Genomic DNA, 144,179 nt, shown 5'->3' with positions numbered 1-144,179 from the left:
TAATTATCCAGTGTGCATCAGCAATAATCCTATGTGTTCCTCAGTTAAAGCTTCAACATCTGGCATTTTCCTTTCATGTATGACTGTAATATGAATTGGATGGTGTTAGCTATTATTTTGCTACTATGTGAAATTAGGGATATTATATGGATAATATCCGAATTATAAAATTATATGGAGATTCTGTCATTCAGGTTATGATTATCCCCAAGGTGCTTTTTCAATAGTCAACTGGAATTTCTTGTTTTTCTTTGAAGACATTTTGCTTCTCATCCAAGAAGCTTCTTCAGCTCTGACTGGATGGTGAGGAATGGAAAGACATACATGTACACCAGCAGTGGGTTTCAAAAATTTTTTACTACGGATTCTGTTGGTGTGCCTTGGTGGGCATGGCTTGGTGGGCGTGGCAGAGGAAGGATAGTGTAAAGTCTCCATTCCAATCCCACTCCAGGGGAAGGATACTGTAAAATCCCCATTTCCTCCTGATCAGCTGGCACTCGGGAGGCAGAGAATAGATGGAGGTGGGGCCAGTCAGAGGTGGTATTTACCTGTTCTCTGAACTACTCAAAAATTCCGCTACCGGTTCCCCAGAACTGGTCAGAACCTGCTGAAACCCATCTATGATGTACACTTTAAACCCAAGAATACACTAAGGCAGAAGCTTCTCCACTCCAACGATAAAACACCCAGACAGAAATGGAGTAATATGGTATATATAGTACAATGCAGTGAGACATGTGCAGATCTGTACATTGCAAAACAAAACAACCACTTCACAAACAACACAGGAAAACAAACACATCAGGACAAGATTCAGCAATTCATCTGTATTTAAAAGACAAAGGCCACTCTTCTGAAGACAGCAAAGTCCACATTTTTTACAGAGAGGACTGCTGGTTTGAAAGGGGGGGAGAAAGAGGCTATCTATGTCAAAATTGAATAGGCTTCTCTCAACAGAGAAGGAGGGATACAACATCATCTATCTCCTTTCAATAACAGTCATTTGCACTACTCAGAGGGCACAGATAAATCTCCAAGTGGTCTCAATGACTCTAAAAGAATGCAAATGACCAGCTGTCTGCAAAGAATATAAATCCTTCCCATTTCCCACCATTAAATCAGAGCTGAAGAAGCTTTTTGGATGGGAAGGGAAATGTCTTCAAAGAAAAACAAGAAAGTCCAGTTGCCTCTTGAAAAACTTATCTTTGAGGATATTGATACAGTATGTACATTTCTTGACTACTGAGTCGTAGCCCAGATTTACTAACATAGTTTACTGATTCTTCTTCTGTTACTGTTCTTCTGTTATTGTCAGCCCTCCCAGGTACTTTTCTATAAGGCTACATTAATAGAATCTTGCCGGTCTGAAAGTACAAACACCACTTTTAACCACATGAACAATTAGAGCTAAATCTAAGTTTCTTCCTTTGACTGTTAATCCATTGGCGGCTACCAATTCTCTTGTTTTATTGTTCTCTAAGCAGTATCTCTTTCCCTCATCTCCCAAGGTCACCCAAAGATTCCATTTCATATGCTTACCATATTTCTATAAGATTCCATCAATTCCTATAGCCTTCTGAGTGGTAATAACTGGAATGCTGTGTAGTTCATGTTCTACTACTGGAGGTTCTTGTGATTAAAGAATATCTTCAAGGTATCTTGGATGTTGACATCTGTACTATACAAAATTTCAGTACACTCCTTTGTTTTATCTTCTTGGAATCATTTACTATCAGCCCATTGATTTCCTCTGGCATACCAATTTGGAATTGGTGAATTTTTGGAAGACTTTCCTTGTTTTCCCAAGTATGTTTTCATCTTTGATATCTTTAGAGATCTTGTAATTCTCATTATAATCATTATAACAACTCTTTGAAATTGTTAATATTGTTTCTGAAACTTTGTCTTTCTTGGCTTTTATTTATTTTCTCTTGGCAATTTCCACTGTTTATTCTAACAACTAATTTGTTGCTTTTTTTCACAGTCACTTTTCACATTCACGCTTAATAATTTATCTGATTTCATTCCATAGTTCCTGGAGTTTCGATCATTGAGGTTCAGGACTTCAAACTGATTCTGGATGTTTTTCTTGAAAATGATGAGTATATATTCATTTTGTGGAAATTTGCTTTCTTTTTCTGCTTTAGTTTAACTTGGAATGTGCATATTAGCACCAACTTTAACTTCTTCTGGTTGGAAAATAAACTTGAATAATTTGCATATTAAAGGATTAGCCACAAAATCTAATTGATATCATTTGGTTATTGATTATACTGTAGCCAGTACAGTTCTTGTTATAACCTTCCCATGTGAAAGCAATGTTGCTCCTTCTTTGATCTTCATGTCTTGAATAGTGTCCAATTCTAGTCCATTTCAATTCATTGACACCTAATATGATAATGTATTTGATTCATTTCATTTTTCACTATGTGAAGTTTTGTGTGTGTACGTTCATGCTTTCTTTGTTCCATGTTCCTGCTTTAATTCTATCTTTGCAGATTTGGATTTCCTTTTCCTACCTTGAAAGTCAGCAACTAGACATCCTAAAGAGTTTAGTCTAGTCATGTCGTAAATCCCATTAGTATTCCAAAAGATTCTCCACTCTTCCTCAGTTCTCTGTTAAATGCCTTGAAACCCAAGAGGCCCATTATATGGTACTATATCGTCAATCATTTTATATTTTTTATCTGTGTGGTTTTCTTGGTAAAAGTCACATTTGTTGCTGTTGCAAAAAACTGGACTTCAAAGGAAGATGACATGCTCCAAGGGCACTAAAATGAGCTGAAATCACAGCTACCCAACATGTGATTGATGAAATGGATTCTCAGAAAATATCAAATATAAATCTTCACCCTTAAGTTAAGTTACTCTGCTTACTTTCTCTGGACTGTTTTCACAGCATAAGCTTATTCAACATGGTATTCTTTTTACATACCCCAAAGTGCAGTTTTCCTAGGCAATGAAAGAGACTTTCTTCAAAAATGCTTATATATTTATTTTTATTTATTTATTATTTATTTATTTATTTGATTTTTATACCGCCCTTCTCCCGAAGGACTCAGGGCGGTGTACAGGCAAGATAAAACCAGCAATACAATATACAGGTTAAAATACAATTTAAAAAACTTATTTAAATTAGCCTGGAGATTAAAATTTGCCATACTAAAAAACCCCGTTTAAAAATTAATAAATTTAACATTAAGATTCCAATTTAAGCCAGCCCCGCGCGGATAAAAAGATGTGTCTTCAGTTCGCGACGGAATGTCCGAAGGTCAGGTATTTGGCGTAAACCCGGGGGAAGCTCGTTCCAGAGTGTGGGAGCCCCCACAGAGAAGGCCCTTCCCCTGGGGGCCGCCAGCCGGCATTGTTTGGCGGATGGCACCCTGAGAAGTCCCTCTCTATGGGAGCGTACGGGTCAGTGGGAGGCGTGTGGTAACAGCAGGCGGTCCCGTAAGTACCCAGGTCCTAAGCCATGGAGCACTTTAAAGGTCGTAACCAACACCTTAAAGTGCACTCGGAAGGCCACAGGCAGCCAGTGCAGTCTGCGCAGGAGCGGTGTTACATGGGAGCTACGCGTAGCTCCCTCTATCACCCGCGCAGCTGCATTCTGGACTAACTGAAGCCTCCGAGCGCACTTCAAGGGGAGCCCCATGTAGAGAGCATTACAGTAATATATGAAGTCTAAAGTATATCAAGATAAGAAAGACATCACCTAGTAATGTGCTTAGCCTTACCAATTGCACATTAATTTGAACACAATGCTGTTTGCAATTATTCTGTTTAAAATTGTGATGGTAATGCCATTTAACATCTTTGTCAAATCATCAGGAGCAGTTATTCATAGAAAATGGCAAGAAGGTCAGAATTAGCAAGCATACATTTGACACCCAATTTTATATATCCCTTTTCTCAAATCCAGGTAAGGCAGTAGTCCACCCCAGGCATTTACATCAACATGTGGAAGCTAGAAAACATGTACAGGTGGAATACACATGCACACCTCTGCTCTCTAAGGTCCAACATTCAGCTGGAGCATAGAAAAATAGTCCTATTTGTATTTTCTCGGAATGTAAGTGTAATGTATTACTGTAAGTTTTGGCGGGAGTTTTAGGCGGGAAATATCTCGTCTCTGATTGGATGCAGCCTCAGGCTGAAGTGTATATAAGGAGAGGTTTTTCTCCAGAGTTTTGCTGGGTCACACTATATTAAAGAGCTGTTGTCACTAACCTGGTCTCCTGCCTCGTCAATACCCAAACTTAACATTGGCGACGAAGGTGGGATTTTGAGGCAGAGCACCAGAACAGAGCTGAACTCACTACGAGACTCAAACCCAGCAAGGTGACGGCGAATGCAGCGATGACCGGCTACACGCCACCCACTCCGTTTGACCCTGCCCAGGAGACATGGGGAATATACATGACCCGTTTCGAGAGTTTCCTGGAGGCCAACGAGCTACAGGGAGTCTCCGACAACCGTAAACGGGCTTACTTCATAAGCCACTGTGGGTCCGCAGTCATCGCCGTCGCAGAAGCCCTAGCGGAGCCAACACCGCTACACTCCGTATCGTGGCAGACCCTTCAGACCCTCCTGAAGAATCACTACGCACCAGCCCCGTCCAAATACGTTCGACGGTACGAGTTTGGGGAGCGCAGGCAACAAGAAGGCGAGTCTATCAGCGACTACGTGGCCGCCCTGAGACAAGCCTCCAAGCATTGCAGTACCGCGATCTGGACGAAGAGCTGCTGGAACAACTTATACGGGGGTCAGAGACATCCGTTTGAGGAGACGGTTGCTAGCCAAGAGCAACCTGACATTGGCAAACGCCTGGACGAAGCCAGAGCCCATGAGATGTCCAACCATGCAGCAGACACCTTACAAAGCGACTCACGCCGATGGCGGGCGCAAAGCGAGCACAGTCCACCACGAAGAAACCTATCGTGAGTCAACAAGGGAAGAGGAGGAAGAAGTCCACTAAACGGGAAAATCGACAAGGGAAGACCCGGAGGAATGCGGAAGTTGCGGGGGGCGACATCAGCGCCAAAGATGTAAGTTCAGGGACGCAATTTGCCGGCGGTGTGAAAGGAAGGGGCACCTGGCTCAAGTCTGCCGAGCACCCCTTCCCTCCCGCCGAAAATTCAAATCGTCAAATCAGAGCGGCTCTGAGCCAGAGATGCAAACCCCACATTCCCGCCGAAATTTCAAACCAGCCAATCAGAGCGCGAGATCGGCGAGGCGACCCGCGATTGGCCAGGAAAGAAAGAGCGCGAAGTCAAACCGAATGACTGTTACCATAGACCACGCAGCTACCCGCATCGAAGAAAAGATCTTCACAAACCCGACGATTGAAGGCGTACCGTGCCGACTGGAAGTAGACACAGGATCAGCTATCTCAATCATGTCCTGGGACACTTTTGTGAAAGCCTTGCCACACATCGCAGCGCAAGCTACAGAAACAACGGCCCGGGTGCAGGATTACCAGGGCACCCGCATCCCTGTTCGAGGGACAACGACCGTCGAGGTCAAGTACGGGACATACGAAAAGACCCTGCCCATCACGTTAGTCGAAGGAACTTTGCCAAGCTTGTTGGGGCTAGACTGGTTCCGGGCGTTGGGAATGGGGGTGACTGGCGTCCACCGGACGGATGCAACCTGCAAAACACCCTAATGGAGGAATTCGCAGACGTATTCGAGGACCGTTTAGGCAAGTACAAGGGGACCCCTATCTCCTTCAATTTAGACCCCCAAATAGCTCCCATTAGGTTAAAGGCAAGGAGGGTTCCTTTTGCACTCAAACCTAAGATTGACAAAGAGTTAGATAAATTAGTCAGCCAGGGGATACTAGTGCCAGTTGACCATGCCAAATGGGAGACGCCAATCGTCACCCCTGTAAAACCAGACGGGTCCATAAGAATTTGCGCTGATTACAAGGCTACCTTGAACAAAGCATTGCAAAAGAGCGTTCCAGTAGTGCAACACTTATTGCACTCACTAGGGCACGGACAAGTTTTCGCCAAATTAGACTTGGCACAAGCGTACCAGCAGCTACCCGTAGATGCTAGCACAGCTGAAGCCCAGACCATTGTAACGCACCGAGGTGCCTTTAAATGCACTCGGTTACAGTTTGGGGTGAGTGTGGCCCTGGGCTATTCAAAATCTGATGGAACGACTCCTACAGGGGCTACCAGGAGTCGTGCCCTATTTCGATGACGTGTTGGTATCGGGAAAGAATTTGGAAGAACTGGGGGAGCGGCTGAGGAAAGTTTTGGCCATTTTCCGGTCAGCCGGCCTGACAGTTAAAGCAAAAAAATGCCAGGTGGGGGTCGAGTCAGTGGAATTTTTGGGATATAGGATAGATAAGAATGGAATTCACCCCACCGAGAGTAAGGTCAAAGCGATAAAGAGAGCCCCAGCACCCAAAAACAAGACAGAGCTTCAGGCTTTCCTGGGTCTGGTAAACTTTTATGCTGTATTTTTAAGAAACAAAGCAACCGTTGCGGAACCGTTGCACAAGTTGTTAGGAAAAAACGCTGTTTGGTCTTGGGGAAAGACAGAAAACAGAGCATTTGAGGCAGTCAAAAACTTGCTATCAAGCGAAAGCCTGTTAGTCCAGTACAGTAGCAGGCTGCCGTTAGTACTGGTCTGCGATGCATCCCCCTATGGAGTAGGAGCTGTACTTAGCCACAGACTCCCAAAGCGGCAGTGAAGCCCCTATAGCGTTCTATTCACGAACGATGTCCCCGGCTGAACGAAATTACAGCCAACTAGAAAGGGAGGCTCTGGCAATAGTGTCAGGCGTGAAGAAATTTCACGAATACGTTTTTGGGCGAGACTTTGAAATTGTGACGGATCACAGACCGCTATTGGGGTTACTGGCTGGCGACCGCCCAACGCCAGTAGCACTCTCACCTAGACTGACCAGATGGACTATTTTTCTGGCCGCCTACTCCTACAAACTACAACATCGGCCTGGAAAGGAGTTGGGGCATGCAGGCGCACTGAGCAGATGCCCATTGCCAGGGAAAATCGAGGACCCCACCCCGGGCGCACCCGTTCTACTAATTGACTCTTTGGACTCTGGCCCAGCCACATCTCAGGAAGTGGCTCGGGCCTCATACCGGGACGTTGTATTAAGAACTGTGATTGGATGGGTTCAAAGGGGATGGCCCGCTGCGCCGAGCGTTTTAAAGAGTTTGTAAAGAAAAAAGGGGAATTGTCTGTACAAGGGGGGTGCCTGCTCTGGGGGGATAGGGTAGTGGTCCCCGAAAAACTAAGGAAAAAAGTCCTGGAACTCCTGCATGAGGGTCACCCAGGAATTGTGAGGATGAAGGGTTTGGCTAGGAGCTATGTCTGGTGGCCCCTAATGGACAGGGAAATCAGTGACAAGGTAGGCGATGCCAAGTCTGTCAGGAATCCAGACCACTACCTCCCACGGCCCCAGTGTTGGAGTGGGAGAAACCCCAAGGCCCTTGGTCCCGCATACATATTGACTTTGCCGGCCCATTCCACGGCCAAACATTTCTAATTGTGGTGGATGCATTCTCCAAATGGCTGGAGATCATTCTAATGAAATCCACAACCGCGGAGCTGTCACTGCAGCCCTAAAACACCTTTTCGCCACATGGGCTACGGACACCATCGTGTCCGATAACGTCCACAGTTCACCGCAGCATTATTTGAAGGGTACCTGGCTGAAGAGGGCATCCGACATGCCCTCTCAGCGCCGTTCCACCCTGCGTCGAACGGCCTTGCTGAACGATTTGTTCGAGTGCGAAAGAGGCGCTGTCACGAAGTAGCCCGGGATTGGCAGTCACAAATCGACGCATTCCTAACTGTCCAACATAGGACCCCTGTGTAGCCACTGGCCGCAGCCCAGCCGAGCTGCTAATGGGCGAAAGCTAAGATGCCCACTAGACCGGCTGCACCCAAGCTACATACAAGACGGGTTCAGAACTAAACCGAGAAACTCAGAGAAATAGCCATAGGAGACACAGTATGGGCTCGGAATTACAGCGCGGCCCTAGCTGGAGGAGGAGAATCATAGACCAAACGGGCCCTAAATCCTATCTAGTGGAGCTAGACGATGGCGAATCTGGCGGCGCCACATAGATCAATTAAGAAATAGAGTGAGCGATAAGACGGAATTAGGCGAGACCAGCCCTGACTATGATTTAATTAACCCCACAGCTGACTGGAGCCGAGAACAAACAGAAATCGTAAGCAAAGAACCAAACAGAGACTTATCTGAGTCAGGCGAGGTCCAGCGACACCCTCCGGTCCCTCTAGAGGACAGCAGGCCCGAGCCGGCGAATAATCCAGGGCCGGATGGCCGGGAGGAGGAGCTCAGAGGAACGAAAAGTCCCTCCGGCACGCTCGACTCAACTCCAGAAAGTGAACTGCGCAGGTCCGGGAGAGTCAGGAGACGCCCCACGTACCTGCAGGACTACGTAGAGAAGTAGTATGCAAATAGGGGCAAAGTGCCTTCTGGGAGGGAAGGAGTGTAATGTATTACTGTAAGTTTTGGCGGGAGTTTTAGGCGGGAAATATCTCGTCTCTGATTGGATGCAGCCTCAGGCTGAAGTGTATATAAGGAGAGGTTTTTCTCCAGAGTTTTGCTGGGTCACACTATATTAAAGAGCTGTTGTCACTAACCTGGTCTCCTGCCTCGTCAATACCCAAACTTAACAGTAAGTATAAAGGTTCCCCTTGCACATATGTGCTAGTCATTCCCGACTCTAGGGGTTGGTGCTCATCTCTGTTTCAAAGCCGAAGGGCCAGCCCTGTCCAAAGACGTCTGTTACCTTCCCACCAAAGGTGGTCCCTATTTTTCTACTTGCATTTTTTATGTGCTTTCGAACTGCTAGGTTGACAGAAGCTGGGACAAGTAACAGGAGCTCACTCTGTTACACAGCACTAGGGATTCGAACCACTGAACTGCCAACCTTTCGATCAACAATCTCAACGTCTTAGCCTCTGAACCACCACATCCCTGAAATGTAAGTATATCGTGTCTCAATTTTGTAAGTCATCTGGGAATCTAACAAAGAACAGCTGTGGATCATGTCCAGAGATGTATTTGTGTTCAGTGAATTTTCTGGACCAGTTTCTATATTATATTCTCCCAAATACCTGAAAAGTTCAAAAGGAATTTTAAATCAATACCTGGTAATAATAATAGATTAAATGAGTCATTATACTGAGAATAGTGCAGTCTTGGAAGGTACTAGAATGTCTAGCATGTATACACTATTGAAACAGCGACATCTACGCTGGCTTGGGCATGTCGTGAGAACAGCTGACGGTCGGATTCCAAAAGATCTCCTGTATGGAGAATTAGTGCAGTTAAAGTGCCTCAGAGGGAGACCACAGCTGCGATATAAGTATATCTGCAAGAGCCACCTAAAGGCCCTGGGAATGGACATTAACAACTGGGAAACCTTGACCTTTGATTGTTCAGCTTGGAGGCTAAAGACGCAGCATGGCCTTCTCCAATTTGAAGAGACATTTGTTCAGCAGGCTGAGGCAAAGAGGCAGTCCTGGAACCAGCAAAATCTGGGGGCTGGGCAGGAGACAGAATGTAACTGCCCCCAGTGTGGAAGGGATTGCCACTCCTGAATTGGCCTTTTTAGTCACACTAGATGCTGTTTTAGGACCTCTTTCCACAGCATGATATCATAGTCTTTTGAGACTGAAAGATGCCAATGCCAATACTGAGAATCAATCAAGTGGAAATATAAGTACTATGTGAAGGTATATAATTTGCATATTTAAAATCATTTTTTTAAAAAAAATACTTTTTAAAAAATTACAACAGTGGCAGCTGTAAAGAACAGCAGATTTCTCTCCTAAACTCATTTAATACTAATCACCTGGCAGACAAACTACCATGAGCTTTGGATCAGGTGATTGGAATCATTTTTACAGCATCTCGTCCTTCTCATACACAAGATCATTTTGAAAGTCTTTCCCTATATTTCATTTCCACTGAGAAATGAAAACTAGTTAGTTATAACTGAGCTGAGTTCAGCTCTTGGAGACTAATGCTCAAACCTAATCTGCATCTCTCTCATGCTGCCCCTGGCTGTTTCTGAAGCCAATTTCAAAAATTTCAGTCAAAATTGCTATGAATCAGAATGGTGCTCCATTGAATAATTTCAGCCATTACAAGATTGGTCAATACCCCATTACTTTCCCTTCCCATCCATGCAGGGATGGCAAGTCTTAGTGATCAGCTTTTATGTAGGACTGATGCCTGACTTTTCATTTTAGAGGGTTTTTTTCTTTCTACTTTTCTTTTGCTTTCCCAGATGTTTGCACACCCTTCCTACATTATATTTTTTGATACTAACAAGATCCTTTCTTCTTCCGTTTTTCCAACACAGACTTGCATGCACAGATATCATAACAATCACTGCTTTTTTCTTAGACAGAAATGGAAATGGTGCCCACTGAGAAATGTAATGATTGTGTGGAGCGTAAGATTCTTGGGTGCAGAAGGTTGTTTGTTTGCTTGCTTGCTTGCTTACTTGCTTGTTCAATGGGCACCCATCTCAATCCAACTGACCCTGGGTAGCAAACAATATCACAATAATTAAAACACAAAAGCAGTTATAAATTACACATATAAGTAGCTAAATTATCATAATTGCATAAAGATCAATAGAATAGAATAGAATAGAATAGAATAGAATAGAATAGAATAGAATAGAATAGAATAGAATAGAATAGAATAGAATTTTTTTATTGGCCAAGTGTGATTGGACACACAAGGAATTAGTCTTGGTGCATATGCTCTCAGTGTACATAAAAGAAAAGATACCTTCATCAAGAATTCTAAGGTGCAACACTTAATGATAGTCATAAGGTACGAATAAGCAATCAGGAAACAATCAATATCAATATAAATCGTAAGGATACAAGCAACAAAGTTGCAGTCATACAGTCATAAGTGGAAGCAGATGGGTGATGGGAATGATGAGAAGATTAATAGTAGTGCAGATTTAGTAAATAGTTTGACAGTGTTGAGGGAATTATTTGTTTAGTAGAGTGATGGCATTTGGGAAGAAACTGTTCTTGTGTCTAGTTGTTCTGGTGTGCAGTACTCTATAATGTCATTTTGAGGGTAGGAGTTGAAACAGGATATGAGGGTTCTGTAAATATTTTCACAGCCCTCTTTTTGACCCCTGCAGTATACAGTTCCTCAATGGAAGGCAGGTTGGTAGCAATTGTTTTTTCTGCAGTTCTAATTATCCTCTGAAGTCTGTGTCTGACTTGTTGCATTTGAGAAGTTTTGCTGCCAATCAAGCAGCTTTTTTTTTTAATTTAATTTTGTCACAACAGTATACATAAACATTGTCATAGTAAAAAAAGAAAAACATATCATGAAATATATATATATACATATATACATACATATATACATACATATATATATATATGTGTGTATAGGTATATATGTATATATATATATATATATATATATATATATATATATATATATATATATATATATTGGAAGTGTCTTGGCGACGTTTCAATGAAGTCTCATTCGTCATCTTCAGGCTAGGTGTTTACAGCTTCGTGTAAACTCCCAGAAGCACGAAGCTGTAAACACCAGCCTGAAGATGACGAATGAGACTTCGTCGAAAAGTCGCCAAGGCACTTCCAATTTTACGTGGGAGAAAACCCGAATAACCAAAGACCTACACACAAACACCCGTGAAAACCTCAGAAAACAAATATATATATATATATATATATATACATATACATACATATATACATATATACATATATATTTGTATGTATGTATGTATGTATGTATGTATGTATATATATATTTGTATGTATGTATGTATGTATGTATGTATATAGCTTCTTCAGTATGAACAAAATTGTTAGAGGACTCTGAGTAGGGAGAGAATCATTGGAATTGGAATTAACCTATGTGAACTAAGAAAATTATTCTGCACAGTATCAAAAGGAAACTCTGTTACACATGATCGGGTTGTTTGGAAACGGAGATGAATCTTCTGTGAAGTTAGAACTAATGGAAACTTACCTTTTCAGATGTATAGCACCAGTGGGGCAGGTTTCCATAGGAACTGCAGCAAGAAAAGAAATGTTAATGGATATCCACAAGCCATTCTGCACTTAATAAAATTTTTTTAAAAACTTGCTAACCCGATACACAATTCAGTCATTAGATTCAAGAGACCAAATTCAGGTGAGTTTTCTATTTTTACAGTCAGTAGAACTCTTCTTGGAACAAACAACCTGTTCTTTGCTTGTCCACAGTTCTGTCCTATATTTTACCAATCACATTACATTTTACTTGATTTATGAATACAAGATGTTTCTAACCTGCTATGGAAAAAAAAGATATTTCTATGGCCATGCTAAACAATCTTGTAGAAACCACATGAAAAAATCTTAAACACTTGTTTTTAAAAAAGGGAATATGACTACAATTCAGTAATCTGTAATTATTTAATTTAATATATTTAATTTAAAATAATTATTTAAAAATTATTTCATAAACTTGACTTGTTTTTTTTCTTTTACTGACAAGTGTCGGCACAAGCAACATAATGGTAAAGAATGAAAGAAAAAAATCCAAATTAATATCATTAATTAATAATTACATCCTGTGACAATATCTGTAACACCATCAACATCTGCCTATTCCAGGGTCTTAGGAAGGACTCAACAGTCAGACAAAAATGCCAAATCCAGTTGGAATATCTGGCTGACTGTGCGATGAACCAATATAATAGATTAATATTATATAACCAATCCACTGATCCTGCATTAACAAATAGGCTTTTGAAATTAATGAAACAAATAAGCTATTCATAAGATGTATCAGTGAATAAACATTAAGGGAAATTGAATTCTTTTTTACTATATTATGATGGATTCCAGCCATCTGTTCCCAAATAAGCTTCTTTAGATCCTAGAATTAATATGAACCTTGGAGATATTGCAGGTTTTGTTCCAGATCACCATCTATAAAGCAACTATCACAACAAAGCAAGTCTCATATTTTTGTTTCCCAGTGCATATAAAAGTTACATTTGCACTATATTGTATCTATTAAGTATAAAATACCATTTTGTCCAGGGGTGGGTTCTAAATTTTTTTGCTACCGGTTCTGTGGATGTGGCTTATTTTGTGGGGGTGGCTTGATGGTCATGTGACAGTGGGTGTGGCTTGATGGTCACATGACTGGATAGGCGTGGCCAAGTCAATGTCTCTCATGTCAAGGGATACCTTGCCCGGCCCCTCCCCTCCCAGCCGTTCCTTGTCACACCCAGCCTCAATGTATCTATAGTTCTGCAAAAATGTTGTTCACCTTTTTGCAACTTTATTATCAACATACTATAGATCAGGGGTCTCCAAACTTGGCCACTTCAACTCCCAGAATTCCTCAGCCAGCTTTGCTGTCTTAAAGTCTTAAAGTGGCCAAGGTTAGAGACCTCTGCTATAGATGCACTTTCATGGACCACTGAAAGGAGGAAATGGCTCACATGCTTTGCCCAAGAGTGTGATAGGCAACAGGCTTTTAAGGGGCTGCTAGAAAGAAGGGGGGAGGAAGTATTTTCCAAAGCACCAGAAAGCAAAACAAGAAGCAATGGATGAAACTCAACAAAGAGAGAAGCAACCTAAAACTAAGGACAAACTTCCTGACAGTGTGAACCTATATAGGTTTCAGTCATAATTTCACATATAAAATAGCCATTCATGTAATACAACCTGCATATTGTTCAAAACAATCATTAGTATTATGGCTGATGTTTGACAGCAAGTCTAAAATCCCCATTCCCTCCCCACTCCAGGGGAAGGTTACTTCAAAATCCCATTTCCTCCCCACCCCACTAATCTGTTCTGGGAAGGAATCAAATTCCCCCCTCTTCATTTCAATAAAATATGCCAGATATTTAAGGAATAATCAAGCTGTAAGTAAGGAACCTACCTGGAATTCCACATTCCTGCCAGCTGCATAAAGAAAACTTTGTAAGCAGAAAACAGCTACCGGAAGTTCGGCTACATTTACAAGCAGGCAGAAAACTCATTCAAGACAAGATACTTCACAATAGAAATCGCCCAAACCTTTTTAGAAACACAAAGCCCATGCTGCACAAACCCCAAAACTTCAAAAACATTGAACCATATAAGAATTCCTCCTCTTATCCAATTTGTTGTTCAGCTAACTCAGAATGGAGCGTCTACCCACTCTGTCAATTTGAAACGACAGCGTTTTCCCCCCCTCCCTTTCTTCTTTGCCAAGTGATCTCCTGGCTGAGAAGCAGCCAATCAATTTAAAGGGACAGTGTCTTGTTTTTTTTCTCTCTTCCTGGACAAGTGAGTCTTTATTTTTTCCTTCTAGCCGATCAGCTGGGAGTCTGGAGGCAGCAATAGATTGGGGGCGGGGCCAGGCAGAATTTTTACTACTGGTTCTCCGAACTACTCAAAATGTTTACTTACGAACTGGGGAGAACCGGTAGCAACCCACTACTGATTTTGTCTTTAAAAACGTACATACTTTAAATTAAAATACTGTATTGCTAAAATGCTGATCATCTTCTTATTAATAATAATAAAGAACTTTGAAACATTGCACGAATTACCAAATGTGACAAAGAGACTCAAAGTGAACAAATGTTAGAAAAATGGTGCCAATAGACCTGCACAATGCAGGGTTGCCACAACTTTCAATTTGTAAAAGAAAGAGAAAAAAACCCTTAAAGGCAGTAAAATGTATAGCTTTATGCACTTTTGCAGGACCTTTAAAATCTGCAAATTTTCTTTTGATTTATGTACTTTCTAGTCAAGTAACAGACAGAATTTAGTCAGTACTGCTTAGACTAGGTAGAAATTAAATTCATGTGACATTTCTTTCTAAGTTCTGGTTTATATTTAATGTGAGGTAAGGCTAAAATGCTAATTAATCTAAATATTTCTTAGACTATCAGGTTTTAAAGCTGTTGTCACATCTACCAACATTTTTGGATACAAAATTATCTGCCACTGATCAGCTAATAAGAAGCATTGCTAACAAACTTAGACAAAATGTTTAAATGTAAACTAATTAGATTTGAACTTATAGGATATATTTAAATGCTTTCCCTGTAATTACATAATGTATATATGTTATGAATAGTAAGGTGTGCAATATTAAACGTTTCATACCAAAATGGTATTACACAGTGCATAACATTAGGAATACATATTCCCTTATCTGCTACTCAAGACCAGCAACTGATTGTACAGAATGCTGGAATGCATAGTTATGGACTGTTGGCCTAATTTCCAGGCTTAGATTACAATACTGTGGCATAAAGTGTCATTGAAACTCTAACCCATTTTATTCCTGGGCTCTGACCTTTCAAAGGCTTTAGGCTGATTTCCTTTTAATAACACAGTTAACAGCAAATATGTGTTCAATGCCCATAAGATTTCTTTCAAAGTTCATTCTACTGTGTGATTGTACTGGGAAAAGGGCAGAATAACATAACTTCCAATGTTTTCTTCATCCTTTCTTCATCTGGAGTCTTGTTTTTTTCTGAGAATTTGCTTTGCCTCCCTTTTAATGTCTAAACCTGAGCATCAGTTAGCAACCTCCAGAATTCTACCTGACAAAAGTCACTGAAAATCAAAGGCCATGTTTCCCATATGATCAATTGTGGAAATGAAAACTCAGGACTTTTATGTGAAGCTAAGCAGAATCATATCAGATACCTGTACAATTAGCACAGCCCTCCCCCCCAAGGCTGTGTGCTCTCCTCACTTCTCTATATATACCAATGACTGCATCTCTAATGATCCATCTGTTAAACTATTGAAATTCGCAGATGACACAACAGTGATCGGTCTCATTAGAGACAAAGATAAATCCGCATACAGATGGGAGGTTGAACAACTACAGATGGGAGGTTGGACAAAGGAAAAAAAACAGTTCCAGGAAACTACAGACCTATCAGCCTGACCTCAATACCAGGGAAGATTCTGGAAAAGATAATCAAACAACGAATCACCGAACACCTAGAAGCAAACAAAGTAATAACCAAAAGCCAACATGGGTTTGTCAAAAACAGATCATGCCAGACTAATCTAATTGCATTCTTTGACAAAGTGACAAAATTAGTGGACCAGAGGAAAGCTGTCGATATAATTTATTTGGACTTCAGTAAAGCATTTGATAAAGTAGACCATAAGCTACTAGATAAAGTAGAAAAATGTGGGTTAGACAGCACCACTACCAGATGGATTCGTAACTGGCTAACAAACCGCACTCAACGTGTAGTCCTCAACGGAACTACATCCACATGGAGGGAAGTATGCAGTGGAGTACCCCAAGGCTCTGTTTTAGGCCCAGTACTCTTCAACATCATCATCAATGACTTGGACGAGGGGATAGATGGGGAACTCATCAAATTTGCAGATGACACGAAGCTGGCAGGAATAGCCAACACTCCAGAAGATATGCTCAAGATACAAAAGATCTTGACAGACTAGAACATTTAAATATGAAATATAGTAAGGCAATTAGTGCATTCTATAACGGATAGCAAAGTCTGACTTTTTTTTTCAAAGAGAACACTAATGTTTACCTTGCAGTATTTTTGCCTAATGCCTAAGCCAATAGCATCAGAAAGAACATGATGTCAATTTATGTGTTTTCAGGCTTTGCTCCAGAGCTATATGGCAAACTTCTCTGTGTGCTCAGTTTTTTTTCTCTTTTGTTCCTTTTTTCCCCCAGTCTGATATTAGGGGTGTTCAAAGAAAGCACTTAGCTATTACATTCATTTTTTATTACGCCTTTAGCTCTAATTCTAAGAATAAATGATTAATCATTTTATGTCTATTAACAAAGTTACTTCATCTTTCTAAATCCTTTTGTGGGAAAACAATATACTTCCCAGAAACTTCTCATTGTTTCCAGTAGAAAGAAATAGAATAGAATAGAATAGAATTCTTTATTGGCCAAGTGTGATTGGACACACAAGGAATTTGTCTTTGGTGCATATACTCTCAGTGTACATAAAAAGAAAAGATACATTTGTCAAAAATCATAAGGTAGCATAAGCAATAGCATTTAGACTTATATACTGTCCCATAGTGCTTTACAGCACTCTCTGGGTGGTTTACAAGTCATCATATTGCCCCAACAATCTGGGTCCTCATTTTACTGACATCAGAAGGATGGGATGCTGAGTCAACCTTGAGTCCTATCAGGATTGAATTCCAAACTGTAAGCAGAGTTTGCCTGCAATACGGCATTCTAACCACTGTGCCACCAGGGCTCCACCAGATGCTCCATTTGCTCTTCTTGAACATTGTATTTGCAAGGAAACACAACAGGTTAAAATAAATTAGGTAATTATTTGTCTGTCACAGGTTGACTGATACAATACAAGTTTCTTCTCTTTTTGGTCCCCAATCATCTTATAACCTTTCTGTGTTCAATGTAAACAATTCCAGCATAGTTTCAATTGAAATTAATATTCTTTACTCTATAATTAATATGTAATATCACTTTTATATGTTTGCTTTTACAAAATGAAGCATCTTCCCAACCCTTATAGGGAGAGATAAAGAAACCATGTATCCAAGATTCAATGAGTTTGTGTCTGTCCTCAGTTGAGTCAATCCAACTGAGCATGGTTTTAAAAATTCCGTGTGACACAGGTCCAATACTATGGCCAGCTAGATGCTTGCTCCTTCTTCCTCCTATAGTTGCAGTAAAGAAGACTTTGGTTTATTGAGCCTTTCTTAGACCATAATCTGGCCATATCTGATTATTGTAATTCAGACAAGAAGTAATAAAAAATTGAAGTAAAATGTTGCATGCTTTCAGGGCCAGGCTGGTAGGGTAGTTGATGAGTATCACTGTGTCATGGTGAGACAGACACTTATTTCCTTAGAAGTCTTTGATGAACAAAATGCCATCATCATAATTAAAAAGAATTCATAGTTGATGCTGATATAGATTGTCAATGTAGACGTTTTCAGAAGCCCTTACATTAAACTTTTCTCAACTTAGCACAGCTTTGTTTTGTTTTGTTGTTTTATTTTGTTTTGATCAACCACACAGCTGTGATTTTATCTCCAGGAGGCTGAAGTTGAATTAGACTGGTTTGCATTTGAACATCATGGCTTTTGAAACTTCAATGCACTTAATGTCAGGGTACAGAATAAGCTGTGAAAACTAGATTAATTGAAAAAAAGAATAGATCTGCATTTTACCTCACTATTGGCAATATAATTAATAGCAGTAATCTTCTAATCAAATCTTCCATCCAGAAAATACACAAAACATACAGAACACATATTGACCTGCAGACTATTGTATAATGATCAATAAGTATAAGGCCACTAGCACAGCAGTAGCATCTGACAACATTTCTTTACAAAAATAGGGTAGCAGTGTGTACAGAATTTTAAAAAGACTTTAGTACTGAAAACTGACAAAGGAAAATGGTTTACAATAATAGCCTCCCACCCAAAAGAAAGCAATTGAATACTATACTTATTTTTGCACTACTGTGCCATGCCCCAAAGAAACAGTGCAGTAGACAAAGCTTTTCTACTCCTGAAAAAAACTGTGGAAGCAATGTATTTTTTTGAAAAAGAAATAATAATGTGAAACTGTATCTGCCTACATTACTGCTGATTTAATCAGATTTAATTATTGAGTTAAGTCATGTTTTAACAATGTACATCTTGCATAGTAATGTGTAATTTAAGTGCAGTTTGTCCTGATGAAAAACATATTGATCAATCAATCATTTAAATAACATGATTTTTTCTTTGCACATCTCCCCCCATTTCATCATGCTTAAATAACTACTAAAAACATCCCTGGCCTTCAAACTCAGCTTATTCTGCATAAAAACAAATGAGATTTAATACCCAACCCTAGGTTCACTTATTCAGGTTTCTGTGTAATTTATACCCCTAAGAGTTAACTATCCAGACTGCTTACTTGAAGATATGAAAGTCATTAGATGTGAACCTACTCTTCTGTTTTAGGAAGCAAATTGCACTAAAATTGGGAAAGTTAATTTCAAGTGAGTGTTCCTTAAGAGACTCAGAGCCAGCTTGGACCTTGTTTCAATAACTGAAAGGGTCAAAACATGTGAAATATGAATTAAGCTCTCGCCTTATTTAAACTCTCACCTTATTTGCATTTAGGATATGTGCAAAAGAGAAAAAAAAAACCTTGCTTGTTGTAGTTGCATAGTAAAAGTCATAGCTTGCATTAGTAGAGGGGTCTCCAACCTTGGCAACTTTAAGACTTGTGGACTTCAACTCCCAGCTGGCTGAGGAACTCTGGGAGTTGAAGTCCACAAGTCTTAAAGTTGCCAAGGTTGGAAACCCCTGCATTAGTATAATAGTAATCTGCCCCCTAGTGGCATAGAGTACAGAGCACCAGAGTATGTGGCCTGATGGCAACCATGAACCTTTCCTGAGTATCAATGGCCTAGCATATATCAAGGATCACATTACATCACTCTATGATTGTCTTCTGGCTCATTGGTGCCACTCTTACCTGCAGCAAAACCTCAGTCAAATTGTGGGAGATTTGGCTGAGGCCTTGGTCACCATGGGCTGGTGGGTAAAGCTTTGGACTGCATTGTTCCTATGTGGCTTTTCTCCATATGCCAATCCTGGACTTAGTTGGTTTACTGACGGACTTTGGGAAATTTGAGTGTCAGAGGAGATGCCTGGAAGATTCACTTAATGTTTCACTTAATAATTGTGGCAAGAAAAGTCATAAAATGGGTCAAAATTTACTTAACAACTGTCTTACATAAATTTTGGGCTTAATTGTGGTCATAAGTCAAGGACTACCTATATAAGATTTTCAAATTCAGATAGTATCGTGGGTATTTCCCGTACATTACTTATCTGAATATACTGAAACCAGTCAGGTGGACTGCATCATTGTACACTAAGACTCAGAATAATATGACTTCATTCTATTATTAAATTTTAAAATTTAAATGAATTGTTATTTCGGCACTGAGCAAATTTTTAGTGCATTCTTCTTTATAAAAATAAAAATTCAATAGTGAAATGAGAGGGTGGGAAAGTATTATCTTCAGTATGGTGTATTATTGTGATAAAGACCCATTTCCTATTAGCTTCATTTTTGGTTCTTTATAAATAATCTGCATTCATATGAAAAAAAAATAAGGTTATAATTCACGTTTTTCACAGACAATATATTCCAAAGCCATTCCGTGTTGCTGAAGGCTTTTCCTGCATTTTATAGTTTCTGAATGTTGATTACCTACTGCATTTGATTGGAACATTGCTCTTGCTGACCTAGTTAAAGCAGTTAATGGGGCATAAAAGGAAATTGGTCATCCAGAACTGTGAAAGCAAAGGAGGGAAAAATGAGTAAAGAGGCGTTTCAGCAGGTGTCAGCCCTTCAGGGTAGACCAGATCATTGGAAGGCAAGAATTATATTGATATAGACTGCAATAACAGAATCTTGCAAGTCAGATTGTGCTGTCTCCCTTGTTCTTCTTATAACGTAATGAATCAGAGAGGAACCTGCTTCCAAATAGCAACTTGTTCTGTAGAACTTATTTTCCTGAGCCATGGTGGTGCAGGGGTTAGAATTTAATACTGCAGGCTAATTCTGCTGACTGCCAGCAGCCAGCAATTCAGCAGTTCAATTCTCACCGGCTCAAGGTTGACTCAGCCTTCCATCCTTCTGAGATCGGTAAAATGAAGACCCATATTGTTTGGGACAATATGCTAGGTCTGTTGGCACATCACTTCTGGTCTTCTGCATACATTTGATAAACACCAGTTTGCATACAGAACAAATAGATCTACAGAGGATGCTATAGCCATCACCCTTCACACTGCTCTGACTTATCTGGAACAATGGGGGGTGGGCTATGTCAGGATGCTTTTTGCAGATTTTAGTTCTGCATTTAACAGAATTCTTTCACATAGACTAGTGTCTAAATTTATGGACTTTGGGCTTTCCTATTCAATCTGCCTTTGGATTATGGATTTCCTGTCTGGCCGTTCTCAGAGGGTCAGATTAGGTAATCATACCTCCTTCACCCTTATTCTTAACACTGGTACACCACAGGGTTGTGTGTTGAATCCCTTACTCTATACTCTTTATTTACATAACTGCATTCCCACTCACGCCAGTAATACTATTATTAAATTTGCAGACGATACAACAGTGGTGGGACTCATCTCCGGGGGGGATGAGTCTGCCTATCCAGATGGAGTGGACCGGTTGCTTTCATGGTGTGGAGACAATAACTTGGTCCTTAACCCCAATAAGACCAAGGAGCTTATAGTGGGCTATAGAAGGAACAGATCAGAAATCCAGCCCTTGCTTATCAATGGAGATTGAGTGGAGCAAGTGGCCAGTTTTAAGTTTCTGGGTGTTAGCATAAAAGAGGACCTGACCCGGGGCGCTCACATCGCAGCACTGGTCAAAAGGGCCCAGCAGAGATTATACTACCTGAGACTTCTCAGGAAACAACAACCGAATGAAAAACTGCTGGTGACCTTCTACCACTGCACTATAGAGAGTATTTTAACCTACTGCACCTCCATATGGTTTGCCAATTGCACAGTGGCAGATAGGACAGTACTCCAGAGGTTAATGTCATTTCCCAGAGGATCATTGGTTGCCCTCTCCCCTCTTTGGAAGAACTTTATAACTCCCGCTGCCTTAAGAAAGTTCAAAACATCCTTAAATGTCCATCTCATCCTGGGCACCACTTTTTTTTGAACTATTACCATCTGGCAGACGGTACAGGATAATAAAAACAAGGACAAATAGGGTGAAAAACAGCTTCTATCCCAGAGCAGTAACTATATTGAATTCTACTGTATAGTGCAATATTAATGCAGCATCAAATGTTTTCAATTCAGTTGTATAGAATGTGAAGGATGTGTTTTTGTTTTATTTTTATAGGTTTCTTATGTATGACGTACACTGAAGATGGCATTCAATTTTGTTGTAGGAAGTGCAATGACAATAAGTAAACTAACTACAGCACTGTGAAACGGTATATAAGTCTTAAACGCTAAGTGCTATTTTATTTTTATTTATTTATTTATTTATTTTTGTCACAACAATATATGTAAGTATCATACAAAAAGATTATATAGTATATAAACATATATAAGAGTAAATATTAGGAGGTATAAGCACATATATATATATATATATATATGAAGAAGAAAAGAAAAACAATAGGACAGGAACGGTAGGCACGTTTGTGCGCTTATGCACGCCCCTTATGGTCCTCTTAGGAATGGGGTGAGGTCAATAGTAGAAAGTTTTTGGTTAAAGCTTTTAGGATTATGGGAAGAGACCACAGAGTCAGGTAAAGTATTCCAAGCACTGATGATTCTGTTACAGAAGTCATATTTTCTGCAATCTAGATTAAAGCGGTTGACATTAAGTTTAAATCTATTGGTTGCTCCTGTATTATTGCAGTTAAAGGTGAAGTAGTCTTTAACAGGAAGGACATTACAATAGATGATTCTATGAGTTAAACTTAGGTCTTGTCGAAGGCGACGGAGTTCCAAGTTTTCTAAGCCTAGGATTTCAAGTCTGGTGGGATAAGGTATATTGTTGTTTTCAGAGGAATGGAGAACTCTTCTTGTAAAATATTTCTGGACACATTCAATTGTATTGATGTCAGAGATGTGGTGAGGGTTCCAAACAGGTGAGCTGTATTCTAGAATTGGTCTAGCAAATGCTTTATATGCTCTGGTTAGTAGTGTAGTGTTTTTGGAAAAGAAGCTACACAAGATTAGGTTTACAACTCTTACAGCCTTTTTTGCTATGTAGTTGCAGTGGGCTTTGGCACTTAGATCATTTGATATGAAAACTCCAAGGCTTTAACAGGATGGGGGTCATCTGTAAGGTAATGTCCATCAAGTATGTACTTAGTTTTGGCTTCTTTTTTCCTATGTGTAAGACAGAGCATTTGCTGGTTGAGATTTGGAGTTGCCAAGTTTTAGACCAAGCGGTTAGATGATCAAGGTCTTTTTGAATGATAGATGTATTGTCTGTGGTGTTAAATAGTTTGACATTGTCAGCAAAGAGAACATAATTACTTGAGATATAGTCACAAAGATCATTGATGTATAGTATGAAGAGTGTTGGTCCAAGGACGCTGCCTTGAGGAACTTGCTATTTGAGGAAATTGCTAGAACTTAAGGAATATCTCAGCTCTCTGGCAGCAAAGGAGGACAATGGGGAAAACTTCTTCCTCCTCATAGTTGAAGTTCATGGAAATGGATGGAGCAGCTCTTGTCATCTGCAATGAGGGGGGGGGGATTGCAGTTTGTCTTCTTCCTTTAAATTTGCAAGAACACCTATATTGACAGTGCAGGAGAACTGCCTTCCTGAAAGAAGAAACAAACATACATGCCATTATAGTCCAAGACCAAATGGACATTTACACTAGGACAATGACCCTATAAAAATCAAAGATGAGCATCTCATGAGATGATATTCAACTGAGGAAGAGCAGAGGTCAAATATGAATCACACGGATGCTTATGATATGGCAGGATTCAAATTGATCAGTTAGATCAGTTGCTCAGATGGTCAAAATAAAAGGGAAGTTTAGCTGCAAATAATGTCTAAACCATTATTAAATGGAATGGAATCATGAAACAAGGCAACTTAATTATTATTCATCAGAATAATGATGTCAACATTAAAATTGATGTTCTGGGAATCAGTGAACAGAAATAATTTTTATTGGTTACTTTACATTGGAGAAGCCTTGTATCTTTTATTTCAAGTACTTAGAAAGAAGCAAATAAAATAGCTCAAAAAGGAACACACACACACAGAAATACTGGACTTCACATGACTAACATTTGAGGAAAATAGAGAAGTCAGTGTTTTAAAAAAAACATCTGTTTTGCTTTTGGAATATGCAAAAGGTTTACTTATATAGGCTATTACAAAATATGCATATCTTTTAAAAATATCACTGTTCTTGATACCTTTCCTAGGAATAAAACCTTCTCCAGAGAGCTGGGTCCAAAGTAGGATAATTTAAGCCTGGTCATTTGTGCCTCAAATGAGAACTCTGGGTTAGTTTGTTTGATGATCCATTAGTTCATTTTCTTCACTGTCTGAGGTATTCTCAAGAGTCTTCTCCAACAACAAAATTCAAAAGCTTCAATACTCTTCTTATCCTATCTTCTTCAAGGTCCAATTTTTGTTTCCAAAGGGTGTCATAAAGAGTAACATGACTTGCACAGTTCTGATCTTTATAGCCCTAAGCATGTTGGGACATTTAAATATATTTTCCAGGGCCTTCATGAGTGCTCTTATGAAGTGCTAATCTGAGGAATATTTCTTGACTGCTTGTTCCTTTACTGTTGTTGGCTGATCCTAAAAGCCAGAAGCTATCTACCACTTTGATATCTTCATTGTCATGTCTAATGCTCATTGCTCTACCTGTGGTCATTAATCTTATTTTAGTCCATTTTTACTGCGCTCCTTGACTTTTATTACTAAAGGGTACAGAACATTTGCATTCTACCATAATAGTATCCTCAGCATAGTGAAGGTTACTGATATTTCTTCCACTCATTTAAACCCATGTTCATCCAATCCATTCTCCAAAAAGGGGAGAGTATATATCTTTGTTGCACTTATTTGCCAACCTAGATTCTCTTTCATCATATTCTGTCCACACTGTGATTTCCTGGCCTCTATATATTTCTCACGAGGACAAAGAAATATTCTGGGATTCATCCTGATTTCTGTTTGGTATTCTTTAGTTTTCTCAATTATCCAGCATTCATCATCAATAAGTAGTAGTTACTTGACAATCAGGTGAAATGATGCCCAATTGACAAAAAGTCAGAAGCAACCAGATGACCAAACAATAGCAATAGCATTAAGTTCCATCAAGTTTTAGGGACAACATAAATAGACCTGCATATCTGTCCCTAATCTAGCCCTTCAGGTCTCGCTACAAGGTACCTTTTGCCACTAAAATCAAATCCACCTGCCTTGCTGTGATCTTCAGATTACCGTGGAAAATGTCTATCTACCCAGTAGAGTATAGATGTATTGAAATTCTTACTGTACAGATAAACTAACAGAAAATCTAATAATCACCCCAAAATGATATACCTCATTTTTATAACATTTTAGTGTGGTTGAAAGAATCAGTTAGAGGATATTTCTGCAATTTTCTGATACAGTCCTGACATTAAAATTTTATCTTGTAACAATTTTATGTTCTACATTATAGAAATATCTTCTACACTTCAAAATGTTTACTTCAACATAACTTTTTAAAATTACTTATCCATATTTAATGTGAATTTTTAAAGGATGGATACAGATACTATCCTAGTATGTACCATCATCTGCAAAGAAATACCGTTTTACCTCTTCTAAAATTTGTCAATCACTGTTCTTTAAGCTGAAAGTACCAGTATGTTATGAGAATCACATGAACCACTGAGTCACTGGAAAAATAAGCTGAATAGTGCCAATTGCAGAAATTTAAACATTTTTGTTTAATATTACTTATTTTCTAACATATCACATGCCAGAGATGTCACCCTAATGTACTTTTATCACCTACATGCCCTTTTCTTTATATTCTTTCCAGTTCCAAAGTGTCAAAACTGTGGCTATGTATGCTGATTTTTTTAGCCTAATAAAAGGTAAAATAAAGGTTCCCCTCACACATACGTGCTAGTCGTTCCCGACTCTAGGGGGCGGTGCTCATCTCCGTTTCTAAGCCAAAGAGCCAGCACTGTCCGAAGACGTCTCCGTGGTCATGTGGCCGGCATGACTCAACGCCAAAGGCGCATGGAACGCTGTTACCTTCCCACCAAAGGTGGTCCCTATTTTTTCTACTTGCATTTTTTACTTGCTTTCAAACTGCTAGGTTGGCAGAAGCTGGGACAAATAACGGGAGCTCACCCCGTTACACGGCAGCACTAGGAATTCAAACCGCTGAACTGCCGACCTTTCGATCGACAAACTCAGCATCTTAGCCCCTGAGCCACTGCGTCCCCCTTCTAGCCTAATATATGCTACTAAAAAGAAATATTTGATTAATTTACTTTGTTTCTCCAATTGAAATGGGTTAATAGGTCATATTCAGGAAACTATTGATCACAATATGTAGCTAATGTAAAAGAGACTCATTTTTTAATCTGGATTGATTATATATTTAAATTATTACTAAATAACATCCAGTAACAACATGATCAAAGCAGGTCACAACAGTTAAGTTATTCCCAAAATACTAATTAAAATTGGAGCTGATTAGTACTTTGATGGAGGTATCCTCCGGAAATGCTAACTACATAATAACTAGACTAGGAAGTAAAAAAAAAAATGGGCAGTAACAGTAAACTCATAGTTTTTTACATAGGTGTTATATATCTATAAATGTCTAAACAGAGGTTGCTTTTAAAAAGATGTGGAGAGACTTGACTCTTTGTGAGTCGGCAGTCAATGTAGTCAATACCAATGTAGTTTTCATGGCAGCAGTAGAATATCTGCCATGAAAATTACATGGGGCTATCCACTGAATCACAAGGAGTCAAGTCTCTCCACATATTTTTTAAAAGCAACCTCTGTCTAGACATTTATAGATATGTAATACCTATATAAAAAACTATGAATATAAACATGCAAGTCTCATTGAATTATTTTTGTTGAATGTATCCATGATCATGACCACTCTACTACTCAACAGTAAACATGGAAAGAGCTTTCCCTATAGGCATGGAAGGATGTTGGCAGCAGGGCCTTTGTGCATACAATGTACCTCCTAACCAATCATCGACTTATTCATGAAAAGGAGCCAGCCAGAAAGGGTGTGGGAATGGCAATTCCATTCATTGTGCTAAATGACAACTCTGCCAGGTTTTTCATCTCGTCTCCCTAAAAATTGTATCTAAATCCATAATTTAAAAAATTGGTGCCGAAGATAAAAAAGCTTTCAATAAATAAATCAATAAGAAAAAACCCTAATCACTTTTCAAAGTGAACCTGATTTGCAGCCAATAAAGAACGATAAAAAACCAATATGGAATAATTATTCTTTATTTTTTTAAGACAATAAATACATAAAATAAAGACATTACACATTAGCTATCTTGGATTTGTATTCCTGCTAGCAAATGAAATGATTTACAAGACAAGGCCCTTCAGGCAACAAGATTGGAAGATTTATTGGAAGGAAAGCTCACAGTAGCAGACAGCTAAAGAGACTTCAACTACATTATTTTCTTCTGTGTACTTGAAGGTACTTGTAGCAATTATGATTATCTCAGCAAAGAGAGTTGAGGCTCAGCTTCGTGCTGCAGCTGTTTGAGGCTGTTCTGATTGTAGCTGTTTTCCAAGATATTCCCTACAAAAAAGCAATGTGGAAAAGGGAAGAAAAAAAATTATGAGAAGACAATACTTAAATGAAGTTTTTCCAGAAAGGAATAAACAAGAAGAGGTAATGAAAATCAAGTATGCAATTTACTGTCAATCCTTTCACAGTTCAGAGATTCTAGTTTTTAGAACATATTCAAATTTGAATTTTAAATAAGGAGACCAAATATCAGACCGAATTCATGCTAGTTTATGTTAGATGAGCATTGACCATATGATAGCTTTAAATTTTATTGTACATCATACAATAATTGTTGGAAAAGGTGGTGAAAAATAAGGCATCGTGTAGTCTTTCTTCAGAGATTATAATTCCTAGCTTTGCTAGGAAAACTAGCATTTCTCTATAATAAAATTAAGTTAATCTGATCCTCTCCTCATATGTGCTACACTATTCCATAACATCTGTGTACCTAAAAAGTCCTATGCAGACAGGGGGATCTCACATGAGGATTTCAATCCCCACAATCCCTTGATATAGGTTGGATTGAAAAAGAGACAGTGGATCAAAATTATCCAGTGAGTTCGCCATGCCTAAAGATGGACTTCAGACTAGGTTTCACCAGTTCTTCTTCAACATTTTAACTATTGCAGCAAATTGGTTAGTATTAATCTCTTCAAATCTAGTAATCCCTAAAGGTTGGGTACTTAATGTTTCGCAGTTAAGAAAGAAGTAGAATATTAACAAGTTGTAGAGGCTTAAGAGTCAGAATTCTATGAAATTGTGCTACATTCGAGAATCAATCAAACCAAACACAGAACTTCTTTGTGCTGTCTTTGTGCTTCTGAATTTAAAAGGGGGGTCTGAAACATGTCATCCATTTACAGTACTTGAATAAAGACATTTGCAACAAGACAAGCAGGGGAAGAACTGAATTTTTACATAGAGCAACTTAATTGTGACTGACCCTTATTAAGATTCTGTAAGAAAATATGTTTTTTCATCTGTACACGTATGCCAGCTCAGTTATATTACATGATGCACAGAAAGGTTAAACTAAAAATAACAAGGACATTGAACATAATCGCTGTAGCAAAAGACTAGAAGAAGACAACATTTATTACTGGAAAGAAAAAACAGCTAAGCATTGTTAAATTAACTTGGAGATCAAGTTAAAAGAACATTTTAGGTCTAATATTTTATGCAGCTTCACATTATTATAACATTAATTTCAAACACCAAAATAAAAATTAGCTTTCTAATTAATACAATATATAGTTCATAAACATCAGTTTTATTTTACTTTTAAATAAAGGAATTATGTGTATGAAATGCTGCCAATTCTGCTAAAGTACTGTAAGCCTCAGGAAGCATGCACAGTAATTGATTCTAAAAAGCACTTGTTTGCACTTCTTCAAGACCAAAAGCCTGGTGCAGTACATGATTACCCCACTATCTCTAATGCAGTAATTTAATTCACTAGCTTTATATTGGAAGTAGCTTGCAGTCCTGAAAATTACTAGACTTTGTTAACGTCTGCTATGGTATACATGGTATTTATATATGCTTCCTCCCCCCAATATTCATATATCATTCAAAAAGAAAATCATACAAAATTGACTATATGCGCGTCTCACAATGTGGGACCGTGCTATTTATGCCAACATCAAGCAAAAATTTAGTTACTGAATTATAGATAATTTGATGCGTTAGCACAGAATAGATGCAAGGCATAGTGGGACACTTATTGGTGAGATGAAATAATGCATGTAGCCATCAGTGAGACTCAGACTGATGCCAAAACAGTGAGAACAATAATATTCAAGAAGGCTGCTCAGTAATTGCAAATTTATGTTGTACAATACCACTATTTTAAATATATATATAAAAGAGTGATGGTGACCTTATGGATTACTGCAATACACTCTACATGAGGCTGCCCTTTAAGATAACCCAAGAATGTTAACTAGTCCAGAATGCAACAGCATGCACAGTAATGGAGACCACTAGGTTTACCCATGTAGCATCTTTGCTGTGTGAGCTACACTGGCTTCCAGTTTCTTTCTTGGTGTATTCAACATGTTGGTGATCACCTTTAAAGCCCAGGAACAGGGCCAAGTTGTCTGCAGGACCGTCTTTCCTAAGAACATCTACCTGCCCTACCAGGTCACATAGGGTAGGCACATAGCTAGTCCCTTCCCCTAAATATTACCATCCAATATTGGGAGCTAGGAAGCATGTCTATTCCATGACAGACCCTGCCCTATGGAATACTCTGCACACTGAAATTTGGCTTTGAAGACCTGGCTTTTCTCCCAAGTGTTGGTATCAGATTGGATAACTGCACACTATGAGTCTGATTTAGCACCAGGTTTGTTTTTAATATTTTAAAATGTTTAGTTGTATAGTTTTAATATGGTTTTATATGTTGCCTTAACTTTTGAATGGGAGCCCCCCCAGAAATGATTAGAAGATGAGTGGCTAGATAAATGTTTTAAATAAATAAATAACCAATCTATATGATGCTACAAGAACTATTGTGAGAAAAGTCTCATAGCCAAAGTTTCACAGAGGAAGAACTACTATTTGTAATAGTTAGCGATGATAAAATTAATCTTAATTTATAAAGAACCTTGTCTCAGTAATGAGATTCAGCGAATAATGCCTCAATCTCAATTCCATTGTATTCCTGACTTTCTGGACTTTTAAATGAATGCTTTAACTTTTTTTCTTGATGTGGAGCTAAACGTTCTATCACTGATAGTGCTGCATGCATTCTAAGTAGCCACTGAAAAACTGCAGAAAAAGTAGAGCCCGAGTAAAGTACTATTGATTATGTTATGTCTGCTGCATAAGCAATAATGCTATTAAATTCTAGGAGCTGCTTGACAGGATGTAGATTTTTTGTAATACAAATCCTAAAAACTCCAGTTAATATGAATAAAATATAGATATAGACTTTATGAAAAACAAGTAGGCAAGTTAATTATTCGTAATTTCTGTAATTAATACATTTACCAAATGCATAAAGAGAATGTGCATTAAATTATATTTATATTTTATCAATCACATACAGATAGATTTCAGGAACAACGTATTACGGAAGAATAAAATCTTGCAAGACATTTCAGTAAAATATACCCCAAAAAATAAGCAAAAAGCACAAATTGTCATCAAAGATCAAGTTATATGTCATTAAACATTCATTGACAACTCACAAATACTAAAGTGTACAAATAAGCCCTTGTCAAGTACTGAAATATCATAGATGTATAGAAAAAAAGAAACAATAAAAAGCCATACCAATCCATTTCAGCAATTTTACTTTCATTTATTGGTGTGAATAACAAAAATAATCAGAATATCATTATTAACCACTGATACTTCATAATTAAGATTTACCATACTTCATAATTAAGATTTAATGAATGAGAAAATAAATTCCTTTTGTCAATACAGAAATAAAAATTAGCCATCACATACCAATTATGAACCATCAACTTTTGCACAGCAAGTAAGGCATTGTAGCGAACCTGCTGGTCTTCATGATGCATATGATTCATCACAAGCTGTTTTCCACCAAGCTGTTCAATCACACTAAACAAACAAAGAAAGAGAAAGGGTAGTGGGATATGTAAAATGACATGGGCAGATATATGATTGATATTACTTCCTCTTCTGATTTCTCACAATTAGAAATTTCAAATTATGAACTTGTAGTGGAGTCACTTTGTTCCAGATCCTAAACAGAATGTAAAATAGTTCAGCTCTAAATAATCAAAATACACATCACTTTAGCATAATTAGTTTTTCTTACACAAAAATGGAAATGTAATAACAGGCATGAAATAATCCTACTTCAGAGGCCATATAAATATATGTTCTTCAAATGGTTTATAGTAAAAATGGCATTCTCACTCTTCACCTTTCTGGCATTTACTAAATGCAACATGGAAGCTAGGCACCCATTTTCTTTTGGAATGGCTGCTTGAGGGGACTGAATGCCAGCTAACTGCAATACTGGAATTTGTTTTGAATTCACTGTCAATTTTTTCCAGGGGAAGCAGTAGGAAATATGAACAGAATAACAAGATTTTTTAAAGATAAAAAAAGAGATTAAATGCATATGTTAATGGATTCTGATTTCCTTTGCGTTTTAAAAAACCAGTCTTAACTTTGTTTTTCAATGGGACATTTAGATTTTTTTTACATCTTCAAATAAGCAAAGTACATACATCTATTTAAAACAGGGGTGTCAAACTTGATTTCATTGAGGGCCGTATCAAGGTTGTGTTTCGATCTTGGGGGGGGAGGGGTGTATGGCCAGGGGGGGCATGGTCAGCTTGACATCACTCATGTCAGGGGGCAGCTGTGGTGGCTCAGGCAGGACTGGGGAATCCTTCTGCAGCCTTCTGCCAATGAAAATAGAGCCTTGCGCGGCCCTCCTGAGCTCCGTTTTCACCGGCAGAGGCATCGCAGGCCAGTCCTTTCCTATTTCCAGTTGGCCCCATAGGCCAGATCTAAACACCCTGAAGGCTGGATCCGACCTGAGGGCCTTGAGTTTGACAACCCTGATTTAAAGCTTAATTAATAGGACAGTTGTTGCAGGCATTTTACAGTTGCACACAATCATAAAAAAACTTCTACGTAAAATTGAAATAACTACTACAATAACTTGAAGCAGATTTAAGGAGTAAATTTTGCCTACCGTTTTCCTCGAGGATAGTGTCGTACGTATTCTCCCACATCATGAGCAGCTACAGCCAAAACCTGAGGATCGTCTGATACTTCCAAAAGTTTTGTCAAAATTCTACAATACAATTTTATGTACATAGTAAGATTTAAATTTTTTTTACAAAATATTAGAATGTTTAAAATATTAGAATATGCATCCAAATATTTAGAAATATTTATTTCTAAAAAGTCCGTATCAACTTACTTCACTAACCATATGAAAATAATAAACTATCTTATTAAAATATACCACAAAAATATGTTTTAATTATTTTATTCCTTTGATTACAAATAATGAAGCATATTCAGTTAATTTCTGAACAAAGGCATTCTTGAAAGTTGTCAATGTGACTCACGCACAACTAAACCTATTGATTTAATATGCATCCAAATTAGATTTCAAAGCCAGAAGTCCAAATTATAAGTTTAAAAAAATCACTGACAGCTGTAGGAACATACCAGTTTAACTGGATAATATAAATATCTAAAAAAAATTGGCTTCACTGTAGAGATGTGCTATATTCAGATGGCACATACATATACTTGATGCTGATTTTTATGTTAATGTTATTTATTTGCATTTCCATGGAGACTCCATGAACCTTACACAAGCTCATTCTACAATTTTCAATAGTCTCCATGTTTCCAGGAAATAAAAGTTGGATATGTTTACATCTATATATGTTTGCTTCTCTGGAATTTAAAGTGGTGGTTCCACTTTGTAGAAATGAAGTACAAACATTTGTTCCATCTCATAACACAAAATTTTTAAGAATTTATAAACTAATACTCTTGTTGTAGCCTACATTTTAAAACAATAAAAATGTAATTTGCTCTTTCACAAAAACATGGTTTTAAAACAGAAGGGTTCCAGTAGGAATGCCAAAGACACTCTTCAAAACAATAGGGCAATCTAAAGAATCACACTATATTTTGTTTAAAGAGGAAGTGTTTCCCTGAAGTGAAATTTAAATTTCATCTTGCCTAGAGGTTACAAATGCAATTTTCATTATTCTGAACAACAGATACATTTCAATTTTTAAAGGAAAAATGGGGGAAAAGGAAGGAATCTGGGAACGTACTTCAACAATTCATAATTCTTTTCATTTAATCTTACAGCATTCTCCCTCCAGAATTTCTCAGATTTGTGAACAGGACTCCATTCCAGTCTTCCGGACTTAAGCTCTGAACTATATTCATCAAAAGAACTGCACAAAAATTGAAGATGAATTTAGGAACAAAAGATTCTTGAGAAAAAGCATAAAAGGAAAAGCATTTTAATCACATGGAATAATATTGGCAATCTTCCTATTATACTGATATCAAACTAGTTCATAACAGAAAAGGAATACATATCCCTGATCCGACTGTCACTCTGGGATCATGCTGTCTTTACAATATTAAAGAGTAATTTGTTTTTGCTGGCCCCCGTGCTTGGTGATTCCATTATTCCTTATATAATAATATGTTCAATATTTATGCTATATAATTTAAAAGTATTCTTATAACTTTAAATTGTAATCAGCTTTGTAATGTCATATCATATGAAACCAAAATAGGGCAATAGTGGCTGATGAGTAAATCATTTGAGTAAGTATTCCTATGTTCATTTTACACTTTTAGCATAATGGAGTTGACAGCCAATACTTTTAAAACATTCTTTAGAGTGCCCAGTAAACATGTCAAAATGTTTTGTTGAATTAGTTTGGTAGTTAAGATTAGGAATGTGCAGCTATTTAAGTCCGGTGGAAAAAGCAATAGGGCATCATATATTGTCCTCTGTTTTTCAGTTGACCTACTTTTTATTTTTTTAAACTTCTATTTTAAAGTAATTAAAAAATTACATTTTATTGTTCCTAATATCAAAGAAAATTTCTCCTAGAGCTGTGATGGCGAATCTATGGCACATGTGCCACAGGTGGCACGTGGAGCCATATCTGTGGCCACGCAAGAGTTGCCCTAGCTTAGCTCCAGTGTACATGCGCACGCCAGCCAGCTAATTTTCAGGCCTTCCGGGCCCACTGGAAGTCAAGATTTTCCGGCTTCTGGAGTGCCTCGGGGGGGATGGGGAAGGCCATTTTCGCTCTCCCCAGGCTCCATGAAAGCCTCTGGAGGCTGGGAAGAGTGAAAAACAGGCCTCCTGGGCCCACTGGTAACCTTTTTGCCATCGAGTGCCAAAAGCAGGAGAAGTGCGGGAGGGTCACACACGCATGTGATTTATGGGCACACATGCGCATGACCTCCCCCCCCCATACACCCCATGCTTTTGGCATGCGACAACAAAAAGGTTAGCCATCACTGTCCTAGAGTATATTGGTTTTACAATTTCATTTTTAAAGTGGTGGTAATATTGTTGAGAAAAGTCAGATTAAACATTCTTTGTTCTAAGACAAAGAACAACTTTCTGGCCAGCCACTCACACGGCCTAATTCCAAATAGCCATGGCTTGGTTGTTGGCCAAAGCTCGGAGGTTAGGGACCCCTGTTCTAAGAGACCGTTCTCTCTTAGAACATTTGCCTTACCCTTCAAAATATTGATTTATAAGCTCTATGAAATTCACTCATTATCCAGGTATCTAAACCACAAAATCGTCATTTAAATTTAAGAAGAGTTAACTATATTAATAATGTTAATAGTCTTTATTCTACATTATTTGGAGTTTTTGTTATAATGGGGGATGTAATTGAAAGATTAATTGTGGTAGCTGTGACCACCAGACTTTTTTAATTTTAAGTGCAAACCATCTAAAGACACAATTTATTAGAAGAGGTTTTTTTAAGTGCTCTCAAAATGATTTCCTGCTAAGTTTTTAGAAACAGCACTTTGAGATTAACTATTCTTAATGTCTCAACTTGTATCTGATCAGAACTAATAGTTTTGTGAGGAAAAGAGTTTTAACTGAAGTCTGACCAACATTCTTATTATGCCATTTTTAAGATTCTAAATGCAAATATTACCTGAGATCCTGGACACTCTCTCCAAGTTTATCCAACAGAAATTTTATATCCTCACTTATATCTTCATCATCATATTTCTGTTGCTCCAAATTTTCTAATTGCTTCAGTACTTTGCACTGGATCATGGCAAGAGCATATTCTTGGCGGGTTTCTCTCTCAGTGGACTTTTCTAGAAAATTCTAGGAGGGAAAATATAAGAAATTTTTAAAATGTCATCTATCATAAATGAAAAATATATTGTTTTGTGACTTATGGCTATATATTTTAATATTTATAATACTACTAAGCTGTTCTCTCAGTAAGCTTACAAGAAAAAAATTATACTTTTTTATTTAAAATGATACTATAACAGCCATGGAAACAAATGAAAGGATCAACATACAAATCAACTCACTGGAGACACAAATGTGTCCCTACCTTCACAACTTTAAAATCTGAAAATATTAAGGAAAAATGGTTTGGCAGACATGACATTTACCATGTACTTTAATGCTGCATCTCTCTCTCTCTCTTTTAATAGGCAATGTACAGTAAATCCAATTCAAGACTGTGGCACAATCCCCCTCCATTAGTCCCCCTATTGGGACACTCTGTTCCAAAATACTGTAAATATTGCCAACAAACAGACCCTTCTCAGGCATAGGGTCTTGATATGAACTGGAACTATAGTGAAGAACAAACAACTGAAGCCAACAACTGAAGCCAGTTCAGAAGCCAATTCTTGCTTGAAAAGAAAACAGTCAAACAACCCCAAGTTACAATATATATATAAAAACACACCACAGCCAGTTTGATCTACTCAGTGTGCTTCATCCACTCACCCGAAATGCTGCCAAAATGATCCTGGTTACTTTCTCTTTTACAGACTCTTGAAGGATATCAGATAAAACAGGAACAATATTATAACGCCGCAAGTGTTCACACATTTGGGGACTGAAGGCCAAGAGCCAGACAGAGAAAATCATCTGATATTGAAGCTGGAAACCGCACTTGTTACTCAATACTCCCATTATACTGGAGGGGGGGAAAAGACATTTAGAAAATACAGTTTCTATCTGATCAGTCTCTATTCTGCCCTTATTCCCAAGATCTTGAAAAGCTGGTCTCTCTTTTTCAAAAAAAAAAGATAGGGGGAAATCATGTAAAGGCTGATTTTTAGAGTTCTTGTAAACCTCTTAAATCAGCAATGACCATGGGAGGCCATTGGTCATTGGCCATGGTATTTTTTCTGGGTAATGAAATTACATATTCTCCTGAAAGCCACAACTATTATTAGTTTCACTGTTGAATTGCACTTATGGAGTGCCTTGATTGAACATTCAACATGAGTGTGTTTTCATTTAACTTAAATGTCCTGGAGCAATTCCTCAGCATTCAATGCAATTTAATCCAAGTTTACTGCGAACAGAATAGCAGTTTTAAATGAATTCAGATTTATGTTTATAATTCATTATTGCCACTGTTTCTGTCCATAATATAACAAGTAGTCCCCATTATTCTTTAAGTACAATTTTCTGCTCACCCACAGAGAATGTCTCTTTTAAAAGGCATTACAATGATATTCTTCTAAATCAGACATCTAAATATGCCCCAAGAAGACAGTCCACTAAAAGCACTGATTTTTTTTCTTACAAATACTCACCAGTTTACTCCATCTGATTCTACCCATGCAAAACGGTATTCATTGACTCTGAGCATCAACTGCAAACACCCAGCAACACACTGGACATACTGTGAACTCTACATGAAAGAAGAATACACTTCCCTAAAGATATGTATATAATATGATTTCTTAAGTAAGAAGTCTCCGATTATTCATCGATCATGAAATCAGAAGCTGGCCCAACAGTAGAAATGCCTGCTGCTACTTTCAGGCTGGAGAAAGTTCAATTAAAAAAACAAAACAAAATGTTCATTCTAATTCACCAAATATATTAAGCTTTTTATTGGTTTATTAAGACTTTAGGGTTGAATGCAGAGTTAACTTTTTCAATACTACATTCTTAAGTAAGTTGCAGTACCTTTTTGGACTAAGGGCTTCTACAGTACCTATTGGCAATGCATGTTAACAACATTATCTCGTTTTTCTACAGACTCCTACAATCTATCCAAATACATTTATAAGAATTATTTTAAAAAATACCCTATTTATCTCATATGGAGCGTAAGGCTGATCTTTTCAAAATGATTAATAGAGTAACAACACTGAAAACACATTCTGTGCTGAATGAACTTAAAAAAGCAAGAAGTACTCCAAGCCAGAAATGAATGTGTATTATTTCAATCTGTCATACATTTATATATAGAGAATAATAAACAAAAATCTGGTGCCACAAAGCAGTTAAACCAAAACAGATTATGATTTCAGAAGAACCTCGTCTGGTTCTTTCCAAAAGTCCCAGATCTGTTCTGAAGTTGAACTTGCATGTTCTGCACAGAGGTGACTGGTTTACAAATGTTCAGCATGCAACAAAGCGATTTTACTAAACTTTCCAAAGAATGGCTAATAAGTAGTCATGTGGTATCTTTCATGTAGAACCAACCCACACAGCTGATTGATGTATCTTACTTTGCAACAGGAAACTAAACAAAAGTATTTCATATACCTATATACATAAAACAGATTTTTTCTTAATTATTATTAATTCTTTTCCTACAGTTAAGATTCCAAAATAGGAAAAGGAATTTATGTAGTAGTCAAAGTATATGTTTTTTCTGAATAGACACTTAAAATGAAGCTATCGTGTCTAAAAACAGCCAATCAGTCTCACAATCTTACACAAACAAGAACTATATTTAAAAAAATCTGGTAAATTGATAAACTCTTATGCTTCTTCATCTATGCATGCACAAAAATAAAGTCAGCAAGTTACTGAAGAATCCATCAAAATTCCTTCTTCATCAAAAGCTTCTATTCCTTTTAACTAATCATATTTAGGTACAAAAATCTCTACAAGATAGTTAATTGTGTCAATCCCTTTATGAGGACTAACAAAAAGAACATGTGTACTCAAAATGTTGAGTTTCTCCAGTTTTATCAAATGTGACTTATAGAAGGATAAACTTGAAGTTCTTCAGGGGACAGCAGATGAAGTCTCCCTATTAATCCGTTTTCCATTTGATTGCAAAATGTCCCAACTATTGCCTCTCCAGAGATGCCATGTTCAATGCTTGAAAGCCAATCAGGGGCTCTTTTGTTAGATTGCTATCCTCACTATAGCTAGTTGTTCACTAATGGTTACCAATACTGTTCCTGCATTCCCTTATGACTATCTATACACAACTCAGTACCAAAGCAGTTTATCATTTGCTGCAGCCTGTCTTCTAGCCTAAGGATTTCAACTGGGTCCTTGTTCTCATTACAACATACCATCCTTCAATCATCCACACATCTTCCTCTACCACAAAATTAACTCAGGAGCTAGAATAATCTAGACACAATTTGTTAAATACCTCAGTGCTGCATGCAGTGCTATTATATTGGATCCTTAGATTCTCTAGGCTAACAGCCTTGTTTTGCAAATTCTGACTGATAGGTTTCCATTGGGTACATTTCAATAGACACTTCAGTAAGAAGAAGTCTCAGACTCTTGAACGTAAGATTTTAGAGTAAAAAGAGAATTGAAAGAGAATTCAAATAAGTATTATTTCAAGAGCTGCCTACTAAAAAATATTTTAGTATATACTACTGAAACAAAATTAACTTCTAGTGCAACCAAAAAGAACAAAGGTTAGCCCAAATCCAGACTATTTTCTTGAAGAAATATATACTTACATCAGTTCCAGGTTCATTAGCACTTCCAGTACCACGTAGTTTCTGGCATAAAACAAAAAAAGATATACTCTCAGAATTATTATTTTTATTTAAAGGAAATTTACATAGATTTAAAAAACCACAGAAACATAAAAGAAAAAGTAGGAAAAGAAAAAAGAAGGTAAAAGAAAAAATAATACAAAGGAAAGAAAAAGAAAAGTATCTAAAGAAGCAATTCCAATGTTTGCATCAATTACAAACACAATTTATATTTTGAAGACTCATAAAGAATAATTGGGTACGGCATGTCCTTTTTATTTCATTTTCATGAAAGACCTTCAGACCTTTTTAATCTGAAAATATCCACAAAAATAATCATTCAGTCAAGTTCATGAACTTCAGGAACATATTTAGACATTTCATACTGGAATCTTCTTCTTTATTTCATTAATCAATAGAACAGAAATCTACAGGTTTCTATAGTTTGCTGTCATAGTAAAATATAATAGCAATAGCACTTAGAATTATATACCACTTCATAGTACTTTACAGCCCTCTCTATACGGTTTACAGAGTCAGCCTATTGCCCCCAACAATCAGGGTCCTCATTTTACTGACCTCGGAAGGATGGAAGGCTGAGTCAACCTTGAGCTGATGGGAATGGAACTGCCGGCAGTCGGCAGACAGCAGAAATAGCTTGCAGTACAGCATTCTAACCACTGTGCCACTACGGCTCTTGATCATGAGTTCTGTGTTGTAACATACCTGTAACTTTTCTTGGCATAAAAGCTGATAGGAAATTTCCTAGTTGTGTGATGCTACCTGGTAGTACTCAAATATATTAGTTTCATGTACTTTTCAGGAGAAGATCCACAACAAGGATATGTCCATATATCCCACGTTGATCAACTTTATTGAAATCCAGTGAATGTTTGTATGCATTTAACTTTAAAAAGATATTATGTCACTGAAAGTAACATAATTCCACAATATATTAGATGCAGCCCAGAATAGTAATTTCTGTTAAGACTATTTTAATTGAACTAATTTAATTTATAGATATTTTAAGTATGACTACATATACATATACCTGTGAACTAAGCTGAGTTTTAATCCAGTTGAAGTAATAATTTAAGTCACTGCCTTCCATCAGCTCCCGTCCCCAAGCTGCTAGTTTAGCAATAATTCTGGCAGCCTGAAAAACAATACAGAAAACAGAACTTCAGTTCTTTCTAGAAAAATATACTATTTTGCAAATTTCAGATTTTTATTGATTGAAAGTTTACCATATGCACAGTGAAAAGATCCTGACGATTCAACATTGGCAGGAAATAAGACCATGCAGTGTTCTTGTCCCTCTTTGCATAGTCAAAGAAAATACTAACCCGCTGGTGATTCTCCTGTTGAAAGGAAAAGAATAAATATATTATTGATACCAGAAGGGAAGGATCATGACTGATACTTATATAAGATTTATTTCAAAATCGTTCCAGCAAGATAAGCAATACATATAACACATAAATAGAATTACATTTTGATGTTCATCCTGCATTAGTGCTATGATTAGGTGATAAGAGTAAACTAGATCAAAGCCGATGATAATGCACCATTATCAACACTTCTTGCAGTCCATTTGCCATTCGATTCCCTTGCTGTTGCAATGTATCCATTATCATAGCACTTAAAATGATCTACACTGAAGCATACAAAAGTGCTAGATTGAAAAATAGCCCCTCCCCCAAACAATTTAATGTTTTGATAAAATTACACAACATTAAAAATGCAAATGACTGCAATATTTAGCAAAGCCACACTACAAAAATATTCTAAGGTAAACTGCAAGACACAAACTTCATTGGAATAATGCCTAAGAATAAAAGTATCATGTATTAATCCAGATGCTATAAAGACATTAAGAAAACGTTATTCATTTTATAGGACTCAAGCAAAGAGAAGGAATTGATAAAGCAAAAGTAATTTAGTATCTCTATTTCCAGATTACATTGACCTTGTATTATGCCTGGAAAGCAACTGGCAATAATTTCTTTTAACATAAGTATGGCATACCAGTTAGCAGTCTAATTCTACATTTTTCACCAATCAAAACTTCCAGACCCAAATAATTCTGAAGCAGCTCTCACAGATACTAGCCAAAACTGTCAGTTGGATGGGATAGCAGGCCATAGTTCATAATATCTGGAGGATACTAGCTTGACTACCCTTTATTGAATAGGATGGTGAAAGTCTTGCTTATTGAGAAGCAGCTTAACAATCAGATTCAACTTTCTTTGGTGCATTTTGAAAGTAGATCAATTGACTCATTATTTGCTTTCAGAAATTTCAAGATATAAATGTAATCATGCCACACTGTAAAAAATGGCTGAAGTATTTTCTAAGAGATCCTACTCACAGGAAGTGTAATCTGCCCAGCATTACTGGGAAAGTGGATATAAAGTGAAAAGCCACCTATATTGCAATAAGAAACCTGCATATAAATTAGTTAATCATGAAAATAGTTAATGAACGTACCTGCAGCATATCATCAACCATAGTTAAAATGTACTGAACTGTCTGTTCCTTGGAGATATGAGTCATCAGACTTATGAATGTTTTAGCACACTAGGAAAAAAATAAATTTTTAGACATTGTTTTCATTCTCATTTTGCTCTGCATTTCTGCAAGCAGAGGCTGTACAGTGAACATGAAAACAATTTTAAATTGTTGGATCAGAATATTCACATGTATTGATTTTCTAGAATGCTTTCATCAAGCATATTATTGCAAAATTCCATTCATTCAGTTATCACTAAGACAATTAGATTTCATATGAAGAAGCAACATTCTTCTCTTCAATATAGAAAAATAAATGCTGTATATATTCTGCTACTTCTAATTCAGATTCATAGAGACTAATATTTGCTGTGATTTATATGAGGAATTGCAAAGACCTGCCTCTAAAGTAAATTATGTATGTTAACCAAAAGGAAATATACTGAAATGCCAACTTGATTTTCAAAAGTAACTTGGGATAAAATAAACAAAATTATTTGTAACCAAGTGCTCTGGCAGCCTGTCTCTTTCTCCTTCACTGTTTCAAAAGATCAGAACTATGACAGCTGAACATTAAGAGAAACAAGACTACATTTACACACACAATTATATTAACACGGAACTGTCTTCAAACAGTATCCTTAATGGATTTTTCAGGCTGGTGGAGAATATAATAAAATAACTTAGTAGGACTATGAATATATGGACACGCATGAAAAGAAATCTTTCTGACACTCTCTCACTTATGTTGCCTTCCACAAGCTTTCTTAGAATAAATGTTTCACTTAGGGGAGAACAGAAAAGGAAATATCCCTCTAGATTCCTTTTCAAGAAACAATTGTGTACTTAAGGGATGCACAAAATGTTGCATTTCAGATTCAGAAAAGTTATTCTGATCTTATAAAAAAAGGGTAGGCATAGTAAAAAGTTTCACACTCAAAACAGTACTACATTGAGTTGAGGTCATTTTGAGTTGTTAGTATTTTCTGTAAGGTCAGAACAGCTGTTTCTAGCTTATAACAATATTTAATAAAATTATTTAATTAAGAGCCATAGTGGCACAGTGGTTAGAATGCAGCACTGCAGCTAATTCTGCTGACTACAGGCTGCCAGCAGGTTGGCAGCTTGATTCTCACTGGTTCAAGGTTGACTCAGCCTTCCATCTTTCCTTGATCAGTAAAATGAGGACTCAGATTGTTGGGAGCAATATGCTGACACTGTAACCTGCTTAGGAGAGGGTTATAAAAGTACTGTGAAGCTGTATATAAATCTAAGTGCTATTTCTATTTCTATTGCTATTTTGAACTTAAAACATTTCAAACTGAAGTATTGTGCAGACAATGGCATCATTTTGCTTTTAATAACACACCAATACATATTGTTGGACTATGGTGTTGTTGGACTGGGGTGGACTACAAGACCTCCAAGGATTCTTCCAGTCCTTTGATGATTCTATGATATAACAAATAAAGTAACAATCTATTTACTGTAGCATGGCTATTAAAGAGTACTAAAGCAGCATGTAGCTTCAGATTTACTATGCAGTCTATAATAATGTGGCACAACCATCAGACTTTTGTTATCTGTCTTATTATGAAGCTTGCTAGCATAATGGTAGTGGAAAGTATTACAAGGGTAAATTCACATATGTATGACTGCATGTCACAAATTAAGCATCAGATACCCCAATAACAAGATTATTCTATATAATTTGATGTGTAATGCCTACTAGCATGGCCAATGATAAGGGACTGTAGAATATAATATTGTCTGAACAACAAAGAACACAAAATTGTAACAGAGAACACCAGACTGTTTTTCCATGATAATCAATTTTTTTCCTGAAAATTCAGTAATTCTGATTTAAACAGTTTGTGCATCCGCTATCAATTACTGAGTGTCAAAATATGAATCAGTGACATACAGAGATATGTAATTTATCTTCTAGAAACCCATATCAAATAACAAAATGTGAATACTGTTTCAGGATTTGATCATTAATAATAGGAAATAATTTGTAAAAGAGTACTCAGGTAAACATATTGTACTGCTGAATAACTTTATTATGGTGAAACACCACAGAAGTTAATAGGATATATTCCTAATTTGAGAAGATGTAATGTAATGTAATCTAATCTAATCTAAAATATAGTAGAATATAATATCACATCACATCACATCACAACACAATACAAGACAACACAACACAACACAACACAACACAACATGGATTAACTGGTATTCCCTGGAGAATATATGTCAGTGGCACACACTATTTTTAAACAGTCAAAATAACTTTGCTTTGTCACTATTAATAATGTAAGTAGTTTGGAAAAAATTGTGACTATAGCATATAAGAATAGACCTACAAACCTTTTCAAACAAAAAAAAAAATAAACAAAAAAATAAAACCAAAATAATTCATAACACTGAATAATTATTTGCCCCACAGAAACTATATTACTTGATTGCCTTCTGTTTGTATTAATTCTTGCTTTTCTTCTGGAGTCCGTTTTTGTTCAAATCTTTGAATGAATTCACAGTCTTCTCCTGAAATCATTAGCCCTCTGCAAAAGAAGTAAAGTAACTTTCAAGTATCTTCAAGAAGAATAATGAAGGCAACATCAGAACCTTGTTTTGCTATGAAGCAATAATATATTAACATAAGAAAAGAAGTGGGATGAGAAGCTTTGAAAAAGTATATATCTAGCTGTCAAAAAAATATTTGTAGTCAGAAAGACTATATGTCTTTCTGAATCTATAATTGATTAAAATAAAGTAATGAATCATCTGCTATTCTGAAAACCTGGTTTTAGCTACAACTGCCAATTTACTTAACATGTTACTAGAAGTATGGTTCACAATTATACTACTACATTGAAATATCTTATTACTAATAACTGACAAATCATTTTTCCCAATTTCCACTGACTCAAGATATTTCCAAGTCTTAAACAGTGCTCTAGTTTCCAATACATCTACATATACTCTATGTAACTATTTTAGAAAAATTATGCCACTTATAACCATTTATACACAGTTCAAAACTTACTGTAGATACAACTGCCAATTTACTTTATTAGCCCGAACTTCAGCTGCTTTAGCAGCAATGATATTGGTGGGGACAGCAGCATCAACAGCACCCCGAATATCCATAATTACTGTAATTTAAAACCTATTAAGGAAACAAATATGAATATGAGTTTGCAGTAAACCTGAACAATGCTTCAGTCAATACATGAACACTGAAATCAGTTTACTTTCATTGATCTGAAAAGCTAAATTTCATTGGCGCTTTGATAGTTTCTTGACTGAGGTATTGTTTACTTGATTGTTGGTCTGAAGCTTATTAACTTCAAATCAACAATAAAATACAAGTAAACAATACCCCAAAAAATACCAACAGTAAACAACCCCAATCAAACAATCTCTAAGACACCCCCACACACACAATGCTGACAGACAAACTGACAGCAAACAGCACTCCTTACTAGCGTGATTATGTTACCTAGCTTGGGTAATGAAAGAAAACAAGCAAGAAAACAAGCAAGAAAACAAGCAAGCTCAAAGAGCACCATGGATCCCTCAATCTATTGTAATAACTTAATTTGAGGAACGTAGTAAATAATACATAAACAAAAACAATGCTATTTTGTTTATCTATTAAACTATCTCTGAAACAATTATATAAATTATAATCAGACTCATTCTCTTTCTCTCTCTCTCTAACACCCCCCCCCGTGTGTGTGTGTGTGTGTGTGTATGTGTGTGTGTGTGTTAGGTTGTTGCTTTAGCTTTATTTAATATACTGTAATATGTAATAAAATTACATAATAAATAAAATCCACCACCGCAGGGAGACGGAACCGATACGTTGGTTCCGTCCCAGGCGCCTGATGGACCCGGATGGGTTCCGGACGGAGCTTGGGCCATTTCCTGAGGGTCTGGCTCACGGCTCGACTGAGGAACTTGTTGCGGCCTGGGAACAGGCCGCGACGGGGGCCTTGGACCGTGTCGTGCCTTTGCGGCCTCTGACCCGGCGCAGGTCCCAACCGGCTCCTTGGTTCTCCGAGGAGCTGAGAGGGATGAAGCGCCGGAGAAGACGCCTGGAGAGTCTTTGGAGGTCTAGCTGCTCGAAGCTGATCGGACACAAGTGATGCCCAATACTAGGACTCACCTAGTGGCACTGAGGGAAGCGAGGCGTAGCTACGCCTCGCCCCTCATTGCATCGGCAGATAACCGCCCAGCCGCCCTGTTTCGGGTGACCCGCTCCCTCTTACACCAGGGGGAGCGGGATGACCCGCTGCAGGGACGTGCTGAGGAGTTTAACGTTATCTATACGATAAAATCGCTCAGCTTCGGGATGGTCTGGACCAAGATTGCAGTGATACGGGCGAGATGCGTGAGGGCGGTCTTGGTGACATTGTGTGGGATGAGTTTGACCCTGTGGCTCCCGAGGACATGGACAGGTTGTTGGGTAGGTTGAATGCCACCACGTGTTTACTGGACCCGTGCCCCTCTTGGCTGGTGCTGGCCACTCGAGAGGTGACACGAGGCTGGCTCCAGGCGATTACGACCGCTTCTTTGGTGGAGGGTGTCTTCCCGGCCGCCTTGAAAGAGGCGGTGGTGAGGCCCCTCCTTAAGAAGCCGTCCTTGGACCCGGCTGTTTTAGGTAATTATCGTCCGGTCTCCAACCTTCGCTTCACGGCGAAGGTTGTAGAGAGTATGGTGGCATATCAATTTCCCTTGCACCTGGATGAAACTGTCTATCTAGACCCGTTCCAGTCCGGCTTCGGCCCGGTTACAGCACGGAGACGGCTTTGGTCGCGTTGGTGGATGATCTCTGGAGGGCCAGGGACAGGGTTGCTCCTCTGCCCTGGTCCTATTAGACCTCTCAGCGGCTTTCGATACCATCGACCATGGTATCCTGCTGCGCGGTTGGAGGATTGGGAGTGGGAGGCCCCGTTTATCGGTGGTCCCCCCCCTCTCTCCCCGACGGGGCGCAGACGGTGTTGACGGGGGGGCAGAGGTCGGCCCCGAGGCGCCTCACTTGTGGGGTGCCGCAGGGGTCGATTCTCTCGCCCCTTCTGTTCAACATCTACATGAAGCCGCTGGGTGAGATCATCAGTGGTTTCGTGTGAAGTACCAGCTGTATGCGGATGACACCCAGCTGTACTTTTCTACACCGGACCACCCCAACGGTTATCAAGTGCTGTCCCGGTGCCTGGAGGCCGTCACGGGTCTGGATGGGGAGAAATAGGCTCAAGCTCAATCCTCCAAGACAGAGTGGCTGTGGATGCGGCATCCCGATACAGTCAGCTAAATCGCGGCTGACCATCGGTGGCGAGTCATTGGCCCCGATGGAAAGGGTCCGCAACAGGCGTCCTCCTGGATGAACGGCTGTCTCTAGAAGACCATTTGACGGCCGTCTCCAGGAGAGCGTTCTACCAGGTTCGCCTGGTACGCCAGTTGCGCCCCTTTCTGGACCGGGATGCCCTATGCACGGTCACTCACGCACTCGTGACGTCTCGCCTGGATTACTGCAATGCTCTCTACATGGGGCTCCCTTGAAGGGCATCCGGAGGCTACAGTTAGTCCAGAATGCGGCTGCGCGGGTGATAGATGGAGCCCCTCGTGGCTCCCGTATAACACCCATCCTGCGCAGGCTGCACTGGCTACCTGTGGCTTTCCGGGTGCGCTTCAAGGTTTTGGTAACCACCTTTAAAGCGCTCCATGGCATTGGGCCGGGCTACTTACGGGACCGCCTACTGCTACCGAATATCTCTCACCGACCCGTGCGCTCTCACAGAGGGTCTCCTCAGGGTGCCGTCGGCGCGGCAATGTCGTCTGGCGACGCCCAGGGGAAGGGCCTTCTCTGTGGGGGCCCCCACCCTCTGGAATGAACTACCCCCCGGACTTCGTCAGCTTTCCGACCTCCGGACCTTCCGCCGCGGGCTTAAAACGTATTTATTTAATTGTGCAGGGCTGAGCTAGATTTTAAATTATTGGTTTTAAATTGGGTTTTATTTGATATTTTAATTCTAAATTTACGGGCTTGTTAGAATCAGTTTTTTAATTGTTTTATATTGTATTTATATGTCTTTTAAATGCCTGTACACCGCCCTGAGTCCTTCGGGAGATAGGGCGGTATATAAATTTGAATAAATAAATAAATAATAATAATAATAAAATTAATGAAAAAGATTTGTTACTTATACTAAAATATATATGGCATAGAATTAAAATATATTAAAAGGGAAACCACCATGTTATGTGCTTCAAACATATAGTTTTATATTTGCTACTATTTAAATTATGAAAATTAAACAAACAATTCCTTGGCTGAGGTAAAGCAAACCAAGAAATCTATTTAATTCAATTATTCAACTTTTGAACTATTTTCAAAGTTCTTATAAACATAAAAATGTTACACACCTCATAAAATGAACCATCCTGTGTTTATGCTGTATTATTAACCTAGATTGACAAAGCTCCATATTATAATGTTTGTTATAGAAAATATATTATTTTTGAGCATACAGTCCCACTTCATTCAGTAAGAAGTGAACCAGACTTAATGCAGTGGCACCAATTTTCTGAACATTTTAATAAGAGCCATTCTTGTTTTCTTACAGAATTCCAGTTGGACAAAAATGCACTCCCTCTGAAATAATTATTTGACACATAATTAGTATGACTTGTTTAAACTATGTTTTTAATAGCTGTAAATTGGGATAGTATAGTTTTTATTATTTACAATGTACTTTATTGTGGTTACTTTTCCTTGGTTAGATTTCTGTAAATTGCATGTAACAATTTACTTTAGGAAACAAAATAATGTGCAGAATACTACCCCATTATTACAGAGTATTACATATCTGTTACCAAAATAAAATTCCTGTTATTTATTAAACAGAGATTTCTTATGAAAGAAAAGAATCCCAACTCAAGTTTCCACATCCAATTCCATCTGGAAACCAGCTACTGGATTTTGTTCTTCCTATTGTTTCATATTTTAAATTTTGCATTTCAAACTAAATCTTTTTACACATGCTTTTCCAAAATTTAACTGCAACTGATCACAGAACACAGCTTATTTTTGAAAAAACACGGACAAATTGTATTTAATGTCCCAATGTAATATCAACCGTTTATGCTAACGTAGAAAAGCAGAAGCACAGCTAAATATCATTGCACCAATGACCTTCACCATTTCGTTTTCTCCTCAAATAGTTTCTGGCCTACTCTGAATTTCTGATGCCAAAACAACTATTTAGTTTTTATTGCATGACTGGGACAGGATATTGATCAGTACTAGCCAACTCTACCTGACCAAACCAGCTGAAACTGTATTACAGTCATTTAACCATTGCTGCAAAAACCAGATTAATCCTTCCTTCCTTTCCCCTGCAAATACACATCTATTATTGGATGAAACAGCTATTACTGCCTTTTTTTTTTTTTTTTGGTTAAAGCAATGCTAGCAAAAGCGAGGTTTAATTCAGAGAAAGGCAGCTGATCTGGCCTACGATTTGTTCAGAAGAACCTCACCAAGTTCAGCTGTATTGCCCTGCAAACAATCTGTCTCTCTCTCTCTCTAAAAGCAGTGTGGTAAAAAATACAAGAAATGCATTCCTATCTTTAACAAACCGATGGGATGAACAGGAGCAATTCAGCAAACTCGGGGACACAAAGAGTCAGAAAACGAAAATATTTGGAAGAAGCAGTTCCCGTCTCCCAATCAGTCTATGCAAAGTTTCTTTTATGACATCTACCCGGTATATTGGCTTAAAGCATCTGACCTATCTGACTTATTCTTTCTATAGGGAAAGCCACTGTCTGGATATTAAGAGAGCCGAAAAAATCACGAAAGTCATATTAATAAGTTATTGTTCCTAAAACCAGGGCAAGGAAGGGGGGGAAAAAAACACGCCTGAGAGCAAAAGAGAGCCAGGGTGGCAAAGAACCGCCGACTTGTGTGACCTTTCCCTGTGAAGCCTAAAGCAGGGGTCTCCAACCTTGGCAACTTTAAGCCTGGCGGACTTCAACTCCCAGAAATCCCCGGCCAGCAAAGCTGGCCGGGGAATTCTGGGAGTTGAAGTCCTCCAGGCTTAAAGTTGCCAAGGTTGGAGACCCCTGGTCTAAAGGGTCGGCGCTGGAGGCAAGGCATTGAATTGGGGAGTCTCTGCAGGGCCGTTTTTCGGACGGCTGCAATCTACTGCTGGCCACGGGCTCCTTGCGAGCGTTTTGCTTTTCCTCCCTCTACCCATCGGCACCGCGACAGCAACGCCTATGCGAGCGAGGGTCGGGCAGAAAGGCAGCAGAGGCGCCTTCTCACCTTCCCGCTGCCCGCTAACTCTACAGCTTCCCTCTTGTATACAAGATGCGAGCAAAGCAGCCCCGCGCGACCTCCGCTCTGCCACGCTGCGGGCGGGGGGGAGAAAGAGCTACGACGTCTCACCTCTCTTAGCAAGCCGGCAACCAAAGCCCCGGGATCGGCAGGCGATTCGCAGTCAGCCACCGAGCGGAGAAAGGAGAACCGACGCTCCCGGTCATATGACAAGAGTTCAGCTGACAGCGCCACTGAACGAGCTACGGATGCCGACAAGGTGCGGAAGAGAAGCCCGGGCTCCGCTAAAGCACCACAGAGACCGGCGCGCGTTGTGCGCTAGGCAGACTGGCGTAACCCTCCCCTTTCGGGGTATTGTGAGCCACAACTCCCAGCATCCATAAGAAACGTGGTGTTTTTCTTTCTTTCTTTCTCTCCTTCCTTATTTATTTATTTACATTTATACCCCGCCCTTCTCCGAAGACTCAGGGCGGCTTACACTGTGTTAAGCAATAGTCTTCATCCTATTTGTATATTATATACAAAGTCAACTTATTGCCCCCAACAATCTGGGTCCTCATTTTACCTACCTTATAAAGGATGGAAGGCTGAGTCAACCTTGGGCCTGGTGGGACTTGAACCTGCAGTAATTGCAGGCAGCTGTTGTTAATAACAGACTGTTTAGCAGTCTGCGTCACTCCTTCCTTCTTTCCTTCTTTCTTTCTTTCGCTTTCTTGCTCTCCCTTATATTAAAGATTTTTTTAAGGAAGAAAGGGGGAAATTAAAGAAAAAGAAAAATTCAGAGAAGTAGCTTCCGATCTTCTTTATACCAGTTAAAAGTACAATTACAAATTTACCTCTTCGATGATTACATGATTACAACATAACTCTCTTCCTTCTATAGTCTAAAGGTAAAGGTTCCCCTCGCACATATGTGCTAGTCGTTCCCGACACTAGGGGGCGGTGCTCACCTCCGTTTGAAAGCCGAAGAGCCAGCGCTGTTGGAAGACGTCTCCGTGGTCATGTGGCTGGCATGACTCAATGCTAAAGGCGCAGGCAACGCTGTTATCTTCCCACCAAAGGTGGTCCCTATTTTTTACTTGCATTTTTTACATGCTTTCGAACTGCTAGGTTGGCAGAAGCTGGGACAAGTAACAGGAGCTCAGCCTGTTACGGGGCACTAGGGATTAGAACCACTGAACTACTGACCTTTTGATTGAAAGCTCAGTACCTTAGCCACTGAGCCACCGCATCTCTTATTTCTATAGTCTAAACACTGTCTAATCATCAAAACACTTTGTTCTGTCTCGCACAAAAAGTCTACAGTGGGTTTCCAATAAGCAGTAAGCGTAGGTTCAGTGTTTTTTTCTCATCAATGAAAATCAAATTAGCCTTCTCAGCAAGTCCTATTATCTTCACCAACCATTCTTCCATTGTGCGTAATGCTGAATCTTTCTATCGTTGTACATACAATAATCTTGCTTCAATTGTCATGTACAAAGTTCCACAACTTTTCTTCCAACTGTTTGTCCATCTATTCCAAAAGAAAAACTTGTTCTCAGTTGTAGGTGAATCTTTAAAACCCTCTAAATTAGTGTATAGCATTTGAATTAAAATTTTCTAGCTTTTTTGATAAATGTTTGTTGAATTGTGCAAAAACATGATAAAAATAAGATATTCACATTTCCAATATAAATTTGAAGTGCCTTTATACATTCTTAGACAATTTCTCTGGTGTTTGGGAAGGAGAAAGTATAAAGCAGGAATAAAGAAAGGTGCATTCCAGTATTCTTAGTTACCAACCTCATTACTTTGTACCAAATAACATTCTGGACGATATTCACATATCATGACCTCACGTATGGGTAACCTATGTTACAAAAACTCGGATGACTATTAGATAGAAGCAAAACAATACAGAAATTATTTGATGCTACTTAGAGATTGCCAATATTTTTCCAGGCTGAGTCCGATACCTCTAGCTGCAGTACAACTACTGCATGGATGAACTTTGTCAATTTATGTTGACTTTCTGTAGCAATATGCTAGCAATATGGTTGGAAAATGATCCTTGCAGAGTCTTTCAGGTCACAGGAAGAAGCAGAGAATAAAAGCTTCCCTTGGTGTGTTAGAAATGCAATTTAGGATCCAGATTAGAAAAACTCTGCTACAGACTAGGAACAAACTAAGAACTTCTGACTCCTGAGAATTCAGTTTCCAGGAGAGGTTTCCCCTACCACACATACACACACTCACACATATTTAAATATCTATTAATTGAACTGAAATAAATACTTCAATCTGTTTAAAAGAGATCTGTCCTTTCAGTCAAATGACAGGCACCAGGGCAGCAGCAGAGGTGAGCTTTCTTTATCTTATTTATTAGAAGAATAGAATAGAATAGAATAGAATAGAATAGAATAGAATAGAATAGAATAGAATAGAATAGAATAGAATAGAATAGAATAGAATTCTTTATTGCCCAAGTGTGACTGGACACACAAGGAATTTGTCGTTGGTGTATATGCTTTCAGTGTACATAAGGAGAATAAAATACATTCATCGAGAAGAAAAAGATACAACATTTAGTGATAGTCAAGGTTACTAATCTATCAAATCATACTAGGAAACAAATAAAAACAATATAAATTGAAAAATACAAGCAATGTGGTTATAGTAATAAGTGAGAAGAGATAGATACTAGTAAGGAAGAGAAGAATAATAGTAATACAGTCTTAGTAAATTATTTGACAGTGTTGTGGGAATTAGTTGTTAAGCAGAGTGATGGCTTCGGGGAAAACTGACCTTGTGTCTAGTTGTTCTGCTGTGCAGTGCCCTATAGCGTCGTTGATAACCAAAATTCTGAATTGGACCTGGAAGCAAACTGCACCCAGTACAACTTGGGAAGCTGCATTGTAAGGCAGCAAAGGACTGAAACCCCCACAATATTTGGCCATGACCTGTCAATTAAGTTTGTGAATGGTGTTATCATTAATTTAGATTTATGAAGAGGTTCGGTTTTCTTATTCAAAGGTGTCCAGCCTGGTCTTTTCCAGAAGTGCTGGGAAAAGAAATTCCAACATGGCCGACTGACATCATTGGCTATTCTGGGAATTAAAGTTCCAACCAATCTAGAGAAGGAAAGTTGGGGGAAAACTATCCAAACAAGTTCTCTTACAATAAGTATGCTTAAATACACTCATTCAGTTTCAAAAGCCGAGCTAACAAGAATTATGCATGTGCAACATCAAATCTGAAAGTCTCTCAGCAGTAATTGGATTATACAGCTGAATGAAACTAAAGGTCATTGATTTGTCATAAATACAATTATGAAAGAATTGCCAACAGACTGAAGTGGCTATATCATAAGTGGAATGTAATTAACTATCATTTAAGCTCATATTTACCCTATTTCTGTTCCCATCTTTATGTTGGAAAAATTATGTATCTTTACAGTCTAAATAGGGTGGTTGTATGAAGCCAATTAATCTACTCTTGTTAAAAAGAAAAGCCTCACAAAGTATGCTTCCCTGCTATTAATTTAATTGTAGTAAGCTGCCTTTGAGTGCTTATAGTTCACAATATGTAGGATAGAAATGTAACATAAAGAACTATTCAAGTAGTTTAGTAGGCTTAACAGCCTACTAAATCTACCTATTACATGTAAATCAGGAGGGGTCCTAGCAACACACAAGCCCAGGTCTCCATTCTTCAACTCTTGAGATTCCTTCTAAGCAAGATTGCTAAAAACTCATAATAAAGCTTCCCTACACTGTGAAATGGAAAACAGGTGTCAGTAAATCCTAAAAAAGCTAAACCTAATAAAAAAAAATACCCTCAGCCATGGATTTTTCATTATATGGGATCCCTTTCCCACTAACATAAGGCTATCTGCTTAATTGACAAGCTATTTATAATTAATCAATATTATTGATCTTAGCAGAACTGTGGGGTTTTCTGCTCACAGCCTCACATTACTTGAATGCTATGCATAAACTGGGTGGTTGTTTTGTTTTGTTTTTTTAAAAATCACTTTCGTAATTTCAATTCCTTCCACCGCTTTGCTACCAGTAATAAGAAATGATGTTTTATACAGACTACACTTACCACAGCCCTTGATTTATACATTTTCTTGCTTCCCTATTCGTCCCATCTCTGCTGAGAAAGCTTTCCTTTCTATGGCCAGGTCTCTGAGAACAATGCAGTTTTCATTAATAAAACTTTTGTAGGAGTTTGCTATTAATTTCCCCTTATTTTTGACACAATTTGGTGTATCCACAGTGAATTTACAAAAAGGAAGGAATGGAGGGAGAGAGGGAGGGAGGGATGGAGGGAGGGAGGGAGGGAAAGGAAGGAAGGAAGGGGAAAGAAGGAAGGGAAAGAAAGGAAGGAAGGAAGGAAGGAGGGAAGGAAGGAAGGAAGGAAGGAAGGAAGGAAGGAAGGAAGGAAGGAAGGAAGGAAGGAAGGAAGGAAGGACTATAAATAAAGTGACTGTTGCCTTATTGTTGGACTGAGGAGAAGATAGAAAACAATGTTGTGTATTTCTGCCCTCAGGAAACAGTAGCCTACTCTGATGTCTACTACAACCTGATCATGCAGATCAATGCTGTATTATCCTATATTTAATTTTCTTAAGGGAGCAACATTTAAAATTCGTTACAACCACAACTGGGACAGAATTTCTATTGCTAAGCAAGGCAGTTTTTAAGTGAATCATGCCTGATTTATAACCTTTTTGCCATGGTGTTTAAGTGAATCATGCTGTCATTAAGTGAATCAAGCTTCCCCCATTGACCTGCTTGTCAGAAACTTGTCAGAAACCAGCTGGGATGATTGTCGCACATGGCAAATTCATAAATATGCATTTCTATGGCCTATCAACATGGATAGGTCATAGAACACTGAACACATTTCCTTTAGAACACAGAATACAAATACAGAAGATAACCATAGTGAGAATACTAAAGTTTGCCTATTTCTCAAGGTAAGAAAAAGTTCCAAAGAAAGAAACAGAATTAATTAAAATAATGCTATTGTGACCCTGAAAAATTTCTAATAGTTTACTCATAAAAGGGAGGTAATGGAAATAATCAATTTCTGTAATAAAACAAAAGATAACTGCAAAACTATATTATAAATTTCACTATCAATTGAACAGAAAGATTGCTCAAAATCATAACTGGCTGTTGCAGAGACGTAAAAATGTTCTATTTTATCTCTAGTCCATTATAGCAGTGCATCTTTTTAGGATTTCAGTTAACTAGGAAACTGATTTTATTGGTTTTTGTGGTCCTGATTTATACCAATATAAATGAACCAATATAAATGAACTGAGTTTATTGTTAGAAGTAGTAATCTGTATGTATGAAAGGTATGTATGAAAGGCCTATGTGTGTATTCCATTTTCCAACTTTTCTCAGAGCATTCGTTCTTCAGTTTCTTTCCCAGAACAGCTGCCCTGTGAAATGGATTGAGTTTTTAGAATAGAATAGAATAGAATAGAATAGAATTTTATTGGCCAAGTGTGATTGGACACACAAGGAATTTGTCTTGGTGCATATGCTCTCAGCAAGGTACAACATTTACAACACAATTGATGATCAATATATCAATATAAATCATAAGGATTGCCAGCAACAAATTATAGTCATACAGTCATAAGTGGAAAGAGATTGGTGATGGGAACTATGAAACGATTAATAGTAGTGCAGATTCAGTAAATAGTCTGACAATATTGAGGGAATTATTTGTTGATGCAGAGTGATGGCCTTCGGGAAAAAACTGTTCTTGTGTCTAGTTGTTCTGGTATGCAGTGCTCTATAGCGTCGTTTTGAGGGTAGGAGTTGAAACAGTTTATGTCCAGGATGCGAGGGATCTGCAAATATTTTCACGGCCCTCTTCTTGTTTCGTGCAGTATACTGGTCCTCAATGGAAGGCAAGTTGGTAGCAATTATTTTAAAATATTTTCTAGAGAAAAATCTGAATACTTTTACAATTTTTTCCCCCAATGAATTGGGGGTCTAAGTATAAGGCCGTTTGTTAGCTCAAATGCTAATTTGCATTACATATCAGTTCTTCTTTATTGTTTCAGTCTAGGTTATAATTAGATGATGATGATGATGATGATGATGATGATGATGATGATGATGATGATGATGATGATGATGATACTGTATATAAATGATAAGAAAGTTAAAGCATCTGATGCAAAAAACAGAGCTGGACAACACCTCCTTTTAAAATAAATATAGCTTTCCCCAACAGTAACAATCTTTTTTAACATTGAGCTTATAGTGACACCTGCTGGAAGTTTTTAATTTAGTAATAAAATGATAAAATCACTATACATGATGAATCGTTGCATTTGGGTAACCAATATTTGTTAATATATTTCTTTCACAATATATCTGCATTTATATACCATACTAAAGCAAAAGAAGACAATCCAGATTATAGCTCAATAGCTCATTTTCCTATGTGACACACTGAATCTCAAGCCAGCCAAACACACATTTCACTATAGCATATAAACTATTTGCTAGTTTATTGTTCAGTGTGTTATACAAGCCCAGAAAATTGATTGAATTAGAAAAACCATGGATAAATATGTCTGGAAATCAGGAACTATATTTTTAGTTTTAGTTTTTATTTATATTAAGATGTGAGTAGCAAACTTCAACAGCTTTTCAACACTTATTGCTGATGTTCTATGGCAATATTTTTCCCAATTTCATCCCATCCCATGTAATGCAGTGAACAACTTTGAAAAAGCCCCGATTAAAGTGTTTAAATCAATATGGTATTTCTCCTCTTACATTTTCCAGGCTGGTCCTTCCAAGTCATAATAAATTATGCTTACTAGCTCCCCGGCCTTTAGCATGTTACTTGTTGGTTGATGTAAGTTTGTAGCCTGGAAGCCAAAAAACAGGAGAAGAGAAAGTTCAAAGCTCTCAACATTTGTTGCTGCTTTGAGCAAATATGTTTTTCATGTTCAAGATAGTGGCAGTGATGTTCTAGTACACAGTATGATCACTACTAGTTCTAGGTTTTTGGAGGCTTCTGAGCAGATGTCCCTAGTGGTTCTTATGTTCCTTCATACTATAACATCTTTACTTTCTTCTGGCTTCAATTTCCCAAAACATGGGCAGGTAAATGAGCAGATGGTAGTAAATCTGCTCTTGTTCACATAATTTATCACTTGTACTTTTGCTAGATTGCCAGAATAAGAATCTTGCATCAAGTGACTCCATAGAACCAAAGAAATTAGAAGTTTTCAAGCAAAATATTCTCAATACTACAGCAAAAGAGATAGATTAAAAGAGGGCTGTCAAACTCGATTTCATTGGGGGCCGCATCAGGGTTGTGTTTGACCTTGGGCGGGGTGGGGGGGCAGGGGCATGGCCAAGGTAGGTGTGGCCAGCTTGACGTCACTCGTGTCAGGGGCGACTGTGGTGGCCCAAGTGCTCTACCAGTGAAAATGGGCTCCCAAGCTCCATTTTTAGCTGCCATGGCATCCTACAACCCTCTGACAGTGAAAACGGAGCTCGGGCACCCATTTTCACTGGCAGAAGCACTGCAAGCCAGTCTGCTGTTTCCAGGGCAGCCCCGCGGGGGCCAAATCCGGTCCCTGAGCCTTGAGTTTGACACCCCTGGATTAAAAGAAACACAAAATGTAATATACTATATTTTAAACCCACTCCAGATTTAAAAGCATATTTCTTTGGGTCTACTACTTGTTAGGCAGAAAAGCTCATTAGGAATGTTTTCTGCAGATGACCTTTTGCTGTTTTATTACTATAAGCACAGTTTATAAAAGTTTTTAACCTTTCAAAAATATTTTAATGATAATTTTCTAATTTCTGGAAGAATTAGTTTCCCTTTACTTATTCCCTCTTAAAGTTGATTCTTCCTCACTCGATTGACAAATAAGGAAATATTTTTGGATAGAGAAAAAGGAGGAAGAAAGGTCTGGATTTTAAATGTTTCTAAATGCTGATTTATATGTATGTTGGACTATAAATTCAGAGCAATAAACTGAACTGTAGTCACATATAGTCACGTTGTTTAATCTGATCTATAAATCTTATAAACACTCCTGGTTTCCAGTAATTTCCTCCACATTGACAGTAGGGCTGGTATTAGAAGTGTCACTATTAATATTCCATTATAGCTCAAGTTTTGTTAATATAATTTTATCATTCGCACCTGTCACTCCAAGTAGGTTGCCCATTTCTTCAGCAAGAATAAGCCAGAAGGACAATATCTACCATATCTTAAAAAGTAGCAGCCATTTCCTATTGCTACAAGGGCTATGAAAAGTCAGAATGGCGAGGAAGAATTCTGTCAACAAAATATATTCTTAAATGGCTACATCTAAACAGTCTAAGTGTACTAATTGAGTTTGTTATTTTGTTTTTACTGTAGTTTTCAAGAGATATTTTGCCCATGCTTGCACGGTACTCTTGATCCAGCAATGTAAAAATGATATTGAGACTCTAGAAAGAGTGCAGAGAAGAGCAACAAAGATGATTAGGGGACTGTAGGCTAAAACATATGAAGAATGGTTGCAGGAACTGGGTATATCTCGTTTAATGAAAAGAAGGACTAGGGGAGGCATGATAGCAGTGTTCCAATATCTCAGGGGTTGCCACAAAGAAGAGGGAGTCAAACTATTCTCCAAAGCACCTGAGGGTAGAACAAGAAGCAATGGGTGGAAACTAATCAAGGAGATAAGCAACTTAGAACTAAGGACAAATTTCCTGATAGTTAGAACAATCAATAAGTGGAACAACTTCCCTGCAGAAGTTGTGAATGCACCAACACTGGAAATTTTTAAGAAAATGTTGGATAGCCATTTGCCTGAAATGGTGTAGGGTTTCCTGCCTGGGCAGGGGGTTGGACTAGAAGACCGCCAAGGTCCCTTCCAACTCTGTTATGTTATGTTATGTTATCCTCTCCCTGATATAATTTACACATTTCAATGCACTGCCAGGGCATGAAACAATACAATGATCTAGAAAACTCTTCCTTCCTTCCTTCCTCCCTCCCTCCCTTTCTTCCTTCATGTTTTCTTTCTTTCTTTTCTTCCTTGCCAGAGCAAAAATAATCTAACTAAACTTTGCAGTGGACAGCTGCCAATGTTGGAGATATTGTTTTTGCTTATTTTTACATATATTCTCAGTGTACTTGCAGGGGTTTTAAAATTTATTAAATTAGTTAAACCCTCTTTGGGACTGACTGAATACCCTGAAGTTTAATTACTGTAGTTGGGTTCATTGACAGAGTCTCTTATTCAAAGGACACATTATCTTGCTCTTTCATAACCTGGTTAAACACTGTTTATGTTTATTTTGTATTTCAACCCTGGGATCATTTCTGGAACATCCCAGAAATCATACTTATACAATACATATTGCTCCATAACAGAGGCCCTAATTCTGCTAATAGCAATCAATTATATTTTGTCATTAATGCTCTAGTATTATTTAGCTCATCAAAATTAAGTTTTTCTTAAGAATCAACATGTTTAGATTTCAGTTACTCTCTTTGAATTATTTTTCATTTGCTCTTTTCAGCAGGTCATTGGAAATAGAAATAGTTATCAATGGCCTAAGATAAATATTTTATAGAAAAGTATAGAGTTAAATAATATAGATGTTACCTAATAGTAAAAATAGTGAGCAACTGTTGCTTCATTTTCTCAATGAGCCTTAACTCAAAAATGAACCTGTTAAGAGATGATCGATTGTTTACACTTTGTAATCGTACTTTCCACAAAATCATCAGAAAACTCCAAGATGTTGCTAAGGGCTGAAAGTAGTACCTCTGACACAGGGGTGATATTCAGCAGGTTCCCACAGGTTCTGGAGAATCGGTAGTGGAAATTTTGAGTAGTTCAAAGAACTGGCAAGCACCACCTCTGCTGGCCCCAGAGTGGGTGGGAAAAGAGATTTTGCAGTATCCTTCCCCAGCCATGCCCACCAAGCCACGCCCATCAAGCCACACTATGCCCATTAAGCCACGTCCACAGAACCGGTAGTAAAAAAAATTGAATTCCACCACTGCTCTGACAATAATTCATTAGCAATCAGCATTTAGTGGTATACCAGATCTAACCCTGGAGGAACAGTAGCTAAATTCTATTTTCTCTGCACTGCTCTGATCCCCTTTTAAAATGAAGCTAAGTCGGAAGTTAAAATGAAGTTACTAGCAACCAGTGTTACCTCCTGTTGTAACACATGACATGGATTATGTTTTGAATGAAAAGACTTTCCTTGTCTTTCTTGATTTTAAATGCAAAAGGATTGAAGCATGGCAAAAGAACGTGCCAAGCTGTTTGAAAGGAGCCATATCTTCCGTACTTTTTCTCATGTTTCATGATGCCTACCATAATTGCTGCTTACTGTTTTGTTTTGGGTTGTTTTCAAAATCATAGGGAAGAGGTGAGATGTTTGATTATAGGCTCATGGTCATATTTTTCTTTTCTGATTTATATCTCTTTTTTGTTAAATGAAAGAATGCGTAGCCCTAATGTCACTTACTTTTCCAATTTAAAAAAAACTTGTGATTTATATGCATTTTGTTGTAATTTTCTTAACATAATTATCATGTTATTACTCTGACTTTTATAGAGGGGTGTCATTACCAACATTATTTCTCAATGTATTGCATTTATTTTATTTATGTTACCCCAAATATTTTTATCCTACTTTACAAGGCAGTAGAGAAAAATATCTTTAATAAACAGTTGTCCAACACTGGATAGCTAGCCCTTAATTGATAAAATGGATTAGTCAATTTACTCTGATGTATCTCTCCCAGATTCAAGTGGGCTATAAAAATAGAATATGAAATAAACAAACCTAGGTACAACAAAAACAGGAAAATGGATATGTTTCTCTTCTTTCATATTTTTTCCTTCACCTTACTTATTATTTTAAAATTTACCCTTCCTGAATTTATGATTAAATACTAAAGCAGCTTTCCCATCCATCAGCCAAGCATTAGACAATGACTCCCAGAATTCTCAGGCAATATTTGATCAATGTCTAAAGATTTTATGAATTATGGCCCAGTGAATCTAGAGCAGGGGTAGTCAACCTTTTATACCTACCACCCACTTTTGTATCTCTGTTAGTAATAAAATTTTCTAACCGCCCACCGGTTCCACAGTAATGGTGATTTATAAAGTAGGGAAGTAACTTTACTACCAGCTCTGCTTGTCTGTTACAGCTGGGTGGTGTGGGGGGAGATGCGCGAGCTATTCTGGGACAAGGCTCTTTTGTTTGCGGTCACACTATAGCGCCATTTAGTTTCACTTACGTAACGTGAACTAAACTTATGCACGGGCAATACAAATAGTATATTTTCAGAAATTTAAATTGTCACGGGGAATTTTATGAAAACCTAATGAAAATGTTTTTAAATAATGCTATGAAAATTTTTTTAAAAGTCAATTAAATTTTAAAAAAGGAAAGTGCTTCAGTATCGGACAAAACTCCTACCACCTACCATGAACGCTGGAACGCCCACTAATGGGCAGTAGGGACCAGGTTGACTACCACTGATCTAGAGTATAACTAGTCAGGGAAGGGCAAAGCATGAAGCCGGAAATAGCAAAAATGTCTTTTCCTGCTCCAACAAAAAAAAATTGGCTACATAATCCAGCTATCTTCTAAGTAAAAGAGGATTCTCAAAGAAAAACAAGACATACAGTGTCTTCTATATGTTAATCCAGTACTTAGATCAACTGCTTCTGACTTGAATCCTGGATGCTTAGAGCAAGCTTGCTTTTTCTTTCCCTGCTTTCCTTCCTTCATGTTTTCATCCAAACCTCCAAATTCTCCAGTCCATTTCTTTTTCCCAATGCCTCTCTTTTCCTTCTCCTATCAGCCATTCTTTCCAGCTGTGCCTGCTGCCCTTTCCTTGAATAATTCAGCCTTTCAAATGAGTGCTCAGCTTAGGGTAGAAGTGGCATCTCTGACTCTTCTTGACAGCTTCCGAGGAGATCTCTTAGAAGAATTGGCATTACATAATCTCATCTCCTCAGAGCTCCTGAGATGCTCTAAATGTAAAGCAGTACTAGGCTAAACAACGATTTCTGCAAACAAGTGAGTACTAATTCTACAGAGAAATTTCCCTAGAAGACGTAGAGGCACCACTTTCCCATCTTATTTTCTTTTTGACAGATATGGATGTAGTGGCAGGCAACCACCTTATCATTACTAGCTTTTTTTTTTAAAGGTAATAAAATATGTGTTGTTTTATTTGACAAAAATCCTTCTTACGTAAGCATAAGGTTGCAGTAATTGACACCTGATGACCATTTTGAGGTTGTGAAATGGAGAAGAAATCTTAGCCTTAGATATCTCTGCTTACAGAGAACCTTGAATGTGACCCAGCTTTAGGCAAGGATATCATAAGTTACTTATAATGCAATTCATTCAGACATAATTATAATAAACTGCATGTGAAGGATACTGGTGGTCATGTATTTACATTTGAGCCCATCCTTATTTATTTATAGAATATGTGTCTAATTTTCATTCAGAGCATCTAAGAACTAAAACACATTTTTAAAAAGATTGTCAAAAACAGAAACAAAATTGAAAAATACTCCAGTAAAGTAGATTATATATTATAGCCAATACAATTCCCTATAGAATAAATGCTTCTTCAGTAAGAAGTTTTAATCAGTTGGTGAAAGACCATTATATAGGGCAGTGGACTGGCCTCCTAAATAGGTTCTACAATTTAGCTGAGATCATTTTGTCCACCAGTTTTGTTTCTGCAACATTGGGACATAGAGAAGGATTTCAATATTACTTAAAATCAGTGTGGGAAGAGGCAGTCCCTATGATACCTAAGACCTAAATTCTATACAACTTTAAGCCACCTGATCAACCCTTTGAATTGTGCTGCAAAAGAAATTAGTAACCAGGATATCTTTTCCACAGTCTTTACAATTATTCTCAGAGTAAATGGAATAATTAATTATCCGTGTAGTATAATAAAGAATGTGCCATGTGATCAGAATTGACAATATCATTTACAGGTGCAATTGGCTGGGTTTAAACTGGGCAAAATCATTCCTGACTTTGGATGTTGATGGAGATTATCAGCCTAAAACTTGCATTCTATTACTGTATTCTGATTGCAGGATGGAATATAATATGAAAATAGGTGCAGTCCATTTTACATAGGAGATGCATGGAAGCAACATTGTGAGACGAGGGTTGTCTGAACCCTGAATCTCTGAAATGTAGACTTGCTAAATGCAACCAATGAGCTAGCAAGTGAAATGAAATGCTGGCTGGCTGGACCTAGCCCTGATCCAGCAAGGCTTTTCTCATTTGAGTTTTAGGAGGGGCATTCTTCACATTCTTAAAGTTTCTATCATTCTTTTTGATGCCAAGTTATAGTTATAAGGGAACAGCATTTAAAAATTAGTCCTGCTTGAACTAGAAAATTCTATTTCTACACTTAGCAGAAAGCTCTCACTTTCAGCAATTTCGTTGGATTTGTGGTAGGGGAGAGAACTGGGAATGGCTGGGGGCTCTTCCGAATGCTGCAATCAAGACAGCAGTCTGACTCACATCTGGCGAATGTGAAGGCTTTCTATTTTCCAGGTAATCCTGAATTGAGCTCCTGGGAAGCAGAAGGAAGTGAAGCCAAGATTATTTCTGTATCTGATCAATTTCAGTGTCTGGGAGAGGAAGTTGCGCCCCTGCCTTCTCCAAAAGGGGCATGGAGTGGCCGTGTGAAACAGAAAAGGAGGAGGCAGAAGTCATCAAGAAGCTCCATAGCCCACCGCTTTCCCAGTGGGAAATCTAAGGGAAGCATTTCCTTTAGGCACTTCTGCCCTCGATCCGGTGGAAAAGCTAATTTTCTCCTTCCCACATAAACTCTTTAAAGTCTGAGGCGGTGCCATTCTTTCTTTTAGCGCTGAGGTTCAGGAATGAAAAACGTCCTCGGAACGACACAAATCGCTTCTTTAACTAGCTTCCCCGTTGAAGGAGATTGGTTGTTAGAGGACAGCGGACCTCTATCAGACCTCTCCAGCGCCTCCCGGATGTTTTGGACTACCAATACCATGGGCCAGGCCTTGCCTGAAAGCAAAGGGGTGGTAGCTCAGCACACTGGGAGGGCATCGGGTTAGTGAAGGCCACTCTCTCTCTTTTTTTGTCTTCCGACAAACACTCTTGTTTATTCCTCTACTAATTTTCCCAGAGGGAGACCTAAGCAGGAAACTGCGTCGCTCGCTCCCCCGCCCTTCTCTTCAGGCTTGTTTTCCCCCTCTGTGTTGTAGCAGATGTTTATTGCTTCATTATGTCAACTAACCCAGCTAGCATTTATACACTCACATGCCTGCAGGGTGTTTCCACCAGCCGAAGTGATTCACGCCACCGGGCATTGGAGGGTGGGGGGGGGGGTGGGGGGGAAGCGAGCCAACCGCCGGTTCAATTGAGCGACTTTTCGGGAACTGTCCGAGGTTCTGAACCTCGGAAAGGTAGCAAGTGACGCTTCTTCCGTAAAGAGCGGTCTCTCGGGTTCCCAAAACCTTTAGTTCGCCACGTTTCTAGCCAACCTTTTCGCTTTCGGGCAGCAAAAAATACGGAATACGGGAAAGAATTCGAGAAGTTTGGTTATAGGGGAAAAAAACCGGGGGAGGTGTTTTGAGCGGGAAGAACCTGGGAATAAATCTATCGCGAGTGTGCAAGTGATAGTGCCAGCCGAGGTGAGCAAGGAAAGGATTTCCACCTGGCTTCGGAGATCGAAGGGAAAGCTGTAAGTAAGCACCACCGTAGAACGGGTCGCGGAAACATGTCGGAATGGCCTTCACCCCTTTGCTCTTGGCGTGCAAATACGCTGAGATACAACGTATGAGTCTGAGTTTTCTAGTTAGGAATGCAAAGGCTTCCACTCCTAGATTCAGATGGCACAGGTCTTGATGAGACGCAGAAAGAGACCCACTGGACGCGAGAAGCCACGCGGGAAGAAAGAACAGCAGGTTCAGTCAGAAGGTCTCTCACCTTAGAAAGCTGAGGAAAGTAGGGGCGGTAGTTTTGTCAGGTTGACGTTTGCGATTCTGGTTTCCTTAGGAAACTTGAAAGGGGCAAGATGGGAGAGGGGAGTTTTGCAGTCGGCATTGCCGACTCCAAGAGGACGTTAATCTGAAAAAAAAAAACCGTCAGGCAAGGTCCACATCAAAAAGCTTCATATGATTCCCTCGGAACTGAGGAAGAGCTAACATGGCTTGGAAAAGAATTGCACAATACGAACCGGGGGGAAAAACACCTGTATTTGTACCTAAGAAATATCTGAAATATGGATGAGAACGTGTTGCGCTTGTTCTTGTCGTCCAAGCCAAAAAACAAAACAAAACACCACCTACTGCAATAGATTCGGTCTAGCACAGCGGTCTCCAACCTTGGCAACTTTAAGACTTGTGGACTTCAACTCCCAGAGCTTTGCTGGCTGAGGAACTCTGGGAGTTGAAGTCCACAAGTCTTAAAGTTGCCAAGGTTGGAGACTCCTGGACTAGCAAACACCCCGTCAGAGAAGAATCCGCGTGCTTAGCTCTGTAAGAAATGTTGCTTTCAAAACTAAGAGAAGTCTCGATTTTTGCTCGTCAGTGAGCTCTGTTTCCGCTGAATCTCGCTATACGGTACATTAATTCGTTTCTCATTGATGGAAATTACAGCAATCTTTTGTAAAAATAAAATAGGGAACTTATACTATTTTTAAACAGGCAAAAAAGTAAACGAACGGAAAGTATAACACACGCCTTCAATCAGCCAAATCTTTCGCAGTTCAACGCCAGAGGGCGCAATTTCGAACTAGTGAGAAGAGCAGGAAGGACACTACTAGTAAATTCAAACAGTTAGCAAGCTTTCTATTGCCGGCCTAAAAGCCTAAAATAATTTTGAAACTACCTTCAACGAATGATAATAAAATAGAACAATAAATTTTTATTCAGGTAGATAGGATGAGTCCATCAACACATGCATAACTTCGCCAAAATAAAACGAGGGACCTGGCTGGTTGATCTCATAAATCCCCAAATTTAGGACCTATTACCCTCTTCTTGAAGAGATGGAGCCTTTCATCTTTAACAAAATCAGCATACTTCCTCTCCATTTCTCAGCTTTGCAAGCTGGCTGAGATGATGGCTGTTGTGGGCAAAGACATTAGGAAAGAGGGGTTCTGTGGGATGGATAAGTGATAGTAATATCTGGATGAATTTACAGTTCAGAAAGATTCTTTTTAAATATCTCCTAAATGCTTAGAAGTTTTATATAGTTTATATAATATAAATTATTATATATTATATTATATGATATATATAATATATAATATAAAATATTTATTATATATATAATATATATTATATTATATATATTAAAAAGCTATGCTTTTTAATAAAATGTGTTAGTTGGAAAAAGTTCCACCTCCTGATACTCTGTCACCAGAAATTTTAACCAGAAAGGTTAAAGTTGCAATATCAAGATCTCCTTCTTTGTTATATATTAAGCTCAAAGCAAAGAATCTTGAGACTCAATAATTTGACCAGTCAATATTGGGGAACTTAAGCAACAAAAAAGATAATAATTAAACATGATATGCTATGAGTTAGCTTGATTTTGTTTTGGATATTGTCTTGTAATTTATTATGCACATCATAAATTGTCAGATGGACATTGCAGACAGCCGTATTTTGCTCCATAGTGAAAATTTTGCAACTTAGTAGGAATGAATGTACAAATAAACATGACAGCGAGATGGTGAGAATTCTAAAGCTAATATACATTATTGCAGCCAAAGTGGATAACCCATTTTGGGTTTCTGATGTCTATTACATTTCTTATTGCTGTTTGGCCACATAAAAGATACTGCCTTTGCTGTTAGGTGCTATCAGATGTATGGCTCCTGGTTCTGTAGAATAGAAAGATACTGTGTAGCTATTTTTGTTTTTCCCTCCTTAACACTCTTTTTCCTAGTCAGAAAACAAGTTACAAGTGACAGAAAGTGTTATCTGTTTACTTCTACAAAAAAAGCCAGGACATTTACATGATACTTCCTTTTTCAATATATTTCAAGAATGTGTAAAGGCTGGGGGGGGGGGAAGGGGGCAGGCAAAAAAAGAATTCAAAAACAGAAAAACTAGTAACCTGGCTCCTTAAAGCATTCAATAGGTTTTGTATTTCTGGAATGAAATATAGTATTTTGAACCCATTTTTCCTAAATAGGAATGCAAGATCACTTTTGGTATAATTTAGGAACAAAAGTAAGCTGGAATAAAGCAGTCGGTAACAATATACCATCTGCTTTATTATAGCTTTCATTTGTTATGCAAGCCAAAGAACTTTTGGAAATAATGATTAGATTAATCTTCTTGTCAATCCTGAAAATATGCTTTTCAGATTCAATAAGCCCTGTTTCTGTTTCATTCACAGGATTTTTGCTGAACAACAAAGCAGCTGTCAGGGACACGAGGAAGTCTATAGTGTTCCATTTGTTAAGACATAGTTCTGTTTGCATTTTGAACAGCAATTAGAAAAACCATTGGTTGCCATTGCAGTATGGCAGCTATCAGCAACCCAGCATACAGCTTTTTCTTGCATGTTTAATCTGTTTCCTAATATTCTATTTTGCAGCTCATGGGATCAGAGCAGGTAGAAATGCGCAAAAGGCAGACCTCTGCATCTCAGGAGATACCAAGCTCTCTATTTGCCCAGTCTGGGGTAGAGACTCAAGGCTCCAATCCCTGCTGTTTCTGCTGGTGCTGCTGTTGCAGTTGCTCCTGGTATGTCTTTAAAATATATTCAATTCAGCCAGAGGGAAGATGACAGCTAGTTTCCATAGGAACATAGACATATGTCCCTTGGGTAATCAGATAAGCAGGAAAGGAAGATACCTAGAGTAAGCTAGGCAACAGCTGTGTGGAGATGAAAACAAAATCAAGCTGTTTGCGGAGTTGCACAAAGATGCAAGATTGATGCTATTCATACATTACATGTTTCCCATTTAATTTTCCAAACAGGATAATTTCATTGACAAATATACTTTAGATCTATAAAGTTGGAAGTGGTTTAAATTGCCAAATGGACCAATAATCTGATTCAGGGTTAAATCAGATTATTCAAAAAATGTGAATTGCATTGCTTAGTGCTCCACTTCGTTTTTACTTTATTTTCTTTAAGCATGATAGGCTACTGAACTCAGGAAGTGGTAGATTAAGAAGCCTAGCCTCTCATCCTCCAATTATTGGGATAAATATAAATGTATATACAATGTGTATACAATTAGGGTTAGTTGGCAGTCATCAGAATTAGTCTGCAATATTGCATTCTAACCACTGCACCACCACACATTTCATAAATGGCCTTATGTAACTGTTATATCATGAATGATAGTTCTTCAGTGCCGAAGCAATTCAGATGATTTTGAAACATTTGATCCATAGTAGATAAAAGACAAGCTAAGAAAAATGTAATTTTAATCAGCACTCTTGAGCTTCAACTTGAAATTAGTATTTTGAAAATATTTACTAAATGCAACCATGAGGCAGAAAAAAAGTTAGTGCTGTAAAACTATTTATGCAAAAATAATTTCATAAATGCACTCATAATTCTTCAACAAACCAGAGCCAAAGCAGTCTCTCTTCAGCAGAACAAATTTAAGATTCTGATAGATTTGTGGCTTGCTCTGGTGGCAACTGGCTTAATTATGGCTTGAAAGCTAAGCAGTTTTCACTTGGGTGAAAAATGTCAAGGAAATACAGTGCTGCAGCTAGACAGGGAACTTGAGAAAATGCCCCCAAAAATGACAGTGGCAAGCCACTTCCTTATTGTTGTGAAAGAAATCAAACAGGTCATGTTCCTGAAGTCATCAAGCCTGGCAGACCTATCCAACATAGAACACATTCCTTGTGTTTAAATTATGTGAAGTACAAAACTTTAGTATTAGCCCAAAACACAGTGCAGCCAATTGGGATAGCAATAGCAATAGCACTTAGACTTCTATATCACTTTACAGTGCCTTACAGCCCTCTCTAAGCTTTTTTACAGAGTCAGCATATTGCCTCCAACAATTTGGGTTCTCATTTTACCCACCTTGGAAGGATTGAAGGCTGAGTCAACCTTGAGCCTAGTAAGATTTGAACTGTCATATTGCAGGCAGCCAGCAGGCAGTAGAAGGACCCTGCAGTACTGCACTCTAACCACTGCATCACCGTTGCTCATAATGATATATCAGCAATGTGCTGATATGTCTGAGTTAAGGTATTTTGAGAATAATTGTCTTAGTTCTGAACTACCATTGTATTTTATTTATGGTGTTTTAGCCAATAAATTATAAGTTAGAACTTTTATTGATGTCAAAGAATAGCCCAGTCCATGAAATGCCCTCTGGCTGTTCTGGTTTTCATTTTCAGAACCGACAGCCAACATTATATTTATAATAATATCTAGATTGATCAATGGTCTTGAAAGTTGTTTTTATCACTGGTTCCATATTTGCAGAAAAACTTTAAATGCTCAGAGTTTATTCTACCATAAATTTGAGACTAACAGTCTAATGAGGGTGTCAGCAACCCTCAGCTCTGGAGCCGCATGCAGCTCTTTCAGCCCTCTGCTGCGGCTCTTGTCACCGCTGCTGCTGCTGCCTCCATGGCCTACCTGCCATGCACAGCAGTGAAAGGTAGTGCACTTCACAATGGGGAAGATAGGTTCCCCTCCTTCTCCTGGAGTCCATTATGACACGGAACCACAATGTGATCCTCCCAATTTGCCCCTGGCAAGGGCAGCAGCATTGGCCATGCAGCAGCATGGGGTGGGCTAGTGTCTCGGGGTGGAGAGCAAATCATGCATCCAGCACCAACCAAGGCTGGAAGTAGCTGCCTACCATTTGCTGCTGCAGTTGGGCAGAGAGAGAGGTGGGGAGGGGGAGAGAAAGAGAGAGAGAGAGAAAGAGAGAGAGAGGAAGGGAGAGGGAGGGAGGGAGAGGGAGAGAGATTCGGCTTGATTTGGCTCCATCTGCTGCCCTCTCTCCACCTTTGCCCAGTTTTTCAAGGATTCAGCGGATGCTGCTTTGGTAATGGGGGGGGGGGTGTTGCCCCATACTTTGCCTGCCAAGCATCTTTGGGGGCACCCAGGGACAATTTTTTCTGACCACTTTGGACCGAGTTGCAGGATATACATGAGTGTGCTGTTGCTTGGGCTGATGCTTCTCTGATGTGCCTGCGGTGTTCTAAGGCAGCCACCTCATGGCACTGTGATGTAACAGCCTGACAGTCACTCCTTTTGCAATGCAGGGTTTATTTTTATATCTTTCCCGAGACAGAGAGAATATGGTCAAATTTCCTAACAGTTATTCCCTGGGTGTGTGGTTTGGGGAGTGGGAATGGGGAGTGGGGAAGAGGGAGGGAGTGGGAGAGAGAGAAAAGGAGAGAAAGAGACAGAGACACAGAGAGAAAGAGACAGAGAGAGAGGGGGGGAAAGAGAGAGGGGGAAGAGTGAGAAGGAGAGAGAGAAAGAGACAGAGACAGAGAAAGAAAGGAAAAGAGAGAAAGAGACACAGAGAAAGAGAGAAAGAGAGAGGAGGAAAAATAGAGGGAGGGACAGAGAGAGAGAGAGTTAGGTAGATACACAGAGAGAGTGCGGGAAGAGAGAGAGAAAGAGAGAGGGAGGGAAACAGAGATACACAGAGAGAAAGAGAGGGAGAGAAAGAGAGGGAGAAGAGAGGGAGGGAGGGAGAGAGACAGAGAAAGAGAGAGAGAGAAGAGAGAGAAAGAGAGGGAAAGAGAGACAGAGAGAGAGAAAAGGAGAGAAAGACATGGGAGGGAAAGAGAGGAGGAAAAGAGAAAGAGACACAGAGAAGAGAGAGTGAAAGAGAGAGGAGGAAAAATAGAGGAGGGACAGAGAGAGAGAGTTAGGTAGATACACAGAGAGAGAGAAGAGAGAGAGAAAGAGAGAGGGAGGGAAACAGAGATACACAGAGAGAAAGAGAGGGAGAGAAAGAGAGGGAGAAGAGAGGGAGGGAGGGAGAGAGACAGAGAAAGAGAGAGAGGGAAGAAAAGAGAGAGAAAGAGAGGGGAAAAGAGAGACAGAGGGAGGGAAAGGGAGAGAAAGACATGGGGAGGGAAAGAGAGGGAGGGAAAGAGAAAGAGAGAGAGAGAAAGATATGAGACACAGAAACAGAGAGAGACACAGAGAGACAGTCATGTGACTGGGTGTGAGTGAAGTCAAGTTGGCTATGCCCACCCAGGTTTTGTGGCTCCCGGTGTTTTCTTTTCTGTGGAAAATGGGTCCAAATGGCTTTTTGAGTGCTTAAGGTTGCAGACTCTAGTGAGTAGATATATATGGTAACTTCAAGAAATCCAGAACCGATCAATTTGGACAGTTAATTATTTCTTCGACTTGAAAGGCATATATTTCAAATAATATATATAAATACTTCAAAGTTCTTAAAATATTTTCAAACATTCATTTCTATTACAAGTATACAGAAAAATACAAATCAATTTCTGTATAACAAAACTTCTCATTTTTATTTAATATACATAGTTATTCTATTTTTTACTACTTTTAAAATAGACGTAGAGTTACAATGATGGAAACAATTTCTGAGTTAAGTATTAAAAATTCTTCTTAAATCATCAGTTAACCATGATGCCAAAAAAAAGTCCTACTACTTTTAGTGTAGAATTGGATCAGAAGTAGAATAATTGCACATAGTTTATTTATTTATTTTTTTTGGAATAACTATTTTGGGAACAAAGACAGATGTGAAACAAGCCACAAAACAATATTCTGCTTATATACCAAGTTTACAAAAAAAAACATTTATTCCAATAATTTGAATTGGAAAGAAAAAATGAATAGTAATAAGAACAGTATCCTTAAGTATAGAATCATCAATATTTGAAGCATAGAGAAACTGAGAAGAGACAACCAGTTAGACTTTTGTGAAGCCTTATTTCAACAACAATTTAGAATCAATAATATTTTTAATATGATATTATTAAAAAATCTACAGCTATAATAAACCTTCCGGGTAAGAAATATCAATGCTTAAAGATCACACCCATTGGTCTTGAGGCATAACAATTTTATTTATCTGGAGAAGGAATAATGTCTTTTCATATAATTTTGTCAGGGAGTTTAGGCTGAGTTATTCTCAATCATTGTTAATCCAGATAATCTTGCTGTAGAAATTTATTAAATTCATTTGCATTCCACCTTTAAATAAATGTGTTTGTGAGCGTACATACCCATACACCATGTTTTTAAAAAGCTGAATGTATACTTAATGATATAGTTAAAGCACAATTAAATATAGCTAGGAAAAACTTACCTTGGAGATAAAGGTGGCAGGCAGTAAGGAATTTTTCAACGTCATATTGACCTTCTAGGAAAAATGGAACATGCATGGTATGTTTCAACCAAGGCATGAAAATTTACTTCACTTTCAGTTATGGAAGTTTACAGAGTGATTTGGGCCAGTCACTAACTTTTACCCTCACCTATTCATCTTATGCTGTTCTTGAAGAAAAAAATGTAAGAAGAAATGCTGTCTATGCTGCTTTGCCCTCTTGAATGGAAAGAGAAATATAGATCTGGCAAATAATAGTGTTTGAAAAACCTAATACAGATAACTGCACTCAAAACAAAAGCAAAAAAGGAAGAGGTAACATGATGTTTATGTTCTCATTGACCATTCCAAAACACATTCACCAGGTAGGTAGAGAACATATGTAGATCCCCGCAAAGGAGCTTAACTCCCACCTCAAATCTTGGGGGGAAGTCTTCCATTAAATTATTTACTATTTATTAAACTTATATGCTGCCCATCTCACTGTTGAAGTGACCCAAAATGTATTCTACAATTAATCTAGCCTGCTTTCTAGACACACCTACTGAGACAATATGTCTCATTACTGCTTCTCCAGATTCATCTGTGCCATCTCTTAAAACTGTTTTGCTTTTGCTTTTTTTTTTTAACTTGGCCAACCACTCCAATAATTGCTCCAAAGTCTATTATCTGCCCTGCTCTTGGTGCTTTCTTATTTTATATTTTTTTTCCTCCATAACAGCCCTTCCTTGACTGGTGGAATAACTTTTCAATTTACGTATTTATTGATTTATTGATTTTTGTGGTCCTTTAAATTCTTAAGGAAATGTTTATACATTTTTTATTCCATTAACCTGTATTTGTAGATGGATTCAAGAGTATCTGAGGGTGGTCTTGGTGACATTGTTTGGGATGAGTTTGACCCTGTGGCTCCCGAGGACATGGACAGGCTGTTGGGTAGGTTGAATGCCACCACGTGTTTACTGGACCCGTGCCCCTCCTGGCTGGTGCTGGCCACTCAGGAGGTGACACGAGGCTGGCTCCAGGCGATTACGAGTGCTTCTTTGGTGGAGGGTGTCTTTCCGGCCGCCTTGAAAGAGGCGGTGGTGAGGCCCCTCCTCAAGAAGCCTTCCCTGGACCCGGCTGTTTTAGGTAATTATCGTCCGGTCTCCAACCTTCGCTTCGCGGCGAAGGTTGTAGAGAGTATGGTGGCATATCAGTTTCCCTTACACCTGGATGAAACTGTCTATCTAGACCCGTTCCAGTCCGGTTTCCGGCCCAGTTACAGCACGGAGACGGCTTTGGTCGCGTTGGTGGATGATCTCTGGAGAGCCAGGGATAGGGGTTGTTCCTCTGCCCTGGTCTTATTAGACCTCTCAGCGGCTTTCGATACCATCGACCATGGTATCCTGCTGCGCCGGTTGGAGGGATTGGGAGTGGGAGGCACTGTTTATCGGTGGTTCTCCTCCTATCTCTCCGATCGGTCGCAGACGGTGTTGACAGGGGGGCAGAGGTCGGCCCCGAGGCGCCTCACTTGTGGGGTGCCGCAAGGGTCGATTCTCTCGCCCCTTCTGTTCAACATCTATATGAAGCAGCTGGTTGAGATCATCAGTGGCTTCGGTGTGAGGTACCAGCTGTACGCAGATGACACCCAGCTGTACTTTTCCACACCGGGCCACCCCAACGAAGCTATCGAAGTGCTGTCCCGGTGTCTGGAAGCCGTACGGGTCTGGATGGGGAGAAACAGGCTCAAGCTCAATCCCTCCAAGACAGAGTGGCTGTGGATGCCGGCATCCCGGTACAGTCAGCTGAGTCCACGGCTGACTGTTGGAGGCGAGTCATTGGCCCCGATGGAGAGGGTGCGCAACTTGGGCGTCCTCCTGGATGAACGGCTGTCTCTGGAAGATCATTTGACGGCCGTCTCCAGGAGAGCTTTCTACCAGGTTCGCCTGGTGCGCCAGTTGCGCCCCTTTCTAGACCGGGATGCCCTATGCACGGTCACTCACGCCCTCGTGACATCTCGCCTGGATTACTGCAATGCTCTCTTCATGGGGCTCCCCTTGAAGGGCATCCGGAGGCTGCAGTTAGTCCAGAATGCGGCTGCGCGGGTGATAGAGGGAGCCCCTCGTGGCTCCCGTATGACACCTATCCTGCGCAGACTGCACTGGCTACCTGTGGCCTTCCGGGTGCGCTTCAAGGTCTTGGTAACCACCTTTAAAGTGCTCCATGGCATAGGGCCGGGTTATTTACGGGACCGCCTACTGCTACCGAATACCTCTCACCGACCCGTGCGCTCTCACAGAGAGGGACTCCTCAGGGTGCCGTCAGCGAGGCAGTGTCGTCTGGCGACACCCAGGGGAAGGGCCTTCTCTGTGGGGGCTCCCACCCTCTGGAACGATCTACCCCCAGGACTTCGTCAACTTCTGGACCTCCGAACCTTCCGTCGCGAGCTTAAAACACACTTATTTATCTGCGCAGGACTGGATTAGATTTTAAATTTATTGGTTTTAAATGGGTTTTATTATTTATACTGTTTTTAATAATTCGGCCTTTTAGTTTTTTAATTGTTATTTTAATTGTATTTATATGTTTTTTATTTGCCTGTGAACCGCCCTGAGTCCTTCGGGAGATAGGGCGGTATATAAATGTGATTAATAAATAAATAAATAAATATCTCAGATGATATCCATCAGGTTACAACACTTGAAGTAAGCATCATAACTAAGGTTATATTATAGAAAAACAACCTTTATCCAACCATTAAGTGTATAAATACTGATTAGATTCTCAGTTGCAACAGGACTGAAGTTTCAATTTCCTAATTAAATTATATTTTTAAAGAAAAAAAACAGAAATGAATCTCTGACTGAGTGGATCAACAGTGAAAGACATGTCCAGCATTATATGCTGTTTTCTTGATTTAAATCCATTACAACTTTGAAAAACTAAAATATATTAAGATCATTAAAGGTAAAGGTCTCCCTGTCCAATTATGGGCATGGTGCTCATCTCCGAGCCAGCTTTCTCTGAAGATTTTCCATGGCCATCATGGTTATATACCATAGATGTATGGAATACTGTTACCTTCCCACTGAAGTGGTACTTATTAATCTACTCACATGTGCATGCTTTCGAGCTGTTGGGTGGGCAGGAGCTGAGGCAGGAACAGCAGCTCACTATGTTGCGCGGTGCTTAGATCTTTCCAGCTGACAAGCTCAGCGTCTTTAACTGCTGAGCCATCGCACCCCTTATTAAGATTTACTGCCATCAAAATCATATTTTTCCCCATTTTTTAAAAGTAAAATAGTCCAATTAGAGATTTTTGACATTACAATTCCTTTTATCCTGAATTTTGAGAACAAGGAGTCAGACTGCAAAAAAAGTATTGTAGAGAAAAATGAAGACTATAAAGATACTGTGTATTTACATGACCTGGTATTGTAAAATATGAAGAAATAGACAGCCAAGACTGTAATTGGATAACACTTACCACAGATTATATGAAAATTTATCCAATTCTAAATCAAATATAAAATTTCTTTCAAGGCAAGGTAGAGCAGTTCTCTCCGATGCAAACGTTTCTCTGTAGATTTACCTGAGTTCAAACTCGGAAGCATATGAAGCAGTCTGATAAAATTATTAAAAAGGGATCTTCTTGACATAAGAACAAATAACAATAGGGGAATGCACTAAAATGACCTTAAGTGGTTGGACATCTGAACATTAAAGTGCTAATTTGTTTTCAGATAAATCTCTCAGTGTAATATTTTACCATTCTTGCAGTCTTTCATAGTAAGATTTTCTAGAAGAAATCACATTTGGTAAAAATGTTTTCTCTTCTATCCCATATTTTTAAATTAAAGCATAGACAGCCAATATATTATATGAACCAATATCTTTCTAAGAGATTAAAAGTGAGATGCTTTATCATTCAACACATCAAGTTTAGAAGAAATTGCATGGTATCTTAGTGGAATTCTTTATACTGGGGGAATTAGATTGTAATTTATATTTAGGTATTTATCCTAGTGGTAAACTTAAAATCTCAGCAAATTGTTTATTTCAGTTTCACCAAACTCTGTTTTATTACAGTCTTACTGTTAGGAATCAAGATGCACCAGCACATGAAATTGCATCAGAAATGACTCCATACTGTGAACAAGGGTAAGGATTAACTGGTAAAGTCATTGTACTGCATTTAAAGCACTGGTATTTCTTAGATAACATGATCATGTATACTGGGAGTGATGGAAGTTGTAATTCTACATATTTAGACAATAGCACATTGGATAAAGTTATTATCATTCTTATACCAGTTTAACATATTTTGGTTATCATGAGATCACTGCCATGCAACACATTCACCTATAAACTGAATCTAGTTAAAATGTTCTATGAAAATATATGAAAAATTAATGTAAGAATTTGTTTTTCCATTTTAACACTTTACTTTATGATAACATGAAAAACAAATCAGACTGTGTTGCTTTTGTTCCTTAATACTGCAGCTATAGGATAGCATATAAGAAAGAACATAGAAGTACTGGTTATACTGAGTAAATATATTGTAGATAATTGTACTGGTCAGTTCAATAATAAACTTACTACAATAAGATAACAGATAAACAAAATACTGTCTGAGTATTTTATTTTATGTTATTAATAACATAATAAGCAGGGGTGGGATTCAGCCAGTTCAGACCAGTTTGGGTATACTGGATGTTAATTTTAATCTGGTTTGCCAAACCGGTTGTTCCAAGGACTGGCTGACCTCGCCCACCCCTCCCCTCCCCTCCCCGGAGTCTCACGCGGCCCGTTTTGGATATAAGGTAAGTGCAGGGACTGCATGGAGGCTCTGGGAGAGTGAAAAACAGGCCAACCAGAAGTCCTGAAACGGGTCCTTTTCCGACCTCCAAAGGGACTACGGAGCCCGGGGGAGGCCGTTTTTGCCCTTCTGGAGGCTCCAGTAAAGCCTCTGGAGCCTCAGGACGAAAAATGGGTCTACCAGAAGTATTGAAAGTCCAGAAACAGGCCTGTTTGCGACCCCAGAGGGCCTGGTATCCGGGGTAGGCACTTTTCGTCCTCCTGGAAGCTCAAGGAAAGCCTCTGGAGCCTTGGGAGGGCAAAAACGCCTCCCCCACACCATGATGCAGGAGCCCAAGTATGCCATGCCCCCATGGCCACACCTACCCAGCAACCGGGCAGCGAACCGGTTAAATTTTTCAATCCCACCACTGATAATAAGGTACCATTCACCACCTTTGTTCATTTTTTAACTAAATTGCTTCAAATTGTTTTATCAGTGCATAAGACCTTCTAAAATCCACATTTTCCTCCCATACCGTGGTAACAGTATTTATTATTTTTCATTCATTTATAGCTCAACACCATCTGTGGAAGAAGCAAGTGCTTGGAGGCATTCTTTTGACAAACTGATGGCAACACCTTCAGGTCGAAATGCTTTCAGAGAATTCCTTCGGTCAGAATACAGTGAAGAAAACATGCTTTTCTGGCTGGCCTGTGAGGACTTAAAACAGGAATCTAGCAAGAATGTAATTGATGAAAAAGTCAGGCGAATATATGAAGATTATGTTTCTATTCTTTCTCCAAGAGAGGTTTGTTACATTTTGTAATACCCTTGATTTTAAATGAGTCAGCCAAAGAAATACAATGAACTGTTCCAAACTGTTCTTGTTCAGATGGCATATTTTAAAGATTAAGACTGTTACAAAGTTTAAAGTTTGATAGTTTTAAAGTGATTTATTTTATAAAATGTAAACATTTATTCTTGTGAGGTGATTTGAAGGGGTGGTCTTCTTGGGCTAAAAACTGCAATACTAAAATGTTAAAACTTAGAATATATTTGTTCTAATAGAAAAGAATACATTATCTTTAAGCATACCACTGAGGATGATAAGTGCGTGGTAGGGGACAGTTATAAAATTTTAACTAATCTTTCTAGAAGACTAACATGGATCAATCTCATAGGATGTTTCAAAAGATTTAATTTTTCATTCTTTCCCAATTGCTAAAGATTGTTTTCTTTCGTTATATCCAATTAATATAGTTATTACATACTCATACTTATATATATGCTCATATATTTTGTAGTTATTTAATGCTTACGCTTATATATACTATGTATTTCATGCTTACACTTATATATACTGTGTAACTAAATAAATAAATAAATAAAAAAATAAAATAAAAAAAATAAAAAGTCCAGCTATAGAGTACACTGATATATATACAGATTTATTAAAATCTAACCTTGTTGCAATTATACAATGCCTTAGAATACCTTTCAGGTATTTATTGTGTAATATTCCATTAATCAATTACCACTTTGTAAATTCATACAATAGATTTTTAACATACAATTCTTGTCCTTGAATACAAATTTTTTAAAAACAAGCGTGTGTACTTCATGAAGACAAGGGACTGCACTTTTGAAAGCTCTTTGAATGTAAAATTTGATTTGTGATGGAAAATTGTTTTAAACTCTGATGGAGATTTAGATGCCTTAGTATGATGGATTCCAAAATATCCACGTCTGTATTAAATCCATCCTGGATATCCTTCAAATACTAACCATTTGAAGAAAACTTTTTGTTTGTCTTTCTTCAAGGAAAAACAAAAGCTGTGAATTTTAAAATAAAGACTAGATGAAAGTAGAACATTGTTAAATATTTTAATAGTAATAGACTGTCTTCCAGTTATAAAAAAATGTCTACACAATTTTCAGATTCATTGTGAAACTATAAAATTGTTTCCATTGTTAGCAACAGAACAGAGGAAAGATATTATTGAACACTTTAATAAATTAATTTATTAACAGGTCAGTCTGGACTCCAGAGCAAGAGGAATTATTAACCGTAACATGATGGAACCATCGATACATACTTTTGATGAAGCACAACTCCAAGTTTATATGTTGATGCTCAGAGATTCCTACCCTCGGTTTGTAAACTCTGCTATTTACAAAGAATTAGTTATGTCACATTTTCAATCAAATGCTGAATCGTAGAATTAAAATTTATTTTGCATCTAACTACCTACTTACACAAATAAAACTTTGGTCTACCATCCATTAATATGGGATTTAGAATCAACAAGCTGATTACATAACAGTAATTCAGTAAGAAGTGAATCTTAATACAATGGTAACAGTGTTCCAAAGTTTACAAATTCTAAAATTTCACATTATTTCCTGAGTAGTTCTGCCTAAATTATATGTGCTGATGGAAGATATATAGAAAAAAATGTTAACAGCAGGAACATGCACTGTAGTAAAATTCTGAAATGCATACTCAGCTTTTAAATAACAATTCTATGATCTATCTGGAGTGCTTCACTATTCAGGTGTCCTATCAGTGAGAGACTGGAAGTGTGGAGTCAGCACTCTTTCCAGTATTTTTCTTATTTTACAAATGAATTATTATGCTTGATCCGATTTTTCCCCTGCATCAGGGTTATGGCAAAAGATAAGGGAACTACTTGATCAAATAGATGTCAGTTCTTTCCATTCTGCTCATTGTATAATCCATAGTTTGCCTCTGATAAGATCGTTTGAATATTAAAGCAATTCATATCAGAGCTGTTGCAAAGCTGTAAGGAAAAATCTGATATTGAACTTTATCCTTCAGAGCCTTACCACTGATCTTGGGCAACATAATCCAAGAAATCTTGTAGCTGTTGAGGTTCTGTTTATAGGGACCTCTGATTTTAGTCAAACCTACTTAAAACTTACATATAATAAAACATTTTAATTTGTATAACAATGTTTGTTTACTGAAAGTGTACCAAAATTGCAATGTTTGACCAAGCCTGAGGATTTCTATGAATTCTGAAACTTTTTCTCAGTAAGTACTTTAAGTGATTACTTTGCACTGTACAAAGAAAATACTTGTTTTGATATTGAAATGTTCACATGATAATCCAAAAGGTGCTTTTTTCAAAAGGCAACTGGACTGTTTTTTCCTTGAAGACAGTTCACTTTTCACCCAAGAAGCTTCAGAACTGAAGAAGCTTCTTGGATGAGAAGCGAAACATCTTCAGTGAAAAATGAAGTTCAGTTGCCTTTTGAAAACCATGAGCTGCATGACTGAGAATCTCCATACACATGATAATTTCTTCATGCTTATAAGAACTGGCATTGAGTTCTTGACATAATTCTAAAACTGATTTCCCACATTTATCTCTCTACCAACAAAAAGTTCAGTTTAGGCATTATTTTTAGAATTCAGAATAATTCACTCCTCTTTAAGGAAAAACTAATTTTACTTACAAACTTAATGACAGGAGTAGCATTTCTTCATGAGTAGCATGAGAGCGTTTCAAAGTTAAGAACAAAACAAAGAAAATTGCACAAACAAAAAAGGCACTGAAAAGAGATGTCACCCATAAAATATTATCCTATTACTGAATCTATAGAATGATTTTGTTAATATTTCTAGAAAAAAAAAACCAAAAATATGAAAACTTGTTAATCACTGCTCTAAATTAAACATCCAATATGTATCTCAGCTACTTTCATTATGTAAATGGCAATCATAGTTTTAAATATTCATAAACTGGGAAGCCAGTTTAATCTAAGAATATCAATTTGTTAATTATAGAACTTGTTAAAATCTTGCTTTCAAAATGATTTTGGGGGAACTCTGAATAATTATTCCACAGCTTAAACTGGGAAACAGCCTGGGCTTTTAAAGAATGTATACATTATGAAAACTAATAGCTCTGAACATCTTTAATAAAGGAAAGCTTTACATTTCTTTCTTTCATAATTACTTCCTGCTGTTCATAGAATTGATATTAATCTTGCTTTAAATCTTGCTTTAAATTTTTACCCAAATACCAGAATAGAACCATGTGATTTGTGCAGAAATGTATATTACTTTCACCAGAATACATCTTCAGCTTTAAGTATTGACTCATTAAATTACCTCATGAGCTGTTGACCATGGAACCAGTAGAACTCCCTATCCAGTACAGGCTTACAACCATTCATTTAGTGCCCGCCAAAAGTTACAGTGGTACTGAAAAAAGTGACATGACAGTTTTTCATTCAGTAATTGCAGCATCCCCATGGTCATGTTATCAAAATTCAGACACTTGGCAACTGACTCATACTGATGACGGTTGCCGATTCCCGGGGTCATGAGATTATGTTTGCAACCTTCTGACAAGCAAAGTCAATGCAGAAGCCAGATTCACTTAATCACTTTAGCTTAACTGCAGTGATTCACTTAATAACTGTGGCAAGCAAGATTGTAAATTGGGGCAAAACTCACTTAACAACTATCTCGCTAAGCAGCAGAAATTTTGGGCTCAACTGTGATTGTTAATCAAGGATTACCTGTACTTTATGCAGCAGCCTGTTACCGATTGACATTTCAGTCAGGACTTTTCTCATGATATCTAGCTGAACCTCATGCCTTGTGCATACTCCATCCTTAATCACCGTATGCACTATACATGTATCTTCGCATCCGCAAAGTAGGAACTACTTCTTTTAGCTATAAAAGAAAGTGAAACTAAATTCTGTGGCAACAAAAGCATTGTGTAAATTTCACGGAGTAAAGAAATATTCACTATTATATTTTGATTAAATTTACAAAAAAGGTTTTTAAAAATGTTTTAAAAACTATAACCTATAAGTCAAATATATGTAATGATGGAAAAATATGTGCAGAAGGTTCACAGAACTATCCCCATCCCATTTACATTAATATAAAAATACATACAAATTTTCCTCACCTAACTGGTGATTATTTGGTATGGAATATCCTCTAGCAAATAGCAATAAATTAAAGATTAATGCCTTCCCTTTCAGAAATATTTAATTATGGATTCTCTGTAGATGTTTTTTATGCTCACATGGTAAAAAAATCTGATTGTATTAATAACAGATTCATTAAAATAGAATAGAGTTTACATGTTACTTTTCTTCTTTAATCAGTATTCCCCTTTGGGGACTGGAAAACAAAAACATTGTTAGGCTTCTCACCACTGGGACAAAATACTCATATATATATATATATACTTTTCTGTTCAGTGCAGCAAGCTGAAGATGTGTTTTATTTTTCCATGTTAACCCTTTTTTTAAAAAGAAAAGAAAACTTATTAAAAGAAAACCACACAGTGCCAAGGGAGAAGATACAGAACAAAGCTGATATTTCAACTGTGAGCATAAGTTCCATTACCTTAGTTTGTAAATAAAATCAACTGTAACTATATTGACTCAAGAAAATATGTTCCACAGTATTGCACTGAGTTGCATAGAAGAAAGTATCTCTACATACATTGTAATTTAGAGAGAGAACATTTCATAATGTTCTCATAACTTTATGTTATGCATAAAGGCATAAGAGAGGAAATCCCTTTATTTAAATCCTCAGAAAAATGTGTAATTTGTTGATACATAAAATAAAATTATAATATTGAGATATTATATATACTCAGAGGTATGACTCAGTACAGTGGATCTTGTTCACAGATAATCACACACAAAACTGCAATTAATTGAAGGAATATATTGACTGTACAACATTGTAAGTAAATAAAACATACAAAAAATATAAAGACAGTATTCTATGCTGTCATTGCACAATCTTTTTTTCCCCAGGGAAGGTTAAAATTGAGCCAGTATCATATTTTTAGTGAGACTATTATTTCATCAGAAATCATCATCACAATATGGACTAGCAACACACATGGATATGGAATTAAAGTTGTAATATGAATGTAAAAGCTATCTGCAGCAGTTACCTTAAAGGAAGGGTGAAAAAAGTAAATGAAATGGAAGGGCTAGGTCAGAAGGACCTTATATTCAAATCAGTTCTAAACTCTTCAAACTAAATCAAAAGTACAACAAAAAGAACAACCTGTAATTTATATATAGCGAAGATAGTAGTTCCATTATTAAAAACAGGATCTGGAGCGGTATTCACTATTTGGCAGCCCTACTCATTTTGTTCAAAAACTGAATGTTGTAATGAAAAGCAGAACAATTGCAGTGCTGAGCATTTAAGCATATTCCTATCATCTCCACTCAAGACTGTTTCAAAATAAAAATGAATCTTTAAAGAACATGAACCAGATTTCAGCCACCAATATGATCCAGTGTTAGGGAGGCATTCCCAACATCACATTCCTAGTTGTAAGGAATAACATCTCTCACTGCTGATGTGTATATTTAATATATATGGAGTAATTAGGTAAAAGTAAATTCATTCATTTAATGTTAAAGTATTGACACATACATGGTATAGGGATTTTCAGTTTGTCCTGAAATGAACTCGGGCTAAGTGAAGCATTTCTGAGTGTGTCAAGAAATTTAAGTATCCTTGACACAGCATTTTGTAAGATCCAGATTTACCATCACAAAAAGTGATGGAAACTATTGTCATAGAATCAATATACCACCGGGCTTGAGGGATAAAAATGATTATTATTCCAAGCTGGTGTTTATTAAGCGATCCTTACTTTGCAAAAAACCATCCTACTCGGAACTGCCTATATAGTCAGATGGTTCTCTAAGAGTTCTTATGGCCATTGGTTAGGACTTGAACTGTTATGTTTTTACCATTCCCAGACTGTAAATCGAACTGAAGGTTAACAACAACAATAATAATAGAAAAAAGAAAGTCAAGCTAATATATTATGATTACTGGTAAATTGTCAGTAGGCAGCCAAAGTCTGGCTAATTCTGCAGACAGTATAACAAAATTTAGCTACATTCAAAGAAACTATATTGTACTGATCTGATAACAGCATCTATATGTTTAAAAAATTGGTGTTCCTGGGTATTTTTTCAGGCGAGATGTTCTGAAGTGGGTCTGTGAATCCTTATAGAAAGTATAGTGTAGTAGGGTGTGAACTGTAGTTTCGATAGTCCCTTGTCATCAGTCTAAGCTTGTACGGAATTATTTTATGCTAGCGCTCCAAAACTGGGAAGTGCACTGCAGCATGCTAAAATTAGTGCCCTTCAGAATCTGGAAACAATTATATGATGTATGTATCTTGCTGTTTTGAAAAGAGAAGTTTGATTGCTCAAAAAAACAGTTAGGAAGAGCAGACTGATTTTGTTGGGCTTCCAAGTCTTTGGTAGGTTTTTTTAAATCAGTGGCCCCCAACCTTTTGGGCACCAGGAACCGATTCGGAGACACAGGTTTTTCTGCAGACTGGAGAGGGCGTGGTTTTGCATGCTGCCTGCATCCCACAGATGGGGCTTCACTTGTTAGCTTAGCCCAATTTCTGGCAAGTTCCATGGACCAGGGGTTAAATAAACTTGTACCCCATTAAGAGCACTTCCCTCTTAATTTATATTAAATTGTGTAATTTTTTCAACAATCATTTTTATTTTTCATAATCACTTTTAGCAAATATTTTAAAGTCGATATTTGAGAAACAATACACAACCAAAATTGTAGAGAAAATTTACAGTTTTATTTCTGACCTCTGAGATCTAGGACTCATTCTAGACTATTTTTCAGTTAAATGTATTTGTTGCCAAATGTCTGTGTGATTGGTAAATTACATAATGTTTTTGGTCATGTTTCGAAAACAAGAGACCAAACAAAACAGATCAAATCAATACATTAAAAGGTAGACTAGAATTCATTAATATAAAAATACTGCACATATTTTATGCTGTATAATAGTAGGGGTATATCAATACAAATTTCAAAACTATTTGAAGTTTGACAATACAAAAAAGGCTCTTCTATGTTATGGAACAAGAAATATTATGATGAATTGCAAAAATGATTTATAGAGCCTACCTACCCACACTAGATATGGGTTATTTTTTTAGTATAATGAAAAACTTTGCTTTAACACACTGAAATGATTCAAATGGAGTATTTACAAAAAAAAATTCAACCATGTATGTCAAAAGCAAATAAGTACAATAAATTGTTTAAAAAATTAAGAAAAAAACAGTTACCCAAATTTCATAGATAAAAGTTTAATGTAGAATTGCTTATAAAAATGGAAAAAATATTACACCATACAACTAAGCATCCTGGCTCTGACTATTAACTACAGGGATGGTCATGTCAAAAACAAAATCTAACTTCAGAGTTATCTGCTTAAAAGGAAGCAAACAAACAAAAACATCTCTGCAAGTAATAGGATGCTTTACCTAGTTCTTAAAGCGAATTATAAAATTATTTTTAACTGGTCCAACAATTTCTTCTTCTAGCAGAACTGTAAAAAGAAAATAAATATTTATGACATAGGCACATATAGTAGTAGGTTCACTCCATTTATTTCCTATGAATGCAAATCTGCATATTTTACTTCTTGGACACATCTTGAGTATTCTATTTTAACATCAGGATTTATATCAAAATTCAATTCAATTTTAAGCATTTAATTCAAAAACATAGAGGATCTGTTAAATCTACTTTTCTTGGATTGCAGATATCAGTTTTACATTCAATTTCATATGCAGAATCCTTTTTTAAAAATAGATATATCTCAGAATGGCAATTACGAAAAAAAATCCACTTCATATATTTACTATAGTTTTATTGCTAACTCTTTATAGATTTATTAAAATAAACATTATATTACTGCCTAAATTCTGAAATAGTGTCCTCTATTTTTTTTTTAAAAAGGTTTGTCAAAAGCAAATGTAAACCTGTAATCAAGTTAAGTATACTTTTTTCAGTAGAAAAAATTAAAAGCTTCTGATAAAACAATCTGTATATAATAAGTTTTAGAAACCTTGCTACTTTAGTTTTCCTCTTTCTATTATCATTTAAGCAACATTTGGCAAAATCTATCATAAAATAATATTTGCATTCCCATCTTATTTCTCTTTTAATATTAGGCTGCTTCATTTTCATTATTCTGGTTAAATATATACAGAACAGTGAAACAAATGCTTAAAACAAAAACTTTAACATTAAAAAAAAAGAACTAATACTGCACAAAATACAAAGCTAGTTATTTTTACCTTCCATCTGTTTCCACATTCATTGCATACAACAAATGTTGTCATAGGTTCATCGGCACTTCTGGTCTGAACCTACCCAAAAAACAAAGAAACCCAAATAAACAGAAAATAGCAATGTTACTTGGCTATAGTTATATAATTTTCTTATTTTGTGGTACTACAACTACTAAAAAATTATTTTACTGATAAAAATAATTAAACCACCCAAAAGCCAAAACTCTCTAGCCACAATATAATACATTAGCTTGAATAAAAGCATATATGATAAAATCAAGTTAAATACAAAACACCATAGAAACTAGTCAGCTGCAAGGTGGACATTGAAAATGTAAAACAATAAAATACAATTAAAAGTCAATTTTAAAGCCTAGGAAAATGCAAAGCTCTTCACCTGGTGTCAAACGTGGATAGCCTCACTGGGAAGGAATTCCATAACTGAGTGTCATCTCAGAAAGAAACTCTCTCCCTTGTAGAAACCCACCTTACCTTCTTTTAATTGTTTACTCAGATATAAAAACTCAGTTTGTTTAATCACAGTTAATCTTTTGGTTACTTAGTAATGTATGCTAACATTAACTTTTAATTCAATATTACAACTTTAGTCCAAAATATTAATGAGTTCATAATTTTCATATGAAATATTAAGTGAACCCACAATCCTTCTCTTTAACAGCTAAGATTCTCTCTTGTATGCCTCTGTGACAGATGAATTTTTAACTCCAATCTTCTCTAGCCAGGATAGCCAATGGTAAGAAAAGAGAGTTTAAAATCTGGCAACACCAAAAAGACTACATTTTGCCCGTCATTACTCTCAAAAACAGTTTTCCGTATCTTATTTGGTTATGAGTATCTGGGGAAAACATTCAATTGGACCTTTGCCTTCTTATGCTGGGAATGCAGGTTAAATAGGGAGTTGTCATGATCTGTCAGCAGCCTGCGGAGCTGTCAACGGAATCGGACTGCGATGAGCCTGTTTCTAATGCCCGCATGCGAAGAGCTGCTAAGAGGCAAGAGCAGCTCAAGCAGAGAGGTCACCTCGGGAGTAGGGCCAAGAGATGATTGGCCGCTCCCATAAGGTTTAAAAGGAGACCAGCACCGGTGTCTCAGTTTGCCAGAAAGCAACGTTGCACCTGCGTTCTCTGCTCTGGACATTTATCAGAAAAGACCTTGGCAGTTATCCAAACTGAACTCAGGTTTGTGATAACCGAAGAATGTTTGTTTATTGGTGAAGCCTTTGTTTTATTTTGAGTTATGAATGAACTAATTCCCAGCTGTTTGAATAAAGTGTATTTTTCTTAAGGACTGCGTTTGTTGCTACCTACTCGGGTCTGGGTCACAACAGGAGTGAAGATTTAGTGCTAAATCTGATGTGAAGAGAGAAAAGCTAAACATCAAAGAACATACACCATTTTGAGAGGAGATCAATTACGGATTACTGTAATGTTCTAACTATTTGAAAAATATATGTATCCCAAGACAGCCAACAAAATTATGGCTTTGTTCAAAATTATATTTCAAAAAAGGATAGATGGATAGATTAGACAGATGAGAGAGAGAGAGAGAGAGAGAGGGACAGAGACAGAGAGAGAGAGAGAGATAAAAGTTACTAACTCCAAAAGCTAATACTGAGATGGGCATGTAGAAATGTCTAAATCAGAAACCACAGTATCTATAAAACAAGGTATTTTTGAACTGTTAAGGTATTGAATCTCTTTCCTGCCTTGTTGGTTCCTTATAATATGCTGTGAGCATATTATTTAATATTATTGAATGTATTTCACAAAATTGCAATTGTTGAATGCGGCTTGAATACAACTGATATACCTGGGTGTAAGTACAGTTCTTCTTTTTACATTTACCACAGGTAAATAGATCAGTCTGTGTTCCTCCTGTTTTAGCCATCTGGTGCTCTCTTATAGCTTCTTTGGTAAGGTTCTTCCTCATTTCTTTCAGTTCATCACTTGCCATCTCCTACAAGTGAGCACACAGAAAAAAATCATATTAGTTTTACACTTTTTGAATACACACTTTATTTACTAGGCAGTAAGTTTACCCTTTAATTTGTGAAAGCAAAAATATTACTAATATTTATGATATATGCATTAGCTTTATTAGTTAATATTATATTATTCTATATACTGGATTATCAGATTCCATTGGGAGGCTTACAAACTGATGATTTATTTTACTGAATCCAGTTTAAGGACTAGAAATCATTCTTGTACCTCAGCCTCTAAATGCTATCAAAAGATAATGCCAAGTGGCTGCTGTCTGAAAATATAACAGAGGCCATGTATCTTAGGTATTGTACAATAGTTTGGTTATTATATAGAACTTTTAAATGATTTATTCCCCATAGTTGCCTTCAGGGAAAAAATATTTTCTTCAAATGATTAAAGTGAACAGATTCAACATAATCTGATTATATATACAGATAGTCTTACAATGGCAATTGGGACAGGAATTTCCATTTCTAAGCAATGAAGTCATAAAATCTTATTTTAATATACAATACAGGCAACCAAGTTAGGAGGCATTATAGATTTAAGGTTTTTGATCCCTCTGCTACCATCTTCTGACTGTTTTTGACCATAGATATGGTAGCCTACTTTGGACTGAAGACTAAGGACAATCAGGGTTTTAAGCTACCCTGAAAAGTAAAAAAAGAAAAGAAAAAAGAAATAAAAGAAGGCAATGGCAAATGGTCCTGTGTTATTGCCAAGAAAACTGTACTATCACCTCCAGGAAGTTGAGCTCAAACTGAAGTATTAATTTTAAGACACTATACCCAGTTAGAGGAGTGATCTTTCCGGCATGATACTATTTACAGTACATCAACTGAATGTAGGTCTTCAATATTTCAAATAGAAGCTTCTCCAAGCCATATCAGGAGATGCCAGGAATTGAACCAAAAAAAGGACTGCATGCAAAGCATATGTTGTTTCATCTATTTGTGCTATTCTATGGAGACTTGACAGCAGTAAATTATAGCCTTCTATATTGTTAAAACATGCAAAGTATAAATTTAAATACTTTTAAAGCATATAGTATAATTTAACAATACATTCAGAATTTTTTCCCCCAAAAATACAAATAATACTGTATTTTTAATTTGAAAACCCAAAAAAAATTCATAGATTTTTGCTTAAACAAATCAAGTAGGCAGGAAGACTCTGACACTATTTTCAACTGAGATATGTAAATGTTGTTTTAATGTGTCAAGTAAATGTGGGTTCATACTTGTATCTTAGATTAAAATAATAAAAATTGTAATATGCTGAATGTTTCTTACCTCTGCTGACATTTTAGCAAATCTATCAGGAGTTATATTTCCACATAAAACATTTTTCCTTAAATTAGGATTTTTTGTATCTTTAAGATTTGCTATCCTGCTGCGCACTCTATTTTTATATTTCATGTCAGTATTTTTTAGCTCCTGAAATATAGGTATTCACGAATTAAGGAAATAATGTGTAAAACACAGAACTGATTTATTTTACAAATATTTGACCACATTTTATAATTGCCTGTTTTTAATTAATAAGAGAATACATATGTAGAAACTTAACTAAATTTATATTAGCTACAAACTACCAAGTTTGTCTTGCTTACATGAATTAAATATGCACAAAAGCAATATGTTATTTTAATAGTATGATATTTTAATATTAAAATATTTTAATAATCTCAGCTATCTCAAAAGCATGTATACACTTTGTCCTGTTAACAAAATCCATTAATACATATAATATTGTAAACATATTTTTTAAAAATATATCCTCTTTCTACCATACAATTTGTTTAAAATATTACCTGATCTAAAATACTTTAATAAAGTTTATAAAAATGTAAGTATGTTAATTAACACAATACAGACTAATGTAAAAAATTATAGGAGCCCACAAAAAATTAAAGAACCAAATATTTTAAAAGAGATTAAGAATTAAACTACAGAATAAGGTAGAACTTTCATTATATAAGAAAGGATATCTTCTTCAATCTGAGAACCTAGTTCTTCCTCATCAGCACCAATAGCAATATAATCATCTGAAAAATAAATTAATTGGGAATCAGTTTTTCAGAGGCTGATTATATACATATATTTAAATGCAAATAAAATTGTGTTTAGTAAAATGTGCTCCAAATTATACAGTACTATAACTGTAGTGGATTCTATCCGCAACTAAAGAGTATCATAACAACAAGACAGGAAAAAAAAGTACAAAAATAACTGTAAAACAATCATTAACTGGCAATCCAAACAATAATTCAAACATAAAATATCACAAACAGGAGAGTTCCAACCACCCTACCCCAAGCCCTGGGCAAATAGATTTTCAAGGCCTTCTGGAACATCAGGGTGTGAAGCATATGGATCTCAGGGATCATCTCATTCCAGAAGGCAGGCACCCCTAAAGAAAAGATGAATTTCCTAGGTATTGAAAGAGGATACCATTTAATTGAGATGACCCAAAGCATACCACTCGGCAACATTGTATCAAATGGGCAGAAAGTGAAGAAGATAGGTAGCTTGGGCCCTGTACCCGTGATGGTGAACCTATGGCATGCGTGCCAGAGGTGGCATGCAGCACCCTCTCTGTGGGCACATGAGCCGTTGCCCCAGTTCAGCTCCACTGTGCTTATGCACGCGCACCTCCCACCAGCCAGCTGGTCTTCGGGTCTCTGCCACACTTGCGTGGGGGGCATGGGGCATATGTGGAGAACATGTGCGCATGCATGTGGATGTGCGTGCAGAGGCGCGTGTTTAGGGCGTACATGCCTGGCGCATTCAGGGGCACACGCGCCTGTGGGGTGTGTGCATGGGGTGCATGGGGCAGCGCACGCATTGCATTTGGGGCAGTTCAGGTGCATGTACTTTGGGCACTCGGTCTGGAAAAGGTTATCTATCACTGCCCTATACCATATATATAGGGTTTTAAATATAATAATCAGCATCTTGAATATTTCATTTGGATCTTTAATTTGTTAAACTCTGGACTATTTATTTCTAGAACTGAAAGAAAGTCAATTCTTTCAGTTCTCTTTTTCACCTGCCTCTTTGAATTAGAAATTAACTTTCTAACACTTTTCACAGTGAAGACTTCCATTTGATATTAAGTGGTCCAAGAAACTTCACTAGGTTATTTTTCCACTAGGTCATTTTTCATTTCACTTCTCCACTGCTTTTTTGGTGTAACTTGTAACTTTAGATCAGCAAAAAACTTTCTACAGCACTGACACAAGATATCTCTTTATGTAATATCTGATGTGTATCCAATCTACTTAACTGTAAATTCAAAATTGCAACAATTATCAGTTCAGAGTTAAGAATAGTAACTTAAGGCCATTCTTAAAAAGATACATGATAAATTCAAAGCAACTAAAAATAATAAGCACACATACTGCAACATACAGCGGATCCTCTAAAAAAATGTCTTTCACCATGCACTTAATATCATCTCACAGCCGGTTTCTTAATAGCCTTGCATTTTGTATTAAATAAAAGTAGAAAGAAAATATGGAGTCAAATGAAAAATAAGTATAGCACAGTAATATAATTCTTACCTCCTGTTTTAAGAGCTGCTGCCAACATTTCCCTGCATTTCATCCGTACAGAATCAGATGTGTTTGGAGCCCGAGGAAAAGAAGAAATATATGTGTCTGATGAAATGTTAGAATCCTCTTTCTTGCTGTTTGAATTGCTACTGGAACTGCTAAATAGGCAAACAGACAAACACTTTTCTTTTTGTTCTGTTTCATTATGATCAGCAGGACCCACAAGGGATGACTTGGATCCTCTTTATCACCCACCCAGACACTGTTTTTACTGATCAAATGACCCTTTTAAATATCTAAATCAAAACAAATCCTCCAGTATTAAATATATTTCCATTTGTATAATGAAGTTCATAAATGCAGAAATAAATATTTCATCAATGCCAAGTGTTAAAGTAATACAAAAATGAAGTCTCTCCTCTGTACCTACTGATTATTCCTGACTTAAATATTCCAATTTAAACTGACAGGATTTCATCTAACCAAGTTTTAAATGTTCCTGTACATGGTATAAGACTATTCTGTAATCTTTTTTCCATATATTCTTCCATCATGTCCTTTAATATTACCCTTGAGTTTGTACTCTTTTAAGTTTGTAAGCATTAGGCTGACTTAATGTTAGTTGTCATCTACCATTTAAGCAAAAATGTTATAAGAGGTACCTTTCTTCCCTCGCTTCAGGACTATTTTGTGACGATGATGCAGATTCTTTTTTCTTGTCGTCAGATTCTTTGTCATTTGATGGTCCATCTAAAATGCATATTCAATACATAAAAGCAATAATAGTTCAGTTGATGAAATAAGGGAATGTCAATCCAAGATAAATAAAAGAAGATTAGGGAGTGCCTGACAGCAATGAATGGATTTAAGTAATTAATTTATTATATGTGATTAATTAACTAATTAGCTTTATAAGAATAAATAAATAAATCTTTGCTTCCTGTTCTTCTTTCTCTTTTGCCCTTTATGTAGCCATTTCATTTTACTTAATTACTATTTAGTTTTGTCTAATCTCAAAATGACACATAACACTAACTACGCATAACTGAGACCTACCAACTAGCATCAGAGAGGCACAATCAGTTTCTTAATAAAAAAAATGAAAATAACTTTATCATCATAAAAAACATTCAAAGGCAAAGAGAATTCCTGCTGCTAATTTCTAAATCTACATCTATTCTAAACTGCTGTTTTCCACAGGTAGAAAATTAATGTAGCTAGAAGGCGGATATATAAGAAATAAATATGTGGGTAAAAATGTTAACATTTCTCTGTCCCAATGTAGCAACTCTGAAACAGCTCATTGAACCTCTCTATCCATAGTAACAGGATGAAATGTTGGATGTCATAGTAGTTTAGGAGAAATATAAGAAAAGACAAATCACAGGAAAACTCTTGAAGACAGAAAAATGTATTATCATTGTTAAGGAATCAAGAATCCAAGTAAAAGGTAGAAGTTGGATTACAAAGGAAATAATTATCCCATGAACATTATCTTAATCTCCATATGCTACAGTATACAATTTAACGGTACATCATTCTGGTTATAGGCTAGCTAAGATCCTTGTCATTCACATCAAGCTGGACAAACTATATTCATCAGCACTGTTTAATCCAAGGTTCTTTTTTTAAGTTTACTGAAAGGTTACTGTAGTAAGACTAGTTTCAAAAAGGTTTCTATAATTTACTGATCCATCTTCAAAATGCTAGATTATTAATAATTATTAGATTGTTATCTTTCTTATGCATAGTTTCCCAAATATATTAATTATATTTTAATACTTCGTTGTAAAAATCTTTGTTTATATTTTAAGTTTTCACTATAGCCTCGCTGCATTATGTTTGGAGGTAATTTTTAAAAAAAGAATGTAATTTCAAAATGTTCTTTTCCCATGCTTCAACCATTCTAAATTGTCTAACGCACATAATAAACTACTTGAGAATTTTCCAGGATATCCATCCTCCCCCACCTGCAAACATATTCCTAAAATCAGCTAAGTAGTCAGTAGCACATAGAATAATCAAGAAGGAATATCTCTTAAGATATGTTATAGTTTCATTCATCACCACAGCCAAAAACCATAAGAAGAAACTGGATATACAAGACCAAGAAAAGGATTTAATATTTAGATTAATTTGAAAATCATCTAGCAATGAGAAAATGCAAAAGCTTAGTGCAACTGTACCTAACAATTTCTTCCATGATTTAATGAGAGATTTTGCTAGAGATGTAACTTCTTCTTCTGTACTTTGTTTCCGAATTGCATTCACAGACATTCCAATTCTTGTAGACTGAAAATTAAAATAGTTAAGATTAATGATAGGTAATTGCAAGATGATATATATATCCCATTAAATCTTCCCCTCCCAAAAATATGTTGGAATAGTTATCGGTTGTGGTAAATATAAGAAGTTTCTAAATCTGGTATCAAAATTGATACATTGTAAATAGTTAAAATTCTGGTTAAGATTATGGTAATAGATCAATGATACAAGATTTCTATATTTTCTTAAAGGTAAAGTATTAAGATAATAATGCAAGTTATTTCAAGCAGTTTGAAAAGACATTAGGAACACTTTTATTATAAGGAAAAATACTAAATTTTACTTAACCACTTTATGGCTATGGTATGATATAGGTCAGTGGTTCTCAACCATTATAGTGCTGCGACCCCTTTAATACAATTCCCCACGATGTGGCGACCCCTTTAATACAATTCCCCACGATGTGGCGACCCCAACCATAAAATTATTTTTGTTTTGAATTTATTGCGCCTGAAGCCTTATTGGCTAGTGATCTGAACTGCATGCGATTGCCTTGAGGACGGAGGCATTAAAGCAGAGACTCCTCCCCTATTAAGTTTATCGCGCCTGAAGACAGATTAGGCTAGCGATTGGGAGTGATTGCAGCTGGCTTGAGAGGGAGACATCAGAGCAAAGATTTATCTCTTTTTTAATTCATCGCGCCTGAAGCCGAATTCGGCTAGCGATTTGAAGAGCCTGCAGCTGGCTTGTGGAGTCAACCATTGGAGTGCGATTCTTCGACTCGCAAGTATACTTCCCATATTTCCGATGGTCTTAGGCGACCCCTGGCACATCATCATTCGACCCCCAACGGGGTCCCGACTCACAGGTTGAGAACCGCTGATATAGGTTAACTTCCCTAATTTTTAGCCGTATAGCTGTGCATAAGTTTCAATTTAAATTTCTTTGTGAAATAAAACTGAGTAGATTTTTTTTAAAAAACATACAATTTAGAAAGTTTCACATAATGGAGATTTGAGTCTAGTCTGACTTATTTCTTACATGTAGCAGAACTTGTTTATGTAATTTCTTTTTTTTTCTTTTTATATATTTTAAAAATAAAGCATGCTATCTACTACCGTCTATTGTACTAGAAAAAAGTGTATAAGGAATTCTTATAATTGAAAACCATCCATCATTCATAGTTAAAAAAATTAATACTCAATTGCCAATGTTTACACAAATGTGTTCTGTTTTAATTCTATTGTGTCTGAAACAAGCTCATGTGTAACAAAAAGAACATAAATTAAAAATCAACTGTTCCTTTTCTGTTAGCTATGTGTTCTGGAACTAACAGCTTTATGTACACACATCAGTTTAGAATACTGATTTCACACATGCTTGCATAACTATACCTAGATAATTACATTATTAAACATGAATATTTATAACAGACTAGTGAGAAAATAGATGTCTTAGGTGAATTTTATACTTTCACTCCCTTTGAAAAAAATCAGATTCTCTGATCACCCCATCTACAATTTCAGTCACCAAGGTGACAGATCTCTTCATAGTGATCTGATGAGACAACTACTGTAGCTTTCCTTTAAATGTCTTATGAGACAGACTCATATCCTGATTTTATGAAAAATTAGATGTTCTTTTTATATATTTTTTATCAGCTTTCTGCATTTTGTGGAACAATAGTTTTTATTTTTATAGGTTTTAATATATATTTTTTAAACTGCCCAGAGTCACTGAAAGTTAGGTGGCATATAAATTTATAAATAAATAAATACACATCTCCAAGATATGAGACAATCACTGAAGCTCAATCATCATAGGATACAGGATATGCAGGTAGTACTCAACTTACAACAATTCATTTATTTATTTTATTTATTTATTTATTTAAATTTTTATACCGCCCTTCTTAAAATATATAAATAATAACCCCGATTTAAAATTGTTTAGAATTAAAAATTTAAAAATTTAAGCCAGTCCCGCTTGAATAAACAAATACATTTTCAGCTCACGGCGAAAGGTCCGAAGGTCGAGTAATTGGCGCAAACCAGGGGGAAGTTCTTTCCAAAGAGTAGGGGCTCCTACAGAGAAGGCCCTTCCCCTGGGAGCCGCCAGCCGGCATTGCTTGGCGGATGGCACCCTGAGAAGACCCTCTCTGTGTGAGCGTAGAGGTCGGTGGGAGGCATAAGGTAACAGCAGGCGGTCCCGTAAGTACCCAGGCCCTAAGCCATGGTGCGCTTTAAAGGTGGTAACCAAAACCTTAAAGCGCACCAAAAGACCACAGGAAGCCAGTGCAGACTGCGCAGGAACGGTGTTACGTGGGAGCAACGTGAGGCTCCCTCAATCACCCGCGCAGCTGCGTTCTGAACTAACTGAAGCCTCCGGGTGCACTTCAGGAGAAGCCCCATGTAGAGAGCATTACAATAATCCAAATGAGAAGTGACAAGAGCGTGAGTGACCATGCATAAGGCATTCCGGTCAAGGAAGGGGCGCAACTGGCGGACCAGGCGGACCTGGTAAAAAGCTCTCCTGGAGACGGCCGACAAATGGTCTTCAAACGACAGCCGTACATCCAGGAGAACACCCAAGTTGCGCACCATTTCCATTGGGGCCAATGACTCACCCCCAACAGTCAGCTGCAATTGCAGCTGACTGTACCGGGGTGCCGGCATCCACAGCCACTCAGTCTTGGAGGGATTGAGCTTGAGCCTGTTTCTCCCCATCCAGACCCGTACGGCTTCCAGGCACTGGGACAGCACTTCGACAGATTCGTTGGGGTGGCCCGGGGTGGAAAAGTACAGATAACTCACCCCAAAGCCACTGATGACCTCACCCAGCGGCTTCATATAGATGTTGAACAGGAGAGGCGAGAGAATCGACCCCTGAGGCACCCCACAAGTAAGGCGCCTCGCGGTCGATCTCTGCCCCCCTGTCAACACCGTCTGCATCCGGTCAGAGAGATAGGAGGAGAACCACCGATAAACGGTGCCTCCCACTCCCAAGCTCTCCAACCGGTGCAGCAAGATACCATGGTCGATGGTATCAAAAGCCGCCGAGAGATCTAACAGGACCAGGGCAGAGGAACAACCCCTATCCCTGGCCCTCCAGAGGTCATCCACCAACGCGACCAAAGCTGTCTCCGTGCTATGTCCGGACAGGAAGCCGGACTGGAACAGGTCTAGATAGACAGCTTCATCCAGGTACCGGGGGAGCTGCCATGCCACCACACTCTCTACAACCTTCGCCACAAAGCGAAGGTTGGAGGCTGGACGATAGTTTCCTAAAATAGCCGGGTCCAGGGAAGGCTTCTTGAGGAGGGGTCTCACCACCACCCCTTTCAAGGCGGCGGAGAAAACCCCCTCCAACAATGAAGCATTTATAATTCCCTGGCGCCAGCCTCATGTCATCTCCCGTGTGGCCAGCACCAACCAGGAGGGACACGGGTCCAGTAAACATGTGGTCACATGCAGCCTCCCCAGTAACCTGTCCACGTCCTCGGGAGCCACAGCATCAAACTCATCCCAAATAACCTCAACAAGACGCGTCTCTGTCATCTCATTTGGATCATCGCAATTTTGGTCTAAGCTATCCCGGAGCTGAACGATTTTATCGTATAGATAACCGTTAAACTCCTCAGCACGTCCCTGCAAGGGGTCATCCCGCCCCTCCTGATGAAGGAGAGAGCGGGTCACCCGAAACAGGGCGGCCGGGCGGTTATCTGCCGACGCAATGAGGGTGGAAATGTAGGAACGTTTCGCCTCCCTCAGTGCCACTAGGTAGACCTTAGAAAAAGATCTAACTAGTGTCCGATCAGCTTCAGAATGGCTAGACCTCCAGGTACTCTCTAGGTGTCTTCTCCGGCATTTCATCTCTCTCAGCTCCTCAGAAAACCAAGGAGCCAATTGAGATCTACGCCGGGTCAGAGGCCGCAAAGGCACGACACGGTCCAAAGCCCCAGCCGCGGCCTGTTCCCAGGCCGCCACTAGTTTTTCAGCCGTGCCGTGGGCAAGATCTTCAGGGAACGGCCCAAGCTCCGTCAGGAACCTCTCGGGGTCCATCAGGCGCCTGGGACGGAACCAACGCATTGGTTCCGTCTCCCTGCGGTGGTGAGCGGCGGTCCGAAAGTCCAAGCGAAGGAGAAAATGATCTGACCATGACACAGGTTCCGTCACTAAATCTCCTAATTCCAGATCATTAAACCACTGTCCAGAGATATAAATCAAGTCCAGCGTGCCACCCCCAATGTGTATAGGGCCACCAGTTACTTGAATCAGGTCCAAGGCCGTCATGGAAGCCTGGAACTCCTGAACTGCTGTTGATGACAAGCCGGCCGATGGCAAGTTGAAATCCCCCATGACCAAGAGTCTGGGAATCTCAACCGCTACTCCGGCAAGCACTTCTAGCAGCTCAGGTAGGGCTGTAGTCACGCAGCAAGGAGCCAGGTACGTGATCAACAAACCCATCTGATTCCTATGGCCCCACTTCACAAGGAGGGATTCACAACCGGCTATCTGAGGTACAGTGGACTCCCTCGGCTTTAGACTTTCTCTAATCATAACCGCAACCCCTCCACCCCTACCTTGGGCTCTCGGCTGATGGAATGCTCAGAAACCCGGAGGGCACAGTTCAACCAGGGGTACACCCCCTTCTGTGCCCAACCAGGTCTCTTTAGCGATTGTGCAAAATTATGTCACTGAAAAAGTGACTTATGATCATTTTTCACACTTACAACCATTGCAGCATGCTCATGCTCACGTTATCAAAATTCAGACACTTGACAACTGACTCATATTTATGACAGCTGCAGTGTTCCCATGTTATGTAATCACCTTGTGCGACTTTCTGACAAGCAAATGGGGAAGCAGATTCACTTAACAATTGTATTACTAAATTAATACCGTAACTGCAATGATTCACTTAACAACCTTTGCAAGAAATGTCATAAAATGAGGCAAAACTCACTTAACAAATGTCTCATAGCAAGAGAAATTTCAGGCTTAATTGTTATCGTAAGTTGAGGACTACTTGCATAAGCATCACAAATCTACTAGCAAGTTCCATTAATCATAACCAAAAATATTTTTCCTTATCAATACATTTATAGTATTTATGTTTGAAGTGAAGATCTGACAAATCACTTTCTCTTTGTAAGGAATGCGAAATATCACAGTGATGAATGTTAGTTTCTGCAGTTCTGTGTTTATAGCATAATCAACTTCAGTATTTACAAACAAAAAAAAGCATACCTGTAACAGTTCCAGCGTCATGGGTATATTCTTAAGTTCCTTGAGTAAATCAAGAGCCCCACCCTGCAAAACACATTGAAGATTAAATATACCTATTGCCATGTACTTTAAAAAGTCATCTTCAAATCTATGATATAAATGCTAATGAAAATGATACCGATATACATTTGAAAAATATTTCTTCATGTTTGTTCCAAGAATTGACAACTCTTCTCTTCTTTAAAAATGTCAACTAGGTCCATCCTAAAGTAAAGACTACCTATAGTGACATTTAATTAAAATATTCTGAAGACTACTAATTTTTCCAATATCTTGCACAATATTTAAATTCAGCCTAAAGAAAAATTATAGAATCAGCACAAAAGCAAATACTATCCAAGAATACTTCCAGGAGGAGGAAGCTATGTTGTCGATAATTTTTCATTATATTTTAACTTGTTTATACAGTCTGATTTCTATTTAATGCTGAGCTCCTAACTTATTTTTAAATATAGTAAAAAGTGGGAAGGGAAAAATATACTTTACCACAGCATTCAAACTTTTTAACTTCTATAGGTACAATCTATCAGTTTTAGATTATACTCTTATTTGATCTGATTGAAATGTTAGATTTGTAAGATTTATAAAAATTTACTTCTCTAGCAACATGTAAGTCATGAGTATCAAAAGAAATATTCCTGTAGATATTATGAAATAGAATTGAATTGTAAGAATAATTTAATGAGTATAACCACAATATATTAAAGGGACATATTTGTATCAGCTTTATTCTTACTACACAGCATTTTCCTTCTATTGAAATAATAACATTTTTTAATTCAGTTATTCAATTAAAAAATTCAGTTAATGTCAACTTTATATTCATATCACTATTGAGCACTGAATCACAACATCCCACAACTATAAAAAAATCCCATTCAAGAAAGGGAGACAATTCAAATTAAGACAGTTCCCATCAGACTTTGGCTTCATGTCACATACATTTTATTGCAGAAAATAAGGAATTCTAATGATAGGAAAGTATGAATAAATGTCCTTTGCATAAGGCAAGTCCTCCTCAGGACACATGAGAATTTAACCAGTTAGTAAGATTTGTCCACTTAAGACCCCAACAGATACATATATACAAGCCTAAAAAAACATGTAACAAAGTTATTCAGAAGCTGAAGAAGTTACTTTTCCAAAGACAAGATCAAAAGAAATACAGTAGTTTTCAAACTATAAGATGCACCAAGATTTCAAAGAAATAAAGAAGAAGAAAAATGTTTTTGCCCTCCCCGGCTCCCAAGAGCACACTGCAGGCCACCCAAACCTTCTGCGCATCCCATTTTTGTGAAAAACGGGCCTGTTTTTTTGCAAAAACAGGATACGCAGAGGGTTTGGGAGGCCTGCAAAGTGCTCCTGGGGCTGGGGAAAGCAAAACGCCCTGATTTTTGCAAAAATTGGCTCCGCGTGTTATGTTTTTGCCTCCCGGCTCCCAAGAGCACACTGCAGGCCACCCAAACCTTCTGCGCATCCCATTTTTGTGAAAAACGGGCCTGTTTTTTTGCAAAAACAGGATACGCAGAGGGTGTGGGGGGCCTGCAAAGTGCTCCTGGGGGCTGGGGAAAGCAAAAACGCCCTGATTTTTGCAAAAAATTGGCTCCGCGTGTTATGTTTTTGCCCTCCCCAGCCCCCAGGAGAACTCTGCAGGCCTCCCAAGCCCTCTGTGCATCCTGTTTTTGCAAAATACGGGCCCGCTTTTCACAAAAATAGTCTGCGCAGGGCAGGGTTTCGGGAGGCCAAAAATGGCTGTTTTCGGTGTATAAGATGCACCAACATTTCCACCCTCTTTTAGGGGGGGGGAAAGTGTGTCTTATACTTCGAAAAGTACAGTGCCTTATAGTCCATAAAATTACTAAAATCTTCACTAAAATCACTAAGACACTACAACCAATATAAAGATATGCCAGTTGCCAAGAGTTCAAATTTTGATCAAATGACCACAGAGATGTAACAATCATAAAAGGGAAAAATATTATAAGTCATCTTTTTTGGTGCTGTTGTGACTTTGAATGGTCACTAAATGAATAGCTGTAAGTCAAGGACTACCTGTATATTGCTAAACTGATTTTTTTTGTTAAGCAGTATTTCTGAAAGCAAATCTCAGTTAATTTCAAGATAAAATTTCTAAGAAACTGAAGCCATCTACATGAAATGTAACTGTAAAACGGGCATTAAAAACACCATTCAAAAATACTTTCTAAACACTTTCTGAACAAAAATACTTTTTGCACAATACAAACACACAAACAGGTAATTGTTTTTTACTCTTTCATTTATTTGCAAAAATTTAACGCGTACTACAAAATATGTCTAAAAGGACAAAATATTAATTTCAATTATTATTGCAGTTTTCTTCCCTTATCAAATAATACAAAAGCTGCCCAAGAGGCTTTGGATAGTGAGATAGGCAGATAAATAGATAGATGATAGGAAGGTAGGTTCAGTCATAACCTTGAAAGTATTTATTAGAGGCTTGCCACCATAGACATGTTCAGCAATACCTTATTTATCTCATATCTAAAGATATCCTCATTCACATATGTTTATAGTACTGTTTAGTTACTTTGGTTTTAATATATTGTTCTATAATATTTACAAAATAGATGTCACTACTGATATTATGGCTTTTGCTCAGAATAATGTTCTTTATCCTGATTCTCTCAGATGTGTTGGGACTACCAGAATTCCCAGCCAGCTTGTGGCAACTCTCTACAAAAAACAGAACAGTTCTAAAACTGCAGTACATGATACATGACCTGCAGATTATTAAGTTCACGGGGCCTCCAAAGCATTTTTATGGTAGCTGAGTCCCTAAAATATTACAACACCCTCCCCCCACTATAAAAAACCCAAAACCCTGCAATGAATGGTAAATATACACAACAAACAGAAACCTAACTAGGCATTTATATGACATTATTGTTTTTGAATCTTCAAATTTTGATCCTTGTATGTTAAAAAAAATGATAAAGTTGTCTGTGTAATACAGGTAGTCCTCAACTTATGACTACAATTGGTCCCAAATTTCTATTGCTAAGCAAGGTAATTGTTAAGTTTTGCCCCATTTAACTACTTTTCTGCCAGTTTTTAAGTGAATTACTGCAGTTATTAAGTGAATCATGTGGTCGATAAGTGATTCTGGATTATCCCATTGACTGCTTGTCAGAAGCTAGTGGGAAAGATCACATGACCCCGGGACAGTGCAACTGTCTTAAATACACACCAGTTGCCAAGCGCCTGAATTTGGAACATGTATCCATGCGACTATGATGAGGATATAATAGTCATAAGTGTGAAAAACTGTCATAAATCACATTTTTCAGTGCCACTGTAACTTTGAATGGTCACTAAACTAATGGTTGTAAATTGAGGACTATCTGTACTAGAAGATTTCCAACCATAGCAACTGAATAATATCACACAAGCATTAGCAACACAAGTTCATTACATGGTCTAGCAGCTCAAATGCTTTATTCATAATGATAATTTAAAATAGTGTATACCTAAATGCTGGTACAGAACATGGTAATCTTTTATGGAAAATTCTAAATAACAGTTCTGCTCAGAATGAACATATAAAATGGCCTAAGTATATATAGGACTGTAGTTTACATTGTTAATTCTCCCCAGACAGACAGATCACTGGCTCTATTTTTTAAATGTCTCCTGGGCATACTGAAGCACATTAAATTTATTAAGACTGAAAGCTACCTTAAATCATATCCATTATTCCACAGATAACACAATATAATCTATACTGGCAAGCACTGGTCTCCAGGATCATATGGAATTTTTTTCCCAGTTACATACAGCGCTGCCACAGTTCAAACCAGGCTTAATGTATCAGGAATTTAGAATTGAAACTGTAAACATACATTGTGGGGGGGTGGGGAAAGGAAGATTCTACTGAAAAATGTCTAAAAGCTGTGCCTGAATCCAATGGGACTTCTCCCTCCTCCTCTTTTTCTCTCATATTTTACTTTATGCTATCATCATCAAGTATGCTAAGGTTTCATTCAATTTGGTGGGTCTCACCTTTTTTTTACAATTCACATTATTAAAGCTCAGCTTTAGCAACTTAATATTAAAAATATTTTAAAAGTATATTTAATTTAGCATGGAAAACAGCAGATATGAAGATTCTATACACATAGAACTGTAACTATTGCTAATCAAGTGTTTATGAACTTTGGAAATAATTCTATCTATATTTTGAAGTTTGATTTAAAACTACTCAATGACACATGACTGTAGTCTTTATTAGCCTTTTTTAAAATACCACTAAAATACGATTCTATACTCCAAGTCTTAAGGGTCTATACACAGAGGTGCTGCTGTCTATAACAGAGAAAATACTTTTGTGCCTTCTCAAAAGTAACTTCTACTAAAATAAATATCATTTATCTCAGGTATGTGAGTATAGAATGGCAGCATGATGCACATGGAAAAATATTAAGTACACTGATTCTATATCTAATAATAGGAAAAGCTACTGCTTACCTTTTCTTGTCTAATCTTACTCAACTGCTCTTGATTTTTGAATATCCATATGTGCAACTTTACCTCTGTCAACTTGAACCTATTCATTACACAATAAGGTAATTCATTACACTAAATATACTATAAAAAGCATTGTTACTAATATCACTATAATAAAAGCAATTATAATCCTTAACATTATCACCATATCATGGTTCAAGGGGCTTAAGGTAAAGGTAAAGGTTCCCCTCGCACATACGTGCTAGTCATTCCCGACTCTAGGGGGCGGTGCTCATCTCCGAAAGCCGAAGAGCCAGCACTGTCCGAAGATGTCTCCGTGGTCATGTGGCTGGCATGACTCAATGCCAAAGGCGCACGGAACGCTGTTACCTTCCCACCAAAGGTGGTCCCTATTTTTTCTACTTGCATTTTTTACTTGCTTTCAAACTGCTAGGTTGGCAGAAGCTGGGACAAGTAATGGGAGCTCACCCCGTTACATGGCAGCACTAGGGATTCGAACCACTGAGCTGCCGACCTTTCGATTGACAAGCTCAACGTCCTAGTCCCTGAGCCACCGTGTCCCTTTCAGGGGGCTTAAGAGACCCTAATGTAAATGGAAAAATATCTGTGCACAAGACTGCATAGTAAATCCATACTAAAATAAAGAATATGGGAGAGCTTGTCAAAAGTTCATGTAATTAATAGCAGAAACTTCTTACCCTTCTAGTGGCAAGGCTGGCTTTATTCTAAAATTCATTGTACGTGTGTATGTATTAAATAAAACATTTTAGCAGACAATACTACTTTGTGCAATATCTCAGAATTTGTCTTTTCTGCAAGTAACTATATTGAAAATAAACTGCAACATATATAAACTAGAACTGCAATTATTCCAAGTTAATGTTTTTATACAAAGTTTGTGATTTTCATGTAGCTTTGCATCTGAGTATTTTTCATAATGTTTCATAATGATACCAAGAAGTTCTTTCTTGGTAGTCACAGAACACTTTTGCTATACACTGCAAATCACATATTTCTTAACACCAAAATCTGAATTCTTCCAATATACTTCATTTCAGTTGGCACTTGAAATTGCTCAGAGATGCAGGAAGTGGCAGCTTAGCAACGTCTAAAATCCAGAGACTCCCTCTCTGTGGAACAGGTAATGCAGTTTTAGATTAGTGTTTTAAATTTACAATTCAGAGTTAGATTAACAGAGTTGGAAGGGACCTTGTAGATCATCTAGTCCAACCCCACCCCACCCCGCCCAAGCAGGAGACCCTACGTATCTTATAATAATATATAGTATGGACAGCATTTTGAATCGAACCTTTTGTTTGTTGATTGTAAATAAACATAACAATAAAGCATTTTCAGAGTTCAATATCCACACACAGTAGCACTGCAGTGCAGCATTTAAATTTTAATAAGATGTTTGGGAACAATCTTGATGGATGCTCAAATTTACAAGGATTAAAACAACGCAGTGTAGTGAATTACAACTGCAAAATGCAAGTTTGATATGTATTATAGGGTAAGCGTCTTTAAGACATTTTAGATCCTATATGGTTCTGATAACTCCATATAACAGAAAAGCCACGTCTTCGGGAAAAGGAGAAAAGGGGCTGGCATCGCATTACAAAGAAGAGAAAGGTAGTAAAGGTTTTAAGGATAGAAAAGCTTTCCAACAAAAAGAAGCCCCACAACATTAATCTGGTTTTAAAACTCGGCGAGCCCTTGACTCTTTTGGAGGCTCCAGTGGGCTCTTATTTTCGATTTTCCGGAAGTGAAGAATTGGGCCTATCTCCAGGGCAATTAAATGCCGCCACAGGACTCTTCTCCTGAATTTGAACTCGACGTAGGACTACGGCTCCTTACAAACCAGAAGAGCTACCACAACTGGCCCAGATACGGAGATTAGGGACCCGTCACGAGAGCTGCGCTTTCCACAGATGACAGTTGGAACATCACAAAAGAGAAACTGCTCGCGAACGAAGCCTGCCCTCCATTAGCCCCTCATTTATCAGCCGCCACCCCCCCCTCCGGAAAAAGGCGGGCGCCCCGTTGAGATGCAGCGCCGCTGATTGGTCGGACAGAAGTTGAAGACGGGCGCGCGAGGGGGGCTAACGGACGTTTCCTCCCTCCCTCCCTCCCGGTGGACCTCACCGCGTTCTTCTTCTGCACCATCTTGTCCATCTTCTTAGCGATGCGGATGATTTCATCTTCGGTGCTCATGGCGGCTGCCGGGTCCGCGGCGGCGCCTCTCTCTTTCTTTCTCTCTCTCTCGCTCTCTCTCTCGCTCTCTCTCTCTAATGAGCGACTGAGGAGGAGTGAGCTTCAACCTTCGATGCTCCTTCTACGCCACGAATGCCGACGCTTTTAGCGCAAAAGCAAAGATGGAGCCACCAAATCACTGTCGGGGTCGCTGTGAACATCAACCGGCCAGGAGCGACAGCTCGGCAGCCGTGGCGCCAGGCCGTGCTGATCAAACCTCGGTAAAGAGAGCCAGGAAATGCTCCGGAAAACCGAAAACATCGATTAAGGGAGGGGGGAAATAGAGGGTGGAGCTTCGTCTCCCTTCGGAGTTCCGACCGCTCAGCGGAAATGGAGGACGAAGCTCTGAGTGGGGAGAAAGGAGGGAAGACGAGGTTGTTGTTGACCGAAAACGACACGGAGGTGTAGAATCTTTGTAACTTTGTAACGTCGAGACTTTGGCCTGTGAGTTGTTCTGTCTTGGCAAAAGGAGAAGCAGGGGCTGCGATCTCTGGGAGGTAACATAACTCTAGACGTGAGGACTTCCAGGTATGTTGGACTACAAAACCCATGAAGCCCAAATGATGACTGGAATTTGCAGTCCAAATTATTTGCAAGACTATGGCTTCTGATGGCTTGTCAAAGAGAGGTTTATCTTCAAGGATCCAATTTCCGGAAATTAAAACTACTGTAGTTTACAAATTTGCTCGTTTGTATATTGCGTTTTTGTCCTTTTTATTGAGAGTATAAAAATTAGAACAATTCTAAAACAGAATTTTAGAACAGCCATGGGTGCAATCTTCTCTGTAGACTTTAAAACTGTGCTAAAGTATTTGAGGCATTTTGAATAAATTTATTTTGATCTAGAAATTATAAAGTTCAGCAAGAGTCTTTGGCAGGTGCAATTGACTGAAAAAAAGTATCAGTGATTACTGATTTACTAATTTAAATTGTCAGAATGGTTTTGCAATTATATGTACATTTGAATTTCATGAAGAGATGGATTTATATGTAGTAATTCTACTTTCCATTGTAAACTGTAATAAAGTATGTTTCTGATGCTTCTGGCCTTAGCTCATTTTATTATTCTTGTGAACTGTATAATACAAAAAAAAAACATTAAGATTCACAAAGCATCTGTGGTTTTATTCTTGCAATAAAAATGCTACAAAATATATATTTTACTTACCATGGAAATAACTGATTTTTTTTTAATTTATATCCGCTTCTGCATGTTTGTAACTGCAGTTTGAATTGTGTTCATTTAAACATGATTAACAATGGTTGCTTTGCTGATACACTTAAGTCACACAACCAAAGTTTGTAGCCAAATTTTATAGAAGCCCATTTCTTATTAGTTTATAGATTGGCGAATTATAAAATATGAAAATGTGCTGACCAAGTAATTCTACTGACTCTACTTTTATTTTGTCCCTACATAATGATTTACCTAACCATGTATAGCACAAATGTGACTAGTTTTAATATAATGGTCTCCCCAAGCCTTGGCATTCTGCATCAGCTGCATGGGATAATACTGTTTCAACGTAATATTTATTTTTATCCTGTTTAAAAAGCAATCCAAGGTGGTGAACAAATCATTCTATTTTTCCTGCAACAACAATCCTATGAGGTAGATTGGAATAAGAGATAGTGTGTCTGGTTTAAAATCACCAGCTGGCTTTCATGTTCAGGTGGAACTTGAACTCCTGCTTTCTAGTGTCTTAACCAGTGTATCACACTGGCTGTCTTTGGTTTATATCTATTAATATGGTGTAAATTTTGCTTGATATCTTCTAGGCATCTGAAGGAATGCCTGTTATATATGAAACACATAAACAATTGGATAAATTTTATGAGCCTGATCATTAAAGTATCTTAGTAAAAAGTATGAATCCAAATATTGTTGCTCATATACTGCACTTAAACGTTTGTTTTTTTTAAAATGTATTTATAACTGTTACTATATGTCTTTAATCAGTGGTGTCAAACTCAAAGCCCGTGGGCTGGATGTGACCCAGGGATCCTCAGATCTGCTACCACGGGACCACCCTGGAAACAGTGAAGGATAGACCCACAGTGCCCGTCAGTGAAAACAGCTCCGTTTTCAGTTCGACGGCCTCCTGCAGTGCTGTGCTAATGAAAACGGAGCTAGGGAGGGCTGACACAAATGATGTTGAGTTGGCCAAGCCCTCCCAGTCCATCACACCCCTCCCCCGAGGTCATACACAACCCTGATGTGGCCCTCAATGAAATCGAATTTGACACCCATCTTCAACAAACAATTTATCATTTTTCTTAACATAACAAGAGTTGAAAGGGACCTTGGAGGTCTTCTAGTCCAACCCCCTGCCCAGGCAGGAAACCCTACACCATTTCAGACAAATGGCTATCCAACATTTTCTTAAAAATTTCCAGTGTTGGAGCATTCACAACTTATTGTCTTATTGATTGTTCTGTCAGGAAATTTCTTAGTTCTAGGTTGCTTCTCTCCTTGATTAGTTTCCACCCACTGCTTCTTGTCCTGCCTTCAGGTCAGTGGTGGAGTTCAGCCAGTTCGCACCACTTCGCAAGAACCGGTTGTTAACTTTCTGAGCAGTTTGGTAAACTGGTTGTTGGAAGAAATCATTAGGGTAGAGAACCGGTTGTTAAATTATTTGAATCCCACCACTGCTTCAGGTGCTTTGGAGAACAGCCCGACTTCCTCTTCTTGTGGCAACCTGTTGTGCCTTGTCCTCCCTCCTCTCCTCAGCCGGGCCCCTCCCTCCTCCTGCCAGGCCTGGTATCAGATTCAGAGTCGGATAATGAAGAGGAACGGCTTGGCATGCCTCCAGCCCCCAGCCCTGGCACCATGCCCGAACAGAATGTCAGGAATGAACAAACAAACCTCACTCCTACAGCGTGTGAGCACGAAGCCAGCCACGTGCTAGAATTGCCAGCAGCAGATCCAGAGGAAGGAAATTCACAGTGGACGGATCCCCGCTTCCAGAGATCTGAGAGGCGACATCAGCAGAAGGAAGGGAGGGGCAGGCCTGGATAAGTGCTGAGTCATGGAGCCACACCCCATGGCCTATATAAAAGTTCTGCTTTTTGGCATTCCTTGAGTCAAGCAAAGTCTCATCTGGTTTGCTGAAGTCACACCTTGGATTCCTAGCTGCCCTGAAAAATCTGAAAGGAATTTGGCAAAGCTGCAGAGGCTTCGTGGCCACGCTTGATACAGACTTCCCAGACCCGGTCGTCGGAGGGGGAGGGGGACACGACACAACCCCTGAGATATTGGAACACTGCTATCATGTCTCCCCTAGTCCTTCTTTTCATTAAGCTAGACATACCCAGTTCCTGCAACCGTTCTTCATATGTTTTAGTCTCCAGTCCCCTAATCATCTTTGTTGCTCTTCTCTGCACTTTCTAAAGTCTCAATATATTTTTTACAAAACTGAATGCAGTATTCCAAGTGTGGCCTTACCAAGGCATTATAAAATGGTATTAACACTTCACGTAATCTTGATTCTATCCCTCTGTTTATAATTGTAGAGATGCAAATAAGGGATACAGCATATGTCATACAACCAAAATTGTTTCATTCATTGATTGTTCAGAATTTATTTATTCACAGTAACAGATTACAATTTCCATCTAAGATGTTTCAGTAGATTTCTTGCCATAAACATAGTATAAAATCAAAGTGTTATCTTGAACCTCCTAAAATATAAGATAAAGAAAAGCCAAATTGTTTATAAAATACTCCAGCCTGAACATATGGCTTCATTTACATCCTATACATACTTTCTGGAAACAATATTTGACAGTCAATAGCACCTATTTATTAAAAAAATGCATTTAGAATTTACTGAAGTGCAATACACTTCCTAAGGCAAACATTCAATTAACATACCAGAAATTCATGTTAAAATAGAGTATGCCTTTAGCAATTCATTTACTGCAATGAGCACTATATTTCAAGATAAACTAAAAACTAACCCTATCAGGATAAAAATCCTGAATTTATTAGATTTGCCTCAATTGTCACAGCATTTAAGGTATGATATAAAACAATAAAGACTGGCAATTTTATTTAAACATTCCAATTAAGAACAATTTAAGACTCAATACTCTAAAGTTTGATTGTTTAGCAAAGTATTATACGTCAGATTCCAAAGTAAATTGAACATTATTTCAGGGCTATATATTTTGATGTCAGTAGTTCCACATAAAGTTTTTTAAGTTAAAAAATGAGATTAATCAAAGTTTTGGTTTGTTTTGCATTTCTGATGTTTAAGAGAAGAACTGAAGCAATTATCATTACATAATAAATATTTTAACAGACTATTTTCTGTTAAGCCAATGTTCGAAAATCTTGCATGTTTATCGCTTATAAAAAATCTCTGAATACTGTCAAAATGCTTTCTTCTTGGAGCATGTAAGTAACTAGTCTACAATAAAAACAAAATAAACTGATAAAATCACTGTTCCCATATTCAAGTCTTATGTACACAAACTCTCGCAGAGATTCCTATAATTAAAATAGTCCAGAGATGCTTTCGGTACAGAAACATTTACTTCTTTCAAGAGCCAAATTCATTAGAATCCACAATCTGCATTTTAAAATATTGTTTCAGGCTGCAATAAGTTTCCTTAAAAACGTAGGTTTCCTTGCTTTCCAAATTCCATCATATAACTAAATGTAAGCCCATTTAAACCTCCATGATATTGGCAATATGTACCAGAAAAAAAATTACAAATTTGAAGTTAAGTATTCCAAACACAGCTTACTTTCCAGTTCTTTCTTCTGGTATATAGATTGCGCTCAGTTTAATTATCTAAAGCCCAGCAAGTATCAAGAAAATGCCAGAACATAGACAAAAGTGTCAAAGGCCATGATTATCTGCTCCACCAAAATGTAACTTCAATTACATTTTTAATTCTATATTTAAGTGCTTACAAGCTGCAGATATGAGTGATTCCATTAGGTTCTATGTCTCCTCTTAAATAAAATCACATTAATAAATTGAAGAAATTTCAGAAGATGCCATTTCACCATATACAGTAGCAATGTGATGCTAAAAAAATCAGCAAAATATTGGGATATGGTGAATGGCCTGAAAGAGAACATGTCCAGTTTTTTCCCCCCACACATACGATATTGACCACAAAACTTATACACTATTTCTAAAGGATTCTTACAATTATGCTATAGAATTATGGATTTTTTAAATTTCTATATGTACACGAAGTACATATAGAAGTAAAATGAATGTATAGAATTAACTGTATATATGTACAAAACATGAAACTTCTGCAGGAAGATGTATTTATCTGAAATAAAATTTCAAGTCTTAAGAATTTAGATGTAAAATTTGTCATGACAAGGGTGAAGTAGTATCTTATTTCTGAATGACTTGGTCCAGGGATATTGAAAATGTTGCTTGCACAAACTGTTCCAAAACAGCTAGTTTGTGGTGCTCTGCACCAAACAACCATGTTGCCTTGGTGATGGCATATTGGATATCAGTCGCAACTGGAGAAAGCAAATGTACAAATGTAATTATAATTAATTACATTATTAATTATTAATTAATTATACATTATTAATTACTTAATTATAATTATAATTACAAATGTAATTATAAAATTAAAAAAATGCTGGAAAAATCCTCTGTAGGGTGGGAGGAACAGATAGGCAGTGTGATACGCCATGCTGAATATCAGCGGTAGTGGTTGAAGGCGGCCATGGGAAGAGCAAGGAGATGGCAGCAATGCACATGCCTTGCTTAGGAGGAAATGATGTGCACCAGTCTTATCCTAACTTTCTCCAAAAAACTTCTCTGGTATCCCTCCAGATTTCGTTTTGAATAACCAAACATTACATTTCTGCTGAGCTGTGATAGATTTAGAACAGTTCAACCAAATTTTCACAGTGATCTTTTTCAGCTTTAAAATAAAATATTCTTTGTATGCACCCCTTCTCTTGTCTCTTATATCAGTTGATTGTGCAATGCTTTAAACAACAACCTTGATTTCTTTTTTGATTTTTTTTGAAGCAGAACAAGTTAAGACTAACATATACAATATATTTTGATTTTTAAGAAGTTAGCTACTTAAAAGAGCTTTTGAAAGCTCATTTTTTGCAATATATTAAAATTTCTAATGACTTTTGTTTTATTCTACATATAATTTAGTGACATCTATGTCTAAATTTATCTCAGTAAGGACAGCTGAATGAGAAACATTTGTTATAAATACTTTTTCAAAGATTCTAAGTAGTAGGGCACACATTTAGGATAAAATACTGTATTCCTCCAAGGTGTAGGGATCATTTAAAGACTTGAGACTTACCTTGAACATGCAATAATATTGGTTAAATGTGAACGTTAATACTCGTTCTACCACTGCATGCTTAGTTTTATATACTGCATATATAAGTGTTAATTTAGCAAGTAATAATATAACAGGATTTGGGGGAAAATCTTGCTCTGAATTATAAAAGGGCTCCATAACTTTAAATTTGGAATGATCTAGCAAGGAAGAGAATACCTAATTATATTCCAACATGCCTTTCCACTGCCATATATCTATGTTATGGCCAATGGGGTTTAAAAAGAATATTGTTTCTCATGAAGTTATAGTTTCTAATCTTTGCAATACAGTTAATACTGTAGGCACAGAGATGCTTTAGAAATAGCTACATGAAAAAACAACTAGTACAGATGATGCTGGTGCATTTAACCGAAGGCTTCTCATATATTTCAGTCAATTGGAGGTAGGTGCTCATCAATAAATTGCTTCACATCCATCATTTCCTATTTAACAATGAAAAACATTAGTTTAGAAGGTTTGATACCAATATTCTCTTAACTACTACAGAAAAAACTGGGCTCCTTGCCGTGCAAGGAACTTTTTGTTCTGGTCTTCAATCAACACTACTACTTTACTATAATCAGGTTTTTCATTCAATATCCTAATTTATATCTTCAACTTGTATGGACTAAAGTTATAATAACCAATTATATTGAAGCAAGTGCCACTGAACTCATAGCCACTGAATTTATAAGATCACAATTGCCAATGTCAGTTTCCCACAAGCAAAGTCAATGAGGAAGCCAGCAGGAAGTCAAGTTGCCCTCATGTGAATGCCTTGCTTAATAACACACATGGTCCTCACTTAATGATAACAAGTGGGGCTGTTGGAATTGTCACCATTCAGCTCCATGGTTGCATGATGTCACACAAGAGTTCCTGCTTCTAATTGCTGTTGTAACCCAAGGACTACCTGTACCTCTTAAATTATTTTTTTCCTGATTAAAATAACTCATTCTTAATGTAAAACAATCATTACCTCAATACATGAGCTATGCATCATGCCTGAGTACATTTTGAAAGTTATGTTGCCAGGGTTTAACATTTTCTTTAGTGTTTCAGAAGTCACACTTCCAAACATTAAAGGAACCAAAGGATCACGGTCACCATGGCACTGGAGAATAGACATGTCTTTGTTGATGCAATTGATGGGACCCTAGAAAAAATGTTACAAGAAGTCACATTATGAGAGCAAAGCATATTATACAGGCTGTTTATTTGTTATATGTTCATATTTTTATTTCAGCCTATCTCTAAGTAGCTTTATTCCACAATCCTTCTTATCTACATAATCATATAATAAATACGGAATGCTACGCAGAGACAGTATTTGGTTGGTATCATTTGCCAAGTCTGTGACCAAATAATAATTCAAATTTCAGGCTTTTTAACACAGGACTCTACATTTGCCGTTTTTGAAATTTTTTGGAATACAGGTTTGGAATTTAGATATCTTTGGTTTTCTGGAACACAGTGGAATTTATTAATCCCTTTAAAGTTACTGCAGCATTATTTGTAAAGCAAAATAAACAATAATAAGAATTATTATTAACCAGTTGTAAACTGTCCAAAATTGCTGGGAGTCAGACAGCATATAAATTTAGTAAATTATTATGGTTCATCACAGTCAGCCAGATACTTAGGATGGATATGGCATTTTTATCAGTCTACGAAGTCCTTCCCAAGGGCCTGAGATAGGCCTGCCCCTACTTTCTCTGTTTGAAGTTAACTAATATCATTGTCTTCATTATTAATGTAGTGGTAGTCTTTCATCTTAATCCTGACTGTTCTTTCCCCCCATTTCATCTTCTGTTGAAAAGAACCTAAACCTAAACCTAGGTTTGTTTCCTTTGATCTGACCCCAGATATGTGGAATGTAGTGGGTACTCAATGGCAAAAGGCAGTCTAATCCACATCCTCCAATGTCATCTAGGCTATGATACATTGGATTCTTGCAGAACCTCTGTACTCATACTAAAGTTCACTACATGTCTTATATTATTAACAGAACTCTCTTTCAGCCTCCTCCCCACCCCACCCCCAATCTCCCAACTGCCTCACTGTGGTGGGGATGTTCCTGGGAAGGATGAGTTTATCAAGCTAAAATAAGCAGGCATCTAGAAGGCAATGATAAACCACTCTTTTTACCAGGAAAACTGTGGATAGAAAATATAAAATTACTAACAACAAATTTATCCATGTGGTTAGTAAGAGTCTGAATAGATGGCTCAGGGGCTAAGACACTGAGCTTCTCGATCAGAAAAGTTGGAAGTTCAGTGGTTCGAATCCCTAGTACAGGTCTCCTCCATGAGCAGGGGGTTGGACTAAATGACATCCAAGGAACTCTGTTAATGTTACTGAGTCAGTAATGACTTAATATCATATAATCAATCAAGAGTAGCACATCTGAAACTTCAAAAGCCCAGTTGTTCGGCCATCTGAAGGTAAGGGCCCAGAGTGTTGTGAATCATGATAAGGGTTTTTTTGTGGTGGCACCTATTATGGATTCCTCTTTATACAGGAAATATGATTAATCCAATATTGTTAAAACAAAGAATATTCAAAACAAGATTCTTCACAAGCATTTATGAGGTAGTATTGTCCAAGGACGAGGATGTTTCTTAAATTGATCTTTCTAAAATTAAAATTGATATATTCCTTCCCTCCCTCCCTTCTTCAGTCTTATTTACATCAGATCATAACTTTAGACAGTGGAACCTCTGTCAAGACTATTTAGAGAAGATAAGGTGTCTTGTAGTCAGAACCTGGGACATGTCTGATCAATACCTTGATAAGGATCTTAAAGATGCTGTTAAAATGCTATTAGGATCTTATATTTAACAGTATAAATAAAAATTAACTCTCATTTTTATGAAACCAATAACTACCTGTGGAAATGAAGTCCGCAGTGGAAGCCAACAGCTGAGTGCTATAACACCCCCTAACTTCTGTTGCGTTGTGAGGGCAGTGTATAAAGATAAAGCTCCTCCCTAATAAAAATCAAGGTAAAGTCCATTAGTAGCATTTTAATCAAATACTGAACAACAAACACAATTTACTTTTAGAAACTGGAATTTCAATTATATTTATTTTATAATATTTAAGAAACTAGTCAAGCATTTATAATGCAGTAGCATTAGTTGTTGGATTGTCACATCAACTAGTCTAAGTGTTGAAACACTTGTCAGAAGTACATTTTTGTCTTTCAAAATACTTTTGTTAGTGGTGTATCACTTCCAAACTTCTTTTGTTAACTATGAAGCATTTACTATGCAACTGATATATCTTATAATAATTTTAAAGGTCATTAAGAATCCATGGCTGTAGTCAAGTCAATATTTGTTGGCTTCTGAGTACAGACTGTAAAACTGTGAACCTTTGTATAAAGGAGAACTCTGTCTTTGTTTAATCCAATTCATAAGGTATTTTAATGTAAATCATTTTATATGCCCTATATATGTGTTATATTATCCTATGTACATTTTCACGTTCATGTTCATTTAAGAAGCTAGCACTTGATGTGAACATGGGATTAGTTTATCAACCAGAAATCTAAAAATGTCACAGACACATAGAATTATTTTAATTCTGCTATACAAGAAAAGTTTATCAAGTCAAAAGCATTTGCTATAAACTATGCCAAATATATTTTGTATAATACAAAATTACCAGTATGATGAAACAATAATAATTTATATGTCACCTCTCTCCCGGTGACTCTACATATATGTGGAAACTTCTGTTTTAGTATTTGTATTGGTCTGAACATCGTTATTCATTCTGTACTCTGAAGGGAAAAAGAAATTTAAACAAGCATATCAAATCTACCAGTAAAACTGGATTGTGTTCATGTTGCTACAAACTAAATACCTACAATAAGCAAGGACCTAAATAACCATAACTGAAAAGGTGTTTGGGAACTTTTTTTGGAATCAATATATTGATTAATAATCCAAAATGATTAAAAGAATAACTTGAAATCCAAGTAATCAGTTAGTTACAACAGATTTGCCACACTGTTAGGGTTTCCATTGAATTGGAATTGTTATATCAGTATTACCTGAGAAAATCCTCCCAAAATTATTCTGTTTGAGGGTATTCCATTCCTTACTTCTTGTTCTATAAGTGTGTTCACTGAAAGAAAGAACTGAATGTTAATTATGTTTATAAAAGAAATATCACACCACCATAGAAAGATACAATGGGTATAATACTTATTTAATGGCTATATAGTTCCCCTCGCTTTAGTTTTCACTTTAGGATGGGTAGGGATTGACATATTAATTTTTATTTTTTACTATTCTATTTTTTCTTATTTAATTTTGGAACTACATAGATTCCATTGTTTTACAATGAAGCCTAAAAAATAATTTATGCAATAATTACTTAATATTATTAAATGTATATTTTAAATTATGATGAATTTCATTTTTAGTAAGCACAATTATTTTCAAAAATGAGTGTATTACAATATGTTCTATTATAACCTTAAAAATACATTATTTTCTTGTGTTTAAAAATAGGTGATACAAGAGGGATGTGTGTATCTACTGAGGCAACAGATGAATATATCAAGGATCAACTTGAAACAGAAATCTCTGGAGTTAAAGCAATGGTGAAATAATCCAAGAAATATAAAATGAAAAATATTCATAATTATTCTAAAAAAGCCATCAGTATTTATGGAGAACTGCTTTAGAATATGATACTGTAAACAGTTGATAAACTTTACAGGCGACACAAATCATCATTAAGTCTATCAAAATCTCAGGGGTCTTAAATGCAATTATGACAATGCTTGTTCTATTTAGTTATTTAATTATGGTAATAATTAAGAAAGGGCATATTTAGGCTCACTGTATAATTCCAACATTTTAACAATCAAATAAATCATATAGAATCTAATGGCTGGGATTTGTCAGTCAGACATCTGCCTCTACAAGCAATTCTTTATTTCCCCCTCAAAAATGCACTTAAGTTTTTCCAGAGCATACTGGGGATCGAAGGAACAGAATGATCAGAAATCCTGTTAAGTGAGCATAGTACAAACCAATATTGACCCAAATTCCCATCAATACTACTGGCTCGTTAGTACAGGTAGTAGTATAGTTCTTCAGCTGCAATAATTTACACAAGAGTTGTTCAAATTGTGTTCAAAGGATACTAGGGTTGAGCAAGAACTTGCTGGGATTCTGTGAATCTCCTGTCCCAATTTTCAATCACAGCAGAAAAAGTAGGGCTGATATTCAGATGACCCCCTTCCCCATCTCTGTTTGTACCAACGAGAACTCATTACTTTTGTGTGTATTTAAAAGGCAGGCAGTATGCGCTCTAGGGAATTCTTGATGTTAGAACATAGTTTGTAATGTAATCTGACCAGGTGGAAAATCTGGGCTGATTGGGAAAAGATGCTCTTCAACAGAAAGAAATGGAAGGTATTATATTTAGGAAGAGAAATATATGTCATTTGGATATGCCCACTGACAAGCTCAATATGAGCCAACAGTTGAGATAGCTGCTAGAAGAGCTAGTGCAATTCTGGGTTGTTTTAGAAGCAGCACCATAACAAAGATTCATGAAGTCCTTATATCCACATACCTAAAATATTTTATGTAGCTGTCCATCAACAAAGGGTTAGAATTCTCCATTTTGGAGCATTTTAAGAGGTGGCTGGACAGCCATGTTTTAAGAATAGTATAATCTCCCTGATACTGGGAGCACTTCACTAGATAATTGTGTTCCCTCCCAACTGCACAATTCTATGAGTCTGTATCATTTTGCTGCCATCTTCTGATTATCTGGATTTCTTCAGGATAGATGTGATATTCTCAGTGCTTGATTTTCACAGAAACCATTCTTGCTATTCAATGCTATTTTTTAAAATCATAAAATATCAGACATATTATTTTCATATGTAGTTTGTTGGCTGAAGTACTTATTTGTTTATTCCTTTATATGGCTGCTCACTCAACATACAACTCAACAGTACTGTTTATGTATGAAGATTATTTGAACTATCCTATAATATCAATGGAACATAGCTAACTTTACAAATACAGGTTTATAAGTAAGATGGAAATTGGTAAATTCCTAAGCAATTATAATTATGTACTTCATAAAATAAAACATGAATATACCATTCTCTGATGCTTGTTTGATTCCAGCTTCATCTTCCTGTGAATCTGGAGCAAGTCCAAAAATATCGAACCTTTAATCAAACAATTACATTGTATTATATTATGCAAGTAACTTCACAATAAGCATAAGGTTATACAGGTTCAATCTTGTATCCAGCAGGCTTAATGAAGCTCAGTCTTCCATAAAATATATACCTGTAACAGAAAACCAAGCCTTGAAAAATGAAATCTCAGGATTTCTAACAATACTTTTCCTAGAATAAGGAACTCCTTTTTCTTCCAAATATCCCTATCAGCTAAAGCTGTTCTGGTGAAACATACCAAAACAACATTCGCTCAACAATTTCATATAAATACATTTAGGTGAAAAAGACTCATGAGAATTGGCAAAATAAAAATTAGTCAACTGCAGGATAAGGTTTTTCAGCTTTATATCAATTTCTAACACTGTGAAATTGGAAAAGGGATCCAGTCAGGTGCCACAAAGAAGTTGTCCTAAATTTAGGCTTCAAATTTGAGGGTGATGAGTGAGTATATAATATAGTGGAAATATCTTGTCAAAATATTTAAGGATGTCAGATGAACTCTATGCATTTTCAGCAGTACAGTCCCTATGGATTATTTTTACTACTAGCAGAATGAAGACGTACTTGATCAAACTTATAGCCATGTATGTTACAGGATAGTTCTTCGACCTTTTAGCAAGTGCAATATCAATACTTGAGTTCTAATCAGTCTTCCTTGAAACACAATGGTAGGGCCTTCAATACTATTTTCTTATTTTATTTTCTAGTATTATTTTCTTTCCTCTATATGACATTTAAGCTATAGGGCCTGAACCAGAGGGACAACGCCAGTTACAAGCTGAATGCTTGTTTGAGGCGCTACTATTAGTAGCCATCTTGGCTTCTTGCCCTTTATAAACTATAGTCTATAGACAGGACACACTTGTAGCCCAATCCAATATATCTTATCAAATATGCTATATGAAATTAAAATCAGTGGCTAATTAAGTCCCTTTCCATTTATTCTTCATTATTATTTTTTAGCATAAACAGTATAAATCACAGGAATAAATAAGCACCAGAATGTTTCAAACTTAAAAACAAAGAACGGCGGGGGGGGAAACTTACCAGGAAGGCATGGCCATATTCATGTTGAGAGAAACTGGCATGATGGGCCTTGAAATTGTGTAAAGAAAGATTCAAGTTAAAAGTCTGCAAGAATGTTTTAAATATTCCTTTCTGCATTTTAACAAATGTTAAGACTATTTTTTTTTGTTTTTATTTTTTTTAAATCATAGAATTGCATTATGTTGTTCCCTAATACATCTCTTTTCCTCATTTCTTATTACATTGTGATAATCTATATTAATATCTATTCAAAGTTTAAAGTAGCTTAAGGATATTCCAGAGAAGATGAAACAATTGTTTAAATTCAGGTACCTTGTAAAATTAAACATGAAATGCCAAATAATTAAAATAGAATTGACATCCTTTCCTTTTAGAATTTAGGACAGATGCTTTTCTATATACCTTAGGTAAATAGATTTAAAGATCTAAATCTATCAGAAGTCCAATTGTTTTTCTTTCCTTCCATTTAATTTCATGACCTGGTACTTTATTCAATTTCCTGTTTACAAAGAAACCAATACAAACACTAAAATGATGGGACCATAAAGCTTCCACTAATATACTGTCAATCCAAAATAAAGGGAAGTTGAATTTATGGTAAAATAAAATCTCTGACTTCCTGCATTGCTTTTACTTCCTTGTAATTTTTTATGTTTGCCTGTGATACCATTATCTTTTTATAATCTAGTCAATAAAGTGTCAGAATTCTTGATGTTATTCAGCCATGCTTGCATTGCTAATTAAGTGGCATATTACTTAGAGGTACACAGTCCAGCCCAAACAGGTTTTTGTAACATTTGTTCTGTCAAACAATTAAAAATTTTAGGTGGCTGTTCTGGGAATTTGCTTTTCTGTCTATCTCAGCTCATGGTAAAATTAAGGAATAGTTCATAAGAATAACTTATAAGTTAAAACAACATATGGGTACTTGCTTCCTGACACACTCTCATATTATTACTTCTATTAAATTGCTCCTCACCATCGCCAAGCAAATGGGTAGCCCTAAAGAAACTGCTGGTCAAAATTCTCATGTCTCTCATTAAGTTTAAAGCCTATACAAGAAATTAGTTTAGGCTTTGAGTCACAGAGAAATGTCCCTCCCTGGCAGCCCACTGAATGGAGGAGGGGGCACTTGAGAAAGAAGAAAGGAAGGAAGGAAAAGGTCACAAGATGGATGGATGGATGGATAGGGAGGGAGGGAAGGAGAGAAGAGAGAGGAGGGGAGAGAAAGCTTTGCGCTTCATATAATGTGGATTAGAACTCACTGTGGGGCAACTCACTGTGGCCAACTTGCCACAGGACAACTCAATGTGAGATAACTATATTATTATTATTATGAATAACATTAAGATAGGAACAAGTCACGAGTACCGTTATCTCGCATTAAGTTATCCTGCGGAGAGTTGTTCCACAGCAAGTAGGTCATGGCAAGCTGTCCTGCGATGAGATGGTGGTGGCAAGATGGCTGCAGCGAGTTGGCCACAGCAAGTTGTCCTAGACCTCACATAATGTGTGATTACTTGGTATACAGGAATTTATAGGATCTATCTATCTATCTATCTATCTATCTATCTATCTATCTATCTATCTATCTATCTATCATCTATCCATCCATCCATCCATCCATCCATCCTCATCAGTGTAAAGAGGATTAGTTTTTTGGTTGTCCCAACTCACTGGCTAAGAATTAGCAATAGTACTTCGACTTATATATAGCTCGCTTCCAATTTACAACAGTTTATTTGGTGACCGTTTTAAGTTACAATGACACTGAAAAAAATGATTTATGACTATTTTTTACACTTATTATGGTTACAGCATCCCCGTGGTCATGTGATCAAAATCCAGACATTTGGCAACATTTATTACAGCTGCAATGTCTTTTGCAACCTTCTTATAAGCAAAGTCTCTGGCGAAGCCAGTTTCACTTAACAACCACATTGTAACTTAACAACTGCAGTGATTCACGTAACAACTGTGGCAAGATAGGTCATAAAATGGGGCAAAATTCACTTAAATTATTCACTTAACAACCGAAATGTTGGGCTCTATTGTGATAATAAATCAAGGACTATGGATACTCCTCCATAGACAGCACTCTCTGTCTACAATGTCAGCATATTGCCCCCAACAATCTGAGTCCTCATTTTACCGACCTGGAAGATTGGAAGGATGAGTCAACCTTGGGCCAGTCAGGATCAAATTTCTGATGTGTGGGCAGAGTTAGCCGCAATACTGAATTCTAACCACTCTGCCACCACAGCTCTTAATCAGGTAGGCTGGAGCTTCTTCAAAATTAAGCAATAGGAATAAGGAAGCAGATCCAGGGAAAAATAAATGGGTATCACCATGGACTTTTGAAGCCAGTGTCTTAGAATTGGAAGGGCTGCTTTTGGGAGAGACTCTTTCTGAAAGAGGCGGGGAACCTTTCTTCCATCTTTAAAGACACAAAAAGTTAGCACTTCAATGGGACAAAAATGACATGCTGGGCCAATGAAAGGAATTTTTGGGGTCCAAACTTAGTTTCCCTAGCCCAGCGCAGGAATTTCCTTCTGTACATAGAGAAGAGCTGCCTGCCCTCTTTTAGCAGGGAGCTCTTTCCCTCTGTCTTTTCAATGATTTGCAGTTGTTTAGTGTCTGCACCTGGAAGAATTAGGGTAGCAGTCGTTGAGAGAGGCAATCACATGGAATTTTTCCCCCTCATAAACGGGTCACATAATTCTGTCAGACTTATCATTGAGAACTGTAAGGAAACAACCACCAGAAAATATTAACACACTTACGCATGTGGACAAATATACTTCACGTGTGGACTCCTAATACCAGCAAATGCTTCTGCCCAGCCATGCCTATAAAAAAATAGATAACAAATTCCCATTCAAAATCTTATCAGCTACTGGTACTTAATGTATTTCTAATTTCCATTAATTTCTCCTCAAATATGGAAATAAGAACTATTAATAATCTTAACATTCACAATTGTAAAGTAGTCTGTCTTGAATGGAGTTTGATTCTTGGTGATTTTACCATCATGAACCCTTCTTAGCAACAGATATGGTTTGCTATATCTTTCTTTCAAGATGATTACAACTTTCCAATCTAGTCTTCCCAGCCTAGTCTACAGCTATGGGATTTTCTGGTAATCTCCTATTTAACCTAACAAACTCCAACCCTACTTTTTCAACAGCATTTAAGATCACTGGGATATTCTGACTGTAATAATTAAATTTACTTACGGTAGCAAAATAATTAAACCAATTTTTTTCTATATATTTTCTGCTCTTTAAAGAGCCACAGTGTGCCATGACTTTGTTCTACTTTTGCTTCAAACAGGTAATACCACCAATTTGAACTCAGGAAGCATGCCTTCTCTGTATAGCAACTACTCTGTGGAATGATGCCCACCCAGTTATCTATATCTCTTCCACCTAATGATGTTCTCTTAGGCTTTGGAGTTATAGAATATTATCAGCATTTCACGATATCTGGGTGCTACCGATTTTTAAAAATATTTTTCTTTTTCAAACTGTAAACTGCGCAGAATCATTCTGGGTTTGGCCAGCTCCTAAATTTAAGAAATAAAAATTTCAAGATGTAAGATCAGATATATATACATGAATGGAGTTATGAGATACTAAGCATACTAAAATTATCCAGGTGTTCTTTTCTACCAAGAGAAGAATACTGGGATTTTATCTGGAATACTCAATTTGTAATATTACAAAATCTAGGAATATATAAATAATTCTCTGAATGACGCTCTGCATTCAAAATGACTATTTCAGGAGTTATGAAATTAGAACTCGGGGACTATTTTTTCCCCTCCAGTATTGTTTGGTATAGTTATACACTCTCTCTCTCTCTCTTCAGAATTACATAGGTAAGATTTTACGGTGTATAATATTTTCCCAGTTTATGGTATACTTTTTTAAACAACTGACCTATATAAAATATGCAGTTATTTTAAAAAATTGTTTTTAATCCATAAAGAGAAAATATTTCATAGTATAGCATTTCCTAATGTTCCCTTCAAATGCTAGTGTACCATTAATAAAATGGAAACAATTTTATTTCCAATGAAAAAGGCATTAAAATTGAGGTACTTTTCCTTTCAGCATTCATCTCCTAGATTACCAGGAATTTTTCTCTCAATAATTAAGAGTACAATACATTACATCTGAACCTTCTAAAAGGCTTACTAAATACTAAACCTCACTGACAACATCAGGACTTATTTCTGAATATATGCATATGAAACTGCACTCAAGATCATATAAAAGATTTATGTCTAAAGAGGAATCTACAAGGAAGTTTTGTATGAAAAATTCTGTTCTTGTTTTGACTTAATTGTGGCAATTTTAAGACAAATAACAAACTGTACATACTGAATTTTATCAAAATAATTAAAAAGGACTATTCGTATAATTCAAGTTCTTTCATTAACTGAATCTTCAGGCATTACATCCAGAAACATGCACTAATATCTTTCAATATCTAGTTCTCCAATTAATACTGGTACATTAAGTCAGTTTCAACTCTTATTGACCACACGGGTATCTATCAAATGAAATGTAAACACTAACTCCAGCATAGCATAACAATTAATGAACACTACATTTTTTCTTTGCAAATTGCAAATAATAAAAGGTGTTTCAAAGATACAGACTGTTTATTTAAAAAGCCATTTTACTTACCCAGTATCTCCTAATCCATGGAGAAATATGACCTAGAATTGAATAGCATATGAATAGTGTTACTACATGCTGGAGAGTTAGCTTTTCAACATTGTACTGTTCTTGCTTATTTCCCATAAATCTAACTGCAATAGACACTGCTAAAGACAAAGTGTGCCTGTCTAAATATGACAAATTTATTAAAAAGACATAATTTTGGTAGTATCACCAAGTGCACTCTTGACATATTATTTATAACTGCTACATACCTATATACCGTCTGTGTGGACAAAGAGAAAGAGAGAAATGTATAAGATTTTCAGTGATTGAAAATCTGAATAATTTGTATTACCGATAGTATATCTTTGGCATTTAATTAACAGTAATTTAATCCATTCTTTATTGACAATGGTGCTTACCATTATTAATCTATTCAATATTCTTAATTTAGGTTTTGAACTTTTTTATTTTTTAATCCACTGTAATCTATAATGCTAGATCTTGTTCGGTCTTAAGTAGAAAATAAGTTATTATTTATTCTGTCTTCTATGGATGAATACAAAATCTTCAAGGGTTATTGGCAGGATTAACAATCTTTCTTGAAATGAGCAAGTTTGAAGTTACAGCAGTGCTGGATGAAGGGAATTACAACTGGTTATGTTATGGCTGTTAGTGTCCCCATGGTCACATGATCAAAATTTGAACCTTGGCAACCAGTATTCACTTACAACTGCAGATGGACTTAAACTGCCCCAACTTATCTCCCCCCATGCCCTTCTGGCCCCTATACTCTGCAGCCTGTCACCCTAATTGACCTTCACTAGAATAGGATAGAATAACTTTTTTTATTGGCCAAGTGTGATTGGACACACAAGGAATTTGTCTTGATGCATATACTCTCAGTGTACATAAAATAAAAGATACCTTCATCAAGGTACAACACTTATAACACTTAATGATAGTCATAGGGTACAAATTTAACATAATGATACAACACTTAATGGTAGTCATAGGCTACAATTAAGCAATCAGGAAATCACTATCTTCTTGCTCCCATTGCTGACTAAAGCATGCCCAGTCTGATCTTTCACGAGTTAGTTCCTGGCTGTACAAGGCTTTCTTCCCCAAGTTGCCCATGGCAGTTTCTCACAAGACCTGGGGAAGATAGTCTCATGTGGCCAGCAGCTGCTTCATGAAGGACCAGACCAGGCACACCTCATTAGCAATAGGAACAAAAAGATCAGCTGGGGCAGTGGAGTACAGGGTGGTGTTTGTGACAATGGCTGGGCTAGGATGGCTTTGGCTTTATGTCACACTGCTCAGCTGGCATCAGCTTTATGTTGCAAAGGGCTTCATGCTGTGCTGTGGCTTAGGGGCTACTTGCTCTGCATCAAGAAGCCCAAGATGTAACCTGAAAACAGCATCAAAGCTATGTGGTTCTACGGCTGCTTGCTGTCTTGCAAGGCATGGCAATAAATAGATAAGGGAATTGAAAAGGAGTGGCCCCTTAGTTTACCAAGGCTTGGGATTGGGTGGGACCAAGCCTGAAATAGCTTGAATTGAATGGGTACTTGCTTAACAACCTGCAATTCTCAGTTAACAATGGCAACAGGGGGATGGAATTGCTTAGTGTGGTCATGTGACATACTTTATGATATCACTTAGCAATGGAAAATCTGATTCCTACTGTGATCATAAACCAAGGCCTACATGTACTTCTGGGACCACCATGCCTGCTGACAAAATCATGTTTTTAAGGTCTTGCAGGGTTGAAGAGGGCCAGTAGGATTGACGGTCAATCTGATATCCAGGGAAATTATGTTTCATAGAGTGAGAATATGACAGAAAAGGCTGTGTTCCTGGGCTCCACCATTTGATGCTCTCTAGTAGATAGACTAGGACCAGAAATTAACTGTGATTTAGTCATATAGAAAGATTTAGAACTGAATTACAAAAAAATTATATGAAAAGTGAATGGGTTGAAAGGAACCGGAAGACTAAGAAAACTGCAGTTATACAGAATTGAAGAAGTCTTCAAAACACAGAATTGGTCCATAGTTGTGATATCAAAGATAGGTATGAAAAGTTACAGTGAATAGTGCTGATGTAAACTACATTTGATTATATTTTCTTTGCTTACCTGGTGCCCTAATTTCTTTGCTATGCTATTTTTTATTTATTTGCTACATTTTGCATAGATCTGCTTACTGATAAAAAATAGCATCTCAGGTAAGTATGTAGGTATGGTTTTTATCCTATTTTTTTAAAATATTGTGAGTGGGTTGACATCTTCATGTCCATGATAACTCAAATATAATTTTTGCTCACCGGCAGATCAGATTTCATTAACACAGAGATGAAGTTCAGACTTTTTCTGTCAATGTATATAATTTATACCTTTTTATACTGAACTTAATAGCTATACTGAAACTGGATCTCTTCACATTTCCCTTTTTATTTTATGTCTTTGGACAGTTTGGTATCATTAGTAAATGTAGTCATCAAGTGTTCATCTAAAATTAAACTTTGGGCATTCAAAGATATCAAAACTGTCTACCCTTCATCTAAACTCATAATGATCCAACAGTATTGTTAATAGAAAATAGCTGAGAAATATTATGTGTAACAGAATCCCATTAAGTTTTTTCCCCCACAAATTTCACAACTTAGCACTACTTCTTTAGGACACTCATGAATGGTAGCTGACATTAACACAATTCTTGCTAATTCACGCTTCAGTTATTTTGATGCAAGAATTCACACCAAGCCACTTTGGAAAGACACAATTAAAATGGTGAAAAAGTGATTATTTTTCAGCTTAAAATATAAATGTGTTGTCTTCCCTATACAGCATCTTTTCAACAATTTTATGTGATGGACCTGACATTTTAATTTATTTATTTATTTTGCTTTTTTAAAAAAATACTATCTACACCCCTTAAGAACTTACAGCAGACTGTAAAACATGTTTTTCACACAGAGTTTGAAGCTTCCTCATAAAGTATTAAAAAGTTGGAAGTTACCAAAAGCAGTCCCTCCTAATTAAATTTCTAAGCATGTTTGACAACCTGCTAGGAAATGAGAGCACGGTGGACACTGTCAAATTTTGAAAAGTTTGCTTAAAAATGTAAGTATCAGATTATTAATCATGCATTCTTGCTATTGGGACCAAAAAACCTCCAAGATCGGAAGCAAACGGTCAAGACTCAAGACCATCAGAAAAGGTCAAGCGCCGCGTCGGAAGCCTCCAGAGCCAAGTCGCCTGTCCGGTCAGAAAAGATCTCATGGGTGAGTCTATGTTCGTTACTCAAAAAGCAAGGCCCGCTGCAGAAAGCCTCGCTCAACCTGAACCGACCCTTCCTCGTCTTTTCCCATTGTCCGACCAGCTCCTATCCCAACGCGCCTTCTTGTCCCCTCGGAGATAAGAACCGCCAGGAAGTCGGTTATTCAACTCACCGCGGCGGTGGCCTTCTTGGCGGCCGGGACAATGGCTGGGAGCGGAGCAGACATGGTGTTGCCGCACATACACTGAGCTCTCCTCTCGCGTCGGCCAGTCTAACGGGGCGGGCTGGAGGGAGGTGGGGAAACGGGAGGCACAGGAACCCGATTGGAACCACAGAGACGGAGGATACTCAGCAGGCCCGCCTCCCTTCCCTGGGAAGGGTTGGGAGTGGGGGGGTGCGCGGGCTCCCGCTCCCTCCTGCTCAGTTCAGCAAGAGCAGAGGAGGCCGTTGAAACGTGTGGGGGGGGGAGGGCGGAGCGGAAAACGAACATCTGAGCGCGGGTCGTTATGCTCCCGCGCGTGCGCTCTGCCGGCGTAGGCGGCTGCGGCTCTTGCTTGTCGGAGATTTCAAAGTTTCAAACCCTTGCGGACCCCCTGTAAAGGCCGGCCAACGGCAAGGGATTCTGGGAGCTCCCAAATCGGATCACGTGGCTTCCTCTAGGGGCTTCGTTGGAGCCTGCCTGATGAAGCCGCGAAGTATTTTGATTTTAGAGGGGAAATTAACCGGATTTTTTCTTTTGCTTTTGATACCGTGCTTTATTTTAATTGATACGAAGATTGGCAACATGGGATCTTCCATCATTCCTCACCATAGAGCTACTATTCCGTTTGACAGTTGGACTTCATCAAGAAGCAGGGAGGAGGGCTGTCATCTTTTCCATCTTTAAAGAGCATGGTTTTTTTTTAAAAAATAAATAAATAAACAAGGAGGCAATCGAAAATTCTCTTCCTCCTGCTTGTCTCTCCAAAGTGACAATCCTCCTTCCTCCTATTTTTTTCCACCATTCTTCGAAGTGAGTTGGGCTGAGAATTAGAAATGGCTTTTTTCTTGAGGTGTTACTGTGCCCGTTAAATATCTTTCGCGGAGGGGAAAAAAGACTTGGAGCGATCAACTCTGTAAGGAAACGCGGCAGTTGTTCAAAAAAGAAAGTAGGATGCCAAAGCTCAAGAGATTTTGCGAGTGCTATAAAAACGCTGCGCGTTCATTTTTAATATTTGTATTGGAAATGTAGGCTTTCCATATACCAACAGGTGTAAACCCACCTGTTTGGAAACATGGAAAGATGGGGAAGGCGTAGTCAGCGTGCACCAGTTCTGACATGTAATTTTCATTCTAACAGTTAAGTTGGTTAAACCAGGGGTCTCCAACCTTGATCCTTTTAAGACTTGTGGACTTCAACTCCCAGAGTCCCTCAGCCAGCAAAGCTTGGTTTGGAGACCCCTGGGTTAAACCAAGAGCTGTAAGTGACTATGGAAAAACAAAGTTTTTGAGAACCCAGGGCCGTATTTTAATTGACAACCTTTTCCAAATCAGCTCTCCGGACAGCGCAATAAAAAATAAGGCATGTTATGAAAAACGAGCCATGGAATTGCTATGCATTCAGATACACAAGTGGTTTAAGAGCATTACTTTTCACACAGCCCCTTCGCGTCTCCACTACCCCATTATGGTTTTACCAAAATCAAACTAAAAGAATCCCACAGAAAAAAAAAACTCCGTGTCCTACGTTACAATATTAAGTAGCCCGTAACGCTCCCATTTCCCGACAACTCTTGCCTCTGCTGTAGCTTTCACGCGCCTTGACATTGCAACACCCACAACCGGGGTGAAAAGCAGACCCTTAAGCAAACGGTGAGGGAGAGTTCTCATTTTTCGTTCCTCTCTGCGCCTGCGCAAGAGACCGCATGCGAGCCTGCCCCTTCCGTGCAGTGTGACTGTTCTCCTGCCTGCGGCCTTTGTGATTAATTGCGCGAAGGCGATGGCGGCTTCGCGGGCACCTGGCGGAGGGAACAGGATGAAAGCCTTGGAGCTGTTGCAGAGTCTGCCTAGGGTCAGCCTCGCCAACCTACGGCCTAACCCTGGATCCAAGCGAAAGGTGAGTTGAAGGTTTGCTACGCTTTTCGCTCTCCGCTGAGCGGCTGCTGCTGCAATGTAGGCCGCTTTCGTTCTGTTTTCGCGGAAGCGAAGGAAAACCAGGCGTCCTTTGCCCCGTGAAGTCAGCCCCGGGGATTTCCTTCCTTCCCTCTGCTTTGTTCTTTCTGTAGTTTTTGCTAGTAGTCTTTACCTTTGTCCCGCATTCACTTATCCTATATTAGTGTCCTACGATTTTCTTTCGCTTGAATGTTTTCTCTAATCCTTTTTTTAAAAAAATATGCTGATTTGTTCGATTGCCGAATAGAAAAGAATAGAATTTGGAAGGGATATAGGACAGGAGTCTCCAACCTTGGCAACTTTAAGAGGCGCTCATCCAGCGCTGGCTGAGGAATTCTGGGAGTTGAAGTCCACAAGTCTTAAAGTTGCCAAGGTTGGAGATCCCTGACCTAGCAGGTCTTCTAGTCGAACCTCCTGCTCAGGCAGGAAACCCTACACCATTTGAGACAAATGGTTAATTGTCCCATCTCTTCCTGAAAACTTCCAGTTTTCACAAGTTCTGGAGGCAAGTTGTTCCACTAATTAATTGTTCTAACTGTCAGGAAATTTCTCCTTAGCTCTGGGTTGCTTCTCTCCATTGCTGCTTGTCTGCCCTCAGGTGTTTTGGAGACAATAGTGCAGAATATAAAGTTGTTTTACTATCTAACAGTGGGGAAATGAGATATTTTACAATGGTTTTTGTGCATTCATACTGGAATAGAGGTGTAAGTTATGGGATAGCCAATGAAGACAAAGGAGTAAAAGAAGAGGCCGGAACATGAAACTCATGTTAACATATTGTTCTTTTTAAGATAAAAAAACAAGGTCGTGGAAGATATAATCCTCCAAAGAGAACTGGCGGGCAAGCAAAATCTGGATCACTCCCTCGCTTAGGCTTTGAAGGTGGCCAAACACCATTTTATCTGGTTATTCCAAAATATGGCTACAATGAAGGACATAGGTAAGTTTATTCCATTATTATATGTACAAAAATGTGAAATAACATCTGCTGATTCTTCAGCTGGTGTTTGTCTTCATGTACATTGAATTGTCCTATAGGAGTAGTATTTGCATGAATCCAACATCCTATGTATTTGACAGATGGAAATGTTGTCAATGTACATATTTTCTAAATGGTGTCCAATAATGATAATAATTTATTATCATCTTAGACATAAAAGCTGGCTAGGTGATTTTGGATCAGTCATTGTCTCTCAGCCCAACCCACTAGGAGTTTTTAAAGGAGGAAGGGGGTAGAAATATTAAGTATGTTTGCTTATAACTATTAAACTATGTATTAATCTATATCACAGGATCAATATTTTATAACTTTATTTTTGTAAGAATGTGAAATTAGACTATTTTATTCTTTCCCACTACAATTGGAATCCTTCCTCAAATCTCATTACAAATGACTTCTGAAACAACTGATAGTTGATTTTCACAATGAAAAGCAAATGAACTTTCTGAGTATTTTGATGTAGTCATCTAAACTATAATGATTAGGTTTAACATTTTAAATAGTGTCCTTATAACCACACGAGATAGAATTGACCTTTAAAGTCTATAATTCTCATAATTTCATGGCTAATAATACAAGGGACAGTTGAAGGAGTGTATGTGTATTCACAATTTAAATTAAGGATGATACATCATTGTTCATATATAATGTGTGTCTTTAAGAGTGTCTTACTTATCTGTACTCACTAGTAATATCAGATCTTTAATCCAATGAATAATCGGGACCATAAATTTGATTCCAACATTATAAGAAAGACATCTATCATTTTTCCTTTTGTCTAGCTGTAAATTTCATGTAAGAAATATATTGTTCAAAAAATAAGACATCTAAAAATATTGAATATTCAATGTATTCAATATTGTATTCAGTATTCAATATTGAAAGTATTCAACTTGAAATTAAGTAATTAAAGGGCCTCTTCTGGCTCAGCAGACTAAGTCTGTCTGTTATTAACACAGCTGCTTGCAATTACTGCAAGTTCAAGTCCCACCAGGCCCAAGGTTGACTCAGCCTTCCATCCTTTATAAGGTAGGTAAAATGAGGACCCAGATTGTTGGGGGCAATAAAAGTTGACTTTGTATATAATATACAAATGAATGAAGACTATTGCTTAACACAGTGTAAGCCGCCCTGAGTCTTCGGAGAAGGGCAAGATATAAATTCAAATTTAAAAAAAAAAAGTAAATAATTTTACCAGAACATGATAATTTCAGGTCATCAGAAAAACACTTGTTTTAATTGCATTAGTCAAATGTTGTAACTGATATTGTACTTTCTTTTATCTTTGTATTTGCAATTTATAGTTGTTAAAGAGAATTATTTAAAAGAAGACTTTGTAAGAGGAATGTGTACCTTTTTATTTCTGAATTGTTAAGTGGCATTCTGTCAGTGCACAGTATTAAGCTGGTCTTTGTTTTGCAAAATATGCTTGCCACATAGGCTTGAGTGAATCTGTAGGATTGCAGAAGAATATTCCATAGATAGAATAATTTCATCTTTCATTGAGGATGGTTGTCCAAGAATAATGTACTGATGTATTATACTATCAATATTCTTAAATTACTTTGAATTGGATCTACTTTCTGAATGTTTATTTTCTTTTCATTTCACAGTCTCAGACGTCAATATCCACCTATCAGTCTCAGAAAGCTGCAATACCTTATTGACTTAGGCAGAATTGATCCCATGCAACCAATAGATCTTACCCAACTGACAAATGCCAGAGGTGTAACAATGCAGCCATTTAAAAGACATTATGGTATCCATCTTGTGGAGGAGGCAAGTCTATAACATGTGTTTTAGAATTTAGTTTTGAAAATATTTTCTTTCTCCCTCTCATATTGAAGTGTGGTAAAACTTGGCTGCAGTAAAGTAGTTACTGAACAGTTTCAATAATCTCAAACCTTTGTATTTTTGTTTTGTTTTTTGTTAGTAATGAGTTTTTTTCTCTAGGAGCTTTATGCATCTGAATATTTTCAAAACAATTATTTAATAGCATTTTAGAAACATACCCCCACAAAATGGAATATAATCAATCAGAAATATAAGAAATTTTTTGAATGACCATATTCTTAAACTGATGAGACTACAATTTCAGGCTAAAGGCTATATTTGTCAGAGTTCTGTTACTGTTAGGAAATACCCATGTAATTTATAGGAATTATCTGGATAGGAGACCAGGAAGGCAGAAAATGAAATGTAATCATCCCCAAAGGGTGATCTAAGAATGAGTTTCTCTTCTTCTGAGATGTCACTGTACAAGCATGAGAATATGGCAGAGTATGGGTGGTCCTCAGTTAACAATCACTTGTTCAGTCATTTAACTTAAAATGGCACTAAACGAGTGATACTTAAAACTGTCGTTGAAGTTCTGGTTGTTGTTGTAACCTTGCAGTCACATGATTGCTTGACAGCCAGACTTGATTTCCCACCATTTCCATCCCTCAGTCATGTCATTGTCATTTGTGAACTTTCCTGCCAGCTCCCACAAGCAAAGTCAACATAGAAGCTGGCAGTTGGAAGTCACAATCACAACAGAAATTCCAATCCCAGTGTCCATTATTAAGCAATAACTAACTATACAAATTCTATAATGTTTTTCCTGTTTTCACACTATTTAATAATTTGTTATACTTTATGTACAGTGAAGAAATATTTCCTAACTGAGTAATCCTTGTTTCTGGAGTTGTGAGTCAGTTAAAACCAAATATTGAAACTCCCAATGAAAAGAATCTATTTCTTCTTTATCACAGTACAGCTGAATGTAATGCTCCAGTGCTCCAGAAGGCTTGTTTTCAAATTTAAACCTGATTCCAATTATAATCCAGACCACTATAACTTGTACAGGTTGAATTTCCTGGCTGTCTTCAAAGACAGTACAGTACAAAATAAACTCCACTAATCCTGAAATAGTAGGCTGATACCTTGCATTTAAGAATGGGCAGATGGGTGAATGTTTTAAAGTGATGATGTTCGGGTTAATGTCAGAGTTCCAAGGAACACCCCCAACAAAATAAAGCTCTGAGGCCTGAGGTTCCTCAAAGTTCCAATTTATTAGAGATGTCATGTTGGCACAGCTGGGAAAACCCAAATCTGAAAGCTTCCAGGTTTTCCACAGCCCTGCCCCACACCCACAAGTTCATCACATTGTCCAATCAACTCTTCACACTCAACCGGATACAATCTTCAGGCAGTCTCCATCAGATGCAGGCAAAAGTCCTTGAATACGGAATGTTGTTATGACTAACTTTCTACGGCTCCAACAACAACCCCCTCCCAACTTCCCCAGCTAAAATATGTGGCAGTTAAGAAGCAAAAAAGAAAATTGTCTTCCAAAACTGACAGATGTTATGTAATCTAACTTCAATTTATATAAACTTATAGGGTGCTGATACTTTTGCAGCAAAAATAAACATTGAAGTACAGTGGATATCTGAACTAGCCATAGCTGCTGTTGAAAAAAATGGTGGTGTAATTACTACAGCTTTCTATGATCCAAGGAGCTTGGGTAAGAATTTTCAATACATCTTCATGTCCTTTGATCTTGCCAAATACTGTTTAAATACATCAATCTGTCATTATTTAAAAATAAAAGCTTTGCAACAATAAAAAAAAGGATCTGTGATATTTTTCATCAGATTTAAACTGAATGTTAGTTTTCTAGTCTGTGTTCTACAGGTATCATTAGAGCAGAAAAATATCAGGTTTATTTTAACAGTACAATATACAAAATGTAAGGAAAATATATTTTGTGTTAATACAATTATTCCAGAAGTTGGATTGTTAATGTTAAAGTAATATTTTATTGCTTTATTCCATGCTTTATACATAGAGATTCTTTGCAAGCCAGTGCCATTTTTTCAGAGAGGCAAACCTATTCCAAGGCGAATGCTACCTCCTGAAGATCTTGTCCGTTACTATACAGATCCTGCAAACCGAGGCTACTTGGCTGATCCTTCAAAGGTTGCTGAAGCAAGGATGGAACTTTCCCAAAAATATGGTTATATCTTACCAGATATTACCAAAGATGAACTTTTCGAAATGCTGAGTACTCGGAAGGACCCTAGGCAGATTTTTTTTGGACTTGCTCCAGGTTGGATAGTAAATATGTCAGAAAAGAAGATTTTGAAACCAACAGATGAGAAGTTGCTAAAATATTACAGCTCCTGAATATTGAAATTGGATATACCATTTAATGTTTATATGTAATATAAATAATATTGAATCAATTGTAATAATACTATAATAAAATATAAACATTTTTCTGCATTAGAGTTTATTTTCCTTATGTCAGATGCAATTTTTAGTATGATTAATCCTCAGTGTACAGACTTACTCTGTCTCAGCCTTTAAATCACTTATTGCAGATTTCTGGGGTTTTTTCCTGCATTGCTTTCTTCTAGGAGTTCAGTAAATATGCCTTTCAAACCCTTTTAGCTTGGAGATCCAGATGGGTACCAAAGTTTGTATAATGGTTATGCTGATACCTTGTTGGTTCTATATATTTTTATACCTTAGCTGCTGAATGTGTATGTTCTTTTTTATAGTTATGTCTTTTGATGATTTCTGTTACTGTTGTTAGCCTTCCGCAGTCAATCTGAGATAGGTGAAATAATTGAATAACTGACTGAATAAATATAGGATCAGATAATGGCATCTTAAATAATAATTTAAAATATTGCAATTATTTTAAGGTATATCTAGTATAATTTTTTTAAAATAGTGTTTAAATTATACAAATTATTCTTTTTACAAGTGAATACTTTTTCAATATTTTGTTTTAAAGCACTAAAGCTTATTCTCTTTAGCAAGAAAACATGTTTGTGCTGTTCCATCTCCTTCTGCTGGCTCACTTACTTTTATATTTTGATCGCTATATCAGATTTAATAACTCCTTTATAGGCAACAAATCTATTTATGCCAAGGAATTAAAGGAGTAATGTTGGTATGGACAGTGTATGTATTTATCAATGTATATTTACTAGTGTACTCAGGGGCGGAGGAAAGGGAATTCTAAGAGCTTTCTGCTAACTAGAAGTTCCATAAGCACTATAGGTATATTTACTGAGAGAACTGTCAGTTCTTTTTAAAAAATCATTTATTTGGTCACAGATTATCTACTTATCATATTTGCCAAGGAGAGGGAGTGTGTGTGTGTGCATGCATGCAATTCTTTTAATAATTCTGTAGATGACTATACAAATATGATTGTTAGAGATTAAAGTATGGTGGAGTATCAGGTACTGGAATTCAGCTGAGTTATGCATCCCTACTTTTTGTTCATTTTATATGTTTAAGTGAATAATGTCGGATGGCAACATTGGTTAGTGAAAAGATTTTGTCACTTCCATGCTATAGTGGACAGATTTCTTTAAGGTGGTTACGTTAGTTAAAAATAAAGGGCAGAACTAGAGCATAGTTAATACAATATTTCTTTTTATATTGTTCTGTCCTTTATTCTGCTATTAGATTAACAAGTTATAACTTTTTGCAGGCGCGATGGTTTAATTTGAGAGAGAACAAGGACAGGAAAATATGAGTAGACTTCCCCCATTGGATAGCACAACAATTTTTCATGAGTTGATTAATTTTTGCATTCCAGAATTTGAGACATTTGACAGGGAAGCTAATTGGCAGTAAGATCGGAATTTACTCCTGCAATGAAGTTTAGGCAAAAGTGTCTGTCTCTGTAAAATATGTTTACATACATTATAAAGAATAGAAGACTTATTTCCACTCTGTTCTTCTATGTTTGATGAGCAAGTTGCTGTATGTGTTTAAGGATACTGTTCACCGCATTCTTAATATAAAACACACATAAATAAACTTCAGGTGAAAGGGAAACTCTGATAAAATGATAATGGGGAAAGAATGAAAACAGGAAACAGATGTCTAGTGACGTGCACTGATTGGATAGTACATATTTGTCAAGCACCCTTGTAGTCACAAGGCAGCTGTATCCTGATACCAATTTTGTAATGCTATCAATATGTTAAAGAGCCAAAACTGCCACGTTCCACAGAATCCGGTTGTTTTATTTTAGAAAGGTAATTATGATCAACTAAAAACTAGAAAGGAACAAAGGTGGCAATGCTATATTTCAGAAAAGAAAAACCACTAATTGTTTTTAAAAACCTCTCTTCAAATACTTGCTGGAATTTTATGATACCATTATTTCATATATTAGTTTTAAATCACATTGCTGTAAAGAATTTCCTACTTATTAGCTACAAAAGCTTATCTGTTACCAGATATCTATCGCTACCTCTTCCGCCGGGTAATTTTTCATATGTTGACTTCTTTTAATACGAGCCAACCAACTCCTCAAATCAAAGAACTTGTCTAAAAGCCAAATCTGTTTTTCACAGATTCAAGATGAATTGTTGCTTCAGCTTTCCTGTTTTGTTGTATATGTAGAAATCCAAAAGTGCCATAACAGGAAAAGCACTCGCTAAACTTGCTTCAGGATAAAGGACTTAACTGTAGTTTAGCCAATATATATTGAAGAAATGGTTGCAATGTTGTGAAACATTGTTTCCCGAGGATGAGAATTGGCCTTGGGCCAAAAAACTAACACAAAAGTGAAGATTACTGAAGAAATATAGGAATATTTGTTTCCATTGTGGTGAGTTTTATTGCATTGTTATATTGTATATGCACACCTAAATGGTTTGATCATTGGGCATAGTCAAAATGTTTGCTGCTAATCATGTATCGATTTCATTATCTTCCCAGCTGTCTTGTACTCATTCCAAAATTGAAAGAGGTGAATGTGAAAAGGTTTGTCTTTCAGAATAAAATTAATAATGAAAATATAATTGCTATGATAATATAAACAACTTTATTTTTGTTTCATCAGATCTCAGTTTTTCAATTCTGCTAAAGGCTATTGGCATTTATTTTGGAGGTGCTTTGTTTATACCAGTTTATAATCCTTGAATGTAGGCAAGTAAGTATTAAAGATGGCCATCACCCGGAACAAAGAATGGGATTGATTTTTATTTATTCATCACTCCAATGAACAGATTCTAATAAATAAGAATAAACATTTGAAGTATTTATATTAGAAATGATGTGTAATGAGACATATCACTGCCATCAATACTGGCACCCACTATTGTCCTAAACTGCTGCAAATTTGCTACTGATTTCATTTGCTGCTTTGTGTGCATCAAGTGTGTGTTCTGCATACAAATATGGACTCTATGCATGTTTGTGTTAATGCAAATCACAGAAAACCAGGAAAAGAAATTAAAAGGTAAGACATAATAGAAAATAAATATAGTTAAATCTAGTTTACATCAAGACTGTTCTTTGTATCCCTTTGTAACTCTATGTCCTTGCAAACCATCCTTGTTTCCACCACATTCATGAGCTGTTTCATGCATAAGTTTGCTCTTTAAATTTTTCATTTTTCTTTTTGAGGTTCTCATCAACTCGATTTAACACAATTTTCTCGACACCATTTTTACAAGTTAGGAAAGGCAATAATCACATATTTTCTCAACAAAAACTATTAGAGTTGGCAACTGTGTTGTACCTGTTGGCTATAGTGATTGAATGATGAGAAAGTGCCCACATCAGATCCAAAGGAGCCTTGCCTGTTTTGCTCCTTAATACAGCATAACTCTCTTAGCTTCTGCAATAGGCTGCTGTCTCTTGGGCTGCACTTCATGACACCCCTAGTCTCTCCAATTGGGAAGATCTTAGCACTTCCTTCAGCACAACTCTTAAGAAAAAAGAAAGGAAGATGCTTTGGATCTTTACACCACAAATCCAGATCAACAAAACAAACTTTATAATTCAGAAATACAATAGCTGAGTAATTGTGTACGATTGCCTATAAAGATCTTAATGAGAAATCCCCATATCAAATAAATGATACAAACTATTGAAATAAAGTATTAGGGAAGAGGAAATATAGGAAATGATAGGGAATACAGCATAGAATTCCACACAAAAACCTAGCTAAACTGATTGTTACATACCTTGCTGAATAAAGTATTATTTATTTGTTTGTTTGTTTGTTTCAATTTCTATACCACCCTGATTAGAGATTACTGATTAGAGATCAGTACATATTCACTAAATTAACTGCCAATTTCTACCCTAAATTTATTTTGAATTTTGCTGCCCTTATCATAGTGTTGATTCATTTATCTAAGAAGACGTTTCCCTTTAAGTTCAACAAGCTTTCAACTCTTGGAGGCATTCACTCCTGATTTGGTTTCCTCCTTCATTGTATAAGATGAAGCTTTTGATTTCATCTTGTTTCAAGCTGCTCCAGTACGTTCGGGCCACCTTCGCCCTGTGCAGTCTTTTTTCAACAGCTGCCACCACTAGCCAGACAAAACAATGCTATGTTTAACAGGGAACTTTGGACCACAAAGAAGCTTTTCAGAATTGGCTGCAACTCCTGAATGCCTACATATCTCCAAAAATGGTCACATGGATCACATAGTACATACACAAATTTCTCAAAGATAGCTGATTGCCTAAGTGAACCCTTTTTTTTTCCATTTTGATTTTCAAAATCTCATACCTTTGATGCATGCAGAACAAGCAGCCAATGCTATTTTTTTACATTATTAACCATTTCAAGCCTCTGTTTTATGCTTGGGACATTTAGCGGTCTCTTCTCCAAAATGTTCCCTGAACTGTGGCACTTTTTGAGCCAGAAATGTATGCTTGGCAAGAATAGGAACTCTACACTAGGATGAATTATCTTCAAAGATCTATCACTTCCCAACCATTTCCCTCCCAAAACAGTATTGCATCACCATGATCAGCTATAGTATATTCTTGTTTCCTTATGGAAATAGGCTTGTCAGTTCTATGGCAGCTGGACATTTTGGAGCATTAAAAATTTTGGCAGCAGCTGATCTCTAAAATATCCCACTTCATTTCCTATCAAAGCTTTCTATCTGCCCTCAGACAGCTCATCTCTTCATTTAAGTTTTCTGAAACCACAGCTTGCCCATTCATTTGAATTCCAAACAGCCAAGTCACAGTCCATGGCACATTTTTGGACAGTCCATGGACACATATTTCAACTATTGGATGATAATCTCAAAAGTGCTTTTTCAAAAGACAATTTGACTTTGTTTTTTCTTGAAGACATTTCACTTCTCATCCAAGAAGCTTCTTCAGTTTTCAAAGAATGGTGGAGAATGAAAGGATTTCTAGTCCTAGTCATCTAGTCCTTAGCACTCTTTCTGAGAGTAGTTTCTGAGACCACTTGGAGGTTTATCTGAGCCCTCAGGGTCACCTGAATAGTGCAAATGATATGAGAAGTAAAACATCTTCAAGCAAAAACAAAGTCCAGTTGCCTTTTGAAAAAGCAACTTAGACACAACCATGATCTGGATGACTATGAATCTCCACGTACATCTGGATGATAAGCTTTACCTAGCATATTCTCATTATCTAGTCAGACGGGAGAATCTGGGACAATAAATGCCATCTTAGAACCATATCTTTGTTACTCTGTGACTAATGAGCACAACAACCTGGCCATAGGTTTCACCTATGGCTGAATTTGCCTAAATAATTCAGTTTATACCTCCTCTCATTTGTTGCCATTTTAGACCATCTGTGGCTATCATTCTTACCTTCTGCTGACTGACTCCCAAACAGTTCAGAATCCTTTTACAAGTATTGTCTTAATTGTCATTGCCAGCAATGTGGTACAGTACAGTCCTTCTGTCTTTCTCCCAAGTATATCCCCATGGCACAATCTCTAACGTGTCAGGTTCCATACCTCGAAACTATACAAATCAATCCTGTGATTCTTCAACTTCAGTTTCCAGTACTCTGAAATTACATGGGTTCTTCTCACCTGGTTCAAAAACAATCTCACTGGCCTTTTTGCACTTCATCTCATCTGTGAATGGGAGGAATGCAAACAGCGGACATTCTGAATTCTCAGCACAGAATTCAGGTTTGACTCAGTGGAAATGCTATGCAGTCACTGGCTGTTCCTGGAAAGATGGCAGAGGATATGTGTATACCATGCTTCCTTTGCTATTTCTAATTGCTTCATCCTTACAAATTCAAACTTTCTGGCTGGTTGCATAATAAGGTGCCTAGAGCTGCCAGATATTCTGAAAAGGAAAAAACAAGAATTGAAACACTGAAGTAACTTTCCCTTTGTCTCCTTAACGCCCCACTCCCTCAATCTGATCCAAAAGAAACAGCTTTGTCTAATGGACATTTTCATCTCAAAACACATGGTGGCAGCAGCACTGTGCCTGGGAAGGAAAAGGCTTCTATCCCAACCATGAGATTAACCAAAGACATAGTGTTTGGCCCAAAGTTGTCATAGCTAAAAGAGGGCTTGATCTTAGACCAATCCTTATCCTTTTTCATTTTCAGACATTCTGAAGCCATATAGGATAGTTATAGATTGAAGTCATAACCCTATACATACTTCTTTTGGAATAAGCCCCATGAAATAATAACAACAACAACAACAACAAAAAACAGCATTCAGCAAACTGCTCCCTTAATATCTAAATTTATAGGTATGGTAGACAAGTGCATGGCTTTCGGAAGTATTGGGATTATCATTCCTGTAAATCATCAGGATAACCACTAACCCTACTAATAAACAGTGCATATACAGTTGATTCAGATTTTTAAATACTTATTAGCTAAAATTTATTTGCAACCCCCATATTCTCAGTGCTTTCACAGTCAATGCAAAGCAGCAAAAAACTTGCGCAATACTGATGTTTCCAGTTGATGTTTCCAGCTGCTAATTCAGTGTTCACGGTGACATTATAGAATGTACCTACTTTGAACAGCAAGAATTGCTTACATTATTTTGAAAATCCTATCAAAACAAAGTAACTAGAAAAATGTGCATATTTTGGAAATTATAAAACCATTTGAAAAAGGAAGACATGCCAACAGTTTCAAAATGCAAGCAAAGAAGAATACTGTCAGATTATCTGATGGTCAGAACCAGTGGTGGGTTTCAAATGTTTTTACTACCGGTTATGTGGGTATGGCTTGGTGGGCGTGGCATGGCTTGATGGATGTGGCTTGGTGGACATGGCAGGGGAAGGATTCCCTCCCCACTCCAGGGGAAGGTTACTGCAAAGTCCCCATTTCGTCCCGATCAGCTGGGACCTGGGAGACAGAGAATAGATGGGGGTGGGGCCAGTCAGAATCTTTACTACTGGTTCTCCGAACTACTCAAAATTTTTGCTACTGGTTCTCCAGAACTGGTCAGAACCTGCTGAAACCCACCTCTGGTCAGAACCACTAGTATTTACCTATAGAAGGCAGAGAGCTTTTATAAAAAAGAAAGAAAGAAAGAAAAATACCCACAATGGACACCAGGGGAAAGTATTACATTTCATTTAACCTGGAGTAATATTTTCTTACTCCTTGATATCTTATATCTTATAATATCTTATAAAAGGATGTTAAACTACCCAATAATTATTACATGTTAAAACAAAGTGATATTTCCTAACTTTGCTAATAAAGCATGCCAAATTCTATTTGTAGTCTGAAAACAGCCTTTGCGATCTTATGACTCTTAAATGTGTTGACATCACAAATCCAAGAATTGCTGGACAATTATAATGCCAACTGAGAATTTCAAGATCTGGGGAAACTGGGAACACTGCTTGCCTCAAATCAACATGCTTCGGGCAGTGTAGCTTCAGCATAATTGAGATGTCCTCCAGATTCATATTTGACTAAGCAAGTCTTCTGCTCACACAGGAAAGAATGTTCAAGGTATGTTATGGCTTTGATGGCTTTAGGTATTGTGACAAGGAGGGCAGGACATTCATTATTCCAAAAGAAGTGTGGATAGGAAAAACAGCCTTGTTCGATCAGTAGTTAGGAAAATGGCAGTACCGGCCAGACCTTGAGATAAATAATACAGTAGTCCCCAGCAAACGTACAGAAGCTGATTAGACTGAAGGTTGAATGACCACATTCAATAGTATCCCCAAAATGTGATCGAAACAGTTGACAATGGCTGTAACAATGTAATCAAAGCTATGCCCATTTTTATGTGTGTTGCACATTGATGCCCAGTAAAAAACAAAACAAAACTTTAACCACACTGTAACAGCCCCAATACAATTTTGTTTTTCATCTCTTTGGACAACTCTGATCGTATCTGTTGCACTCATTAGTGACAAATTGGCTACCTGACATAAGACAAGCTGTATAAAGTGCTCTGTACTCTAAAAGATGGGCATGTTTAGTAAGAAAAATCATGTGATTGCCACTACTATTCCAGCAGCCAAACTATTTCAGTGCAGGATCTTATGTTCTGACATCAGCAACATCATGGTCTTTGCTAGTAGCAGGCAAACAAAATTATCTGATAAAGTTTTCTTCTTATATCTTTAAAATATTAGATCTAGGGCAGAGATTCCAAAACTTTTCAGTTTATGGTGCCCTTAGTGCACAAAGATACAACATCACAAATGGGTTGTGCAAACATTTAAAATATCTATGGCATCCTTGCGAGCTTGCTGCACCCTGGTGCACAGTTGGGAACCACAGATATAGGGTATTTCTCTATCCCTTGAATTTTTGGAGGCAGACTGAAGGAGCTGAGCAGTTTTCTTGTCTTGAGCAGAATTGTATTTTCACTCATAACTTACTGTGTGCCATAGGAGGAAAGAATAAATCAAAACAACAACCAAAAAATGAGATATAAAAGCTAGTGGAATAAAAACTGATAATCAGATTATCAGGCAAAGTCCATCTCAGAAATGGACAGAGATTTGTTACAAGGGGAAAAACACTCCGGGTATGGCACAACAACTATGTTGTACTCTTTTTAGGGGAATAATTTGACATTTCCATCTCCTTGTGGTTGTTACTGTATTTTTCGGAGTATAAGATGCTCCGGACTATAAGACACACCTACCTTTTTGGGGGAGGAAAACAAGAAAAAAAAATCTGACTCTGCCTCCCAGCAATTTGCCTCCTTGCAGCAAACAGCCTGTTTAAGCTTCAGCTTCAGCACAGCCTGATTAGCACAAGGGAAAAAAAATCTGCCTCTGCCTCCCAGCAATTTGCCTCTTTGCAGCAAACAGCAAACAGCCTGTTTCAGTTTCAGCACAGCCTGATTAGCACAAGAAAAAAATTATTTGTATCCCACCTTTATTATTTTTACAAATAATTCAAGGTAGCAAACATATCCAACATACATTTCTCCTCCTATTTCCCCACAATAACCACTCTGTGAGGGGAGCTGAACTAAGAGAGAGTGACTGGGCTAAGGTCAACAAGCTAGCTTTCATAGCTAAGGCAGGCAGGGCTTGAACTCAAGATCTCCTGCTTCCTATCCTGGTCCAAACTGATTTTGGACCACTAGTCCAAACTGATTTTGGACCACTAGTCCAAACTGATTTTATCAAACTTAACCACTAGACCAAACTGGTATTTTAGTATGTTTGCTCTCAAATGAAGAATAAACAGAGTGAAGACAAAGTAATAATCCCAATTGGACAGTTTTACTCAGTACTTCCACAACTGCCCTAGGATTTGTTCTTTGTGTTGCAACTCTTTAAGGTGACAGGAAATCCAATTCGATGTAATAC

At 37.5% G+C, this 144,179-nt stretch overlaps 5 protein-coding genes and 1 long non-coding RNA gene across 9 annotated transcripts; 3 read left to right on the top strand and 3 right to left on the bottom strand.

Annotated features, from left to right (window-relative positions):
- Positions 1-27,084: 27,084 nt before the first annotated feature.
- ATP6V1H (ATPase H+ transporting V1 subunit H) lies at positions 27,085-49,979 on the bottom strand. Its single transcript, XM_058177495.1, has 14 exons — positions 49,831-49,979; positions 44,422-44,544; positions 43,834-43,936; positions 41,349-41,438; positions 40,106-40,219; positions 39,910-40,014; positions 38,841-38,882; positions 36,708-36,805; positions 35,887-36,079; positions 35,066-35,244; positions 33,191-33,316; positions 32,083-32,184; positions 30,858-30,971; positions 27,085-27,407 (listed from the first exon to the last, which is right to left on the bottom strand). Exons 2-14 carry the CDS (start codon positions 44,523-44,525, stop codon positions 27,347-27,349), a joined length of 1,431 nt encoding a protein of 476 aa, XP_058033478.1. The 5' UTR covers positions 44,526-44,544; positions 49,831-49,979; the 3' UTR covers positions 27,085-27,346.
- Positions 49,980-64,408: 14,429 nt separating this feature from the next.
- RGS20 (regulator of G protein signaling 20) lies at positions 64,409-84,281 on the top strand. The gene is made up of 5 exons (XM_058174498.1): positions 64,409-64,485; positions 67,356-67,504; positions 76,144-76,215; positions 77,432-77,666; positions 78,890-84,281. Exons 2-5 carry the CDS (start codon positions 67,359-67,361, stop codon positions 79,076-79,078), a joined length of 642 nt encoding a protein of 213 aa, XP_058030481.1. The 5' UTR covers positions 64,409-64,485; positions 67,356-67,358; the 3' UTR covers positions 79,079-84,281.
- Positions 84,282-84,516: 235 nt separating this feature from the next.
- Positions 84,517-106,130, bottom strand: TCEA1 (transcription elongation factor A1). 4 transcript variants are annotated; one of them, XM_058174491.1, is made up of 11 exons: positions 105,778-106,130; positions 103,633-103,711; positions 99,088-99,150; positions 93,760-93,865; positions 92,236-92,323; positions 91,583-91,731; positions 90,008-90,064; positions 89,310-89,464; positions 87,842-87,988; positions 86,018-86,089; positions 84,517-85,263 (listed from the first exon to the last, which is right to left on the bottom strand). In XM_058174491.1, the coding sequence occupies exons 1-11, from the start codon at positions 105,831-105,833 to the stop codon at positions 85,255-85,257; spliced, it is 981 nt and encodes a 326-aa protein (XP_058030474.1). In that variant the 5' UTR covers positions 105,834-106,130; the 3' UTR covers positions 84,517-85,254. The 4 variants fall into 4 exon arrangements, with proteins under 4 accessions (XP_058030474.1, XP_058030475.1, XP_058030476.1 ...); XM_058174492.1 differs by lacking the exon at positions 105,778-106,130 and adding an exon at positions 104,942-105,642; XM_058174493.1 differs by lacking the exon at positions 105,778-106,130 and adding an exon at positions 104,681-104,832 and having other exon boundaries at positions 84,519-85,263.
- A 144-nt stretch (positions 106,131-106,274) lies between these two features.
- Positions 106,275-118,362, top strand: LOC131193989 (uncharacterized). The gene is made up of 2 exons (XR_009154084.1): positions 106,275-106,413; positions 116,745-118,362. It is a non-coding gene; the product is annotated as an uncharacterized LOC131193989 (long non-coding RNA).
- Positions 109,777-127,924, bottom strand: LYPLA1 (lysophospholipase 1). Its single transcript, XM_058174497.1, has 9 exons — positions 127,621-127,924; positions 124,186-124,217; positions 122,275-122,340; positions 119,492-119,539; positions 118,359-118,429; positions 116,282-116,355; positions 115,110-115,211; positions 113,201-113,377; positions 109,777-112,664 (listed from the first exon to the last, which is right to left on the bottom strand). Exons 1-9 carry the CDS (start codon positions 127,687-127,689, stop codon positions 112,611-112,613), a joined length of 693 nt encoding a protein of 230 aa, XP_058030480.1. The 5' UTR covers positions 127,690-127,924; the 3' UTR covers positions 109,777-112,610.
- Positions 127,925-129,348: 1,424 nt separating this feature from the next.
- MRPL15 (mitochondrial ribosomal protein L15) lies at positions 129,349-134,868 on the top strand. The gene is made up of 5 exons (XM_058174496.1): positions 129,349-129,543; positions 130,391-130,539; positions 132,213-132,378; positions 133,984-134,107; positions 134,432-134,868. Exons 1-5 carry the CDS (start codon positions 129,427-129,429, stop codon positions 134,767-134,769), a joined length of 894 nt encoding a protein of 297 aa, XP_058030479.1. The 5' UTR covers positions 129,349-129,426; the 3' UTR covers positions 134,770-134,868.
- Positions 134,869-144,179: the final 9,311 nt, after the last annotated feature.

This window comes from Ahaetulla prasina, chromosome 3 (genome assembly GCF_028640845.1).
Source record: "Ahaetulla prasina isolate Xishuangbanna chromosome 3, ASM2864084v1, whole genome shotgun sequence".
Classification (NCBI taxonomy): Eukaryota; Metazoa; Chordata; class Lepidosauria; order Squamata; family Colubridae; genus Ahaetulla; species Ahaetulla prasina.
This window is presented reverse-complemented; position numbering and strand designations above follow the sequence as displayed.

Coding starts and splice junctions, on each gene's coding strand:
- ATP6V1H (XM_058177495.1), bottom strand. CDS start 44,525: ATGGATATTCGGGGTGCTGTTGATGCTGCTGTCCCCACCAATATCATT. Junction 41,439..43,833: donor TACAAACAGAAGGCAATCAA/GTAATATAGTTT, acceptor TTTTTTTCCTAG/TGTGCTAAAACATTCATAAG. Junction 33,317..35,065: donor GAGAGTGTCCAGGATCTCAG/GTAATATTTGCA, acceptor ATTTTTGTGCAG/TTCTTTTGATGAATATAGTT.
- RGS20 (XM_058174498.1), top strand. CDS start 67,359: ATGGGATCAGAGCAGGTAGAAATGCGCAAAAGGCAGACCTCTGCATCT. Junction 76,216..77,431: donor ACTCCATACTGTGAACAAGG/GTAAGGATTAAC, acceptor ATTCATTTATAG/CTCAACACCATCTGTGGAAG. Junction 77,667..78,889: donor CTATTCTTTCTCCAAGAGAG/GTTTGTTACATT, acceptor ATTTATTAACAG/GTCAGTCTGGACTCCAGAGC.
- MRPL15 (XM_058174496.1), top strand. CDS start 129,427: ATGGCGGCTTCGCGGGCACCTGGCGGAGGGAACAGGATGAAAGCCTTG. Junction 129,544..130,390: donor ACCCTGGATCCAAGCGAAAG/GTGAGTTGAAGG, acceptor GTTCTTTTTAAG/ATAAAAAAACAAGGTCGTGG. Junction 132,379..133,983: donor GTATCCATCTTGTGGAGGAG/GCAAGTCTATAA, acceptor ATAAACTTATAG/GGTGCTGATACTTTTGCAGC.
- TCEA1 (XM_058174491.1), bottom strand. CDS start 105,833: ATGAAATCATCCGCATCGCTAAGAAGATGGACAAGATGGTGCAGAAGA. Junction 103,712..105,777: donor TGGTGCAGAAGAAGAACGCG/GTGAGGTCCACC, acceptor TGTAATGAATAG/GTTCAAGTTGACAGAGGTAA. Junction 90,065..91,582: donor AGCAGCTCTTAAAACAGGAG/GTAAGAATTATA, acceptor TTTATTTTTCAG/ATGATTATATTGCTATTGGT.
- LYPLA1 (XM_058174497.1), bottom strand. CDS start 127,689: ATGTGCGGCAACACCATGTCTGCTCCGCTCCCAGCCATTGTCCCGGCC. Junction 124,218..127,620: donor CCAAGAAGGCCACCGCCGCG/GTGAGTTGAATA, acceptor ATTCAATTCTAG/GTCATATTTCTCCATGGATT. Junction 115,212..116,281: donor TTTTGGGAGGATTTTCTCAG/GTAATACTGATA, acceptor GATTTTTATTAG/GGAGGAGCTTTATCTTTATA.